Here is a 144,179-nt window from a genome sequence, read left to right on the forward strand (position 1 = left end):
TGTCAATTTTTTAGGTTTGCAAGGGATTCTGGGTAACAGATCTTGGTGGGAGGCACTCAAGTCACCCCATCCTGGATTCCCCTGGGTGTCTAGTTTTAAAAAATATATAGGTTTGCTAGGTTTCCCTAGGTGCCGGCAGGGCTAGGGTTAAAAAACTACAGATAGTCACTTTGCCAAAAAAGGGTCATTTTTCACTGCAAAATTGAGGTGTGACCATGTTGCGTTTCGCGCCGTTTCCTGTCACGGGCACTAGGCTGACCCGCACAAGTGAGGTACCATTTTTCTCGTAGGACTTTGGGGAACGCGGGGTTGGTGGAAATTTGTGGATCCACGCAGATTCCAGAACTTTCCATCACAGAAATGTGGGGAAAATGTGTTTTTTTTGTCCATTTTTTACGTTTGCAAATGATTCTGGGTAACAGACCCTGGTGGGAGGCACTCAAGTCACCCCATCCTGGATTCCCCTGGGTGTCTAGTTTAGAAAAATATATACAGGTTTGCTAGGTTTCCCTAGGTGCCGGCAGAGCTAGGGTTCAAAAACTACAGCTAGTCACTTTGCCAAAAAAGGGTCATTTTTCACTGAAAAATTGAGGTGTGAAAACGTTGCGTTTTGCAACGTTTCCTGTCACGGGCACTAGGCTGCCCCGCACAAGTGAGATACCATTTTTCTCGTAGGACTTTGGGGAACGCGGGGTGGGTGGAAATTTGTGCATCCACACAGATTCCAGAACTTTCCACCACAGAAATGTCGGGAAAATGTGTTTTTTTTGTCAAATTTTTAGGTTTGCAAGGGATTCTGGGTAATAGATCATGGTGGGAGGCAGTCAAGTCACCCCATCCTGGATTCCCCTGGGTGTCTAGTTTTCAAAAATATATAGGTTTGCTAGGTCTCCCTAGGTGCCGGCTGAGCTAGGGTTCAAAAACTACAGATAGGCACTTCGCCAGAAAAGTGACATTTTTCACTGCAAAATTGAGGTGTGACCATGTTGCGTTTTGTGCCGTTTCCTGTCGCGGGCACAAGGCAACCCACACAAGTGAGGTACCATTTTTCTCGTAGGACTTTGGGGAACGCGGGGTGGGTGGAAATTTGTGCATCCATGAAGATTCCAGAACTTTCCACCACAGAAATGTGGGGAAAATGTGTTTTTTTTGTCATTTGTTTAGGTTTGCAAGGGATTCTGGGTAACAGACCCTGGTGGGAGGCACTCAAGTCACCCCATCCTGGATTCCCCTGGGTGTATAGTTTTCAAAAATGTATAGGTTTGCTAGGTTTCACAAGGTGCCGGCAGAGCTAGGGTTCAAAAGCTACAGCTAGGCGCTTTGCCAAAAAAGGGTCATTTTTCACTACGAAATTGAAGTGTGACCACATTGTATTTTGTGCAATTTCCTATTGCGGGCAGTAGGCCAAACTGCACAAGTGAGGTACCATTTTTCTCGTAAAACTTTGGGGAACACGGGGTGGGAGGAAATGTGTGGATCCACGCAGATTCCAGAACTTTCCACCACAGAAATGTCGGAAAAATGTGTTTTTTTGTCAATTTTTTAGGTTTGCAAGGGATTCTGGGTAACAGATCTTGGTGAGAGGCACTCAAGTCACCCCATCCTGGATTCCCCTGGGTGTCTAGTTTTAAAAAATATATAGGTTTGCTAGGTTTCCCTAGGTGCCGGCAGGGCTAGGGTTAAAAAACTACAGATAGTCACTTTGCCAAAAAAGGGTCATTTTTCACTGCAAAATTGAGGTGTGACCATGTTGCGTTTCGCGCCGTTTCCTGTCACGGGCACTAGGCTGACCCGCACAAGTGAGGTACCATTTTTCTCGTAGGACTTTGGGGAACGCGGGGTTGGTGGAAATTTGTGGATCCACGCAGATTCCAGAACTTTCCATCACAGAAATGTGGGGAAAATGTGTTTTTTTTGTCCATTTTTTACGTTTGCAAATGATTCTGGGTAACAGACCCTGGTGGGAGGCACTCAAGTCACCCCATCCTGGATTCCCCTGGGTGTCTAGTTTAGAAAAATATATACAGGTTTGCTAGGTTTCCCTAGGTGCCGGCAGAGCTAGGGTTCAAAAACTACAGCTAGTCACTTTGCCAAAAAAGGGTCATTTTTCACTGAAAAATTGAGGTGTGAAAACGTTGCGTTTTGCAACGTTTCCTGTCACGGGCACTAGGCTGCCCCGCACAAGTGAGATACCATTTTTCTCGTAGGACTTTGGGGAACGCGGGGTGGGTGGAAATTTGTGCATCCACACAGATTCCAGAACTTTCCACCACAGAAATGTCGGGAAAATGTGTTTTTTTTGTCAAATTTTTAGGTTTGCAAGGGATTCTGGGTAATAGATCATGGTGGGAGGCAGTCAAGTCACCCCATCCTGGATTCCCCTGGGTGTCTAGTTTTCAAAAATATATAGGTTTGCTAGGTCTCCCTAGGTGCCGGCTGAGCTAGGGTTCAAAAACTACAGATAGGCACTTCGCCAGAAAAGTGACATTTTTCACTGCAAAATTGAGGTGTGACCATGTTGCGTTTCCTGCCGTTTCCTGTCGCGGGCACTAGGCAACCCACACAAGTGAGGTACCATTTTTCTCGTAGGACTTTGGGGAACGCGGGGTGGGTGGAAATTTGTGCATCCATGAAGATTCCAGAACTTTCCACCACAGAAATGTGGGGAAAATGTGTTTTTTTTGTCATTTGTTTAGGTTTGCAAGGGATTCTGGGTAACAGACCCTGGTGGGAGGCACTCAAGTCAACCCATCCTGGATTCCCCTGGGTGTCTAGTTTTCAAAAATATATAGGTTTGCTAGGTTTCACAAGGTGCCGGCAGAGCTAGGGTTCAAAAGCTACAGCTAGGCGCTTTGCCAAAAAAGGGTCATTTTTCACTACGAAATTGAAGTGTGACCACATTGTATTTTGTGCAATTTCCTATTGCGGGCAGTAGGCCAAACTGCACAAGTGAGGTACCATTTTTCTCGTAAAACTTTGGGGAACACGGGGTGGGAGGAAATGTGTGGATCCACGCAGATTCCAGAACTTTCCACCACAGAAATGTCGGAAAAATGTGTTTTTTTGTCAATTTTTTAGGTTTGCAAGGGATTCTGGGTAACAGATCTTGGTGGGAGGCACTCAAGTCACCCCATCCTGGATTCCCCTGGGTGTCTAGTTTTAAAAAATATATAGGTTTGCTAGGTTTCCCTAGGTGCCGGCAGGGCTAGGGTTAAAAAACTACAGATAGTCACTTTGCCAAAAAAGGGTCATTTTTCACTGCAAAATTGAGGTGTGACCATGTTGCGTTTCGCGCCGTTTCCTGTCACGGGCACTAGGCTGACCCGCACAAGTGAGGTACCATTTTTCTCGTAGGACTTTGGGGAACGCGGGGTTGGTGGAAATTTGTGGATCCACGCAGATTCCAGAACTTTCCATCACAGAAATGTGGGGAAAATGTGTTTTTTTTGTCAATTTTTTACGTTTGCAAATGATTCTGGGTAACAGACCCTGGTGGGAGGCACTCAAGTCACCCCATCCTGGATTCCCCTGGGTGTCTAGTTTAGAAAAATATATACAGGTTTGCTAGGTTTCCCTAGGTGCCGGCAGAGCTAGGGTTCAAAAACTACAGCTAGTCACTTTGCCAAAAAAGGGTCATTTTTCACTGAAAAATTGAGGTGTGAAAACGTTGCGTTTTGCAACGTTTCCTGTCACGGGCACTAGGCTGCCCCGCACAAGTGAGATACCATTTTTCTCGTAGGACTTTGGGGAACGCGGGGTGGGTGGAAATTTGTGCATCCACACAGATTCCAGAACTTTCCACCACAGAAATGTCGGGAAAATGTGTTTTTTTTGTCAAATTTTTAGGTTTGCAAGGGATTCTGGGTAATAGATCATGGTGGGAGGCAGTCAAGTCACCCCATCCTGGATTCCCCTGGGTGTCTAGTTTTCAAAAATATATAGGTTTGCTAGGTCTCCCTAGGTGCCGGCTGAGCTAGGGTTCAAAAACTACAGATAGGCACTTCGCCAGAAAAGTGACATTTTTCACTGCAAAATTGAGGTGTGACCATGTTGCGTTTCCTGCCGTTTCCTGTCGCGGGCACTAGGCAACCCACACAAGTGAGGTACCATTTTTCTCGTAGGACTTTGGGGAACGCGGGGTGGGTGGAAATTTGTGCATCCATGAAGATTCCAGAACTTTCCACCACAGAAATGTGGGGAAAATGTGTTTTTTTTGTCATTTGTTTAGGTTTGCAAGGGATTCTGGGTAACAGACCCTGGTGGGAGGCACTCAAGTCAACCCATCCTGGATTCCCCTGGGTGTCTAGTTTTCAAAAATATATAGGTTTGCTAGGTTTCACAAGGTGCCGGCAGAGCTAGGGTTCAAAAGCTACAGCTAGGCGCTTTGCCAAAAAAGGGTCATTTTTCACTACGAAATTGAAGTGTGACCACATTGTATTTTGTGCAATTTCCTATTGCGGGCAGTAGGCCAAACTGCACAAGTGAGGTACCATTTTTCTCGTAAAACTTTGGGGAACACGGGGTGGGAGGAAATGTGTGGATCCACGCAGATTCCAGAACTTTCCACCACAGAAATGTCGGAAAAATGTGTTTTTTTGTCAATTTTTTAGGTTTGCAAGGGATTCTGGGTAACAGATCTTGGTGGGAGGCACTCAAGTCACCCCATCCTGGATTCCCCTGGGTGTCTAGTTTTAAAAAATATATAGGTTTGCTAGGTTTCCCTAGGTGCCGGCAGGGCTAGGGTTAAAAAACTACAGATAGTCACTTTGCCAAAAAAGGGTCATTTTTCACTGCAAAATTGAGGTGTGACCATGTTGCGTTTCGCGCCGTTTCCTGTCACGGGCACTAGGCTGACCCGCACAAGTGAGGTACCATTTTTCTCGTAGGACTTTGGGGAACGCGGGGTTGGTGGAAATTTGTGGATCCACGCAGATTCCAGAACTTTCCATCACAGAAATGTGGGGAAAATGTGTTTTTTTTGTCAATTTTTTACGTTTGCAAATGATTCTGGGTAACAGACCCTGGTGGGAGGCACTCAAGTCACCCCATCCTGGATTCCCCTGGGTGTCTAGTTTAGAAAAATATATACAGGTTTGCTAGGTTTCCCTAGGTGCCGGCAGAGCTAGGGTTCAAAAACTACAGCTAGTCACTTTGCCAAAAAAGGGTCATTTTTCACTGAAAAATTGAGGTGTGAAAACGTTGCGTTTTGCAACGTTTCCTGTCACGGGCACTAGGCTGCCCCGCACAAGTGAGATACCATTTTTCTCGTAGGACTTTGGGGAACGCGGGGTGGGTGGAAATTTGTGCATCCACACAGATTCCAGAACTTTCCACCACAGAAATGTCGGGAAAATGTGTTTTTTTTGTCAAATTTTTAGGTTTGCAAGGGATTCTGGGTAATAGATCATGGTGGGAGGCAGTCAAGTCACCCCATCCTGGATTCCCCTGGGTGTCTAGTTTTCAAAAATATATAGGTTTGCTAGGTCTCCCTAGGTGCCGGCTGAGCTAGGGTTCAAAAACTACAGATAGGCACTTCGCCAGAAAAGTGACATTTTTCACTGCAAAATTGAGGTGTGACCATGTTGCGTTTCGTGCCGTTTCCTGTCGCGGGCACTAGGCAACCCACACAAGTGAGGTACCATTTTTCTCGTAGGACTTTGGGGAACGCGGGGTGGGTGGAAATTTGTGCATCCATGAAGATTCCAGAACTTTCCACCACAGAAATGTGGGGAAAATGTGTTTTTTTTGTCATTTGTTTAGGTTTGCAAGGGATTCTGGGTAACAGACCCTGGTGGGAGGCACTCAAGTCAACCCATCCTGGATTCCCCTGGGTGTCTAGTTTTCAAAAATATATAGGTTTGCTAGGTCTCCCTAGGTGCCGGCAGAGTTGGGTTCAAAAACTACAGCTAGGCACTTTGCCAAAAAAGGGTAATTTTTCACTGCAAAATTGAGGTGTGACCACATTGCGTTTTGCGCCGTTTCTTGTCGCGGGCACTAGGCCAACCCGCACAAGTGAGGTACCATTTTTCTCGTAGGACTTTGGGGAATGCGGGGTGGGTGGAAATTTGTGGATCCACGCAGATTCCAGAACTTTCCACCACAGAAATATGGGGAAAATGTGTTTTTTTTGTCAATTTTTTAGGTTTGCAAGGGATTCTGGGTAACAGATCATGGTGGGAGGCAGTCAAGTCACCCCATCCTGGAATCCCCCTGGGTGTCTAGTTTTCCAAAATGTATAGGTTTGCTAGGTTTCACAAGGTTCCGGCAGAGCTAGGGTTCAAAAGCTACAGCTAGGCACTTTGCAAAAAAGGGTCATTTTTCACTACGAAATTGAGGTGTGACCAAATTGTATTTTGTGCAATTTCCTATCGCGGGCACTAGGCCAACCTGCACAAGTGAAGTACCATTTTTCTCGTAAGACTTTGGGGAACACGGGATGGGAGGAAATGTGTGGATCCACGCAGATTCCAGAACTTTCCACCACAGAAATGTCGGGAAAATGTGTTTTTTTTGTCAATTTTTTAGGTTTGCAAGGGATTCTGGATAACAGATCATGGTGGGAGGCAGTCAAGTCACCCCATCCTGGATTCCCCTGGGTGTCTAGTTTTCAAAAATATATAGGTTTGCTAGGTCTCCCTAGGTGCCGGCAGAGCTAGGGTTAAAAAACTACAGCTAGGCACTTTGCCAAAAAAGGGTCATTTTTCACTACGAAATTGAGGTGTGACCAAATTGTATTTTGTGTAATTTCCTATCATGGGCACTAGGCCAACCTGCACAAGTGAGGTACCATTTTTCTCGTAAGACTTTGGGGAACACGGGGTGGGAGGAAATGTATGGATCCACGCAGATTCCAGAACTTTCCACCACAGAAATGTCGGAAAAATGTGTTTTTTTGTCAATTTTTTAGGTTTGCAAGGGATTCTGGGTAACAGATCTTGGTGGGAGGCACTCAAGTCACCCCATCCTGGATTCCCCTGGGTGTCTAGTTTTAAAAAATATATAGGTTTGCTAGGTTTCCCTAGGTGCCGGCAGGGCTAGGGTTAAAAAACTACAGATAGTCACTTTGCCAAAAAAGGGTCATTTTTCACTGCAAAATTGAGGTGTGACCATGTTGCGTTTCGCGCCGTTTCCTGTCACGGGCACTAGGCTGACCCGCACAAGTGAGGTACCATTTTTCTCGTAGGACTTTGGGGAACGCGGGGTTGGTGGAAATTTGTGGATCCACGCAGATTCCAGAACTTTCCATCACAGAAATGTGGGGAAAATGTGTTTTTTTTGTCCATTTTTTACGTTTGCAAATGATTCTGGGTAACAGACCCTGGTGGGAGGCACTCAAGTCACCCCATCCTGGATTCCCCTGGGTGTCTAGTTTAGAAAAATATATACAGGTTTGCTAGGTTTCCCTAGGTGCCGGCAGAGCTAGGGTTCAAAAACTACAGCTAGTCACTTTGCCAAAAAAGGGTCATTTTTCACTGAAAAATTGAGGTGTGAAAACGTTGCGTTTTGCAACGTTTCCTGTCACGGGCACTAGGCTGCCCCGCACAAGTGAGATACCATTTTTCTCGTAGGACTTTGGGGAACGCGGGGTGGGTGGAAATTTGTGCATCCACACAGATTCCAGAACTTTCCACCACAGAAATGTCGGGAAAATGTGTTTTTTTTGTCAAATTTTTAGGTTTGCAAGGGATTCTGGGTAATAGATCATGGTGGGAGGCAGTCAAGTCACCCCATCCTGGATTCCCCTGGGTGTCTAGTTTTCAAAAATATATAGGTTTGCTAGGTCTCCCTAGGTGCCGGCTGAGCTAGGGTTCAAAAACTACAGATAGGCACTTCGCCAGAAAAGTGACATTTTTCACTGCAAAATTGAGGTGTGACCATGTTGCGTTTCGTGCCGTTTCCTGTCGCGGGCACTAGGCAACCCACACAAGTGAGGTACCATTTTTCTCGTAGGACTTTGGGGAACGCGGGGTGGGTGGAAATTTGTGCATCCATGAAGATTCCAGAACTTTCCACCACAGAAATGTGGGGAAAATGTGTTTTTTTTGTCATTTGTTTAGGTTTGCAAGGGATTCTGGGTAACAGACCCTGGTGGGAGGCACTCAAGTCACCCCATCCTGGATTCCCCTGGGTGTATAGTTTTCAAAAATATATAGGTTTGCTAGGTCTCCCTAGGTGCCGGCAGAGCTAGGGTTAAAACTACAGCTAGGCACTTTGCCAAAAAAGGGTAATTTTTCACTGCAAAATTGAGGTGTGACCACATTGCGTTTTGCGCCGTTTCCTGTGACGGGCACTAGGCCGACCCGCACAAGTGAGGTACCATTTTTCTCGTAGGACTTTGGGGAGCGCGGGGTGGGTGGAAATGTGTGGATCCACGCATATTCCAGATTTTCCCATCACAGAAATGTGGGGAAAATATGTTTTTTTTGTCCTTTGTTTAGGTTTGCAAGGGATTCTGGGTAACAGACCCTGGTGGGAGGCACTCAAGTCAACCCATCCTGGATTCCCCTGGGTGTCTAGTTTTCAAAAATATATAGGTTTGCTAGGTCTCCCTAGGTGCCGGCAGAGTTGGGTTCAAAAACTACAGCTAGGCACTTTGCCAAAAAAGGGTAATTTTTCACTGCAAAATTGAGGTGTGACCACATTGCGTTTTGCGCCGTTTCTTGTCGCGGGCACTAGGCCAACCCGCACAAGTGAGGTACCATTTTTCTCGTAGGACTTTGGGGAATGCGGGGTGGGTGGAAATTTGTGGATCCACGCAGATTCCAGAACTTTCCACCACAGAAATATGGGGAAAATGTATTTTTTTTGTCAATTTTTTAGGTTTGCAAGGGATTCTGGGTAACAGATCATGGTGGGAGGCAGTCAAGTCACCCCATCCTGGAATCCCCCTGGGTGTCTAGTTTTCCAAAATGTATAGGTTTGCTAGGTTTCACAAGGTTCCGGCAGAGCTAGGGTTCAAAAGCTACAGCTAGGCACTTTGCAAAAAAGGGTCATTTTTCACTACGAAATTGAGGTGTGACCAAATTGTATTTTGTGCAATTTCCTATCGCGGGCACTAGCCCAACCTGCACAAGTGAAGTACCATTTTTCTCGTAAGACTTTGGGGAACACGGGATGGGAGGAAATGTGTGGATCCACGCAGATTCCAGAACTTTCCACCACAGAAATGTCGGGAAAATGTGTTTTTTTTGTCAATTTTTTAGGTTTGCAAGGGATTCTGGATAACAGATCATGGTGGGAGGCAGTCAAGTCACCCCATCCTGGATTCCCCTGGGTGTCTAGTTTTCAAAAATATATAGGTTTGCTAGGTCTCCCTAGGTGCCGGCAGAGCTAGGGTCAAAAAACTACAGCTAGGCACTTTGCCAAAAAAGGGTCATTTTTCACTACGAAATTGAGGTGTGACCAAATTGTATTTTGTGTAATTTCCTATCATGGGCACTAGGCCAACCTGCACAAGTGAGGTACCATTTTTCTCGTAAGACTTTGGGGAACACGGGGTGGGTGGAAATGTATGGATCCACGCAGATTCCAGAATTTTCCATCACAGGAATTTGGGAAAAATGTGTTTTTTTGTCAATTTTTTAGGTTTGCAAGGGATTTTGGGTAACAGACCCTGGTGGGAGGCACTCAAGTCACCCCATCCTGGATTCCCCTGGGTGTCTAGTTTTCAAAAATATATAGGTTTGCTAGGTTTCCCTAGGTGCCGGCAGGGCTAGGGTTAAAAAACTACAGCTAGTCACTTTGCCAAAAAAGGGTAATTTTTCACTGCAAAATTGAGGTGTGAATACGTTGCGTTTTGCGCCGTTTTCTGTCAAGGGCACTAGGCCGACCCGCACAAGCAAGGTACCATATTTCTCGTAGGACTTTGGGGAACGCGGGGTGGGTGGAAATTTGTTGATCCATGCAGATTCCAGAACTCTCCATCACAGAAATGTGGGCAAAATGTATTTTTTTTGTCAATTTGTTAGGTTTGCAAGGGATTCTGGGTAACAGATCATGGTGGGAGGCAGTCAAGTCACCCCCTCCTGGATTCCCCTGGGTGTCTAGTTTTCAAAAATGTATAGGTTTGCTAGGTTTCACAAGGTGCCGGCAGAGCTAGGGTTCAAAAGCTACAGCTAGGCGCTTTGCCAAAAAAGGGTCATTTTTCACTACGAAATTGAAGTGTGACCACATTGTATTTTGTGCAATTTACTATTGCGGGCAGTAGGCCAACCTGCACAAATGAGGTACCATTTTTCTCGTAAGACTTTGGGGAACACGGGGTGGGAGGAAATGTGTGGATCCACGCAGATTCCAGAACTTTCCACCACAGAAATGTCGGGAAAATGTGTTTTTTTTGTCAATGTTTTAGGTTTGCAAGGGATTCTGGGTAACAGATCATGGTGGGAGGCACTCAAGTCACCCCATCCGGGATTCCCCTGGGTGTCTAGTTTTCAAAAATATATAGGTTTGCTAGGTCTCCCTAGGTGCCGGCAGAGCTAGGGTTCAAAAACTACAGCTAGGCACTTTGCCAAAAAAGGGTAATTTTTCACTGCAAAATTGAGGTGTGACCACATTGCGTTTTGCGCCGTTTCCTGTCGGGGGCACTTGGCCGACCCGCACAAGTGAGGTACCATTTTTCTCGTAGGACTTTGTGGAACGCGGGGTGGGTGGAAATGTGTGGATCCACGCATATTCCAGATTTTCCCATCACAGAAATGTGGAGAAAATATGTTTTTTTTGTCATTTGTTTAGGTTTGCAAGGGATTCTGGGTAACAGACCCTGGTGGGAGGCACTCAAGTCACCCCATCCTGGATTCCCCTGGGTGTCTAGTTTTCAAAAATATATAGGTTTGCTAGGTCTCCCTAGGTGCCGGCAGAGCTAGGGTTCAAAAACTACAGCTAGGCACTTTGCCAAAAAAGGGTAATTTTTCACTGCAAAATTGAGGTGTGACCACATTGCGTTTTGCGCCGTTTCCTGTTGCGGGCACTAGGCCGACCCGCACAAGTGAGGTACCATTTTTCTCGTAGGACTTTGGGGAACGCGGGGTGGGTGGAAATGTGTGGATCCACGCATATTCCAGATTTTCCCATCACAGAAATGTGGGGAAAATATATTTTTTTTGTCATTTGTTTAGGTTTGCAAGGGATTCTGGGTAACAGACCCTGGTGGGAGGCACTCAAGTCAACCCATCCTGGATTCCCCTGGGTGTCTAGTTTTCAAAAATATATAGGTTTGCTAGGTCTCCCTAGGTGCCGGCAGAGCTAGGGTTCAAAAACTACAGCTAGGCACTTTGCCAAAAAAGGGTTATTTTTCACTACAAAATTGAGGTGTGACCACATTGCGTTTTGCGCCGTTTCCTGTCGCAGGCACTAGGCCAACCCACACAAGTGAGGTACCATTTTTCTCGTAGGACTTTGGGGAATGCGGGGTGGGTGGAAATTTGTGGATCCACGCAGATTCCAGAACTTTCCACCACAGAAATGTGGGGTCAATGTATTTTTTTTGTCAATTTTTTAGGTTTGCAAGGGATTCTGGGTAACAGATCATGGTGGGAGGCAGTCAAGTCACCCCCTCCTGGATTCCCCTGGGTGTCTAGTTTTCAAAAATATATAGGTTTGCTAGGTTTCACAAGGTGCCGGCAGAGCTAGGGTTCAAAAGCTACAGCTAGGCGCTTTGCCAAAAAAGGGTCATTTTTCACTACGAAATTGAAGTGTGACCACATTGTATTTTGTGCAATTTCCTATTGCGGGCAGTAGGCCAACCTGCACAAGTGAGGTACCATTTTTCTCGTAAGACTTTGGGGAACACGGGGTGGGAGGAAATGTGTGGATCCACGCAGATTCCAGAACTTTCCACCACAGAAATGTCGGGAAAATGTGTTTTTTTGTCAATGTTTTAGGTTTGCAAGGGATTCTGGGTAACAGATCATGGTGGGAGGCACTCAAGTCACCCCATCCGGGATTCCCCTGGGTGTCTAGTTTTCAAAAATATATAGGTTTGCTAGGTCTCCCTAGGTGCCGGCAGAGCTAGGGTTCAAAAACTACAGCTAGGCACTTTGCCAAAAAAGGGTAATTTTTCACTGCAAAATTGAGGTGTGACCACATTGCGTTTTGCGCCGTTTCCTGTCGGGGGCACTAGGCCGACCCACACAAGTGAGGTACCATTTTTCTCGTAGGACTTTGGGGAACGCGGGGTGGGTGGAAATGTGTGGATCCACGCATATTCCAGATTTTCCCATCACAGAAATGTGGAGAAAATATGTTTTTTTTGTCATTTGTTTAGGTTTGCAAGGGATTCTGGGTAACAGACCCTGGTGGGAGGCACTCAAGTCACCCCATCCTGGATTCCCCTGGGTGTCTAGTTTTCAAAAATATATAGGTTTGCTAGGTCTCCCTAGGTGCCGGCAGAGCTAGGGTTCAAAAACTACAGCTAGGCACTTTGCCAAAAAAGGGTTATTTTTCACTACAAAATTGAGGTGTGACCACATTGCGTTTTGCGCCGTTTCCTGTCGCGGGCACTAGGCCAACCCACACAAGTGAGGTACCATTTTTCTCGTAGGACTTTGGGGAATGCGGGGTGGGTGGAAATTTGTGGATCCACGCAGATTCCAGAACTTTCCACCACAGAAATGTGGGGTCAATGTGTTTTTTTTGTCAATTTTTTAGGTTTGCAAGGGATTCTGGGTAACAGATCATGGTGGGAGGCAGTCAAGTCACCCCATCCTGGAATCCCCCTGGGTGTCTAGTTTTCCAAAATGTATAGGTTTGCTAGGTTTCACAAGGTTCCGGCAGAGCTAGGGTTCAAAAGCTACAGCTAGGCACTTTGCAAAAAAGGGTCATTTTTCACTACGAAATTGAGGTGTGACCAAATTGTATTTTGTGCAATTTCCTATCGCGGGCACTAGGCCAACCTGCACAAGTGAGGTACCATTTTTCTCGTAAGACTTTGGGGAACACGGGGTGGGAGGAAATGTGTGGATCCACGCAGATTCCAGAACTTTCCACCACAGAAATGTCGGGAAAATGTGTTTTTTTTTGTCAATTTTTTAGGTTTGCAAGGGATTTTGGGTAACAGACCCTGGTGGGAGGCACTCAAGTCACCCCATCCTGGATTCCCCTGGGTGTCTAGTTTTCAAAAATATATAGGTTTGCTAGGTTTCCCTAGGTGCCGGCAGGGCTAGGGTTAAAAAACTACAGCTAGTCACTTTGCCAAAAAAGGGTAATTTTTCACTGCAAAATTGAGGTGTGAATACGTTGCGTTTTGCGCCGTTTTCTGTCAAGGGCACTAGGCCGACCCGCACAAGCAAGGTACCATATTTCTCGTAGGACTTTGGGGAACGCGGGGTGGGTGGAAATTTGTTGATCCATGCAGATTCCAGAACTCTCCATCACAGAAATGTGGGCAAAATGTATTTTTTTTGTCAATTGTTTAGGTGTGCAAGGGATTCTGGGTAACAGATCATGGTGGGAGGCAGTCAAGTCACCCCCTCCTGGATTCCCCTGGGTGTCTAGTTTTCAAAAATGTATAGGTTTGCTAGGTTTCACAAGGTGCCGGCAGAGCTAGGGTTCAAAAGCTACAGCTAGGCGCTTTGCCAAAAAAGGGTCATTTTTCACTACGAAATTGAAGTGTGACCACATTGTATTTTGTGCAATTTCCTATTGCGGGCAGTAGGCCAACCTGCACAAGTGAGGTACCATTTTTCTCGTAAGACTTTGGGGAACACGGGGTGGGAGGAAATGTGTGGATCCACGCAGATTCCAGAACTTTCCACCACAGAAATGTCGGGAAAATGTGTTTTTTTTGTCAATGTTTTAGGTTTGCAAGGGATTCTGGGTAACAGATCATGGTGGGAGGCACTCAAGTCACCCCATCCTGGATTCCCCTGGGTGTCTAGTTTTCAAAAATATATAGGTTTGCTAGGTCTCCCTAGGTGCTGGCAGAGCTAGGGTTCAAAAACTACAGCTAGGCACTTTGCCAAAAAAGGGTAATTTTTCACTGCAAAATTGAGGTGTGACCACATTGCGTTTTGCGCCGTTTCCTGTCGGGGGCACTAGGCCGACCCGCACAAGTGAGGTACCATTTTTCTCGTAGGACTTTGGGGAACGCGGGGTGGGTGGAAATGTGTGGATCCACGCATATTCCAGATTTTCCCATCACAGAAATGTGGAGAAAATGTTTTTTTTGTCATTTGTTTAGGTTTGCAAGGGATTCTGGGTAACAGACCCTGGTGGGAGGCACTCAAGTCACCCCATCCTGGATTCCCCTGGGTGTCTAGTTTTCAAAAATATATAGGTTTGCTAGGTCTCCCTAGGTGCCGGCAGAGCTAGGGTTCAAAAACTACAGCTAGGCACTTTGCCAAAAAAGGGTAATTTTTCACTGCAAAATTGAGGTGTGACCACATTGCGTTTTGCGCCGTTTCCTGTCGCGGGCACTAGGCCGACCCGCACAAGTGAGGTACCATTTTTCTCGTAGGACTTTGGGGAACGCGGGGTGGGTGGAAATGTGTGGATCAACGCATATTCCAGATTTTCCCATCACAGAAATGTGGGGAAAATATATTTTTTTTGTCATTTGTTTAGGTTTGCAAGGGATTCTGGGTAACAGACCCTGGTGGGAGGCACTCAAGTCAACCCATCCTGGATTCCCCTGGGTGTCTAGTTTTCAAAAATATATAGGTTTGCTAGGTCTCCCTAGGTGCCGGCAGAGCTAGGGTTCAAAAACTACAGCTAGGCACTTTGCCAAAAAAAGGTTATTTTTCACTACAAAATTGAGGTGTGACCACATTGCTTTTTGCGCCGTTTCCTGTCGCGGGCACTAGGCCAACCCACACAAGTGAGGTACCATTTTTCTCGTAGGACTTTGGGGAATGCGGGGTGGGTGGAAATTTGTGGATCCATGCAGATTCCAGAACTCTCCATCACAGAAATGTGGGCAAAATGTATTTTTTTTGTCAATTTTTTAGGTTTGCAAGGGATTCTGGGTAACAGATCATGGTGGGAGGCAGTCAAGTCACCCCATCCTGGAATCCCCCTGGGTGTCTAGTTTTCCAAAATGTATAGGTTTGCTAGGTTTCACAAGGTTCCGGCAGAGCTAGGGTTCAAAAGCTACAGCTAGGCACTTTGCAAAAAAGGGTCATTTTTCACTACGAAATTGAGGTGTGACCAAATTGTATTTTGTGCAATTTCCTATCGCGGGCACTAGGCCAACCTGCACAAGTGAGGTACCATTTTTCTCGTAAGACTTTGGGGAACACGGGGTGGGAGGAAATGTGTGGATCCACGCAGATTCCAGAACTTTCCACCACAGAAATATCAGGAAAATGTGTTTTTTTTGTCAATTTTTTAGGTTTGCAAGGGATTCTGGGTAACAGATCATGGTGGGAGGCAGTCAAGTCACCCCATCCTTGATTCCCCTGGGTGTCTAGTTTTCAAAAATATATAGGTTTGCTAGGTCTCCCTAGGTGCCGGCAGAGCTAGGGTTAAAAAACTACAGCTAGGCACTTTGCCAAAAAAGGGTCATTTTTCACTACGAAATTGAGGTGTGACCAAATTGTATTTTGTGCAATTTCCTATCATGGGCACTAGGCCAACCTGCACAAGTGAGGTACCATTTTTCTCGTAAGACTTTGGGGAACACGGGGTGGGTGGAAATGTATGGATCCACGCAGATTCCAGAATTTTCCATCACAGGAATGTGGGAAAAATGTGTTTTTTTGTCAATTTTTTAGGTTTGCAAGGGATTTTGGGTAACAGACCCTGGTGGGAGGCACTCAAGTCACCCCATCCTGGATTCCCCTGGGTGTCTAGTTTTCAAAAATATATAGGTTTGCTAGGTTTCCCTAGGTGCCGGCAGGGCTAGGGTTAAAAAACTACAGCCAGTCACTTTGCCAAAAAAGGGTAATTTTTCACTGCAAAATTGAGGTGTGAACACGTTGCGTTTTGCGCCGTTTTCTGTCACGGGCACTAGGCCGACCCGCACAAGCAAGGTACCATATTTCTCGTAGGACTTTGGGGAACGCGGGGTGGGTGGAAATTTGTGGATCCATGCAGATTCCAGAACTCTCCATCACAGAAATGTGGGCAAAATGTATTTTTTTTGTCAATTTTTTAGGTTTGCAAGGGATTCTGGGTAACAGATCATGGTGGGAGGCAGTCAAGTCACCCCATCCTGGATTCCCCTGGGTGTCTAGTTTTCAAAAATGTATAGGTTTGCTAGGTTTCACAAGGTGCCGGCAGAGCTAGGGTTCAAAAGCTACAGCTAGGCGCTTTGCCAAAAAAGGGTCATTTTTCACTACGAAATTGAAGTGTGACCACATTGTATTTTGTGCAATTTCCTATTGCGGGCAGTAGGCCAACCTGCACAAGTGAGGTACCATTTTTCTCGTAAGACTTTGGGGAACACGGGGTGGGAGGAAATGTGTGGATCCACGCAGATTCCAGAACTTTCCACCACAGAAATGTCGGGAAAATGTGTTTTTTTTGTCAATTTTTTAGGTTTGCAAGGGATTCTGGGTAACAGATCATGGTGGGAGGCACTCAAGTCACCCCATCCGGGATTCCCCTGGGTGTCTAGTTTTCAAAAATATATAGGTTTGCTAGGTCTCCCTAGGTGCCGGCAGAGCTAGGGTTCAAAAACTACAGCTAGGCACTTTGCCAAAAAAGGGTAATTTTTCACTGCAAAATTGAGGTGTGACCACATTGCGTTTTGCGCCGTTTCCTGTCGGGGGCACTAGGCCGACCCGCACAAGTGAGGTACCATTTTTCTCGTAGCCCTTTGGGGAACGCGGGGTGGGTGGAAATGTGTGGATCCACGCATATTCCAGATTTTCCCATCACAGAAATGTGGGGAAAATATGTTTTTTTGTCATTTGTTTAGGTTTGCAAGGGATTCTGGGTAACAGACCCTGGTGGGAGGCACTCAAGTCAACCCATCCTGGATTCCCCTGGGTGTCTAGTTTTCAAAAATATATAGGTTTGCTAGGTCTCCCTAGGTGCCGGCAGAGCTAGGGTTAAAAAACTACAGCTAGGCACTTTGCCAAAAAAGGGTTATTTTTCACTACCAAATTGAGGTGTGACCACATTGCGTTTTGCGCCGTTTCCTGTCGCGGGCACTAGGCCAACCCACACAAGTGAGGTACCATTTTTCTCGTAGGACTTTGGGGAATGCGGGGTGGGTGGAAATTTGTGGATCCACGCAGATTCCAGAACTTTCCACCACAGAAATGTGGGGAAAATGTGTTTTTTTTGTCAATTTTTTAGGTTTGCAAGGGATTCTGGGTAACAGATCATGGTGGGAGGCAGTCAAGTCACCCCATCCTGGAATCCCCCTGGGTGTCTAGTTTTCCAAAATGTATAGGTTTGCTAGGTTTTACAAGGTTCCGGCAGAGCTAGGGTTCAAAAGCTACAGCTAGGCACTTTGCAAAAAAGGGTCATTTTTCACTATGAAATTGAGGTGTGACCAAATTGTATTTTGTGCAATTTCCTATCGCGGGCACTAGGCCAACCTGCACAAGTGAGGTACCATTTTTCTCGTAAGACTTTGGGAAACACGGGGTGGGAGGAAATGTGTGGATCCACGCAGATTCCAGAACTTTCCACCACAGAAATGTCGGGAAAATGTGTTTTTTTTGTCAATTTTTTAGGTTTGCAAGGGATTCTGGGTAACAGATCATGGTGGGAGGTAGTCAAGTCACCCCATCCTGGATTCCCCTGGGTGTCTAGTTTTCAAAAATATATAGGTTTGCTAGGTCTCCCTAGGTGCCGGCAGAGCTAGGGTTAAAAAACTACAGCTAGGCACTTTGCCAAAAAAGGGTCATTTTTCACTACGAAATTGAGGTGTGACCAAATTGTATTTTGTGCAATTTCCTATCATGGGCACTAGGCCAACCTGCACAAGTGAGGTACCATTTTTCTCGTAAGACTTTTGGGAACACGGGGTGGGTGGAAATGTATGGATCCACGCAGATTCCAGAACTTTCCATCACAGGAATGTGGGAAAAATGTGTTTTTTTGTCAATTTTTTAGGTTTGCAAGGGATTTTGGGTAACAGACCCTGGTGGGAGGCACTCAAGTCACCCCATCCTAGATTCGTCTGGGTGTCTAGTTTTCAAAAATATATAGGTTTGCTAGGTTTCCCTAGGTGCCGGCAGGGCTGGGGTTAAAAAACTACAGCTAGTCACTTTGCCAAAAAAGGGTAATTTTTCACTGCAAAATTGAGGTGTGAACACGTTGCGTTTTGCGCCGTTTTCTGTCACGGTCACTAGGCCGACCCGCACAAGCCAGGTACCATATTTCTCGTAGGACTTTGGGGAATGCGGGGTGGGTGGAAATTTGTGGATCCATGCAGATTCCAGAACTCTCCATCAAAGACATTTGGGCAAAATGTTTTTTTTTTGTCAATTTTTTAGGTCACCCCATCCTGGATTCCCCTGGGTGTCTAGTTTTCAAAAATGTATAGGTTTGCTAGGTTTCACAAGGTGCCGGCAGAGCTAGGGTTCAAAAGCTACAGCTAGGCGCTTTGACAAAAAAGGGTCATTTTTCACTACGAAATTGAATTGTGACCACATTGTATTTTGTGCAATTTCCTATTGCGGGCAGTAGGCCAACCTGCACAAGTGAGGTACCATTTTTCTCGTAAGACTTTGGGGAACACGGGGTGGGAGGAAATGTGTGGATCCACGCAGATTCCAGAACTTTCCACCACAGAAATGTCGGGAAAATGTGTTTTTTTTGTCAATTGTTTAGGTTTGCAAGGGATTCTGGGTAACAGACCCTGGTGGGAGGCACTCAAGTCAACTCATCCTGGATTCCCCTGGGTGTCTAGTTTTCAAAAATATATAGGTTTGCTAGGTCTCCCTAGGTGCCGGCAGAGTTAGGGTTCAAAAACTACAGCTAGGCACTTTGCCAAAAAAGGGTTATTTTTCACTACAAAATTGAGGTGTGACCACATTGCGTTTTGCGCCGTTTCCTGTCGCGGGCACTAGGCCAACCCACACAAGTGAGGTACCATTTTTCTCGTAGGACTTTGGGGAATGCGGGGTGGGTGGAAATTTGTGGATCCACGCAGATTCCAGAACTTTCCACCACAGAAATGTGGGGTCAATGTGTTTTTTTTGTCAATTTTTTAGGTTTGCAAGGGATTCTGGGTAACAGATCATGGTGGGAGGCAGTCAAGTCACCCCATCCTTGATTCCCCTGGGTGTCTAGTTTTCAAAAATATATAGGTTTGCTAGGTCTCCCTAGGTGCCGGCAGAGCTAGGGTTAAAAAACTACAGCTAGGCACTTTGCCAAAAAAGGGTCATTTTTCACTACGAAATTGAGGTGTGACCAAATTGTATTTTGTGCAATTTCCTATCATGGGCACTAGGCCAACCTGCACAAGTGAGGTACCATTTTTCTCGTAAGACTTTGGGGAACACGGGGTGCGTGGAAATGTATGGATCCACGCAGATTCCAGAATTTTCCATCACAGGAATGTGGGAAAAATGTGTTTTTTTGTCAATTTTTTATGTTTGCAATGGATTTTGGGTAACAGACCCTGGTGGGAGGCACTCAAGTCACCCCATCCTGGATTCCCCTGGGTGTCTAGTTTTCAAAAATATATAGGTTTGCTAGGTTTCCCTAGGTGCCGGCAGGGCTAGGGTTAAAAAACTACAGCCAGTCACTTTGCCAAAAAAGGGTCATTTTTTACTACGAAATTGAGGTGTGACCAAATTATATTTTTTGCAATTTCCTATCGCGGGCACTAGGCCAACCTGCACAAGTGAGGTACCATTTTTCTCGTAAGACTTTGGGGAACACGGGGTGGGTGGAAATGTATGGATCCACGCAGATTCCAGAACTTTCCATCACAGGAATGTTGGGAAAATGTGTTTTATTGTCAATTTTTTAGGTTTGCAAGGGATTTTGGGTAACAGACCCTGGTGGGAGGCACTCAAGTCACCCCATCCTGGAATCCCCTGGGTGTCTAGTTTTCAAAAATATATAGGTTTGCTAGGTTTCCCTAGGTGCCGGCAGGGCTAGGGTTAAAAAACTACAGCTAGTCACTTTGCCAAAAAAAGGTAATTTTTCACTGCAAAATTGAGGTGTGAACACGTTGCGTTTTGCGCCGTTTTCTGTCACGGGCACTAGGCCGACCCGCACAAGCAAGGTACCATATTTCTCGTAGGACTTGGGGAACGCGGGATGGGTGGAAATTTGTGGATCCATGCAGATTCCAGAACTCTCCATCACAGAAATGTGGGCAAAATGAATTTGTTTTGTCAATTTTTTAGGTTTGCAAGGGATACTGGGTAACAGATCATGGTGGGAGGCAGTCAAGTCACCCCATCCTGGATTCCCCTGGGTGTCTAGTTTTCAAAAATGTATAGGTTTGCTAGGTTTCACAAGGTGCCGGCAGAGCTAGGGTTCAAAAGCTACAGCTAGGCGCTTTGCCAAAAAAGGGTCATTTTTCACTACGAAATTGAAGTGTGACCACATTGTATTTTGTGCAATTTCCTATTGCGGGCAGTAGGCCAACCTGCACAAGTGAGGTACCATTTTTCTCGTAAGACTTTGGGGAACACGGGGTGGGAGGAAATGTGTGGATCCACGCAGATTCCAGAACTTTCCACCACAGAAATGTCGGGAAAATGTGTTTTTTTTGTCAATTGTTTAGGTTTGCAAGGGATTCTGGGTAACAGATCATGGTGGGAGGCACTCAAGTCACCCCATCCGGGATTCCCCTGGGTGTCTAGTTTTCAAAAATATATAGGTTTGCTAGGTCTCCCTAGGTGCCGGCAGAGCTAGGGTTCAAAAACTACAGCTAGGCACTTTGCCAAAAAAGGGTAATTTTTCACTGCAAAATTGAGGTGTGACCACATTGCGTTTTGCGCCGTTTCCTGTCGGGGGCACTAGGCCGACCCGCACAAGTGAGGTACCATTTTTCTCGTAGCACTTTGGGGAACGCGGGGTGGGTGGAAATGTGTGGATCCACGCATATTCCAGATTTTCCCATCACAGAAATGTGGGGAAAATATGTTTTTTTGTCATTTGTTTAGGTTTGCAAGGGATTCTGGGTAACAGACCCTGGTGGGAGGCACTCAAGTCACCCCATCCTGGATTCCCCTGGGTGTCTAGTTTTCAAAAATATATAGGTTTGCTAGGTCTCCCTAGGTGCCGGCAGAGCTAGGGTTAAAAAACTACAGCTAGGCACTTTGCCAAAAAAGGGTCATTTTTCACTACGAAATTGAGGTGTGACCAAATTGTATTTTGTGCAATTTCCTATCATGGGCACTAGGCCAACCTGCACAAGTGAGGTACCATTTTTCTCGTAAGACTTTTGGGAACACGGGGTGGGTGGAAATGTATGGATCCACGCAGATTCCAGAACTTTCCATCACAGGAATGTGGGAAAAATGTGTTTTTTTGTCAATTTTTTAGGTTTGCAAGGGATTTTGGGTAACAGACCCTGGTGGGAGGCACTCAAGTCACCCCATCCTAGATTCCTCTGGGTGTCTAGTTTTCAAAAATATATAGGTTTGCTAGGTTTCCCTAGGTGCCGGCAGGGCTAGGGTTAAAAAACTACAGCTAGTCACTTTGCCAAAAAAGGGTAATTTTTCACTGCAAAATTGAGGTGTGAACACGTTGCGTTTTGCGCCGTTTTCTGTCACGGTCACTAGGCCGACCCGCACAAGCCAGGTACCATATTTCTCGTAGGACTTTGGGGAATGCGGGGTGGGTGGAAATTTGTGGATCCATGCAGATTCCAGAACTCTCCATCACAGACATTTGGGCAAAATGTTTTTTTTTGTCAATTTTTTAGGTCACCCCATCCTGGATTCCCCTGGGTGTCTAGTTTTCAAAAATGTATAGGTTTGCTAGGTTTCACAAGGTGCCGGCAGAGCTAGGGTTCAAAAGCTACAGCTAGGCGCTTTGACAAAAAAGGGTCATTTTTCACTATGAAATTGAAGTGTGACCACATTGTATTTTGTGCAATTTCCTATTGCGGGCAGTAGGCCAACCTGCACAAGTGAGGTACCATTTTTCTCGTAAGTTTTTGGGGAACACGGGGTGGGAGGAAATGTGTGGATCCACGCAGATTCCAGAACTTTCCACCACAGAAATGTCGGGAAAATGTGTTTTTTTTGTCAATTGTTTAGGTTTGCAAGGGATTCTGGGTAACAGATCATGGTGGGAGGCACTCAAGTCACCCCATCCTGGATTCCCCTGGGTGTCTAGTTTTCAAAAATATATAGGTTTGCTAGGTTTCCCTAGGTGCCGGCAGGGCTAGGGTTAAAAAACTACAGCTAGTCACTTTGCCAAAAAAGGGTCATTTTTCACTGAAAAATTGAGGTGTGAACACGTTGCGTTTTGCACCGTTTCCTGTCACGGGCACTAGGCTGCCCTGCACAAGTGAGGTACCATTTTTCTCGTAGGACTTTGGGGAACGCGGGGTTGGTGGAAATTTGTGGATCCACGCAGATTCCAGAACTTTCCATCACAGAAATGTGGGGAAAATTTGTTTTTTTTGTCCATTTTTTACGTTTGCAAGTGATTCTGGGTAACAGACCCTGGTGGGAGGCACTCAAGTCACCCCATCCTGGATTCCCCTGGGTGTCTAGTTTGTAAAAATATATAGGTTTGCTAGGTTTCCCTAGGTGCCGGCAGAGCTAGGGTTCAAAAACTACAGCTAGTCACTTTGCCAAAAAAGGGTCATTTTTCACTGAAAAATTGAGGTGTGACAACGTTGCGTTTTGCGATGTTTCCTGTCACGGGCACTAGGCTGCCCCGCACAAGTGAGGTACCATTTTTCTCGTAGGACTTTGGGGAACGCGGGGTGGGTGGAAATGTGTGGATCCACGCATATTCCAGATTTTCCCATCACAGAAATGTGGGGAAAATATGTTTTTTTTGTCATTTGTTTAGGTTTGCAAGGGATTCTGGGTAACAGACCATGGTGGGAGGCACTCAAGTCACCCCATCCTGGATTCCCCTGGGTGTCTAGTTTTCAAAAATATATAGGTTTGCTAGGTCTCCCTAGGTGCCGGCAGAGCTAGGGTTCAAAAACTACAGCTAGGCACTTTGCCAAAAAAGGGTAATTTTTCACTGCAAAATTGAGGTGTGACCACATTGCGTTTTGCGCCGTTTCCTGTCGCGGGCACTAGGCCGACCCGCACAAGTGAGGTACCATTTTTCTCGTAGGACTTTGGGGAACGCGGGGTGGGTGGAAATGTGTGGATCCACGCATATTCCAGATTTTCCCATCACAGAAATAAGGGGAAAATATGTTTTTTTTGTCATTTGTTTAGGTTTGCAAGGGATTCTGGGTAACAGACCCTGGTGGGAGGCACTCAAGTCACCCCATCCTGGATTCCCCTGGGTGTCTAGTTTTCAAAAATATATAGGATTGCTAAGTCTCCCTAGGTGCCGGCAGAGCTAGGGTTCAAAAACTACAGCTAGGCACTTTGCCAAAAAAGGGTAATTTTTCACTGCAAAATTGAGGTGTGACCACATTGCGTTTTGCGCCGTTTCCTGTCGCGGGCACTAGGCCGACCCGCACAAGTGAGGTACCATTTTTCTCGTAGGACTTTGGGGAACGCGGGGTGGGTGGAAATGTGTGGATCCACGCATATTACAGATTTTCCCATCACAGAAATGTGAGGAAAATATGTTTTTTTTGTCATTTGTTTAGGTTTGCAAGGGATTCTGGGTAACAGAACCTGGTGGGAGGCACTCAAGTCACCCCATCCTGGATTCCCCTGGGTGTCTAGTTTTCAAAAATATATAGGTTTGCTAGGTCTCTCTAGGTGCCGGCAGAGCTAGGGTTCAAAAACTACAGCTAGGCACTTTGCCAAAAAAGGGTAATTTTTCACTGCAAAATTGAGGTGTTACCACATTGCGTTTTGCGCCGTTTCCTGTCGCGTGCACTAGGCCAACCCGCACAAGTGAGGTACCATTTTTCTCGTAGGACTTTGGGGAATGCGGAGTGGGTGGAAATTTGTGGATCCACGCAGATTCCAGAACTTTCCACCACAGAAATGTGGGGAAAATGTTTTTTTTGTCAATTTTTTAGGTTTGCAAGGGATTCTGGGTAACAGATCATGGTGGGAGGCAGTCAAGTCACCCTATCCTGGAATCCCCCTGGGTGTCTAGTTTTCCAAAATGTATAGGTTTGCTAGGTTTCACAAGGTTCCGGCAGAGCTAGGGTTCAAAAGCTACAGCTAGGCACTTTGCAAAAAAGGGTCATTTTTCACTACGAAATTGAGGTGTGACCAAATTGTATTTTGTGCAATTTCCTATAGCGGGCACTAGGCCAACCTGCACAAGTGAGGTGCCATTTTTCTCGTAAGACTTTGGGGAACACGGGGTGGGAGGAAATGTAAGGATCCACGCAGATTCCAGAACTTTCCACTTCAGAAATATCGGGAAAATGTGTTTTTTTGTCAATTATTTAGGTTTGCAAGGGATTCTGGGTAACAGATCATGGTGGGAGGCAGTCAAGTCACCCCATCCTGGATTCCCCTGGGTGTCTAGTTTTCAAAAATATATAGGTTTGCTAGGTCTCCCTAGGTGCCGGCAGAGCTAGGGTTAAAAAACTACAGCTAGGCACTTTGCCAAAAAAGTGAAATTTTTCACTGCAAAATTGAGGTGTGACCATGTTGCGTTTCGTGCCGTTTCCTGACGCGGGCACTAGGCGACCCACACAAGTGAAGTACCATTTTTCTCGTAGGACTTTGGGGAACGCGGGGTAGGTGGAAATTTGTGGATCCACGCAGATTCCAGAACTTTCCATCACAGAAATGTGGGGAAAATGTGTTTTTTTGTCAATTTTTTAGGTTTGCAAGGGATTCTGGGTAACAGATCATGGTGGGAGGCAGTCAAGTCACCCCATCCTGGAATCCCCCTGGGTGTCTAGTTTTCCAAAATGTATAGGTTTGCTAGGTTTCACAAGGTTCCGGCAGAGCTAGGGTTCAAAAGCTACAGCTAGGCACTTTGCCAAAAAAGGGTCATTTTTCACTACGAAATTGAGGTGTGACCAAATTGTATTTTGTGCAATTTCCTATCATGGGCGCTAGGCCAACCTGCACAAGTGAGGTACCATTTTTTTTGTAAGACTTTGGGGAACACGGGGTGGGTGGAAATGTATGGATCCACGCAGATTCCAGAACTTTCCATCACAGAAATGTGGGGAAAATGTGTTTTTTTTGTCAATGATTTAGGTTTGCAAGGGATTCTGGGTAACAGATCATGGTGGGAGGCAGTCAAGTCACCCCATCCTGGATTCCCCTGGGTGTCTAGTTTTCAAAAATATATAGGTTTGCTAGGTCTCCCTAGGTGCCGGCAGAGCTAGGGTTAAAAAACTACAGCTAGTCACTTTGCCAAAAAAGGGTAATTTTTCACTGCAAAATTGAGGTGTGAACATGTTGCGTTTTGCGCCGTTTTCTGTCACGGGCACTAGGCCGAACCGCACAAGCAAGGTACCATATTTCTCGTACGACTTTGGGGAACGCGGAGTGGGTGGAAATTTGTGGATCCATGCAGATTCCAGAACTCTCCATCACAGAAATGTGGGCAAAATGTATTTTTTTTGTCAATTTTTTAGGTTTGCAAGGGATTCTGGGTAACAGATCATGGTGGGAGGCAGTCAAGTCACCCCATCCTGGATTCCCCTGGGTGTCTAGTTTTCAAAAATGTATATGTTTGCTAGGTTTCACAAGGTGCCGGCAGAGCTAGGGTTCAAAAGCTACAGCTAGGCGCTTTGCCAAAAAAGGGTCATTTTTCACTACGAAATTGAAGTGTGACCACATTGTATTTTGTGCAATTTCCTATTGCGGGCAGTAGGCCAACCTGCACAAGTGAGGTACCATTTTTCTCGTAAGACTTTGGGGAACACGGGGTGGGAGGAAATGTGTGGATCCACGCAGATTCCAGAACTTTCCACCACAGAAATGTCGGGAAAATGTGTTTTTTTTGTCAATTATTTAGGTTTGCAAGGGATTCTGGGTAACAGATCATGGTGGGAGGCAGTCAAGTCACACCATCCTGGATTCCCCTGGGTGTCTAGTTTTCATAAATATATAGGTTTGCTAGGTCTCCCTAGGTGCCGGCAAAGCTAGGGTTAAAAAACTACAGCTAGTCACTTTGCCAAAAAAGGGTCATTTTTCACTGCAAAATTGAGGTGTGACCAGGTTGCGTTTTGCGCCGTTTCCTGTCGCGGGCACTATGCCGACCCGCACAAGTGAGGTACCATTTTTCTCGTAGGACTTTGGGGAACGCGGGGTGGGTGGAAATTTGTAGATCCACACAGATTCCAGAACTTTCCATCACAGAAATGTGGGGAAAATGTGTTTTTTTGTCAATTTTTTAGGTTTGCAAGGGATTTTGGGTAACAGACCCTGGTGGGAGGCACTCAAGTCACCCCATCCTGGATTCCCCTGGGTGTCTAGTTTTCAAAAATATATAGGTTTGCTAGGTTTCCCTAGGTGCCGGCAGGGCTAGGGTTAAAAAACTACAGCTAGTCACTTTGCCAAAAAAGGGTAATTTTTCACTGCAAAATTGAGGTGTGAACACGTTGCGTTTTGCGCCGTTTTCTGTCACGGGCATTAGGCCGACCCGCACAAGCAAGGTACCATATTTCTCGTAGGACTTTGGGGAACGCGGGGTGGGTGGAAATTTGTGGATCCATGCAGATTCCAGAACTCTCCATCACAGAAATGTGGGCAAAATGTATTTTCTTTGTCAATTTTTTAGGTTTGCAAGGGATTCTGGGTAACAGATCATGGTGGGAGGCAGTCAAGTCACCCCATCCTGGATTCCCCTGGGTGTCTAGTTTTCAAAAATGTATATGTTTGCTAGGTTTCACAAGGTGCCGGCAGAGCTAGGGTTCAAAAGCTACAGCTAGGCGCTTTGCCAAAAAAGGGTCATTTTTCACTACGAAATTGAAGTGTGACCACATTGTATTTTGTGCAATTTCCTATTGCGGGCAGTAGGCCAACCTGCACAAGTGAGGTACCATTTTTCTCGTAAGACTTTGGGGAACACGTGGTGGGAGGAAATGTGTGGATCCACGCAGATTCCAGAACTTTCCATCACAGAAATATCCGGAAAATTTGGTTTTTTTGTCAAATTTTTAGGTTTGCAAGGGATTCTGGGTAACAGATCATGGTGGGAGGCAGTCAAGTCACCCCATCCTGGATTCCCCTTTGTGTCTAGTTTTCAAAAATATATAGGTTTTCTAGGTCTCCCTAGGTGCCGGCAGAGCTAGGGTTCAAAAACTACAGCTAGGCAATTTGCCAAAAAAGTGCCATTTTTCACTGCAAAATTGAAGTGTGACCATGTTGCGTTTCGTGCCGTTTCCTGTCGCGGGCACTAGGCGACCCGCACAAGTGAGGTACCATTTTCCTCGTAGGACTTTGGGGAACGCGGGGTGGGTGGAAATTTGTGCATCCACGCAGATTCCAGAACTTTCCACCACAGAAATGTGGGGAAAATGTGTTTTTTTTGTCATTTGTTTAGGTTTGCAAGGGATTCTGGGTAACAGACCCTGGTGGGAGGCACTCAAGTCACCCCATCCTGGATTTCCCTGGGTGTCTAGTTTCCAAAAATATATAGGTTTGCTAGGTCTCCCTAGGTGCCGGCAGAGCTAGGGTTCAAAAACTACAGCTAGGCACTTTGCCAAAAAAGGGTAATTTTTCACTGCAAAATTGAGGTGTCACCACATTGCGTTTTGCGCCGTTTCCTGTCGCGGGCACTAGGCCAACCCGCACAAGTGAGGTACCATTTTTCTCGTAGGACTTTGGGGAACGCGTGGTCGGTGGAAATATGTGGATCCACGCAGATTCCAGAACTTTCCACCACAGAAATGTGGGGAAAATGTGTTTTTTTTGTCAATTTTTTAGGTTTGCAAGGGATTCTGGGTAACAGATCATGGTGGGAGGCAGTCAAGTCACCCCATCCTGCAATCCCCTGGGTGTCTAGTTTTAAAAAATGTATAGGTTTGCTAGGTTTCACAAGGTGCCGGCAGAGCTAGGGTTCAAAAGCTACAGCTAGGCACTTTGCCAAAAAAGGGTCATTTTTCACTACGAAATTGAGGTGTGACCAAATTGTATTTTGTGCAATTTCCTATCGCGGGCACTAGGCCAACCTGCACAAGTGAGGTACCATTTTTCTCGTAAGACTTTGGGGAACACGGGGTGGGTGGAAATGTATGGATCCACGCAGATTCCAGAACTTTCCATCACAGGAATCTGGGGAAAATGTGTTTTTATGTCAATTTTTTAGGTTTGCAAGGGATTTTGGGTAACAGACCCTGGTGGGAGGAACTCAAGTCACCCCATCCTGGATTCCCCTGGGTGTCTAGTTTTCAAAAATATATAGGTTTGCTAGGTTTCCCTAGGTGCCGGCAGGGCTAGGGTTAAAAAACTACAGCTAGTCACTTTGCCAAAAAAGGGTAATTTTTCACTGCAAAATTGAGGTGTGAACACGTTGCGTTTAGCGCCGTTTTCTGTCACGGGCACTAGGCCGACCCGCACAAGCAAGGTACCATATTTCTCGTAGGACTTTTGGGAACGCGGGGTGGGTGGAAATTTGTGGATCCATGCAGATTCCAGAACTCTCCATCACAGAAATGTGGGCAAAATGTATGTTTTTTTGTCAATTTTTTAGGTTTGCAAGGGATTCTGGGTAACAGATCATGGTGGGAGGCAGTCAAGTCACCCCATCCTGGATTCCCCTGGGTGTCTAGTTTTCAAAAATGAATAGGTTTGCTAGGTGTCACAAGGTGCCGGCAGAGCTAGGGTTCAAAAGCTACAGCTAGGCACTTTGCCAAAAAAGGGTCATTTTTCATTACGAAATTGAGGTGTGACCACATTGTATTTTGTGCAATTTCTTATTGCGGGCAGTAGGCCAACCTGCACAAGTGAGGTACCATTTTTCTCGTAAGACTTTGGGGAACACGGGGTGGGATGAAATGTGTTTATCCACGCAGATTCCAGAACTTTCCACCACAGAAATGTCGGGAAAATGTGTTTTTTTTGTCAATTTTTTAGGTTTGCAAGGGATTCTGGGTAACAGATCATGGTGGGAGGCAGTCAAGTCACCCCATCCTGGATTCCCCTGGGTGTCTAGTTTTTAAAAATATATAGGTTTGCTAGGTCTCCTGTAGGAAGGTGGATATCTGACTATGGTTACCCCAAAATTTTTGCCTAGTGTCTAGCTGGTTTTTCGACTTAGTTGGCCTGAGATCCTGCTATTCAGGATCTCAGCCTGGCTGTTCTCTCTTTAAAATGGACTCCATGTACCCTAGGTACATACCCAATTGGTTGGATCACCCTGTCAGCCCCTGTACCAGTGTACACTAGGTACCCAGGGCATTGGTGTACCCAAGGCCTGCCAGGGGCTGAAGCATGTATTATGCCACCCCAGGCTTGGCCTAACAATCTGACACAACTGGCTGATCACTCAGCTGGGGTAAGTTGGTGTAATCACCTCTTACTTAGGTGTAGTATACCTATACCTAACCTTAAATGGGACACCTGGTAACCTATAAGTCACTCCTACGGCAGGCCTTAACAATCCTGAAGGCAGAGTGCGTGGTTCCATGTGAGATGGTGCTCTGGCATGAGCTGAGCCTGTCTGCAGTGGTCGGAACAACTTCCTTCTACTGTTTCCAGATATCGTCATACCATATACTCTTAAGTGCATTATGAACCTCGCGGTTAAATGCTATCTTTGGTTTGGCTTTATCAAAACATGTCGAGTAAGGTGTCATACGAATTGGAATACTAACCCCTCGCCAATTCTGGCAACGGGGTTAGCATTCCACCCTTCTAGAGGGACACGACATGTACAGTGCCTGAAACCCGGGTAAAATCAGACATAGCCTCAGCTCCACAAAATGGATGCTGCCACCACAGACACAAGTCTGCCCTCCTGCTGCTGGGAGTCCTTCCAGCTTGGGAGGTGTGGACAAAGGGTTTCCTGCCAGGGGAGGTGCGTGCACCACCCCAGACAGGATTTTGTGTATTGGTCAGGTAGGGCTTGAAAGAAACCAGACATGCCTGTGGCTCACAAGGAGCCTCGGTGCATATGCCAGTTCAAACCGGTCCTGGGGCACACCAGTCCCGGGCCTGGGGCGAGCTGGACAAAGGATTGGGGGTGTAACCACCCCCCTTCCTGGTCCCACCCATAGGGAGGGACCTAGCAGGTAGTCCGGCCCCTAGAATCCGCTTAAAGGTAGGAGCTGTGTCCTAAGACTTCAGACATCCTGGAATCAACTTAACACTAAGAAGAAGACGGGAACTTCGACGCTCTGCCGCACAGAGGACTGAAGCCAATCTCCCCTGTGGTCAGGGAGTGACCACCTTGCTAACGCAAGCACCATCCAGCGAATCAACGTCTGCTTTGCCGCCGCCTCCCGCCGGAGCCCGAGCCCAGAGACTGACAAGACCTGGACCTCCAGACCTCTCACCGCCCGATCCACAGTCCCTGAAAAGAGGAGACCCGTGGAGGCACCGAGACACGTGGAGCCAGCCATCTTGGAACGACTACGACAAGCTGACAAGTGCAACAACCGAGGCTCCCTCCAAGTTGTGCTTTGGGATCTGAGAAGCCCAACACCCGAGCAGCATCTGCACCAAAGGTGAGCCCCCCAGCATCTCCACAATCTGCGTGGGGCCCTTCTGCATTTTGCCACTCGACGCGCCTAACCGGTTGCTGGCCCGCTGGCTAGTGGCCATCTTGGCGACGAACTCTACGAAAAACACCGCTGGTCTGGTTGCTCCAGACTGGCCCTTGCTCCTCTCCAAAGGAGCAATCCCTCTGACCTTGCTGGTCAGAACCAACAGCTGATTTCCAAATCCTCCTGCAATTGCTTTTGCCAAGGCTTGTTTGCTTCGACCAAGTCGCCGACACCGCCGACAGCAAGAGCCTGCGTGGGACAGCTCGTGAGCCGACTCCTGGACGTCGTCGACCTTCAGGGACTACGTGGCTGCGGAGACAAGCTACCCCTCATCACCTGTTTGCACCCGACATCGCCTGGTACCTACCTGGTGCCACGCCGGTCACTGGCTAGTGACTGTGAACACTGTCCCCTCTGCTTTCAGGTCTTCTGCAACTCCGATCCACCCTTGGATCCACCGCATCTCTCCCGGACCGACCGCCTGCAGTATCTTTGTCCCAGGCTCAACGGAACAGATAGGAGAAACCCGACGCACTTTGAGGCCTATGCACCCGCTTCCTGTGGGTGAGGTAAAGCTGGTACTCCAGTGCCCATGTGTAGTAATACATCTCTAGTGCCTGTGTTCCAAATCTTAAGTTCCTAGTCAACCCGGAAGATCTCCTTTGCAGTAACTTTGTACTTTTTACGCACCCATTGAAACCTATGGGAGCACGCGTGTGACTATTTGCTCTGCACACGCCACCCGTGGACCTCCTGGTCACTAACTGACGTTAGCTCCTTGTAGGCCCAGCGATTCTAGAGGCCCTAGGCCTTTTCCCTTTTCTGTTCGTGGTACTTATACCACTATTTTAGTATATGGTTTGAGTGGCCACCAGGGCCTATCCATATAACGTGCAACTTCTGTGTATTCTGTGATAATCTTGTTTGACGATTTGTGCTCCTGTGCTCATAAAGAGACTAGGGGTTACTTTGAGAAATAAATACATATATATTTTGAATATATATCTGTGTGGTGTCCTTTCATTGGTATAAAAGGGGGTTACATTTGGTAAAACAGCTGGCTTAACACGCATCACGAGTTTAGCCTCAAAGACTGCTTAGCCTACGCTACCACTAGGGCAGCTAGTTGTCAAGAATTCCTGTCATACAAGGGAAACACGCCCTTATGTAAACAGGAGAGCTGTTACATAACTCAAGGGAAACACGCCCTTATGTAAACAGGAGAGCTGTTACATAACTCAAGGGAAACACGCCCTTATGTAAACAGGAGAGCTGTTACATAACTCAAGGGAAACACGCCCTTATGTAAACAGGAGAGCTGTTACATAACTCAAGGAAAACACGCCCTATAAAGGGAGGAACCGGGAGGTACAAGGCTGTCGGATATTGTGTTTACACCGACGTACCTGCTTCGTGAAGAGCAGTGTTCCGGAGTGGTGCTCCAGTAAGGCAAGAACGGAGGAAGGTCGAGTCGTTACTCCCTGGGCCGTGTCTTGCCCCATCGTCACCTGTGAAGGACCCGGAAGCTCTACCGGTCAACCATTGAGCTTCGCTTTTTGACTCGGCTGAGTCCAAGCGCAGTGGCGCTTTTGCTGGTTGGAGTCGTAACTCCCAGCCCGACCAGAGACACAGGGACTGCCAGCTGTAACGCACACCAGGAGGTGTTTGCCGCGTTACAGACTCGGAAGTCCACAGGATCGATCGAGCGGCTGCTCTCGGTTCAGTCTTCTTGCTTGTGATTGGGGTATCGGTGACGCATCACCAGGAGGTGACTCCGCGTCCCGGTGCAGTCTGAGGAAGAGGTTGAGCGGCTGCTCCCTTCAGGTAGAGACCCCGGCTGGGTGTTTCCCTGACTCCTCGATTCTCCCCAACACTCTTCGTGCCCCTCACAGCCTACCGATTGGCATTGTCGGCCATTTCATTTCTGCCCTCTGTTGGCATACGCCGGGATCGGCGTATATGCAGAGGACGGTTAGGACCATCCGTGCTGTGGGCTGGTAACGTACTTAGCCTGGAGGATTCCAGTGACTATAACCTTTGTTTGTTCTTTGTATTTTATTTGCCTTCATTAAAAGAACTAACCCTTCACAAGTGGTTGCGTCCTCATTGTCGTGTCTGTTAAACGATCCTGAGACGTTCAGGGCGTTACACTAGTCCGAAAAGGTTGACTTACAACCACACCATAAGGGTTGCTTGGCATGGTACAAGGTGATCACTTTAACTAGTGAGCATCATATACCAGGCCAACTTCTCACATCTCCCTAGGTGCCGGCAGAGCTAGGGTTAAAAAATTACAGCTAGTCACTTTGCCAAAAAAGGGTCATTTTTCACTGCAAAATTGAGGTGTGACCACGTTGCGTTTTGCGCCGTTTCCTGTCGCGGGCACTAGGCCGACCCGCACAAGTGAGGTACCATTTTTCTCATAGGACTTTGGGGAACGCGGGGTGGGTGGAAATTTGTAGATCCACACAGATTCCAGAACTTTCCATCACAGAAATGTGGGGAAAATGTGTTTTTTTGTCAAATTTTTAGGTTTGCAAGGGATTTTGGGTAACAGACCCTGGTGGGAGGCACTCAACTCACCCCATCCTGGATTCCCCTGGGTGTCTAGTTTTCAAAAATATATAGTTTTGCTAGGTTTCCCTAGGTGCCGGCAGGGCTAGGGTTAAAAAACTACAGCTAGTCACTTTGCCAAAAAAGGGTAATTTTTCACTGCAAAATTGAGGTATGAACACGTTGCGTTTTGCGCCGTTTTCTGTCACGGGCACTAGGCCGACCCGCACAAGCAAGGTACCATATTTCTTGTAGGACTTTGGGGAACGCGGGGTGGGTGGAAATTTGTGGATCCATGCAGATTCCAGAACTCTCCATCACAGAAATGTGGGCAAAATGTATTCTTTTTATCAGTTCTTTAGGTTTGCAAGGGATTCTGGGTAACAGATCATGGTGGGAGGCAGTCAAGTCACCCCATCCTGGATTCCCCTGGGTGTCTAGTTTTCAAAAATGTATAGGTTTGCTAGGTTTCACAAGGTGCCGGCAGAGCTAGGGTTCAAAAGCTACAGCTAGGCACTTTGCCAAAAAAGGGTCATTTTTCACTACGAAATTGAGGTGTGACCACATTGTATTTTGTGCAATTTCCTATTGCGGGCAGTAGGCCAACCTGCACAAGTGAGGTACCATTTTTCTCGTAAGACTTTGGGGAACACGGGGTGGGAGGAAATGTGTGGATCCACGCAGATTCCAGAACTTTCCACCACAGAAATGTCGGGAAAATGTGTTTTTTTTGTCAATTTTTTAGGTTTGCAAGGGATTCTGGGTAACAGATCATGGTTTGAGGCAGTCAAGTCACCCCATCCTGGATTTCCCTGGGTGTCTAGTTTTCAAAAATATATAGGTTTTCTAGGTCTCCCTAGGTGCCGGCAGAGCTAGGGTTCAAAAACTACAGCTAGGCACTTTGCCAAAAAAGTGACATTTTTCACTGCAAAATTGAGGTGTGACCATGTTGCGTTTCGTGCCGTTTCCTGTCGCGGGCACTAGGCGACCCGCACAAGTGAGGTACCATTTTTCTCGTAGGACTTTGGGGAACGCGGGGTGGGTGGAAATTTGTGGATCCACACAGATTCCAGTACTTTCCATCATAGAAATGTGGGAAAATGTGTTTTTTTGTCCATTTTTTACGTTTGCAAGTGATTCTGGGTAACAGACCCTGGTGGGAGGCACTCAAGTCACCCCATCCTGAATTCCCCTGGGTGTCTAGTTTAGAAAAATATATAGGTTTGCTAGGTTTCCCTAGGTGCTGGCAGAGCTAGGGTTCAAAAACTACAGCTAGTCACTTTGCCAAAAAAGGGTAATTTTTCACTGAAAAATTGAGGTGTGACAACGTTGCGTTTTGCGCCGTTTCCTGTCACGGGCACTAGGCTGCCCCGCACAAGAGAGGTACCATTTTTCTCGTAGGACTTTGGGGAACGCGGGGTGGGTGGAAATTTGTGCATCCACGCAGATTCAAGAACTTTCCATCACAGAAATGTGGGGAAAATGTGTTTTTTTTGTCAATTTTTTAGGATTGCAAGGGATTCTGGGTAACAGACCCTGGTGGAAGGCACTCAAGTCACCACATCCAGGATTCCCCTGGGTGTCTAGTTTTCAAAAATATATATAGGTTTGCTAGGTTTCCCTAGGTGCCGGCAGAGCTAGGGTTCAAAAGCTACAGCTAGGCACTTTGCCAAAAAAGTGTCATTTTTCACAGCAAAATTGAGGTGTGACCATGTTGCGTTTCGCGCCGTTTCCTGTCGCGGGCACTAGGCGACCCGCACAAGTGAGGTACCATTTTTCTCGTAGGACTTTGGGGAACACGGGGTGGGTGGAAATCTGTGGATCCACGCAGATTCCAGAAATTTCCATCACAGAAATGTGGGGAAAGTGTGTTTTTTTTGTCCATTTTTCACGTTTGCAAGGGATTCTGGGTAACAGACCCTGGTGGGAGGCACTCAACTCACCCCATCCTGAATTCCCCTGGGTGTCTAGTTTTCAAAAATATATAGGTTTGCTAGGTTTCCCTAGGTGCCGGCAGGGCTAGGGTTAAAAAACTACAGCTAGTCACTTTGCCAAAAAAGGGTAATTTTTCACTGCAAAATTGAGGTATGAACACGTTGCGTTTTGCGCCGGTTTCTGTCACGGGCACTAGGCCGACCCGCACAAGCAAGGTACCATATTTCTCGTAGGACTTTGGGGAACGCGGGGTGGGTGGAAATTTGTGGATCCATGCAGATTCCAGAACTCTCCATCACAGAAATGTGGGCAAAATGTATTTTTTTTGTCAGTTCTTTAGGTTTGCAAGGGATTCTGGGTAACAGATCATGGTGGGAGGCAGTCAAGTCACCCCATCCTGGATTTCCCTGGGTGTCTAGTTTTCAAAAATATATAGGTTTTCTAGGTCTCCCTAGGTGCCGGCAGAGCTAGGGTTCAAAAACTACAGCTAGGCACTTTGCCAAAAAAGTGACATTTTTCACTGAAAAATTGAGGTGTGACCATGTTGCGTTTCGTGCCGTTTCCTGTCGCGGGCACTAGGCGACCCGCACAAGTGAGGTACCATTTTTCTCGTAGGACTTTGGGGAACGCGGGGTGGGTGGAAATTTGTGGATCCACACAGATTCCAGTACTTTCCATCATAGAAATGTGGGAAAATGTGTTTTTTTTGTCCATTTTTTACGTTTGCAAGTGATTCTGGGTAACAGACCCTGGTGGGAGGCACTCAAGTCACCCCATCCTGAATTCCCCTGGGTGTCTAGTTTAGAAAAATATATAGGTTTGCTAGGTTTCCCTAGGTGCTGGCAGAGCTAGGGTTAAAAAACTTCAGCTAGTCACTTTGCCAAAAAAGGGTAATTTTTCACTGAAAAATTGAGGTGTGACAACGTTGCGTTTTGCGCCGTTTCCTGTCACGGGCACTAGGCTGCCCCGCACAAGAGAGGTACCATTTTTCTCGTAGGACTTTGGGGAACGCGGGGTGGGTGGAAATTTGTGCATCCACGCAGATTCAAGAACTTTCCATCACAGAAATGTCGGGAAAATGTGTTTTTTTTGTCAATTTTTTAGGATTGCAAGGGATTCTGGGTAACAGACCCTGGTGGAAGGCACTCAAGTCACCACATCCAGGATTCCCCTGGGTGTCTAGTTTTCAAAAATATATATAGGTTTGCTAGGTTTCCCTAGGTGCCGGCAGAGCTAGGGTTCAAAAGCTACAGCTAGGCACTTTGCCAAAAAAGTGTCATTTTTCACAGCAAAATTGAGGTGTGACCATTTTGCGTTTCGCGCCGTTTCCTGTCGCGGGCACTAGGCGACCCGCACAAGTGAGGTACCATTTTTCTCGTAGGACTTTGGGGAACACGGGGTGGGTGGAAATCTGTGGATACACGCAGATTCCAGAAATTTCCATCACAGAAATGTGGGGAAAGTGTGTTTTTTTTGTCCATTTTTCACGTTTGCAAGGGATTCTGGGTAACAGACCCTGGTGGGAGGCACTCAAGTCACCCCATCCTGGATTCCCCTGGGTGTCTAGTTTTTAAAAATATATAAGTTTGCTAGGTTTCCCTAGGTGCCGGCAGGGCTAGGGTTCAAAAACTACAGCTAGTCACTTTGCCAAAAAAGGGTAATTTTTCACTGCAAAATTGAGGTGTGAACACGTTGCGTTTTGCGCCGTTTTCTGTCACGGGCACTTGCCAACCCGCACAAGCGAGGTACCATATTTCTCGTAGGACTTTGGGGAACGCGGGGTGGGTGGAAAATTGTGGATCCATGCAGATTCCAGAACTCTCCATCACAGAAATGTGGGCAAAATGTATTTTTTTTGTCAATTTTTTAGGTTTGCAAGGGATTCTGGGTAACAGACCCTGGTGGGAGGCACTCAAGTCAACCCTTCCTGGATTCCCCTGGGTGTCTAGTTTTCAAAAATATATAGGTTTGCTAGGTTTCCCTAGGAGCCGGCAGAGCTAGGGTTAAAGAACTACAGCTAGTCACTTTGCCAAAAAAGGGTAATTTTTCATTGCAAAATTGAGGTATGAACACGTTGCGTTTTGCGCCGTTTTCTGTCACGGGCACTAGGCCGACCCGCACAAGCAAGGTACCATATTTCTCGTAGGACTTTGGGGAACGCGGGGTGGGTGGAAATTTGTGGATCCATGCAGATTCCAGAACTCTCCATCACAGAAATGTGGGCAAAATGTATTTTTTTTGTCAGTTCTTTAGGTTTGCAAGGGATTCTAGGTAACAGATCATGGTGGGAGGCAGTCAAGTCACCCCATCCTGGATTTCCCTGGGTGTCTAGTTTTCAAAAATATATAGGTTTTCTAGGTCTCCCTAGGTGCCGGCAGAGCTAGGGTTCAAAAACTACAGCTAGGCACTTTGCCAAAAAAGTGACATTTTTCACTGAAAAATTGAGGTGTGACCATGTTGCGTTTCGTGCCGTTTCCTGTCGCGGGCACTAGGCGACCCGCACAAGTGAGGTACCATTTTTCTCGTAGGACTTTGGGGAACGCGGGGTGGGTGGAAATTTGTGGATCCACACAGATTCCAGTACTTTCCATCATAGAAATGTGGGAAAATGTGTTTTTTTTGTCCATTTTTTACGTTTGCAAGTGATTCTGGGTAACAGACCCTGGTGGTAGGCACTCAAGTCACCTCATCCTGAATTCCCCTGGGTGTCTAGTTTAGAAAAATATATAGGTTTGCTAGGTTTCCCTAGGTGCTGGCAGAGCTAGGGTTCAAAAACTACAGCTAGTCACTTTGCCAAAAAAGGGTAATTTTTCACTGAAAAATTGAGGTGTGACAACGTTGCGTTTTGCGCCGTTTCCTGTCACGGGCACTAGGCTGCCCCGCACAAGAGAGGTACCATTTTTCTCGTAGGACTTTGGGGAACGCGGGGTGGGTGGAAATTTGTGCATCCACGCAGATTCAAGAACTTTCCATCACAGAAATGTGGGGAAAATGTGTTTGTTTTGTCAATTTTTTAGGATTGCAAGGGATTCTGGGTAACAGACCCTGGTGGAAGGCACTCAAGTCACCACATCCAGGATTCCCCTGGGTGTCTAGTTTTCAAAAATATATAGGTTTGCTAGGTTTCCCTAGGTGCCGGCAGAGCTAGGGTTCAAAAGCTACAGCTAGGCACTTTTCACTGCAAAATTGAGGTGTGACCACGTTGCGTTTTGCGCCGTTTCCTGTCGCGGGCACTAGGCCGACCCGCACAAGTGAGGTACCATTTTTCTCATAGGACTTTGGGGAACGCGGGGTGGGTGGAAATTTGTAGATCCACACAGATTCCAGAACTTTCCATCACCGAAATGTGGGGAAAATGTGTTTTTTTGTCAATGTTTTAGGTTTGCAAGGGATTCTGGGTAACAGACCCTGGTGGGAGGCACTCAAGTCACCCCATCCTAGATTCCCCTGGGTGTCTAGTTTTTAAAAATATATAGGTTTTCTAGGTTTCCCTAGGTCCCGGCAGAGCTAGGGTTAAAAAACTACAGCTAGGCACTTTGCCAAAAAAGTGTCATTTTTCACAGCAAAATTGAGGTGTGACCATGTTGCGTTTCGCGCCGTTTCCTGTCGCGGGCACTAGGCGACCCGCACAAGTGAGGTACCATTTTTCTCGTAGGACTTTGGGGAACACGGGGTGGGTGGAAATCTGTGGATACACGCAGATTCCAGAAATTTCCATCACAGAAATGTGGGGAAAGTGTGTTTTTTTTGTCCATTTTTCACGTTTGCAAGGGATTCTGGGTAACAGACCCTGGTGGGAGGCACTCAAGTCACCCCATCCTGGATTCCCCTGGGTGTCTAGTTTTTAAAAATATAGGTTTCCCTAGGTGCCGGCAGGGCTAGGGTTCAAAAACTACAGCTAGTCACTTTGCCAAAAAAGGGTAATTTTTCACTGCAAAATTGAGGTGTGAACACGTTGCGTTTTGCGCCGTTTTCTGTCACGGGCACTAGGCCGACCCGCACAAGCGAGGTACCATATTTCTCGTAGGACTTTGGGGAACGCGGGGTGGGTGGAAAATTGTGGATCCATGCAGATTCCAGAACTCTCCATCACAGAAATGTGGGCAAAATGTATTTTTTTTGTCAATTTTGTAGGTTTGCAAGGGATTCTGGGTAACAGACCCTGGTGGGAGGCACTCAAGTCAACCCATCCTGGATTCCCCTGGGTGTCTAGTTTTCAAAAATATATAGGTTTGCTAGGTTTCCCTAGGAGCCGGCAGAGCTAGGGTTAAAGAACTACAGCTAGTCACTTTGCCAAAAAAGGGTAATTTTTCACTGCAAAATTGAGGTGTGAACACGTTGCGTTTTGCGCCGTTTCCTGTCGTGGGCACTAGCCCTACCCGCACAAGTGAGGTACCATTTTTCTCGAAGGACTTTGGGGAACGCGGGGTGGGTGGAAATGTGTGGATCCACGCATATTCCAGATTTTTCCATCACAGAAATGTGGGGAAAATATGTTTTTTTTGTCATTTGTTTAGGTTTGCAAGGGATTCTGGGTAACAGACCCTGGTGGGAGGCACTCAACTCACCCCATCCTGGATTCCCCTGGGTGTCTAGTTTTCAAAAATATATAGGTTTGCATGGGCTCCTGTAGGAGAGTAGGGTCTGCTATCCTATGGTCACCCCAAATTTTTGATTTTTGCTTCACTGGTTTTTGACATATTGAGGCTGTGGGCCTGCTAATCAGACCCCCAGCCTGCTGTTCTCTCTACTAAATTAAAACTATGCACCCTAGGTGCATAACCAATTGGAAGTGGATCACCCTGTCAGCCCCTGTACCAGTGTACACTAGGTACCCAGGGCATTGGTGTATCTATGCCTGCCAGGGGCTGAAGCATGTATTATGCCACCCCAGGCTTGGCCTAACAAATTTGACACAACTGGCTGATCACTCAGCTGGGGTAAGTTGGTGTAACCACCTCTTACTTAGGTGTAGTATACCTATACCTAACCTTAAATGGGACACATGTTAACCTATAAGTCACTCCTATGGCAGGCCTTAACAATCCTGGAGGCAGAGTGCTTGGTTCCATGTGAGATGGTGCTCTGGCATGAGCTGAGCCTGTCTGCAGTAATCGGAAAAAACTTCCTTCTACTGTTTCCAGATATCGTCATACCATATACTCTTAAGTGCATTATGAACCTCGCGGTTAAATGCTATCTTTGGTTTGGCTTTATCAAAACATGTCGAGTAAGATGTCATACGAATTGGAATACTAACCCCTCGCCAATTCTGGCGACGGGGTTAGCATTCCACCCTTCTGGAGGGACACGACATGTACAGTACCTGAAACCTGGGTAAAATCAGACATAGCCTCAGCTCCACAAAATGGATGCTGCCACCACAGACACAAGTCTGCCCTCCTGCTGCTGGGAGTCCTTCCAGCTTGGGAGGTGTGGACAAAGGGTTTCCTGCCAGGGGAGGTGCGTGCACCACCCCAGACAGGATTTTGTGTATTGGTCAGGTAGGGCTTGAAAGAAACCAGACATGCCTGTGGCTCACAAGGAGCCTCGGTGCATATGCCAGTTCAAACGGGTCCTGGGGCACACCAGCCCTGGACCTGGGGCGAGCTGGACAAAGGATTGGGGGTGTAACCACCCCCCTTCCTGGTCCCACCCTTAGGGAGGGACCTAGCAGGTAGTCCGGCCCCTAGAATCCGCTTAAAGGTAGGAGCTGTGTCCTAAGACTTCAGACATCCTGGAATCAACTTGAAACTAAGAAGAAGACGGGAACTTCGACATTCTGCTGCACAGAAGACTGAAGGAAATCTCCCCTGTGGTCAGGGAGTGACCCCCTTGCTAACGCAAGCACCATCCAGCGAATCAACGTCTGCTTTGCCGCCGCCTCCCGCCGGAGCCCGAGCCCAAAGACTGACAAGACCTGGACCTCCAGACCTCTCACCGCCCGATCCACAGTCCCTGAAAAGAGGAGACCCGTGGAGGCAACGAGACACGTGGAGCCAGCCATCTTGAAACGACCACGACAAGCTGCAAGTGCAACAACCGAGGCTCCCTCCAAGTTGTGCTTTAGGATCTGAGAAGCACAACCCTCGAGCAGCATCTGCACCAAAGGTGAGCCCTCCAGCATCTCCACGATCTGCGTGGGGCCCTTCTGCATTTTGCCACTCAACGCGCCTAACCGGTTGCTGGCCTGCTGGCTAGTGGCCATCTTGGCGACGTTCAAGAACTACACCGCTGGTCTGGTTGCTCCAGACTGGCCCTTGCTCCCCTCCAAAGGAGCAATCCCTCTGACCTTGCTGGTCAGAACCATCAGCTTATCTTGTTCTCCACAACAATTGCTTTTGCCAAGGCTTGTTTGCTTCGATCAAGTCACCGACACTGCCGACAGCGAGAGCCTGCGTGGGACAGCTCGTGAACCAACTCCTGGACGTCGTCGACCTCCAGGGACCACGTGGCTGCAGAGACAAGCTACACCTTTCTTCCTGTTTGCACCCAACATCGCCTGGTACCCACCTGGCGCCACGCTGGTCATGGGCTAGTGACTGTGAACACTGTCCCCTCTGCTTACAGGTCTTCTACAACTCCGATCCACTCTTGGATCCACCGCATCCCTTCCGGACCGACCGCGTGCAGCATCTTTGTCCACAGGCTCCATTGACCCGATAGAAGAAACCCGACGCACTTCGACACCTATGCACCCGCTTCCTGTGGGTGAGGTAAAGCTGGCACTCCGGTGCCCAAGTGTAGAGTAACATCTCTAGTGTCTGTGTTTCCAATCTTAAGGTCATAGTCCATCCGGAAGATCCTTTTTGCAGTAACTTTGTACTTTTTACGCACCCTTTGAAAACCTATGGGAGCACGCGTGTGAATATTTGCTCTGCACACGCACCCCGTGGACCTCCTGGTCACTAACTAAAGTTAGCTCCTTGTAGGCCCAGCGATTCTAGAGGCCCTAGGCCTTTTCCCTTTTCTGTTCGTGGTACTTATACCACTATTTTAGTATATGGTTCGAGCGGCCACCAGGGCCTATCCATATAAAGTGCAACTTCTGTGTATTCTACTGTAATCTTGTTTGACGATTTGTGCTCCTGTGCTCATAAAGAGACTAGGGGTTACTTTGAGAAATAAATACATATATATTTTGAATATATATCTGTGTGGTGTCCTTTCATTGGTATAAAAGGGGGTTGCATTTGGTAAAACAGCTGGCTTAACACGCTTCACGAGTTTAGCCTCAAAGACTGCTTAGCCTACGCTACCACTAGGGCAGCTAGTCCGAAAAGGTTGACTTACAACCACACCATAAGGGTTGCTTGGCATGGTACAAGGTGATCACTTTAACTAGTGAGCATCATATACCAGGCCAACTTCTCACATTGGTGAGCAGCGGTTGGATTTGAGCTTGCTGTGTTTTACCATTGTAAACTCTTGGTTACCAATTGAAAGATCACATAGGTACCTGTAGGTACATATAAAACAAGATTAGATATACTTAAGTTCTACTGAACTTAGTTGTGGTAGAGCAAAGGGAGTAGCACACCCTGACTACAACTACTAGATAGGTTTAGTAGGTAAACCCAAGTGTAGGTAGATTGCAACACATCCACCCACACTTAAGAGCAATGGCTGGGGCAGAGGGGTCCACTGTACCCATCTCGGTTGAGAGTGACCCCCAGAGGGCACCATCCATCTTTGCTACCCTTAATCAAAATGAGCTCAGGCAGTTGGCAAATATCAGGGGCCTTAAACAGCCCAAGAATCCTACTTCTGCTGAACTCAGAGAGCTTTTACAGGCTGATGAAGATCAGAAAGCTCTCAGGAAAGCCTCCCAGTTAGGCCCCTTAGGGACAGGAACAGGAGGCCCCCCTTCTGAAGATGCTACTGAAGTACCCCTTTCCAATAGCCATCCCTTATATGAGAATCATACTACAGAGGAGGAAAGTGGTGGGGATACAGAAAGTAGTGAGGATGAAGGGAGAACTAGCCCAGTGCCAAGTGTTATACTTGGCCCAGCTAAACTAAGGCTATTGGGGACTGACAATGGGATCATCCCATTGGATCTCCCCAGTGGACTTAGCCAGGGGTCTGGGAGGCAAAGGAATCACTCAGGTGGATCTAATGCTTCTCATACCTCTAGAGGCTCTCAAGGTCACTCCAGGAGAAGGATGACCACCCCTCAGAGGAGGGAGCATGAGGCCAGAATGCAGGAAGCCCAGCTGAGGATCATGAAGCAGGAGCTAGAGGTAGCCCTGATGGAAGAGAAACTGAACAAGGCTAGGCAACCTAGAGAGAGTGGGTCTATACCCACTGGTGGCAGCATTGTCCCTAAGGACAAAGATAGGGTCTTTGATAATAGGAACCTGTCTAAGGTTGTGCCCCCCTACAAAAGTGGGGATGACATCCACAAATGGATGACTGCTCTTGAGAGAGCCTGCAAAGTGCAGCAGGTTCCTGAAGACCAGTGGGCAGCAATCCTCTGGCTCTCCTTTGAAGGAAGAGGCAGAGACATACTCCTCACTGTTAGGGAGGAGGATGTCAGAAATTACAGAGCCCTGAAGAGTGTCCTAGTTGATGGGTTAGGCTTAACCACTGAACAGTACAGGTTAATGTTCAGAGACACCCAGAAGACACAGACTCAGGACTGGCCTGAATACATTGAATGTGCCACTAAGGCTTTGGAGGGTTGGTTGCTGGGAAGTAAGGTATCTGATTATACAGGATTGTACAACTTGATGATGAGAGAACAGATTTTAAATAACTGTCAAAACCAGCAACTGCATCAACACTTGGTTGACTCTGATCTGACCTCTCCCCAAGAATTGGGAAAGAAGGCAGACAAATGGGTCAGAACCAGGGTTAAGCAAAAGAACCAGAACCAGGGCCAAGGGGGTGATCAGAAGAAAACAGACCAAAAGGGTGGAGATCAGAAATCTAAAGACCAGAAGTCTTCAACAGGGCCCCAAACTACTGCTAAAGAGGGTGGGTCCCAGCCTAAAGGGAAGAAGAAAGAAGGTCAAAAGAAACCCTGGTGCAATCATTGCAAGAATACAACTCACTGGACTAGTGATTGTAAAAAGGGTGGAGCCCCCAACACTGTTGCCCCTAAGGCACCTGCTCCCAGTACTACTGTTAGCAGTGTTGGTCCCCAGACAAAGGGTGTAGTGGGAATCACTATGGGAACTGAAGGAGATTCTGACTTAGACAGAACCCTGACACAGGCAGTCTTGATCTGTGATGGGGACATTGATTTGTCCCTGACTGTGAGCCCCAGTAACCTGGGCAAGTACAGACAGACTCCTTTAATTAATGAAAAAGTGGCTCAAGCCTACAGGGACACATGTGCCAGTGTCACTATGGTGACACCAGGCTTTGTGGACCCTGGACAGTACATACCAGGTGAGAATTACCTGGTGACCAATGCCAGCAATGCCACTACTTCACATAGTGTGGCAGTTGTTAACTTCTCATGGGGAGGGGTAACTGGCCTCAAAAGGGTTGTGGTTAGTGCAGACCTCCCAGTAGAATGTTTGTTGGGCAATGACCTAGAGAGTTCTCTATGGTCTGAAGTGGAGTACAGGACACATGCAGAGATGTTAGGTATATCACCACATGTCCTTGCTGTGACCAGGTCACAGGCCAAAAAGTGCCTTACTGAACCACAGGTCTTGGATCCTGGAACAATGGACCAAGCACCTACCAAGAAGAAGAACAGGAGGGTCAAGGCTGTGCCTTCCCCCCTGCCTCAGAGTGATGATCAACCTTCCCAGGAAGCTGATCTAGAGAACCCTGAAGGAACTGTCACTGAAGAGCTTGAACCTGATCAGGTTGAGTTTCCGGGGACAGGGGGACCTTCAAGGGCTGACTTGAGGCAGGCTCAGTTATCCTGTCCCTCTCTTGAACCCCTCAGACAGCTGGCTGCTGCTGAGGCTGCTGGGAATGCTCAAGGTACCCATAAAGTGTATTGGGATGAAGGGCTCCTTTATTCAGAGGCTAGAGACCCCAAGCCTGGTGCTACCAGGAGGTTGGTTATACCTCTGCAATTTAGGGGCTTCCTTCTTACCTTGGCCCATGATATTCCTTTAGCAGGACACTTAGGCCAGAACAAGACTTGGGACAGGCTTGTCCCTCACTTTCACTGGCCTCACATGAATGAAGATACAAAGGAGTTTTGTCGCTCCTGTGTGAACTGCCAAGCCAGTGGCAAATCAGGTGGCACAACAAAGGCCCCCCTAATACCACTACCTGTGGTGGGGGTCCCCTTTGAAAGAGTGGGAATAGACATAGTGGGTCCCATGGATCCTCCCACTGCATCTGGGCACAGATTTATACTGGTGGTAGTGGATCATGCCACCAGGTATCCAGAGGCAATTCCCCTTAGGACCACTACAGCACCTGTTGTGGCCAGGGCCCTGCTGGGAGTATTCTCCAGAGTGGGGTTTCCTGAGGAGGTAGTTTCTGACAGAGGTACCAACTTCATGTCAGGATACTTGACAGCTATGTGGAAGGAATGTGGTGTCAACTACAAGTTCACCACCCCTTATCACCCACAATGCAATGGGCTTGTTGAGAGATTCAACAAGACCCTAAAGGGTATGATCAAAGGATTACCTGAAAAGCTTAGGCGAAGATGGGACATCCTTCTACCCTGCCTTCTGTTTGCTTACAGAGAGGTCCCACAAAAGGGGGTTGGCTACAGCCCCTTTGAATTGTTGTTTGGGCACCCTGTAAGAGGCCCACTGTGTTTAGTGAAGGAAGGATGGGAGTTACCTCTCAAAAAGCCTAAACAAGACATAGTGGACTATGTACTTGGTCTCCGCTCCAGGATGGCTGAGTATATGGAGAAGGCATCCAAAAACCTTGAGGCAAGCCAGGCCTTACAGAAAGCTTGGCATGACCAAAAGGCTGTCTTGGTTGAGTTTCAGCCAGGACAGAAGGTATGGGTGTTGGAGCCAGTGGCCCCAGCAGCACTCCAAGACAAATGGTCTGGACCCCATACAATCCTGAAAAAGAAGGGAGAGGTCACCTACTTGGTGGACCTAGGAGCTCCCAGGAGTCCCCACAGGGTACTCCATGTTAACAGGTTAAAAGCATATGTTGTCAGGGCAGACATGGGCTTGCTCATGGCTACAGATGAGGGACAGGAGGAAGAGAGTGACCCTCTCCCAGACCTGTTGTCTCAGAACCCTGAAGATGGCTCAGTTGAAGGAGTGACCCTTGGAGGCAACCTCACTGCCCATCAGCAGACTGAATGTAGACAAGTTCTACAATCATTTCAACATCTGTTTTCCTTAATACCTAGCCAAACTGACTGGTGTACCCATGTGGTGGACACTGGTGACAGTCTGCCTGTAAAGAACAAGCTCTACAGACAACCTGACCACGTCAGGGACTGTATAAAGGCTGAGGTACATAAAATGCTGGAATTAGGTGTCATTGAACCCTCAGAGAGCCCCTGGGCTAGCCCAGTGGTTCTGGTCCCCAAACCTCACACCAAAGATGGCAAGAGAGAGATGAGGTTCTGTGTGGACTACAGGAGTCTCAATGCTGTCACCAGGACAGATGCACACTGTGAGAAGTTGGCCTGGTATATGATGCTCACTAGTTAAAGTGATCACCTTGTACCATGCCAAGCAACCCTTATGGTGTGGTTGCAAGTCAACCTTTTCGGACTAGCTGCCCTAGTGGTAGCGTAGGCTAAGCAGTCTTTGAGGCTAAACTCGTGAAGCGTGTTAAGCCAGCTGTTTTACCAAATGCAACCCCCTTTTATACCAATGAAAGGACACCACACAGATATATATTCAAAATATATATGTATTTATTTCTCAAAGTAACCCCTAGTCTCTTTATGAGCACAGGAGCACAAATCGTCAAACAAGATTACAGTAGAATACACAGAAGTTGCACTTTATATGGATAGGCCCTGGTGGCCGCTCGAACCACATACTAAAATAGTGGTATAAGTACCACGAACAGAAAAGGGAAAAGGCCTAGGGCCTCTAGAATCGCTGGGCCTACAAGGAGCTAACTTCAGTTAGTGACCAGGAGGTCCACGGGTGGCGTGTGCAGAGCAAATAGTCACACGCGTGCTCCCATAGGTTTCAATGGGTGCGTAAAAAGTACAAAGTTACTGCAAAGAGGATCTTCCGGATGGACTAGGAACTCAAGATTTGGAACACAGGCACTAGAGATTTAATACTACACTTGGGCACAGGAGTGCCAGCTTTACCTCACCCACAGGAAGCGGGTGCATAGGCCTCGAAGTGCGTCGGGTTTCTTCTATCTGTTCCGTGGAGCCTGAAGACAAAGATGCTGCAGGCGGTCGGTCCGGGAGAGATGCGGTGGATCCAAGAGTGGATCGGAGATGTTGAAGACCTGTAAGCAGAGGGGACAGTGTTCACAGTCACTAGCCAGTGACCAGCGTGGCACCAGGTGGGTACCAGGCAATGTCGGGTGCAAACAGGAAGAAAGGTGTAGCTTGTCTCTGCAGCCACGTGGTCCCTGGAGGTCGATGATGTCCAGGAGTCGGTTCACGAGCTGTCCCACGCAGGCTCTCGCTTTCGGCGGTGTCGGCGACTTGATCTAAGCAAACAAGCCTTGGCAAAAGCAATTGTTGTAGGAGATGAAATAAGCTGATGGTTCTGACCAGCAAGGTCAGAGGGACTGCTCCTTTGGAGGGGAGCAAGGGCCAGTCTGGAGCAACCAGACCAGTGGTGTATTTCATAAAGTTTGTCACCAAGATGGCTACTAGCCAGCGGGCCAGCAACCGGTTAGGCGCGTTGAGTGGCAAAATGCAGAAGGGCCCCACGCAGATCGTGGAGATGCTGGAGGGCTCACCTTTAGTGCAGATGCTGCTCGAGGGTTGGGCTTCTCAGATCCCAAAGCACAACTTGGAGGGAGCCTCGGTTGTTGCACTTGTCAGCTTGTCGTGGTCGTTTCAAGATGGCTGGCTCCACATGTCTCGGTGCCTCCACGGGTCTCCTCTTTTCAGGGACTGTGGATCGGGCGGTGAGAGGTCTGGAGGTCCAGGTCTTGTCAGTCTCTGGGCTCGGGCTCCGGTGGGAGGCAGCGGCAAAGCAGACGTTGATTCGCTGGATGGTGCTTGTGTTAGCAAGGTGGTCACTCCCTGACCACAGGGGAGATTTCCTTCAGTCTTCTGTGCAGCAGAATGTCGAAGTTCCCGTCTTCTTCTTAGTTTCAAGTTGATTCCAGGATGTCTGAAGTCTTAGGACACAGCTCCTACCTTTAAGCGGATTCTAGGGGCCGGACTACCTGCTAGGTCCCTCCCTATGGGTGGGACCAGGAAGGGGGGTGGGTACACCCCCAATCCTTTGTCCAGCTCGCCCCAGGCCCGGGACTGGTGTGCCCCAGGACCGGTTTGAACTGGCATATGCACCGAGGCTCCTTGTGAGCCACAGGCATGTCTGGTTTCTTTCAAGCCCTACCTGACCAATACACAAAATCCTGTCTGGGGTGGTGCATGCACCTCCCCTGGCAGGAAACCCTTTGTCCACACCTCCCAAGCTGGAAGGACTCCCAGCATCAGGAGGGCAGACTTGTGTCTGTGGTGGCAGCATCCATTTTGTGGAGCTGAGGCTATGTCTGATTTTACCCGGGTTTCAGGTACTGTACATGTCGTGTCCCTCTAGAAGGGTGGAATGCTAACCCCGTCGCCAGAATAGGCGAGGGGTTAGTATTCCAATTCGTATGACACCTTACTCGACATTTTTTGATAAAGCCAAACCAAAGATAGCATTTAACCGCGAGGTTCATAATGCACTTAAGAGTATATGGTATGACGATATCTGGAAACAGTAGAAGGAAGTTGTTCCGACCATTGCAGAAAGGCTCAGCTCATGCCAGAGCACCATCTCACATGGAACCAAGCACTCTGCCTTCAGGATTGTTAAGGCCTGCCATAGGAGTAACTTATAGGTTACCAGGTGTCCCATTTAAGGTTAGGTATAGGTATACTACACCTAAGTAAGAGGTGATTACACCAACTTACCCCAGCTGAGTGATCAGCCAGTTGTGTCAGATTGTTAGGCCAAGCCTGTGGTGGCATAATACATGCTTCAGCCCCTGGCAGGCCTTGGGTACACCAATGCCCTGGGTACCTAGTGTACACTGGTACAGGGGCTGACAGGGTGATCCACTTCCAATTGGTTATGCACCTAGGGTGCATAGTGTTAATTTAGTAGAGAGAACAGCAGGCTGGGGGTCTGATTGGCAGGCCCACAGCCTCAATATGTCAAAAACCAGTGAAGCAAAAAGCAAAAATTTGGGGTGACCATAGGATAGCAGACCCTACTCTCCTACACAACCCCCCCAAACGCTGGGACATTAAACTAGCCTTGACCAGTCTCGTCTTCATGTCCTAAGTGGAAGTACCTGGAGAGACCATCTGCATTCCCATGGTCAGTACCTGGCCGGTGCTCCACTGTAAAGTCCATCCCCTGTAGGGAAATGGACCACCTAAGCAGTTTGGGGTTTTCACCCTTCATCTGATTTAGCCATAAGAGGGGCTTATGGTCGGTCTGAATCTTGAAGTGAGTGCCAAACAAGTATGGCCTCAGCTTCTTCAGGGCCCACACCACAGCAAAGGCCTCCCTCTCAATAGCTGACCAATTCTTCTCTCTGGGGGTCAACCTTCTGCTAATAAAAGCAATGGGTTGGTCTTGACCATCTACATTAAGTTGTGACAGCACAGCTCCCACACCCAACTCAGAAGCATCTGTTTGGACAATAAACTCTTTGGAGTAGTCAGGACTTTTCAGGATAGGTGCAGAGCACATGGCCTCCTTCAGGTCATCAAATGCCTTTTGACAGCTTACTGTCCACTGAACCTTTTTGGGCATCTTCTTGGATGTCAGATCATTAAGTGGAGTCACAATGGACCCATAGTTCTTAACAAACTTCCTGTAGTACCCAGTCAAGCCCAAGAAAGCTCGAACTTGAGTCTGGGTGGTTGGAGGGGACCAGTCCTTGATGGATTGTATCTTACTCTCCAGTGGTTGAACTTGGCCTCCACCTACAAGGTGGCCCAAATATACAACCATACTCTGCCCTATCTGGCACTTAGTAGCCTTGATAATGAGGCCTGCCCTTTGCAGAGCCTCAAGAGCCTTCTTCAGGTGGATCAGGTGATCCTCCCAGGTGGAGCTAAAGACAGCAATGTCATCAAGATATGCTGCGCAAAAGTCATCCAACCCAGTAAGGACTTGGTTCACCAGCCTTTGGAAGGTGGCAGGTGCATTCTTCAGACCAAAGGGCATCACCACAAACTGGTAGTGCCCACCTGGGGTTGAGAATGCTGTTTTGGCCTTAGACTCCTCAGCTAATCTGATTTGCCAATAGCCAGCTGTTAAGTCAAATGTGCTCAAAAACTTAGCAGAAGCTAGTTTGTCTATGAGCTCATCTGCCCTTGGAATAGGGTGTGCATCTGTCCTGGTGACAGCATTGAGTCCTCTGTAATCCACACAGAACCTCATCTCTCTCTTGCCATCTTTGGTGTGAGGTTTGGGGACCAGAACCACTGGGCTAGCCCAGGGGCTCTCTGAGGGTTCAATGACACCTAATTCCAGCATTTTATGTACCTCAGCCTTTATACAGTCCCTGACGTGGTCAGGTTATCTGTAAAGCTTGTTCTTTACAGGCAGACTGTCACCAGTGTCCACCACATATGTCCAAACATATGTGAAAATGATTGTAGAACCGGTCTACATTCAGTCTGCTGATGGGCAGTGAGGTTGCCTCCAAGGGTCACTCCTTCAACTGAGCCATCTTCAGGGTTCTGAGACAACAGGTCTGGGAGAGGGTCACTCTCTTCCTCCTGTCCCTCATCTGTAGCCATGAGCAAGCCCATGTCTGCCCTGTCAACATATGCTTTAAGCCCGTTAACATGGAGTACCCTGTGGGGACTCCTGGGAGTTCCTAGGTCTACCAAGTAGGTGACCTCTCCCTTCTTTTCCAGGATTGTATGGGGTCCAGACCATTTGTCTTGGAGTGCTGCTGGGGCCACTGGCTCCAACACCCATACCTTCTGTCCTGGCTGAAACTCAACCAAGACAGCCTTTTGGTCATGCCAAGCTTTCTGTAAGGCCTGCCTTGCCTCAAGGTTTTTGGATGCCTTCTCCATATACTCAGCCATCCTGGAGCGGAGACCAAGTACATAGTCCACTATGTCTTGCTTAGGCTTTTTGAGAGGTAACTCCCATCCTTCCTTCACCAAACACAGTGGGCCTCTTACAGGGTGCCCAAACAACAATTCAAAGGGGCTGTAGCCAACTCCTTTTTGTGGGACCTCTCTGTAAGCAAACAGAAGGCAGGGTAGAAGGATGTCCCATCTTCGCCTGAGCTTTTCAGGTAATCCTTTGATCATACCCTTTAGGGTCTTGTTGAATCTCTCAACAAGCCCATTGCATTGTGGGTGATAAGGGGTGGTGAACTTGTAGTTGACACCACATTCCTTCCACATAGCTGTCAAGTATCCTGACATGAAGTTGGTACCTCTGTCAGAAACTACCTCCTTAGGAAACCCCACTCTGGAGAATACTCCCAGCAGGGCCCTGGCCACAACAGGAGCTGTAGTGGTCCTAAGGGGAATTGCCTCTGGATACCTGGTGGCATGATCCACTACCACCAGTATAAATCTGTGCCCAGATGCAGTGGGAGGATCCATGGGACCCACTATATCTATTCCCACTCTTTCAAAGGGGACCCCCACCACAGGTAGTGGTATTAGGGGGGCCTTTGTTGTGCCACCTGATTTGCCACTGGCTTGGCAGGTCACACATGAGCGACAAAACTCCTTTGTATCTTCATTCATGTGAGGCCAGTGAAAGTGAGGGACAAGCCTGTCCCAAGTCTTGTTCTGGCCTAAGTGTCCTGCTAAAGGAATATCATGGGCCAAGGTAAGAAGGAAGCCCCTAAATTGCAGAGGTATAACCAACCTCCTGGTAGCACCAGGCTTGGGGTCTCTAGCCTCTGAATAAAGGAGCCCTTCATCCCAATACACTTTATGAGTACCTTGAGCATTCCCAGCAGCCTCAGCAGCAGCCAGCTGTCTGAGGGGTTCAAGAGAGGGACAGGATAACTGAGCCTGCCTCAAGTCAGCCCTTGAAGGTCCCCCTGTCCCCAGAAACTCAACCTGATCAGGTTCAAGCTCTTCAGGGACAGTTCCTTCAGGGTCCTCTAGATCAGCTTCCTGGGAAGGCTGATCATCACTCTGAGGCAGGGGGGAAGGCACAGCCTTGACCCTCCTGTTCTTCTTCTTGGTAGGTGCTTGGTCCATTGTTCCAGGATCCAAGACCTGAGATTCAGTGAGGCACTTTTTGGCCTGTGACCTGGTCACAGCAAGGACATGTGATGATATACCTAACATCTCTGCATGAGTCCTGTACTCCACTTCTGACCATAGAGAACTCTCTAGGTCATTGCCCAACAAACATTCTACTGGGAGGTCTGCACTAACCACAACCCTTTTGAGGCCAGTTACCCCTCCCCATGAGAAGTTAACAACTGCCACACTATGTGAAGTAGTGGCATTGCTGGCATTGGTCACCAGGTAATTCTCACCTGGTATGTACTGTCCAGGGTCCACAAAGTCTGGTGTCACCATAGTGACACTGGCACATGTGTCCCTGTAGGCTTGAGCCACTTTTTCGTTAATTAAAGGAGTCTGTCTGTACTTGCCCAGGTTACTGGGGCTCACAGTCAGGGACAAATCAATGTCCCCATCACAGATCAAGACTGCCTGTGTCAGGGTTCTGTCTAAGTCAGAATCTCCTTCAGTTCCCATAGTGATTCCCACTACACCCTTTGTCTGGGGACCAACACTGCTAACAGTAGTACTGGGAGCAGGTGCCTTAGGGGCAACAGTGTTGGGGACTCCACCCTTCTTACAATCACTAGTCCAGTGAGTTGTATTCTTGCAATGATTGCACCAGGGTTTCTTTTGACCTTCTTTCTTCTTTCCCTTGGATTGTTGTTGGGACCCACCCTCCTTAGCAGTAGTTTGGGGCCCTGTTGAAGACTTCTGGTCTTTAGATTTCTGATCTCCACCCTTTTGGTCTGTTTTCTTCTCATCACCCCCTTGGCCCTGGTTCTGGTTCTTTTGCTTAACCCTGGTTCTGACCCATTTGTCTGCCTTCTTTTCCAATTCTTGGGGAGAGGTTAGATCAGAGTCAACCAAGTGTTGATGCAGTTGCTGGTTTTGACAGTTATTTAAAATCTGTTCTCTCATCATCATATTATACAATCCTGTAAAATCAGATACCTTACTTCCCAGCAACCAACCCTCCAAAGCCTTAGTGGCACATTCAATGTATTCAGACCAGTCCTGAGTCTGTGTCTTTTGGGTGTCTCTGAACAATAACCTGTACTGTTCAGTGGTTAAGCCTAACCCATCAACTAGGACACTCTTCAGGACTCTGTAATTTCTGACATCCTCTTCTCTAACAGTGAGGAGTCTGTCTCTGCCTCTTCCTTCAAAGGAGAGTGTAGGAGAGTAGGGTCTGCTATCCTATGGTCACCCCAAATTTTTGCTTTTTGCTTTACTGGTTTTTGACATATTGAGGCTGTGGGCCTGCCAATCAGACCCCCAGCCTGCTGTTCTCTCTACTAAATTTACACTATGCACCCTTGGTGCATAACCAATTGAAAGTGGATCACCCTGTCAGCCCCTGTACCAGTGTACACTAGGTACCCAGGGCATTGGTGTACCCAAGGCCTGCCAGGGGCTGAAGCATGTATTATGCCACCCCAGGCTTGGCCTAACAATCTGACACAACTGGCTGATCACTCAGCTGGGGTAAGTTGGTGTAATCACCTCTTACTTAGGTGTAGTATACCTATACCTAACCTTAAATGGGACACCTGGTAACCTATAAGTCACTCCTATGGCAGGCCTTAACAATCCTGAAGGCAGAGTGCTTGGTTCCATGTGAGATGGTGCTCTGGTATGAGCTGAGCCTGTCTGCAGTGGTCGGAACAACTTCCTTCTACTGTTTCCAGATATCATCATACCATATACTCTTAAGTGCATTATGAACCTCGCGGTTAAATGCTATCTTTGGTTTGGCTTTATCAAAACATGTCGAGTAAGGTGTCATACGAATTGGAATACTAACCCCTCGCCAATTCTGGCGACGGGGTTAGCATTCCACCCTTCTAGAGGGACACGACATGTACAGTACCTGAAACCCAGTAAAATCAGACATAGCCTCAGCTCCACAAAATGGATGCTGCCACCACAGACACAAGTCTGCCCTCCTGCTGGTGGGAGTCCTTCCAGCTTGGGAGGTGTGGACAAAGGGTTTCCTGCCAGGGGAGGTGCATGCACCACCCCAGACAGGATTTTGTGCATTGGTCAGGTAGGGCTTGAAAGAAACCAGACATGCCTGTGGCTCACAAGGAGCCTCGGTGCATATGCCAGTTAAAACCGGTCCTGGGGCACACCAGTCCCGGGCCTGGGGCGAGCTGGACAAAGGATTGGGGGTGTAACCACCCCCCTTCCTGGTCCCACCCATAGGGAGGGACCTAGCAGGTAGTCCGGCCCCTAGAATCCGCTTTAAGGTAGGAGCTGTGTCCTAAGACTTCAGACATCCTGGAATCAACTTGAAACTAAGAAGAAGACGGGAACTTCGACATTCTGCTGCACAGAAGACTGAAGGAAATTTCCCCTGTGGTCAGGGAGTGACCACCTTGCTAACGCAAGCACCATCCAGCGAATCAACGTCTGCTTTGCCGCCGCCTCCCACCGGAGCCCGAGCCCAGAGACTGACAAGACCTGGACCTCCAGACCTCTCACCGCCCGATCCACAGTCCCTGAAAAGAGGAGACCCGTGGAGGCACCGAGACACGTGGAGCCAGCCATCTTGAAACGACCACGACAAGCTGACAAGTGCAACAACCGAGGCTCCCTCCAAGTTGTGCTTTAAGGTCTGAGAAGCCCAACCCTCGAGCAGCATCTGCACCAAAGGTGAGCCCTCCAGCATCTCCACAATCTGCGTGGGGCCCTTCTGCATTTTGCCACTCGATGCGCCTAACCGGTTGCTGGCCCACTGACTAGTAGCCATCTTGGCGACGAACTTTACAAAATACACTGCTGGTCTGGTTGCTCCAGACTGGCCCTTGCTCCCCTCCAAAGGTGCAGTCCTTCTGACCTTGCTGGTCAGAACCATCAGCTTATTTCATCTCCTACAACAATTGCTTTTGCCAAGGCTTGTTTGCTTCGATCAAGTCGCCGACACCGCCGACAGCGAGAGCCTGCATGGGACAGCTCGTGAACCGACTCCTGGACGTCATCAACCTCCAGGGACTACGTGGCTGCAGAGACAAGCTACACATTTCTTCCTGTTTGCACCCGACATTGCCTGGTACCCACCTGGTGCCACGCTGGTCACTGGCTAGTGACTGTGAACACTGTCCCCTCTGCTTGCAGGTCTTCAACATCTCCGATCCACTCTTGGATCCACCGCATCTCTCCCGGACCGACCGCCTGCAGCATCTTTGTCTTCAGGCTCCACGGAACAGATAGAAGAAACCCGACGCACTTCGAGGCCTATGCACCCGCTTCCTGTGGGTGAGGTAAAGCTGGCACTCCTGTGCCCAAGTGTAGTATTACATCTCTAGTGCCTGTGTTCCAAATCTTGAGTTCCTAGTCCATCCGGAAGATCCTCTTTGCAGTAACTTTGTACTTTTTACGCACCCATTGAAACCTATGGGAGCATGCGTGTGACTATTTGCTCTGCACACGCCACCCGTGGACCTCCTGGTCACTAACTGAAGTTAGCTCCTTGTAGGCCCAGCGATTCTAGAGGCCCTAGGCCTTTTCCCTTTTCTGTTCGTGGTACTTATACCACTATTTTAGTATATGGTTCGAGCGGCCACCAGGGCCTATCCATATAAAGTGCAACTTCTGTGTATTCTACTGTAATCTTGTTTGACGATTTGTGCTCCTGTGCTCATAAAGAGACTAGGGGTTACTTTGAGAAATAAATACATATATATTTTGAATATATATCTGTGTGGTGTCCTTTCATTGGTATAAAAGGGGGTTGCATTTGGTAAAACAGCTGGCTTAACACGCTTCACGAGTTTAGCCTCAAAGACTGCTTAGCCTACGCTACCAATAGGGCAGCTAGTCCGAAAAGGTTGACTTACAACCACACCATAAGGGTTGCTTGGCATGGTACAAGGTGATCACTTTAACTAGTGAGCATCATATACCAGGCCAACTTCTCACATTGGTGAGCAGCGGTTGGATTTGAGCTTGCTGTGTTTTACCATTGTAATCTCTTGGTTACCAATTGAAAGATCACATAGGTACCTGTAGGTACATATAAAACAAGATTAGATATACATAAGTTCTACTGAACTTAGTTGTTGTAGAGCAAAGGGAGTAGCACACCCTGACTACAACTACTAGATAGGTTTAGTAGGTAAACCCAAGTGTAGGTAGATTGCAACACATCCACCCACACTTAAGAGCAATGGCTGGGGCAGAGGGGTCCACTGTACCCATCTCTGTTGAGAGTGACCCCCAGAGGGCACCATCCATCTTTGCTACAATTAATCAGAATGAGCTCAGGCATTTGGCAACTCTTAGAGGCCTTAAACAGCCCAAGAGCCCTACCTCTGCTGAGCTCAGAGAACTCTTGCAAAATGATGAAAATCAGAGAGAGCTCAAGAAAGCTTCCCAGTTAGCCCCCTTAGGGTCAGGAACAGGAGGCCCCCCTTCTGAAGATGCTACAGAAGTACCCCTTTCCAATAGCCATCCCTTAGATGAGAACCATACTACAGAGGAGGAAAGTGGAGAAGATACAGAGAGTAGTGATGATGAAGGGAGAACTAGCCCAGTGCCAAGTGTTATACTTGGCCCAGCTAAACTAAGGCTATTGGGGACTGACAATGGGATCATCCCATTGGATCTCCCCAGTGGACTTAACCAGGGGCTTGGGAGGCAAAGGAATCACTCAGGTGACTCCAATGCTTCTCATGCCTCTAGAGGCTCTCAAGGTCACTCCAGGAAAAGGATGACCACCCCTCAGTGGAGGGAACATGAGGCCAGAATGCAGGAAGCCCAGCTGAGGATCAGGAAGCAGGAGCTAGAAGTAGCCCTGATGGAAGAAAAACTGAACAAGGCTAGGCAACCTAGAGAGAGTGGGTCTATACCCACTGGTGGCAGCATTGTCCCTAAGGACAAAGATAGGGTCTTTGATAATAGGAACCTGTCTAAGGTTGTGCCCCCCTACAAAAGTGGGGATGACATCCACAAATGGATAACTGCTCTTGAGAGAGCCTGCAAGGTACAGCAGGTTCCTGAAGACCAGTGGGCAGCAATCCTCTGGCTCTCCTTTGAAGGAAGAGGCAGAGACAGACTCCTCACTGTTAGAGAAGAGGATGTCAGAAATTACAGAGTCCTGAAGAGTGTTCTAGTTGATGGGTTAGGCTTAACCACTGAACAGTACAGGTTAATGTTCAGAGACACCCAAAAGACACAGACTCAGGACTGGTCTGAATATGTTGAATGTGCCACTAAGGCTTTGGAGGGTTGGTTGCTGGGAAGTAAGGTATCTGATTTTACAGGATTGTATAATTTGATGATGAGAGAACAGATTTTAAATAACTGTCAAAACCAGCAACTGCATCAACACTTGGTTGACTCTGATCTGACCTCTCCCCAAGAAATGGGAAAGAAGGCAGACAAATGGGTCAGAACCAGGGTTAAGCAAAAGAACCAGAACCAGGGCCAAGGGGGTGATCAGAAGAAAACAGACCAAAAGGGTGGAGATCAGAAATCTAAAGACCAGAAGTCTTCAACAGGGCCCCAAACTACTGCTAAGGAGGGTGGGTCCCAACAACAATCCAAGGGAAAGAAGAAAGAAGGTCAAAAGAAACCCTGGTGCAATCATTGCAAGAATACAACTCACTGGACTAGTGATTGTAAGAAGGGTGGAGCCCCCAACACTGTTGCCCCTAAGGCACCTGCTCCCAGTACTACTGTTAGCAGTGTTGGTCCCCAGACAAAGGGTGTAGTGGGAATCACTATGGGAACTGAAGGAGATTCTGACTTAGACAGAACCCTGACCCAGGCAGTCTTGATCTGTGATGGGGACATTGATTTGTCCCTGACTGTGAGCCCCAGTAACCTGGGCAAGTACAGACAGACTCCTTTAATAAATGAAAAAGTGGCTCAAGCCTACAGGGACACATGTGCCAGTGTCACTATGGTGACACCAGGCTTTGTGGACCCTGGACAGTACATACCAGGTGAGAATTACCTGGTGACCAATGCCAGCAATGCCACTACTTCACATAGTGTGGCAGTTGTTAACTTCTCATGGGGAGGGGTAACTGGCCTCAAAAGGGTTGTGGTTAGTGCAGACCTCCCAGTAGAATGTTTGTTGGGCAATGACCTAGAGAGTTCTCTATGGTCAGAAGTGGAGTACAGGACTCATGCAGAGATGTTAGGTATATCATCACATGTCCTTGCTGTGACCAGGTCGCAGGCCAAAAAGTGCCTCACTGAACCTCAGGTCTTGGATCCTGGAACAATGGACCAAGCACCTACCAAGAAGAAGAACAGGAGGGTCAAGGCTGTGCCTTCCCCCCTGCCTCAGAGTGATGATCAGCCTTCCCAGGAAGCTGATCTAGAGGACCCTGAAGGAACTGTCCCTGAAGAGCTTGAACCTGATCAGGTTGAGTTTCTGGGGACAGGGGGACCTTCAAGGGCTGACTTGAGGCAGGCTCAGTTATCCTGTCCCTCTCTTGAACCCCTCAGACAGCTGGCTGCTGCTGAGGCTGCAGGGAATGCTCAAGGTACCCATAAAGTTTATTGGGATGAAGGGCTCCTTTATTTAGAGGCTAGAGACCCCAAGCCTGGTGCTACCAGGAGGTTGGTTACACCTCTGCAATTTAGGGGCTTCCTTCTTACCTTGGCCCATGATATTCCTTTAGCAGGACACTTAGGCCAGAATAAGACTTGGGACAGGCTTGTCCCTCACTTTCACTGGCCTCATATGAATGAAGATACAAAGGAGTTTTGTCGCTCCTTTGTGACCTGCCAAGCCAGTGGCAAATCAGGTGGCACAACAAAGGCCCCCCTAATACCATGTGGTGGGGGTCCCCTTTGAAAGAGTGGGAATAGACATAGTGGGTCCCATGGATCCTCCCACTGCATCTGGGCACAGATTTATACTGGTGGTAGTGGATCATGCCACCAGGTATCCAGAGGCAATACCCCTTAGGACCACTACCGCACCTGTTGTGGCCAGGGCCCTGCTGGGAGTATTCTCCAGAGTGGGGTTTCCTAAGGAGGTAGTATCTGACAGAGGTAGCAACTTTATGTCAGGATACTTGACAGCTATGTGGAAGGAATGTGGTGTCAACTACAAGTTCACCACCCCCTATCACCCACAATGCAATGGGCTTGTTGAGAGATTCAACAAGACCCTAAAGGGTATGATCAAAGGATTACCTGAAAAGCTCAGGCGAAGATGGGACATCCTTCTACCCTGCCTTCTGTTTGCTTACAGAGAGGTCCCACAAAAAGGAGTTGGCTACAGCCCCTTTGAATTGTTGTTTGGGCACCCTGTAAGAGGCCCACTGTGTTTAGTGAAGGAAGGATGGGAGTTACCTCTCAAAAAGCCTAAGCAAGACATAGTGGACTATGTACTTGGTCTCCGCTCCAGGATGGCTGAGTATATGGAGAAGGCATCCAAAAACCTTGAGGCAAGCCAGGCCTTACAGAAAGCTTGGCATGACCAAAAGGCTGTCTTGGTTGAGTTTCAGCCAGGACAGAAGATATGGGTGTTGGAGCCAGTGGCCCCAGCAGCACTCCAAGACAAATGGTCTGGACCCCATACAATCCTGGAAAAGAAGGGAGAGGTCACCTACTTGGTAGACCTAGGAACTCCCAGGAGTCCCCACAGGATACTCCATGTTAACAGGCTTAAAGCATATGTTGACAGGGCAGACATGGGCTTGCTCATGGCTACAGATGAGGGACAGGAGGAAGAGAGTGACCCTCTCCCAGACCTGTTGTCTCAGAACCCTGAAGATGGCTCAGTTGAAGGAGTGACCCTTGGAGGCAACCTCACTGCCCATCAGCAGACTGAATGTAGACCGGTTCTACAATCATTTTCACATATGTTTTCCTTGATACCTAGTCAAACTGACTGGTGTACCCATGTGGTGGACACTGGTGACAGTCTGCCTGTAAAGAACAAGCTTTACAGACAACCTGACCACGTCAGGGACTGTATAAAGGCTGAGGTACATAAAATGCTGGAATTAGGTGTCATTGAACCCTCAGAGAGCCCCTGGGCTAGCCCAGTGGTTCTGGTCCCCAAACCTCACACCAAAGATGGCAAGAGAGAGATGAGGTTCTGTGTGGATTACAGAGGACTCAATGCTGTCACCAGGACAGATGCACACCCTATTCCAAGGGCAGATGAGCTCATAGACAAACTAGCTTCTGCTAAGTTTTTGAGCACATTTGACTTAACAGCTGGCTATTGGCAAATCAGATTAGCTGAGGAGTCTAAGGCCAAAACAGCATTCTCAACCCCAGGTGGGCACTACCAGTTTGTGGTGATGCCCTTTGGTCTGAAGAATGCACCTGCCACCTTCCAAAGGCTGGTGAACCAAGTCCTTACTGGGTTGGATGACTTTTGCGCAGCATATCTTGATGACATTGCTGTCTTTAGCTCCACCTGGGAGGATCACCTGATCCACCTGAAGAAGGCTCTTGAGGCTCTGCAAAGGGCAGGCCTCACTATCAAGGCTACTAAGTGCCAGATAGGGCAGAGTAAGGTTGTATATTTGGGCCACCTTGTAGGTGGAGGCCAAGTTCAACCACTGGAGTGTAAGATACAATCCATCAAGGACTGGTCTCCTCCAACCACCCAGACTCAAGTTCGAGCTTTCTTGGGCTTGACTGGGTACTACAGGAAGTTTGTTAAGAACTATGGGTCCATTGTGACTCCTCTTAATGATCTAACATCCAAGAAGATGCCCAAAAAGGTTCAGTGGACAGTAAGCTGTCAAAAGGCATTTGATGACCTGAAGGAGGCCATGTGCTCTGCACCTATCCTGAAAAGTCCTGACTACTCCAAAGAGTTTATTGTCCAAACAGATGCTTCTGAGTTGGGTGTGGGAGCTGTGCTGTCACAACTTAATGTAGATGGTCAAGACCAACCCATTGCTTTTATTAGCAGAAGGTTGACCCCCAGAGAGAAGAATTGGTCAGCTATTGAGAGGGAGGCCTTTGCTGTGGTGTGGGCCCTGAAGAAGCTGAGGCCATACTTGTTTGGCACTCACTTCAAGATTCAGACCGACCATAAGCCCCTCTTGTGGCTAAATCAGATGAAGGGTGAAAACCCCAAACTGCTTAGGTGGTCCATTTCCCTACAGGGGATGGACTTTACAGTGGAGCACCGGCCAGGTACTGACCATGGGAATGCAGATGGTCTCTCCAGGTACTTCCACTTAGGACATGAAGACGAGACTGGTCAAGGCTAGTTTAATGTCCCAGCGTTTGGGGGGGGGGGGGTTGTGTAGGAGAGTAGGGTCTGCTATCCTATGGTCACCCCAAATTTTTGCTTTTTGCTTCACTGGTTTTTGATATATTGAGGCTGTGGGCCTGCCAATCAGACCCCCAGCCTGCTGTTCTCTCTACTAAATTTACACTATGCACCCTAGGTGCATAACCAATTGGAAGTGGATCACCCTGTCAGCCCCTGTACCAGTGTACACTAGGTACCCAGGGCATTGGTGTACCCAAGGCCTGCCAGGGGCTGAAGCATGTATTATGCCACCCCAGGCTTGGCCTAACAATCTGACACAACTGGCTGATCACTCAGCTGGGGTAAGTTGGTGTAATCACCTCTTACTTAGGTGTAGTATACCTATACCTAACCTTAAATGGGACACCTGGTAACCTATAAGTCACTCCTATGGCAGGCCTTAACAATCCTGAAGGCAGAGTGCTTGGTTCCATGTGAGATGGTGCTCTGGCATGAGCTGAGCCTGTCTGCAGTGGTCGGAACAACTTCCTTCTACTGTTTCCAGATATCGTCATACCATATACTCTTAAGTGCATTATGAACATCGCGGTTAAATGCTATCTTTGGTTTGGCTTTATCAAAACATGTCGAGTAAGGTGTCATACGAATTGGAATACTAACCCCTCGCCAATTCTGGCGACGGGGTTAGCATTGCACCCTTCTAGAGGGACACGACATGTACAGTACCTGAAACCCGGGTAAAATCAGACATAGCCTCAGCTCCACAAAATGGATGCTGCCACCACAGACACAAGTCTGCCCTCCTGCTGCTGGGAGTCCTTCCAGCTTGGGAGGTGTGGACAAAGGGTTTCCTGCCAGGGGAGGTGCATGCACCACCCCAGACAGGATTTTGTGTATTGGTCAGGTAGGGCTTGAATAGAAACCAGACATGACTGTGGCTCACAAGGAGCCTCGGTGCATATGCCAGTTCAAACCGGTCCTGGGGCACACCAGTCCCGGGCCTGGGGCGAGCTTGACAAAGGATTGGGGGTGTAACTACCCCCCTTCCTGGTCCCACCCATAGGGAGGGACCTAGCAGGTAGTCCGGCCCCTAGAATCCGCTTAAAGGTAGGAGCTGTGTCCTAAGACTTCAGACATCCTGGAATCAACTAGAAACTAAGAAGAAGACGGGAACTTCGACATTCTGCTGCACAGAAGACTGAAGGAAATCTCCCCTGTGGTCAGGGAGTGACCACCTTGCTAACGCAAGCACCATCCAGTGAATCAACGTCTGCTTTGCTGCCGCCTCCCGCCGGAGCCCGAGCCCAGAGACTGACAAGACCTGGACCTCCAGACCTCTCACCGCCCGATCCACAGTCCCTGAAAAGAGGAGACCCGTGGAGGCACCGAGACACGTGGAGCCAGCCATCTTGAAACGACCACGACAAGCTGACAAGTGCAACAACCGAGTCTCCCTCCAAGTTGTGCTTTGGGATCTGAGAAGCCCAACCCTCGAGCAGCATCTGCACCAAAGGTGAGCCCTCCAGCATCTCCACGATCTGCGTGGGGCCCTTCTGCATTTTGCCACTCGACGCGCCTAACCGGTTGCTGGCTTGCTGGCTAGTAGCCATCTTGGCGACGAACTTCATGAAATACACTGCTGGTCTGGTTGCTCCGGACTGGCCCTTGCTCCCCTCCAAAGGAGCAGTTCTTCTGACCTTGCTGGTCAGAACCATCAGCTTATTTCATCTCCTACAACAATTGCTTTTGCCAAGGCTTGTTTGCTTTGATCAAGTCGCCGACACCGCCAACAGCGAGAACCTGCGTGGGACAGTTTGTGAACCGACTCCTAGACGTCGTCGACCTCCAGGGACCACGTGGCTGCAGAGACAAGCTACACCTTTCTTCCTGTTTGCACCCGACATTGCCTGGTACCCACCTGGTGCCACGCTGGTCACTGGCTAGTGACTGTGAACACTGTCCCCTCTGCTTACAGGTCTTCAACATCTCCGATCCACTCTTGGATCCACTGCATCTCTCCCGGACCGACCGCCTGCAGCATCTTTGTCTTCAAGCTCCACGGAACAGATAGAAGAAACCCGACGCACTTCGAGGCCTATGCACCCGCTTCCTGTGGGTGAGGTAAAGCTGGCACACCTGTGCCCAAGTGTAGTATTACATCTCTAGTGCCTGTGTTCCAAATCTTGAGTTCCTAGTCCATCCGGAAGATCCTCTTTGCAGTAACTTTGTACTTTTTACGCACCCATTGAAACCTATGGGAGCACGCGTGTGACTATTTGCTCTGCACACGCCACCCGTGGACCTCCTGGTCACTAACTGAAGTTAGCTCCTTGTAGGTAAGCCTGGGCGTTGAACTACGCTCCGTTCGCGGAGCTTGCGAAGTTTTGGTAACTTCGCGCTTCGCGTAGAGCGCGAAGTTGCAGATTGCTACGCAATCTAGCGCGTAGCGTAGTAAATTTGCTTCCTCGCGCGCTCAATATTCATTCTCGCGCGCGCGGTAACGTCTTACCTTGATTCTGCGATCGCCAACTTGCTTTTCTGTCTGTTTGCGAGCGCCACGAGATTTGTACTATGGCTGCCCAAGCCCGCGAGAGTGTGCGACCCCGAACACGTCATTGGTGCGCACGAGCTGACTTCCGGCGGCTGTTTTGGTAAGATCGCGATCCCGAACATGGAAAAACTGCAATCTGGCAAAGAATATCTCGCGAGCTTCATAAAACCTTCTCTAAAATGATCATTTTGCTCAGAAAACTCCTCAGATTGTGATCTTGCTGTAGTCTTTGTGTAAGAAAGAGTCCTTTAATTTTTTTAACACTTTTTTTTCAAGAGGAAGGAAGTGCCCCTGACACTACAACTTCCTGTTCCTGTCCAGCAGGCTCCTCCCACGTGCTTTGTGCATGTGTTGTTCACTTTCATTTGGATTTGGAGCTGGAAGGATCACTTTTTGTGTCTGTCTGCTGCATCATACCATTTTTTTGGATTTATTTGAGGAATTTTTGATTTGAGATTTAATTTACGACAAGTAAGTTGGAGAATTGGTTTGTTTGTTTCATTGGGGCTTGTTTGTACCTACATTTTTCTGGGATTTTTATTGTTTTTAAAAATTATTGTTGTGGTGGGTGGCCTGTACTACTTTCAATATGGGCCTAGTTGTTTTTCTCTGCAATTTCAGCCAGTAGGGTACCCATGGGTCCATGTTTTGTGGTGTCTGTAGAATTTCTACATCATGTAGGGCATGGATGGCATAGGATTGAAATGCTAAACGTGGCTGTGGTGTATTTCACTGTTGGTATGTGTGTGTGATTTACCTTTGTTGGATGTGTGTGCTTGTGGCCTAGTAGTCTTCCACTAGGCCCAGAGGTAGTCAGCCTCCAAGCTGTCGTGCATGATTTTAAATGTACAGTTGGTGTTGTCTGGTGATTTTCCTTTACTCCATGGATGGCTTTGGATTTTATTGCAAAAGGTGTGTTTGGGGTGCAATAGCATTTTTTGGGTGTGTTCTAAACAAATTGGGCTATTTTGGCCTGCATGTAAGGCAAGGGATTCAGCTCGCGAACTTTCGGTAACTCTGCACAGCGCGACAACGCGGACTTACAGTTTTCGTCATTTTTGCGCTCGCAATATGCGTGTTCGCGCACGCGAGAAAGCCTTTTTGTACAGTTCGCGATCCCGAACACGCAGCTTTTGCAATCTGTCAAACAATATCTCGCGAGCAACATAGACCCTTCTCGAAAACGCTTTTTTGTGCATTTCTGCACAAAAAACTCCTCAGGCTGTCATTGAGCTGTAGGTTTGGAGCAGGGAGAAGCTGTTATTTGTCTGGAAAACATTTTTATGAGAGGGATTAAGTTCCACAGACACTACAACTTCCTCTTCCTGTCCTTTCCAATCACTTTTTGTGTGTTATTGTGGTGGGGGGGCTGAGCATGTGTGTGGCGGCCATTTTAGGAAGGCATGCATTGTGCCTTTGCCATAGGCGTCCATTGACTGTCTCCCATTTCTTGTGGTTGTTGTGGGTGTGTGGCGGCCATTTTGTGAAGCCATCCAAGCAGTGTGCTTGCTTTTGCCATCCGGTTCCAAGCTTGTGGCCTAGTAGTCTTCCACTAGGCCCAGAGGTAGTCAGCCTCCAAGCTGTGGTGCGTGATTTAAATGTACAGTGGTGTTGTCTGGTGATTTTCCTTTACTCCATGGATGGCTTTGGATTTTGTTGCAAAAGGTGTGTTTGGGGTGCAATAGCATTTTTTGGGTGTGTGCTAAACAAATTGGGCTATTTTGGCCTGCATGTAAGGCAAGGGATTCAGCTCGCGAACGGCCATTTTAGGAAGGCATGCATTGTGCCTTTGCCATATGCGTCCATTGACTGTCTCCCATTTCTTGTGGTTGTTGTGGGTGTGTGGCGGCCATTTTGTGAAGCCATCCAAGCAGTGTGCTTGCTTTTGCCATCCGGTTCCAAGCTTGTGGCCTAGTAGTCTTCCACTAGGCCCAGAGGTAGTCAGCCTCCAAGCTGTGGTGCGTGATTTTACATGTACAGTTGGTGTTGTCTGGTGATTTTCCTTTACTCTATGGATGGCTTTGGATTTTATTGCAAAAGGTGTGTTTGGGGTGCAATAGCATTTTTTGGGTATGTGCTAAACAAATTGGGCTATTTTGGCCTGCATGTAAGGCAAGGGATTCAGCTCGCGAACTTTCAGTAACTCTGCACAGCGCGACAACGCGGACTTACAGTTTTCGTCATTTTTGCGCTCGCAATATGCGTGTTCGCGCACGCGAGAAAGCCTTTTTGTACAGTTCGCGATCCCGAACACGCAGCTTTTGCAATCTGGCAAACAATATCTCGCGAGCAACATAGACCCTTCTCGAAAACACTTTTTTGTGCATTTCTGCACAAAAAACTCCTCAGGCTGTCATTGAGCTGTAGGTTTGGAGCAGGGAGAAGCTGTTATTTGTCTGGAAAACATTTTTATGAGAGGGATTAAGTTCCACAGACACTACAACTTCCTCTTCCTGTCCTTTCCAATCACTTTTTGTGTGTTATTGTGGTGGGTGGGCTGAGCATGTGTGTGGCGGCCATTTTAGGAAGGCATGCATTGTGCCTTTGCCATAGGCGTCCATTGACTGTCTCCCATTTCTTGTGGTTGTTGTGGGTGTGTGGCGGCCATTTTGTGAAGCCATCCAAGCAGTGTGCTTGCTTTTGCCATCCGGTTCCAAGCTTGTGGCCTAGTAGTCTTCCACTAGGCCCAGAGGTAGTCAGCCTCCAAGCTGTGGTGCGTGATTTTACATGTACAGTTGGTGTTGTCTGGTGATTTTCCTTTACTCCATGGATGGCTTTGGATTTTGTTGCAAAAGGTGTGTTTGGGGTGCAATAGCATTTTTTGGGTGTGTGCTAAACAAATTGGGCTATTTTGGCCTGCATGTAAGGCAAGGGATTCAGCTCGCGAACGGCCATTTTAGGAAGGCATGCATTGTGCCTTTGCCATAGGCGTCCATTGACTGTCTCCCATTTCTTGTGGTTGTTGTGGGTGTGTGGCGGCCATTTTGTGAAGCCATCCAAGCAGTGTGCTTGCTTTTGCCATCCGGTTCCAAGCTTGTGGCCTAGTAGTCTTCCACTAGGCCCAGAGGTAGTCAGCCTCCAAGCTGTGGTGCGTGATTTTACATGTACAGTTGGTGTTGTCTGGTGATTTTCCTTTACTCCATGGATGGCTTTGGATTTTATTGCAAAAGGTGTGTTTGGGGTGCAATAGCATTTTTTGGGTATATGCTAAACAAATTGGGCTATTTTGGCCTGCATGTAAGGCAAGGGATTCAGCTCGCGAACTTTCAGTAACTCTGCACAGCGCGACAACGCGGACTTACAGTTTTCGTCATTTTTGCGCTCGCAATATGCGTGTTCGCGCACGCGAGAAAGCCTTTTTGTACAGTTCGCGATCCCGAACACGCAGCTTTTGCAATCTGGCAAACAATATCTCGCGAGCAACATAGACCCTTCTCGAAAACGCTTTTTTGTGCATTTCTGCACAAAAAACTCCTCAGGCTGTCATTGAGCTGTAGGTTTGGAGCAGGGAGAAGCTGTTATTTGTCTGGAAAACATTTTTATGAGAGGGATTAAGTTCCACAGACACTACAACTTCCTCTTCCTGTCCTTTCCAATCACTTTTTGTGTGTTATTGTGGTGGGGGGGCTGAGCATGTGTGTGGCGGCCATTTTAGGAAGGCATGCATTGTGCCTTTGCCATAGGCGTCCATTGACTGTCTCCCATTTCTTGTGGTTGTTGTGGGTGTGTGGCGGCCATTTTGTGAAGCCATCCAAGCAGTGTGCTTGCTTTTGCCATCCGGTTCCAAGCTTGTGGCCTAGTAGTCTTCCACTAGGCCCAGAGGTAGTCAGCCTCCAAGCTGTGGTGCGTGATTTTACATGTACAGTTGGTGTTGTCTGGTGATTTTCCTTTACTCCATGGATGGCTTTGGATTTTATTGCAAAAGGTGTGTTTGGGGTGCAATAGCATTTTTTGGGTGTGTGCTAAACAAATTGGGCTATTTTGGCCTGCATGTAAGGCAAGGGATTCAGCTCGCGAACTTTCGGTAACTCTGCACAGCGCGACAACGCGGACTTACAGTTTTCGTCATTTTTGCGCTCGCAATATGCGTGTTCGCGCACGCGAGAAAGCCTTTTTGTACAGTTCGCGATCCCGAACACGCAGCTTTTGCAATCTGGCAAACAATATCTCGCGAGCAACATAGACCCTTCTCGAAAACGCTTTTTTGTGCATTTCTGCACAAAAAACTCCTCAGGCTGTCATTGAGCTGTAGGTTTGGAGCTGGGAGAAGCTGTTATTTGTCTGGAAAACATTTTTATGAGAGGGATTAAGTTCCACAGACACTACAACTTCCTCTTCCTGTCCTTTCCAATCACTTTTTGTGTGTTATTGTGGTGGGTGGGCTGAGCATGTGTGTGGCGGCCATTTTAGGAAGGCATGCATTGTGCCTTTGCCATAGGCGTCCATTGACTGTCTCCCATTTCTTGTGGTTGTTGTGGGTGTATGGCGGCCATTTTGTGAAGCCATCCAAGCAGTGTGCTTGCTTTTGCCATCCGGTTCCAAGCTTGTGGCCTAGTAGTCTTCCACTAGGCCCAGAGGTAGTCAGCCTCCAACCTGTGGTGCGTGATTTAAATGTACAGTGGTGTTGTCTGGTGATTTTCCTTTACTCCATGGATGGCTTTGGATTTTGTTGCAAAAGGTGTGTTTGGGGTGCAATAGCATTTTTTGGGTGTGTGCTAAACAAATTGGGCTATTTTGGCCTGCATGTAAGGCAAGGGATTCAGCTCGCGAACGGCCATTTTAGGAAGGCATGCATTGTGCCTTTTCCATAGGCGTCCATTGACTGTCTCCCATTTCTTGTGGTTGTTGTGGGTGTGTGGCGGCCATTTTGTGAAGCCATCCAAGCAGTGTGCTTGCTTTTGCCATCCGGTTCCAAGCTTGTGGCCTAGTAGTCTTCCACTAGGCCCAGAGGTAGTCAGCCTCCAAGCTGTGGTGCGTGATATTACATGTACAGTTGGTGTTGTCTGGTGATTTTCCTTTACTCCATGGATGGCTTTGGATTTTATTGCAAAAGGTGTGTTTGGGGTGCAATAGCATTTTTTGGGTATGTGCTAAACAAATTGGGCTATTTTGGCCTGCATGTAAGGCAAGGGATTCAGCTCGCGAACTTTCAGTAACTCTGCACAGCGCGACAACGCGGACTTACAGTTTTCGTCATTTTTGCGCTCGCAATATGCGTGTTCGCGCACGCGAGAAAGCCTTTTTGAACAGGTCGCGATCCCGAACACGCAGCTTTTGCAATCTGGCAAACAATATCTCGCGAGCAACATAGACCCTTCTCGAAAACGCTTTTTTGTGCATTTCTGCACAAAAAACTCCTCAGGCTGTCATTGAGCTGTAGGTGTGGAGCAGGGAGAAGCTGTTATTTGTCTGGAAAACATTTTTATGAGAGGGATTAAGTTCCACAGACACTACAACTTCCTCTTCCTGTCCTTTGCAATCACTTTTTTTGTGTTATTGTGGTGGGTGGGCTGGGCATGTGTGTGGCGGCCATTTTAGGAAGGCATGCATTGGGCCTTTGCCATAGGCGTCCAAACTTGTGGCCTAGTCGTACAGTAGGCCCAGGGGTACAACTCAGCAATCATCACGGCGGGTTTTTTTTCCTTGCTATTCTTCTTCCTAAGTGTACACTACACAGTACAAATACAACAGGATCCCTGGCCTTGTCAGTCTCTTAATGGCTGGCTATACTGTTGATGTTGTTCACTGACTTCATGAAATTTAATAATTGTGATGACCACCCACGAGACACTAATAAGTTATATATTATATTATGGATCTTTTGACTGATGTTCTTCTGGCTTTTTTGCTTTTAGGTGCACAAAAGACAGAGGTGTGTCATCATCATCCACTGTTGTGGTGCCAGACCGACGTCCTGCTGCTGTAGTGTACACAACGTGACGTGTCAGTGACCTGACCAGGCATCTCTGCAACTTGTGCAACTGAGTGCTGTTTTGACATCTGTTGAAGATGCCCCCAAAGAAAGCAGGTAGCAGGTCCTCCGGTACCAAGAAAGTTGCCATGGAGAAGAAGGAACAGAAGAAGAAGGAAGTGTCACTTAAGTCTGGTGTGCCTCCCAAAACCTTTTTTGGTTCACCAAAAATGAGGCCTGCAGCAGCGGTGTCGGGGGGGCAAGCTGGGGGCAGCACCTCCACATCAGTGGGCCCAACCCACCAACCCATGCCCAAGCAGATGAGTGTGGAAGAGGTAGCCAGCCTTATGGTAGAAAGCAGTGATGCTGAGCCTGAACTAAACTTATCGCTATCTCAAAGTAGTACACAATCAACGCAGGAGGGAACATCATCAACACAGCAGATAAGTGGTCAACAGCCGCAGCTACCGCCCGCAATAGTAGCTGTTCCTCCTGAAGTAGGGGCAGTTCAGGAAATTGAGCCTCATGCAGAGGAAGAAGAGGAAGCCACTCCTTTAGAAGTTGCATTGGCTTTTAAATCCCCAGCAAGGAAAAGGAGGGTTAGTACATCAAGTTCTTCACCAAGCCCCCCTTCTGATGATCTAGATGTCACTTGGAAGCCACAAACTGAGTCTGAGAGGGAAACACATCACAAGAGCAGGCATGGCAAAAGGAAGGTTCCAGAAAGCCTTACACTTATGGATGTTGATGTAGAAGAGCAGGTTGATGATGATGATGATGATGAGCCAGTCATCACAAACATCACTCCCGGGCCTGAGGAGATGGAGAGCAACATTTTTACATTATCCAAAATGGATGCGAGGGATGTAGCACGCATACCTCCAACACAGGTAACACCAACACGACTTCCAGCTTCCATATTTACATTAGCAAAGGGCCGGCAGCGTCCTACATCCAGCACAACAAGCACCACCTCAGCAGAAGTAGGTAGTGGTCCTGCACAGAGTCAAATTCAACACACACCCTCCAGTTCATCCGGCATTGGAAGTGGGAGTGGCACCTCCAGCAGGAGACAAAAGTTAAGCTCCCCAGTGTGGGACTACTTTACGGTTAGCCCAAAGGAGGAGAACATTGCTGTATGCTCCGTTTGTCATTCCTCTGTTAGCCGTGGAAAGCTTGGTACAAACTATGGTACCGGAGGCCAAATGACCCATCTGAAAAAACACCACGCAATCCAGTGGGAGGAGCACCTTAGGCTCATCAAAACTGGAACCATTGCTGTTGGGCATAAACGAGTAGAAAGTCCGCTCACGGTGGAACAGGAAGAAGAGGGAGACATTCTCTGTGCTAGTGGTACACAAAGTAGCCCTGTCCCCAGCACTGCAGTGGTAACGCCCACATCCTCAGCCACATCTCATTGGCACAAGAGTAAGAGCCAGCCTGAGACACCAAGGAGTACTGCTGGGCCAAAAAGTGCGACGTCGACCACAGGAAGGAATACCATGCAGCCTACCATTCTTAGCATGTTTAGTAGGCCGGAGGGGCAGTACGAACGCAATCACCCAATAGCACGTTTGTACAATGCTAAGCTGGCAAAAATGTTAGCACTGGACCTTCTCCCTTTTTCTTTTGTTGAAGGGGTGGGTTTTCTTGAGTTTGTGACCACCATCTGCCCAAAATGGAAAGTTCCCAGCCGCTACTATTTTGCAAGAGTTGCTGTTCCAGCACTACATCACGTCGTGCTGGAATTGCTTGGAAAAGCCTTAAAAAAGAGTGCTGTTCAGAGTATACACCTGACAACAGACATGTGGACCAGTTGCCAAGCCACTGATTACATGTGCATCACTGCACACTGGGTCTCTTTTTCGGGTGTTAAAGATAAGATATCTGACGGCGTTGTTGACACCGCTGAGATTTTTAAAGACACTCGCAAACATGCAACTGTAGCCATGTTTGCAATGGAGAAATCTCATACTGCTGCTAACATTTTGGATGAGTTTAACAGCAAGGTGTTTGAGTGGCTGCGACCAAGAGGTCTTACCATTGGTTTTGTTGCCACGGACAATGGCAGTAATGTAGTTCGGGCCATGAAAGACGGTGGGTATTTCAGGGTGCCATGTTTGGCACACTGCATTAACATTGTTGTGCAAGACTTTCTGAAAAATGAAAGCAAAGTCAGCAGCTTACTGACCACCTGCAGAAGAATATGCACACATTTCAACCATTCTTTTAAAGCCCGGAAGGAGCTGAGGGTGATTCAACATGAGCATAAAATGCCAGTCAAAGCACTCATCCAAGAGGTGCCAACACGTTGGAACTCAACGTATTACATGCTTGAGCGTCTGTTTGAGCAGTACATACCACTTAATGCTTATGTCATGAAAAGGTCAGGGGATCCTACAGTGAAAGGCATGAGAGTTGAGATGGCCCAATGGGACCTTGTCAAAAGCCTGACAGAGATGCTACTTCCTTTTGAGGTCTTCACCCGTGAAGTGAGCCGGGAGGACTGTACTATGGGCCAAGCTATCCCATTGTTGTACATGCTAGAGCAACAGCTGAAGGAGGTGGCAGAAATGTACGCAGATGTGGATGACAAAGTAGACGCACATTCTTTGGCAGACACCTTATCCGCTCGCTTATCTCACAATACAAGGATTCAAAATAACATTCTGTCAGATCCACATTACATTACTGCCTCAATTTTGGATCCACGTTACAAATTATTGCTGCGCAGTAATGAAGTCATTCCTTTTTCAGAAGTGAATGTTGCCCAGTACAAAACTTTGATAGCTGAGGAAGCCACTGAGTTTGAAAACGAAAGGATCTTCATTAAAGGCCCGCCCCTCCAGGGCAGAAAAAGTACTGCAGGGCACCCAGAACGAAGTTCTACTTCAGAAGCCAAGAGCAGTGCGTTTGCCTCCCAGCAGTCAACACTGCCAGCAGCAATAACATCAACAGCACCAACAGGATCATCAGGCACATTTACAAAAACGGCAGGTGATTGGTTTCTACGGAAAGGGTATTGCACATCAATGACTGATGCAAAGGCAAAAGAGGCCCAGGAAATCGGAGCACCCCTGAACATTGAGCGGATGGTTCAGGCCTATCTAGATGACACAACAGAGGTCTACATGGAGCAAAGCCCATTGGTGTATTGGTATGGGAAAAGAAGCCAAAGGCCAGTGCTCAGCAGGCTGGCGATAAAGTATGTGGCTTGCCCTGTTGCAAGTGTCTTTTCAGAGCGTGTTTTCAGTGCTGCTGGTGCCATTGTTACTGTCAAAAGGACCAGTCTCTCGCCCAAAAGTGTTGAGAGGTTAACCATGATCAAAATGAATCAACACTTTATACCACCGGAGTACAAAATACGTGAATCACAGGAGGAAGAGGAGAGTGACTTTGATGACATAAGTAGTGGATTGTTAGACGTACTGCTGTCCGAACCACCAGAGTTTGAGGACGAGCTCCTCTTCCCTGACAACTAGGCTTTCAAATTGTTCTCCCTTCCTTTATTTGTGTGTGACTGTGTGTATCTGTTTTTCTGGTTCAAAATCTACATTCACAACAAAGCCATCAACAGTCTCCTTTTTTTATTTCCCTATTGGAGTTGCACGCCTGTGCATAACTGTCCACTCCACTCCTCAGGGTCCTGCTCCATGTTCCTTACTCTCCCTAAGTACATTTCAAGCAAGTCAGACATTGGATGGAGATGGAGAATAGTACAATACATGTTGCCTCTAACAGTCCCTCCATAAGAAGTGAAACGTGACTCCACCTATATTCCATTTTGTTTCCAATCCGAAAGAAACTCATCACTGACTGGCAGAAGGCTAGGCAGGCATCAGATCAGACAGCCAAAGAGAACACCAAGACAGGTAATGAGTGATTATTGTGAATGATGGTGGCATGCATTGCATTGGATGCTGGCTGACTACGAAGAATTGTGCATGCCATGAAGTAGAACTATACTAGTTTATCGACAAAGTACAAGTGACTCAGGTGTGGTGACAGTTAATGTTTCCTTGTTGTTTAATAATGACCACATTGTACTCCTACCACTGCAGGTGCCGGCCAATATCCGTTGCAATTTGGTAATATGGAATATATTATAAACTTAATCAGTCACTACAGACTGAGTTGGTGTTGGAGAATACGTACCACACGGTCACCATCATTGAGGATGCTGAGCATACTATCTTTGCACACAGTCAGTTGGATTGGAGAAAATTTATGGAATAACGGCGTTTCATGGGCTGACATAAAAGGTAAAAAGTTTGAACAAGAACCACAGCAGACCTAGGCTAGATGTCCGTGTAGTGGTGTGGACTGGAGTAGAGTGTAGTGGTATGACGGACAGTGGCGCATTGATTTAGTCACTTCATTGGGAAAATTCTAGGTTGCTGCAGTGCATTTGACATTTCTCTGGCTCGGTCAAAATGTAAGTAAGGGGTAGGGTGCCTGGCCTGTGCCGCGGTTCTCCTGTTCTGTGGCTGTGCTGGCTCCTGAATCCTGTCCTGTTGTTGTTGTACCTTAATGCTTGCTGTAGAGTAGACACACTATGTAGCCTATCCAAGCTGCCTCAGTCTGAAAGTGTTCTCTCCAGAGTGTTGTCTTGCACTCCACTGTAATTGAGTTTATTGTTGTAAAGGCTGTAATTTTTCAATACCCCGTTTGTTTTTCCATCTACACTTACAGGCCGGCCTTTACCCTGTGCTACAGTGGGAGAAACGACTCACACGTACCTTACCAATACGCATCAGGCGTTTCATGGGCTGACATAAAAGGTAAAAAGTTTGAACAAGAACCACAGCAGACCTAGGCTAGATGTCCGTGTAGTGGTGTGGACTGGAGTAGAGTGTAGTGGTATGACGGACAGTGGCGCATTGATTTAGTCACTTCATTGGGAAAATTCTAGGTTGCTGCAGTGCATTTGACATTTCTCTGGCTCGGTCAAAATGTAAGTAAGGGGTAGGGTGCCTGGCCTGTGCCGCGGTTCTCCTGTTCTGTGGCTGTGCTGGCTCCTGAATCCTGTCCTGTTGTTGTTGTACCTTAATGCTTGCTGTAGAGTAGACACACTATGTAGCCTATCCAAGCTGCCTCAGTCTGAAAGTGTTCTCTCCAGAGTGTTGTCTTGCACTCCACTGTAATTGAGTTTATTGTTGTAAAGGCTGTAATTTTTCAATACCCCGTTTGTTTTTCCATCTACACTTACAGGCCGGCCGGCCCTTTACCCTGTGCTACAGTGGGAGAAACGACTCACACGTACCTTACCAATACGCATCAGGCAGGCAGTGATACCCAAGATTGATGTGCGGAGTGTCCATGGAAGGGAGGACCAAGAAGAATGACGAGAATGATGCAACTCCTCATTTGGACCAGGATAATACAGTAACTTTAGTATCATCATTCGTCTTTACATTTATTTGCTTGCTTTTTTCTCTTTAATCATTACGACTGTGTGTTGTGGTTTGTTTGTTAATTGATCCAACTTTTTTTTAGATTCCTTAGCTAGCTTGAAAAATGAAAGTAAGCCCGGTAGAGCATGTAATTGGGTTCGGTCTGAGCTCTGAGGGCGTCAGACAGGCAAGGCAAATTTCAATTTCGTCCCTGACTGTACTGTCTCATTGGGTCATAGTAGTTATAGTACAACTCATTATCTCATTAACCATCAAGTTATCCTCCTCAGCATGCATGCATTTGCTTTCTCTCACTTCATACTTTGATTTCTTTGATAATGGATCATGGTCGTCTTACAAGATTGTGTTTTACTTTTGTTGTGTCCATGCATATTGTCTGTTTTTCTTTCTCAAACCTTTCCCAAAACCCCACTTCCCATCCAATCATCAATCCCTAACCCTCTTCCCCCGGGCTGTGTGATTTATATTGAGGTGTGATGTGATGACTATGTACACCAATTGATCACACGCTTGCTGGGGCAGATGTGGTGAAAGCAACACTAATTGAATTTCAACTAAGGCAGGGCAAGGATCTTCTTCTGCTTGACCATCCATGCTGTAGTTTACTTTGTGTTCTGTTCCACTCCTCCTCCCTGAGTCTCAGTCAAGTGACTTTCTCTTTCTTTTTTTTAAACGCTATTGCCAGTGTCTACTACTACCACCACTATAATGGCATCTACTCCGTCAATTTGGGAAACCAACCATGCAGCCATCAGTATGCCGAACTTCATCATCAATCACAGGTAAGATAAGTTTGGTGGGAGGTATGGACTAGGAGGAGAGACTGACAGTACTATGACAATTAAAAATAACTCAGTGAGGGGTACTGCATCTATCGGTTTGTGTGTTACAAAATCGGCAGATCTTTTAAATCAAACACTGGCTGTGGGCATGCAGCAGCACGGAAACAAAGTAAACAACCATGTAACTTACATTGAATTCGGAAAACTGTAACCCACCACAAAAAACATTAACATCATATAAATAAATAGTAAGTATATTTTTAATATCCCCTAACAAAAATAAACTATCCCGCTCTGACCTAACCCACCCCCCTCCCTAACCCCAACGAAACGAAAGTCCAAAGTCCCAATGTCCGTTGAAATCCCCAACGCCCACAAACCCACCCACCAACAAAAGGAATTAAAAAAGGGGCAAACGACGAGGTCCTCTATTGTCGGCGGGCCTTAAGGTGTTTGTCCACCAGGATCTTGACCCGCTCCTCCATGTTCTCCTCCCAGCGGGCCATCCGGCGGAGCAGCTGGCGGCGAAATGCCCTAAAGTTTCTTCCAGGGTGGGGGGCAGCAGTGCTGGAAATCGAGGCGCGGCGGCGGGCGAATGCCGGACCACGGCGCCGTGAAAGTGGAGGCCGGGCCTGACTGGGGCCCGGGGCATTGGAGGAGGCTGCAGCTTCAGCCGCCTCCTCCTCCTCCTCCTCCTCCTCCTGAGCCACCAGCCGGCGATAATGCTCACAGATGGCCTCCAGTTTCCGGCGCCGGGCCCTAGCGGCCAACTCCTTCCTTGATGGTTTATTGGAAGGAGTATCATCTATATCAAAAAAGAAAAAGAACATGTTGGAGCCAATACTCTTAGCAAAACAGGAACACTAAAATCATTCAACACATAGTGTCACAGTATCACTAGCAAGCACAGTTCATAACATTTGGGATTTGGTGCTGGGGTAAGTATCTCTAATCCTACTTCCTTGGACTCTAACATTTGTGACCGTTTCAGACATTATTTATAAATATAATCGTACTATGTATGTACTGCGGTACACCAGTTGTGCTGTTCTTATCTGTAGTTTAGCCCAATTACATAACCTTGTTGTAGGCGGCATGCCAGGTCCATCAGCTAAGCTTGCACCCAAGAGAAACAGATATGAGCCACATGATGATGCAGACTCACGTTACTTTTATTTACTACTACTGTCTGCAGGTGGGGAAGCTCATCTTTTTGTCTGACGCCTTACGGCCGTTGGCACTGGTCATACTCTGTTACATGAGGGCAAATGGCATGCACAAATTCACTTACACCCTGCCATGGGTACTACAAAAAGGCTGATTATTTATTTATCGGATCCAACGATCATTGCTTATATTCATATTATAGATGCTGCTAGTGCTAATACGATATACGACATCAGGTCGGTAGCGGTCGGTGGTGGGAGTGCTGCCGGTCGGTGACGTGGGAAGGTGCAGGGTGGGGATAGTAAACGATGGATTAAGGACATTCACAGGTAATTAAAGAATACATTAAAAAAAAAACATTGCTGCACACAGTAGCACACACTGCATCGCATTCGGCGGTGCAGTGCGCACCCTGAAAATAGTTTTATTTATTTTTATGTTGATTACCTGTATTTGGCTGTAACAGTAATACACAGTTTACTCGCCAGTGCCACCCACCCGTCCCCTCCCCATGTCGCCGCCCGCCAACAATCCCACCACCAACCGCTACTGCAGAGGGTACTTTGCTTTCATTGCTTGTGTAACCAATATACATAAACATTAAACAACAGATAGGCCACCCTTTGCAGGCTGGCTGCCCCAATCGAAAATACATTAATAATAATAGGTAGGGAGTGGTCCCCAGAGTGGGAGGAAGGGGTTTCCGCTTGATAATATATGACGTGCTTGCAAACTACTGCAAGTGTACTGTATGCTCATAATACTACCTTGATTCCTCTAGGCTTTGCTACTGTCGCGCAGTTTCTGTTACATTTTCTTCAAAGTAAGAATCTCCAGTGACACTTTCCACCTATACTGTCTCTTGGTGATAGTACATCCAGGCATACATCCATTAAAGTGAACGTCTATCCTTTTGTATATATCTCTTAACAAACCTTAGTTGGTTTCACCAACAAACACCCATGCTTCTGCTCCTTCCTTCCTTGCCTTGGCTTTGAGTTTGAACCAAAAACACCGCTGATTCTTGCTATCTAGTACTATCCACCCATACTGTCGCCCACCCAGGCAGGCATTCTTTCACCTTCCACCCATCCTTCAACAACCCATGCATCTGATCTTATTACTATCAGACTCCTATACCTGCTTCCAACAACATATCCTTCTCTGCCGGTCAGTCATATTGTTTATCTCGCCCGTCCTTCCACCCTTAGTGCTTTCCCTCTATGTTCAACACATCCATGAAGGTCATCTGATCTGAGTTTGTCTTCTCCATAAAACATTCACAGCTGATTTTGGAGTCAAATAGAAGAGGCCATTGGTTACTCTACTCACGCTGGTAATGCTACGTAAAGGGTGTCTTCTTCAACCGTTGTATAATGTCGCACAGTACAGTGAAATAGTGAACACAGTTCCATCTAGCTGTAATGTCAAGAAGTAATGATTATAACTTACCGCCGCCGGCCACTGCTGCTGGATCCCCCCTGGGCCCTGTGTCTCCTGCAGGTGCCGCCAGTTCGCCTGCCCCCTCCGGAATGGCCGCATCGCTGGCCCCGACGGCACTGGTGGATGGTAGTGTGCCTAGAAAAAAGCATCAAAAAATTTTTAGATGCCTGTAAACCTCCCCCTATTTTAAGTGTTCACTTGGAACATTGAACAAAAAGTTAATGCGATGCAACATACATCAGCACTAGACAGTAAGTACAGTCAGTAGACAGACACTAGTAGGATATGGTTCCACTTCCTAGGGTCATCTAGTCCTACTCTACTCTTTTGAAAGTTAGCCTGAGCCATGAGTAACCCTTTTAGATTCATCATGTCGACTACTACTCTTTTGGTGCATATTATACCTGCCAGCGTATTGACATGTGCAGTAGATGCCTTTTAAGGCCGCTTGACTGTTGCGTACAAGTGAAGAGGTTGAAAAAAAAACAACATATTGACTTTGTTTAGTTTATATTGCTTAGCCATCACACATACATGTTACACTTTGTGGCATGACTGCAAAATGCTAGCATCATTCACCAGTATACTATCTAACGGCTAACTCGCAGCGTTTTTCTCATATATCATAGGCGGAAGATTCCCTTCTACAAACCAGAGATTTACAGAGCATAGTGGATGCAAGATGATGTAACCAGTATTTCTACGTTCTACGGTGAGGGATCTTCCAGAATTATAAAGATCTTGGCTCTTGTTCTTGTTGTCAATCATGCACTTGTAAATGTTTACTGTTTTAATGTTAGGCTTTTTGCTGGCTTATTGACTATGGCTGTCGTAAATTAAATTTCATATTAACGATGTACAGAGTTTGATACTTGTTTCAAATAAACCTTTTGAACTTACACATAGACTCTGTGGTATTTGGTGTGGTGGAGTGGACTTACACAAGTGTGTGAGCAAAATGGTGTTTGTTATTATGTTCTGGATTGTCTCTGTCTCCGTCATCATCAACATTGTGTATCGTCTTCGTGGGGGGGTCGGGAGTGGGACCCTAATGTGAGACACTATAGCTAGTCTGTTAGGGGATCCTGGGTTCTTCGGACTGAGGTGTGATCAGTAAGATCCAACCTCCCATCAGCACCATCCTATTTTGTTGTGCATAGTTCTGTATGTGGCTCTGCAGAATCCTAGACAATAGTAGTATCATGTACTATCCGATCAAAAATACTAGTCAAATATCTGGTTGGGCATTTTGTTTGTGGTAATTGTCAAAGCCTCAACATTGAGAAGACTTGAAGAGGACAACCCAAAGGACAGGACCCAGTGGCTAGAGCTATTGGTCAATCAGTTTTATTGTTGCAAAGAAAACCTTCTATTAAAGAGTGGGCAACTGTGCAAGCTTCGCTACACACAGAGTAATAATAGTAATAGTAGTAGTAGTATTAGTAGCACAGAGAGTCATAGCAGAGGGAGTTAGAAGCAACTTCGAGGCAGGGATAAACAGAATTAGTAAACAGATAGTCAAGGTCAAAGAAGTAAGCTTTTGTAAAAAAGAGATTCAGAAAGTGGAACCATAATTTAGAGTTTGGGAAAAAAAAGATGCAGTAACATAACATTTAGGGAAATATAAATGTCAATCTAACCAATGGAGGACTTACTGGGGCCAGCTGCAGGAGCCTCAGTAGAGGAGAGGTCCTGGGGTTCCCCCGCCGACTCCGACCCCGTCTTCTTGCCCCTGGGTGGTGCTGATGATCATGTAAAATATAATAAAGAAAGAGACCAACATTAAGGAGTGCTGTGAGAAAAATAATAAATCATTTGGAAAAACAATAAGTCAAAGAACATTTTAGGAAACAACAAGTGCAATAAAATTGACCTATCTAATCAGATGGATCGACTACTGGCTGCTTCCTAGTGCATTTACGGATCGTCTACTTATTTATGAACACTCCAGTGTTCCTTGATCATTCTGATTCCAAATACTAACAAAGCCTAGTAAGTACCACCTGACCTACACCACCTATTCCAGACGGGCCAATTGTTCACTAAGTCTGCACTTCAATTTTTTTCAGCCATCAAATGCATAGATGATGAGATGGAGGACACATGCATAGTTGCATACATTAGTGCATACATACAACAAATTGTGGGTTGGTTGCATAATGCTGATCTAGTTCTGCTACTGACTGACCATGCTAAGCCTACCACTCACTAAACAAAGTACAAAAGGTTCGACGGAGGACTGGGGTAAGCAGCACTCGGTGACAGAGGATGCGTCACGCAGACCGCATAAAACAATTAGTAACTACTACTAACAAACTAAACCTAGTATCCAATATCCATCCACCACTATTTCACAGTAGGACAATGGAAGGACTAGAGTCTCTCTAGCAAATCGCATTACCTAACTTCAGTTCTGTAAAGTAAACTCTTACATAATCAGCATCAGCACAAGCTAGCGCAAACTACGTTGCAAACAAGTAAGAGTACCACCGTGCACCTGGGTCCTTAAATCAAAGAACATTTTGCTTTTTGGAACGTAATACCAGCAACGCTTGGCACGCAGCAGTAATCTTGTTGTTCATCTAATTTAATATACACAATCAGTTACTCACCAAGCCCGATGACCTCGACACCTAGCAGGTCCAACAGGTCCTGCTCCCGGTCCAGGATGTCGGACCACCGGTGAGCTAGCTGGTTGTGGGTGCGCCGGATCCCAGTGCACCGGAACACGGCCCGGCGCACCTTCGCCCACCGACGGTGCCGCTCCGGGGTAGCGTACCCGGAGCCGGGCCTGCCGCCTGCTGCCAAGGTCAAGGGGAGGAGGCGCTGGATGAAAAAAACAAGAGCCGCCACCTCCTCCTCCCCAAACAGTTGCCGGGCCTGCACCCCTGCAGGACGCATTCTGCCGCAAGGCAGGCGGCGCTTCTCTGCGCCTGCAGGTCCCTTGCCCTTGGGACTTGGTGTGCCCTTGGCCATGGTTCTGGGGTGGGTGGGAGGCGGAAAAGAAAAGTCCGAAGGGGAAAAAAAGTTAGGGGGAAGAAGATAGAAAGAACTTTATAAAAGTAACAAAAACACAGTAAAAGTAGAAATAAAATGCAAAATATAAACTGAGGCAAACAGAGAGATAGATAATAACTAAAAAAAGTCAGGAAAAAGGCTTTAAAGACAAAGGATTGCTGTGATAAAGGGAGGATACAAAAGTAGGCCCAGAAACATGGCATAGAGTGAAAAACAAGATGGCCGCGCCCATTCGCGACCGCGTGGGTAAGTTCGCGCGATATTTCTCGCGAACATGTACAATTTATCGCGAACAAGTAAAATGCGCTCCCGAACACGTCAATGCACATCGCGAACACGCTATCCGCGACCCGGAACAGTAAATAAGGCATCGCGAGCGGGCGGGACTATAGAAAAACAAGATGGCCGCGCCCATTGGCGACCGCATGGGTAAGATCGCGAGATATATCCCCCGAGCATGCAAACAGTTCCCCGAACATGCTTACCGCGCTCGCGAACAAGAAAAAGCCATCGCGAACAGGTTGCCACAAGCAACTACGCAAGCTCGCGAAGCTTCGCGAAGGTCGCGTAGTGCAATGACATCTTCGCGAAGCTTCGCGAAGCGCGACTACGTGAACTACGCCCAGGGTTACTTGTAGGCCCAGCGATTCTAGAGGCCCTAGGCCTTTTCCCTTTTCTGTTCGTGGTACTTATACCACTATTTTAGTATATGGTTCGAGCGGCCACCAGGGCCTATCCATATAAAGTGCAACTTCTGTGTATTGTACTGTAATCTTGTTTGACGATTTGTGCTCCTGTGCTCATAAAGAGACTAGGGGTTACTTTGAGAAATAAATACATATATATTTTGAATATATATCTGTGTGGTGTCCTTTCATTGGTATAAAAGGGGTTTGCATTTGGTAAAACAGCTGGCTTAACACGCTTCATGAGTTTAGCCTCAAAGACTGCTTAGCCTACGCTACCACTAGGGCAGCTAGTCCGAAAAGGTTGACTTACAACCACACCATAAGGGTTGCTTGGCATGGTACAAGGTGATCACTTTAACTAGTGAGCATCATATACCAGGCCAACTTCTCACAACGCGCCTAACCGGTTGCTGGCCCGCTGGCTAGTGGCCATCTTGGCGACGAACTTCAAGAACTACACCACTGGTCTGGTTGCTCCAGACTTGCCCTTGCTCCCCTCCAAAGGAGCAATCCCTCTGACCTTGCTGGTCAGAACCATCAGCTTATCTTGTTCTCCGCAACAATTGCTTTTGCCAAGGCTTGTTTGCTTCGATCAAGTCGCCAATACCGCCGACAGCGAGAGCCTGCGTGGGACAGCTCGTGAACCGACTCCTGGACGTCGTCGACCTCCAGGGACCACGTGGCTGCAGAGACAAGCTACACCTTTCTTCCTGTTTGCACCCGACATCGCCTGGTACCCACCTGGTGCCACGCTGGTCACGGGCTAGTGACTGTGAACACTGTCCCCTCTGCTTACAGGTCTTCTACAACTCCGATCCACTCTTGGATCCACTGCATCCCTTCCGGACCGACCGCCTGCAGCATCTTTGTCCACAGGCTCCATCGAACAGATAGAAGAAACCCGACGCACTTCGACACCTATGCACCCGCTTCCTGTGGGTGAGGTAAAGCTGGCACTCCGGTGCCCAAGTGTAGAGTAACATCTCTAGTGTCTGTGTTTCCAATCTTAAGGTCATAGTCCATCCGGAAGATCCTTTTTGCAGTAACTTTGTACTTTTTACGCACCCATTGAAAACCTATGGGAGCACGCGTGTGACTATTTGCTCTGCACACGCACCCCGTGGACCTCCTGGTCACTAACTAAAGTTAGCTCCTTGTAGGCCCAGCAATTCTAGAGGCCCTAGGCCTTTTCCCTTTTCTGTTCGTGGTACTTATACCACTATTTTAGTATATGGTTTGAGCGGCCACCAGGGCCTATCCATATAAAGTGCAACTTCTGTGTATTCTACTGTAATCTTGTTTGACGATTTGTGCTCCTGTGCTCATAAAGAGACTAGGGGTTACTTTGAGAAATAAATACATATATATTTTGAATATATATCTGTGTGGTGTCCTTTCATTGGTATAAAAGGGGGTTGCATTTGGTAAAACAGCTGGCTTAACACGCATCCTGAGTTTAGCCTCAAAGACTGCTTCGCCTACGCTACCACTAGGGCAGCTAGTCCGAAAAGGTTGACTTACAACCACACCATAAGGGTTGCTTGGCATGGTACAAGGTGATCACTTTAACTAGTGAGCATCATATACCAGGCCAACTTCTCACATTGGTGAGCAGCGGTTGGATTTGAGCTTGCTGTGTTTTACCTCTGTAATCTCTTTGTTACCAATTGAAAGATCATACAGGTACCTTTAGGTACATATAAAACAAGAATAGATATACTTAAGTTCTACTGAACTTAGTTGTTGTAGAGCAAAGGGAGTAGCACACCCTGACTACAACTACTAGATAGGTTTAGTAGGAAAACCCAAGTGTAGGTAGATTGCAACACATCCACCCACACTTAAGAGCAAAGGCGGAGGCAGAGGGGTCCAATGTACCCATCTTTGTTGAGAGTGACCCCCAGAGGGCACCATCCATCTTTGCTACCCTAAATCAAAATGAGCTCAGGCAGTTGGCAAATATCAGGGGCCTTAAACAGCCCAAGAATCCTACTTCTGCTGAACTCAGAGAGCTTTTACAGGCTGATGAAGATCAGAAAGCTCTCAGGAAAGCCTCCCAGTTAGGCCCCTTAGGGACTGGAACAGGTACCCCTTTCCAATAGCCATACCTTAGATGAGAATCATACTACAGAGGATGCAAGTGTGAAGGGTACTGATACAGAAGGTAGTGAGGATGAAGGGAGAACTAGCCCAGTGCCAAGTGTTATACGTGGCCCAGCTAACTTAAGGCTACTGGGGACTGACAATGGGATCACCCCATTGGATCTCCCTAGTGGACTTAACCAGGGGCTTGGGAGGCAAAGGAATAACTCAGGTGAATCTAATGCTTCTCATGCCTCTAGAGGCTCTCAAGGTCACTCCAGGAGAAGGATGACCACCCCTCAGAGGAGGGAACATGAGGCCAGAATGCAGGAAGCTCAGCTGATATTCAGGAAACAGGAGCTAGAAGTAGCTCTGATGGAAGAGAAACTGAGTAAGGCTAGGCGACCTAAAGAGAGTGGGTCTATACCCACTGGTGGCAGCATTGTCCCTAAGGACAAAGATAGGGTCTTTGATAATAGGAACCTGTCTAAGGTTGTGCCCCCCTACAAAAGTGGGGATGACATCCACAAATGGATGACTGCTCTTGAGAGAGCCTGCAAAGTGCAGCAGGTTCCTGAAGACCAGTGGGCAGCAATCCTCTGGCTCTCCTTTGAAGGAAGAGGCAGAGACAGACTCCTCACTGTTAGGGAGGAGGATGTCAGAAACTACATAGTCCTGAAGAGTGTCCTAGTTGATGGGTTAGGCTTAACCACTGAACAGTACAGGTTAATGTTCAGAGACACCCAGAAGACACAGACTCAGGACTGGTCTGAATACATTGAATGTGCCACTAAGGCTTTGGAGGGTTGGTTGCTGGGAAGTAAGGTATCTGATTATACAGGATTGTACAATTTGATGATGAGAGAACAGATTTTAAATAACTGTCAAAACCAGCAACTGCATCAACACTTGGTTGACTCTGATCTGACCTCTCCCCAAGAATTGGGAAAGAAGGCAGACAAATGGGTCATAACCAGGGTTAAGCAAAAGAACCAGAACCAGGGCCAAGGGGGTGATCAGAAGAAAACAGACCAAAAGGGTGGAGATCAGAAATCTAAAGACCAGAAGTCTTCAACAGGGCCCCACACTAGTACTAAAGAGGGTGGGTCCCAGCCTAAAGGGAAGAAGAAAGAAGGTCAAAAGAAACCCTGGTGCAATTCTTGCAAGAATACAACTCACTGGACTAGTGATTGTAAAAAGGGTGGAGCCCCCAACACTGTTGCCCCTAAGGCACCTGCTCCCAGTACTACTGTTAGCAGTGTTGGTCCCCAGACAAAGGGTGTAGTGGGAATCACTATGGGAACTGAAGGATATTCTGACTTAGACAGAACCCTGACCCAGGCAGTCCTGATCTGTGATGGGGACATAGATTTGTCCCTGACTGTGAGCCCCAGTAACCTGGTCAAGTACAGACAGACTCCTTTAATTAATGAAAAAGTGGCTCAAGCCTACAGGGACACATGTGCCAGTGTCACTATGGTGACACCAGGCTTTGTGGACCCTGGACAGTACATACCAGGTGAGAATTACCTGGTGACCAATGCCAGCAATGCCACTACTTCACATAGTGTGGCAGTTGTTAACTTCTCATGGGGAGGGGTAACTGGCCTCAAAAGGGTTGTGGTTAGTGCAGACCTCCCAGTAGAATGTTTGTTGGGCAATGACCTAGAGAGTTCTCTATGGTCTGAAGTGGAGTACAGGACACATGCAGAGATGTTAGGTATATCACCACATGTCCTTGCTGTGACCAGGTCACAGGCCAAAAGGTGCCTTACTGAACCTCAGGTCTTGGATCCTGGAACAATGGACCAAGCTCCTACCAAGAAGAAGAACAGGAGGGTCAAGGCTGTGCCTTCCCCCCTGCCTCAGAGTGATGATCAACCTTCCCAGGAAGCTGATCTAGAGAACCCTGAAGGAACTGTCCCTGAAGAGCTTGAACTTGATCAGGTTGAGTTTCAGGGGACAGTGGGACCTTCAAGGGCTGACTTGAGGCAGGCTCAGTTATCCTGTCCCTCTCTTGAACCCCTCAGACAGCTGGCTGCTGCTGAGGCTGCTGGGAATGCTCAAGGTACCCATAAAGTGTATTGGGATGAAGGGCTCCTTTATTCAGAGGCTAGAGACCCCAAGCCTGGTGCAACCAGGAGGTTGGTTATACCTCTGCAATTTAGGGGCTTCCTTCTTACCTTGGCCCATGATATTCCTTTAGCAGGACACTTAGGCCAGAACAAGACTTGGGACAGGCTTGTCCCTCACTTTCACTGGCCTCACATGAATGAAGATACCAAGGAGTTTTGTCGCTCCTGTGTGACCTGCCAAGCCAGTGGCAAATCAGGTGGCACAACAAAGGCCCCCCTAATACCACTACCTGTGGTGGGGGTCCCCTTTGAAAGAGTGGGAATAGATATAGTGGGTCCCATGGATCCTCCCACTGCATCTGGGCACAGATTTATACTGGTGGTAGTGGATCATGCCACCAGGTATCCAGAGGCAATTCCCCTTAGGACCACTACAGCACCTGTTGTGGCCAGGGCCCTGCTAGGAGTATTCTCCAGAGTGGGGTTTCCTAAGGAGGTGGTTTCTGACAGAGGTACCAACTTCATGTCAGGATACTTGACAGCTATGTGGAAGGAATGTGGTATCAACTACAAGTTCACCACCCCTTATCACCCACAATGCAATGGGCTTGTTGAGAGATTCAACAAGACCCTAAAGGGTATGATCAAAGGATTACCTGAAAAGCTCAGGCGAAGATGGGACATCCTTCTACCCTGCCTTCTGTTTGCTTACAGAGAGGTCCCACAAAAGGGGGTTGGCTACAGCCCCTTTGAATTGTTGTTTGGGCACCCTGTAAGAGGCCCACTGTGTTTGGTGAAGGAAAGATGGGAGTTACCTCTCAAAAAGCCTAAGCAAGACATAGTGGACTATGTACTTGGTCTCCGCTCCAGGATGGCTGAGTATATGGAGAAGGCATCCAAAAACCTTGAGGCAAGCCAGGCCTTACAGAAAGCTTGGCATGAACAAAAGGCTGTCTTGGTTGAGTTTCAGCCAGGACAGAAGGTATGGGTGTTGGAGCCAGTGGCCCCAGCAGCACTCCAAGACAAATGGTCTGGACCCCATACAATCCTGGAAAAGAAGGGAGAGGTTACCTACTTGGTGGACCTAGGAACTCCCAGGAGTGCCCACAGGGCACTCCATGTTAACAGGTTAAAAGCATATGTTGACAGGGCAGACATGGGCTTGCTCATGGCTACAGATGAGGGACAGGAGGCAGAGAGTGACCCTCTCCCAGACCTGTTGTCTCAGAACCCTGAGGATGGTTCAGTTGAAGGCAACCTCACTGATCATCAGCAGACTGAATGTAGACAAGTTCTACAATCATTTCAACACATGTTTTCCTTGATACCTAGCCAAACTGACTGTTGTACCCATGTGGTGGACACTGGTGAAAGTCTGCCTGTAAAGAACAAGCTTTACAGACAACCTGACCACGTCAGGGACCGTATAAAGGCTGAGGTACACAAAATGCTGGAATTGGGTGTCATTGAACCCTCAGAGAGCCCCTGGGCTAGCCCAGTGGTTCTGGTCCCCAAACCTCACACCAAAGATGGCAAGAGAGAGATGAGGTTCTGTGTGGATTACAGAGGACTCAATGCTGTCACTAGGACAGATGCACATCCTATTCCAAGGGCAGATGAGCTCATAGATAAACTGGCTTCTGCTAAGTTTTTGAGCACATTTGACTTGACAGCTGGCTATTGGCAAATCGGATTAGCTGAGGAGTCTAAGGCCAAAACAGCATTCTCAACCCCAGGTGGGCACTACCAATTTGTGGTGATGCCCTTTGGTCTGAAGAATGCACCTGCCACCTTCCAAAGGTTGGTGAATCAAGTCCTTACTGGGTTGGATGACTTTTGTGCAGCATATCTTGATGACATTGCTGTCTTTAGCTCCACCTGGGAGGATCACCTGATCCACCTGAAGAAGGCTCTTGAGGCTCTGCAAAGGGCAGGCCTCACTATCAAGGCCACTAAGTGCCAGATAGGGCAGAGTAAGGTTGTGTATTTGGGCCACCTTGTAGGTGGAGGCCAAGTTCAACCACTGGAGAGTAAGATACAATCCATCAAGGACTGGTCTCCTCCAACCACCCAGACTCAAGTTCGAGCTTTCTTGGGCTTGACTGGGTACTACAGGAAGTTTGTTAAGAACTATGGGTCCATTGTGACTCCTCTTAATGATCTGACATCCAAGAAGATGCCCAAAAAGGTTCAGTGGACAGTAAGCTGTCAAAAGGCATTTGATGACCTGAAGGAGGCCATGTGCTCTGCACCTATCCTGAAAAGTCCTGACTACTCCAAAGAGTTTATTGTCCAAACAGATGCTTCTGAGTTGGGTGTGGGAGCTGTGCTGTCACAACTTAATGTAGATGGTCAAGACCAACCCATTGCTTTTATTAGCAGAAGGTTGAACCCCAGAGAGAAGAATTGGTCAGCTATTGAGAGGGAGGCCTTTGCTGTGGTGTGGGCCCTGAAGAAGCTGAGGCCATACTTGTTTGGCACTCACTTCAAGATTCAGACCGACCATAAGCCCCTCTTGTGGCTAAATCAGATGAAGGGTGAAAACCCCAAACTGCTTAGGTGGTCCATTTCCCTACAGGGGATGGACTTTACAGTGGAGCACCGGCCAGGTACTGACCATGGGAATGCAGATGGTCTCTCCAGGTACTTCCACTTAGGACATGAAGACGAGACTGGTCAAGGCTAGTTTAATGTCCCTGCGTTTGGGGGGGGGGGGGGGGTTGTGTAGGAGAGTAGGGTCTGCTATCCTATGGTGTGAGAAGTTGGCCTGGTATATGATGCTCACTAGTTAAAGTGATCACCCTGTACCATGCCAAGCAACCCTTATGGTGTGGTTGTAAGTCAACCTTTTCGGACTAGCTGCCCTAGTGGTAGCGTAGGCTAAGCAGTCTTTGAGGCTAAACTCGTGAAGCGTGTTAAGCCAGCTGTTTTACCAAATGTAACCCCCTTTTATACCAATGAAAGGACACCACACAGATATATATTCAAAATATATATGTATTTATTTCTCAAAGTAACCCCTAGTCTCTTTATGAGCACAGGAGCACAAATCGTCAAACAAGATTACAGTAGAATACACAGAAGTTGCACTTTATATGGATAGGCCCTGGGGGCCACTCAAACCATATACTAAAATAGTGGTATAAGTACCACGAACAGAAAAGGGAAAAGGCCTAGGGCCTCTAGAATCGCTGGGCCTACAAGGAGCTAACGTCAGTTAGTGACCAGGAGGTCCACGGGTGGCGTGTACAGAGGAAATAGTCACACGCGTGCTCCCATAGGTTTCAATGGGTGCGTAAAAAGTACAAAGTTACTGCAAAGAGGATCTTCCGGATGGACTAGGAACTCAAGATTTGGAACACAGGCACTAGAGATGTAATACTACACTTGGGCACAGGTGTGCCAGCTTTACCTCACCCACAGGAAGCGGGTGCATAGGCCTCGAAGTGCGTCGGGTTTCTTCTATCTGTTCCGTGGAGCCTGAAGACAAAGATGCTGCAGGCGGTCGGTCCGGGAGAGATGCAGTGGATCCAAGAGTGGATCGGAGATGTTGAAGACCTGTAAGCAGAGGGGACAGTGTTCACAGTCACTAGCCAGTGACCGGCGTGGCACCAGGTGGGTACCAGGCAATGTCGGGTGCAAACAGGAAGAAAGGTGTAGCTTGTCTCTGCAGCCACACGGTCCCTGGAGGTCGACGACATCCAGGAGTCGGTTCACGAGCTGTACCACGCAGGCTCTCGCTGTTGGCGGTGTCGGCGACTTGATCGAAGCAAACAAGCCTTGGCAAAAGCAATTGTTGTAGGAGATGAAATAAGCTGATGGTTATGACCAGCAAGGTCAGAAGGACTGCTCCTTTGGAGGGGAGCAAGGGCCAGTCTGGAGCAACCAGACCAGTGGTGTATTTCTTGAAGTTCGTCGCCAAGATGGCTACTAGCCAGCGGGCCAGCAACCGGTTAGGCGCGTCGAGTGGCAAAATGCAGAAGGGCCCCACGCAGATCGTGGAGATGCTGGAGGGCTCACCTTTGGTGCAGATGCTGCTCGGGTGTTGGGCTTCTCAGATCCCAAAGCACAACTTGGAGGAAGCCTCGGTTGTTGCACTTGTCAGCTTGTCGTAGTCGTTCCAAGATGGCCGGCTCCACGTGTCTCGGTGCCTCCACGGGTCTCCTCTTTTCAGGGACTGTGGATCGGGCGGTGAGAGGTCTGGAGGTCCAGGTCTTGTCAGTCTCTGGGCTCAGGCTCCGGCGGGAGGCGGCGGCAAAGCAGACGTTGATTCGCTGGATGGTGCTTGCGTTAGCAAGGTGGTCACTGCCTGACCACAGGGTAGATTGGCTTCAGTCCTCTGTGCAGCAGAGCGTCGAAGTTCCCGTCTTCTTCTTAGTGTTAAGTTGATTCCAGGATGTCTGAAGTCTTAGGACACAGCTCCTACCTTTAAGCGGATTCTAGGGGCCGGACTACCTGCTAGGTCCCTCCCTATGGGTGGGACCAGGAAGGGGGGTGGTTACACCCCCAATCCTTTGTCCAGCTCGCCCCAGGCCCGGGACTGGTGTGCCCCAGGACCGGTTTGAACTGGCATATGCACCGAGGCTCCTTGTGAGCCACAGGCATGTCTGGTTTCTTTCAAGCCCTACCTGACCAATACACAAAATCCTGTCTGGGGTGGTGCACGCACCTCCCCTGGCAGGAAACCCTTTGTCCACACCTCCCAAGCTGGAAGGACTCCCAGCAGCAGGAGGGCAGACTTGTGTCTGTGGTGGCAGCATCCATTTTGTGGAGCTGAGGCTATGTCTGATTTTACCCGGGTTTCAGGTACTGTACATGTCGTGTCCCTCTAGAAGGGTGGAATGCTAACCCCGTCGCCAGAATTGGCGAGGGGTTAGTATTCCAATTTGTATGACACCTTACTCGACATGTTTTGATAAAGCCAAACCAAAGATAGCATTTAACCGCGAGGTTCATAATGCACTTAAGAGTATATGGTATGACGATATCTGGAAACAGTAGAAGGAAGTTGTTCCGACCACTGCAGACAGGCTCAGCTCATGCCAGAGCACCATCTCACATGGAACCACGCACTCTGCCTTCAGGATTGTTAAGGCCTGCCATAGGAGTGACTTATAGGTTACCAGGTGTCCCATTTAAGGTTAGGTATAGGTATACTACACCTAAGTAAGAGGTGATTACACCAACTTACCCCAGCTGAGTGATCAGCCAGTTGTGTCAAATTGTTAGGCCAAGCCTGGGGTGGCATAATACATGCTTCAGCCCCTGGCAGGCCTTGGGTACACCAATGCCCTGGGTACCTAGTGTACACTGGTACAGGGGCTGACAGGGTGACCCACTTCCAATTGGTTTTGCACCTAGGGTGCATAGTTTTAATTTAGTAGAGAGAACAGCAGGCTGGGGGTCTGATTGGCAGGCCCACAGCCTCAATATGTCAAAAACCAGTGAAGCAAAAAGCAAAAATTCGGGGTGACCATAGGATAGCAGACCCTACTCTCCTACATATGGTCACCCCAAATTTTTGCTTTTTGCTTCACTGGTTTTTGACATATTGAGGCTGTGGGCCTGCCAATCAGACCCCCAGCCTGCTGTTCTCTCTACTAAATTTACACTATGCACCCTAGGTGCACAACCAATTGGAAGTGGATCACCCTGTGAGCCCCTGTACCAGTGTACACTAGGTACCCAGGGCATTGGTGTATCTAAGGCCTACCAGGGGCTGAAGCATGTATTGTGCCACCCCTGGCCTGGCCTAACAAATTTGACACAACTGGCTGATCACTCAGCTGGGGTAAGTTGGTGTAACCACCTCTTACTTAGGTGTAGTATACCTATACCTAACCTTAAATGGGACACATGTTAACCTATAAGTCACTCCTATGGCAGGCCTTAACAATCCTGAAGGCAGAGTGCTTGGTTCCATGTGAGATGGTGCTCTAGCATGAGCTGAGCCTGTCTGCAGTGGTCGGAACCACTTCCTTCTACTGTTTCCAGATATCGTCATACCATATACTCTTAAGTGCATTATGAACCTCGCGGTTAAATGCTATCTTTGGTTTGGCTTTATCAAAACATGTCGAGTAAGGTGTCATACGAATTGGAATACTAACCCCTCACCAAATTTTGGCAACAGGGTTAGCATTCCACCCTTCTAGGGGGACACGACATGTACAGTACCTGAAACCCGGGTAAAATCAGACATAGCCTCAGCTCCACAAAATGGATGCTGCCATCACAGACACAAGTCTGCCCTCCTGCTGCTGGGAGTCCTTCCAGCTTGGGAGGTGTGGACAAAGGGTTTCCTGCCAGGGGAGGTGCGTGCACCACCCCAGACAGGATTTTGTGTATTGGTCAGGTAGGGCTTGAAAGAAACCAGACATGCCCGAGGCTCACAAGGAGCCTCGGTGCATATGCCAGTTCAAACCGGTCCTGGGGCACACCAGCCCTGGACCTGGGGTGAGCTGGACAAAGGATTGGGGGTGTAACCACCCCCCTTCCTGGTCCCACCCTTAGGGAGGGACCTAGCAGGTAGTCCGGCCCCTAGAATCCGAATAAAGTTAGGAGCTGTGTCCTAAGACTTTAGACATCCTGGAATCAACTTAACTACAAGAAGAAGATGGGAACTTCGACGCTCTGCCGCACAGAGGACTGAAGCCAATCTCCCCTGTGGTCAGGGAGTGACCACCTTGCTAACGCAAGCACCATCCAGCGAATCAACGTCTGCTTTGCCGCCGCCTCCCGCCAGAGCCCGAGCCCAGAGACTGACAAGACCTGGACCTCCAGACCTCTCACCGCCCGATCCACAGTCCCTGAAAAGAAGGAACCCGTGGAGGCACCGAGACACGTGGAGCCAGCCATCTTGAAAAGACCACGACAAGCTGCAAGCGCGACAACCGAGGCTCCCTCCAAGTTGTGCTTTGGGTCCTGAGAAGCCCAACACCCGAGCAGCATCTGCACCAAAGGTGAGCCCTCCAGCATCTCCACGATCTGCGTGGGGCCCCTCTGCATTTTGCCATTCGATGCGCCTAACCGGTTGCTGGCCCGTTGGCTAGTGGCCATCTTGGCGACGAACTTCAAGAACTACACCACTGGTCTGGTTGCTCCAGACTGGCCCTTGCTCCCTCCAAAGGAGCAGTCCCTCTGACCTTGCTGGTCAGAACCATCAGCTTATTTCATTCTCCACAACAATTGCTTTTGCCAAGGCTTGTGTGCTTCGACCAAGTCGCCGACACCGCCGACAGCGAGAGCCCGCGTGGGACAGCTCGTGAACCGACTCCTGGACGTCGTCGACCTTCAGGGACCACGTGGCTGCAGAGACAAGCTGCACCTTTCCTCCTGTTTGCACCCGACATCGCCTGGTACCCACCTGGTGCCACGCTGGTCACAGGCTAGTGACTGTGAACACTGTCCCCTCTGCATACAGGTCTTCTACAACTCCGATCCACCCTTGGATCCACCGCATCCCTTCCGGACCGACCGCCTGCAGCATCTTTTTCTTCAGGCTCCATTGAACATATAGAAGAAACCCGACGCACTTCGAGACCTATGCACCCGCTTCCTGTGGGTGAGGTAAAGCTGGCACTCCGGTGCCCAAGTGTAGAGTATCATCTCTAGTGTCTGTGTTTCCAATCTTGAGTTCATAGTCCATCCGGAAGATCCTTTTTGCAGTAACTTTGTAACTTTTACGCACCCATTGAAAACCTATAGGAGCCCGCGTGTGACTATTTGCTCTGCACACGCAACCCGTGGACCTCCTGGTCACTAACTAAAGTTAGCTCCTTGTAGGCCCAGCGATTCTAGAGGCCCTAGGCCTTTTTCCTTTCCTGTTCGTGGTACTTATACCACTATTTTAGTATATGGTTTGAGTGGCCACCAGGGCCCATCCATATAAAGTGCAACTTCTGTATATTATAACGTTGTCTTGTTTAACGATTTGTGCTCCTGTGCTCATAAAGAGTCTAGGGGATACTTTGAGAAATAAATACATATATATTTTCAATATATATCTGTGTGGTGTCCTTTCATTGGTATAAAGGGGGGTTACATTTGGTAAAACAGCCTGCTTAACACGCTTTGACGAGTTTAGCCTCAAAGACTGCTTAGCCTACGCTACCACTAGGGCAGCTAGTCCGAAAAGGTTGACTTACAACCACACCATAAGGGTTGCTTGGCATGGTACAAGGTGGTCACTTTAACTAGTGAACATCATATACAAGGCCAACTTCTCACAGCTCCCTAGGTGCCGGCAGGGCTAGGGTTCCAAAACTACAGCTAGTCACTTTGCCAAAAAAGGGTAATTTTTCACTGCAAAATTGAGGTGTGAACACGTTGCGTTTTGCGCCGTTTTCTGTCACGGGCACTAGGCCGATCTGCACAAGTGAGGTACCATTTTTCTCGTAAGACTTTGGGGAACACGGGGTGGGTGGAAATGTATGGATCCACGCAGATTCCAGAACTTTCCACAACAGAAATGTCGGGAAAATGTGTTTTTTTTGTCATTTTTTTAGGTTTGCAAGTGATTCTGGGTAACAGACCCTGGTGGGAGGCACTCAAGTCACCTCATCCTGGATTCCCCTGGGTGTCTAGTTTTCAAAAATTTATAGGTTTGCTAGGTTTCCCTAGGTGCCGGCAGAGCTAGGGTTCAAAAACTACAGCTAGGCACTTTGCCAAAAAAGTGTCATTTTTCACTGCAAAATTGAGATGTGACCATGTTGAGTTTCACGCCGTTTCCTGTCGCGGGCACTAGGCGACCCGCACAAGTGAGGTACCATTTTTCTCGTAGGGCTTTGGGGAACGCGGGGTGGGTGGAAATTTGTGGATCCACGCAGATTCCAGAACTTTCCATCACAGAAATGTGGGGAAAATGTTTTTTTTTTATCCATTTTTTACGTTTGCAAGGGATTCTGGGTAACAGACCCTGGTGGGAGGCACTCAAGTGACCCCATCATGCATTCCCCTGGGTGTCTAGTTTTCAAAAATATATAGGTTTGCTAGGTTTCCCTAGGTGCCGGCAGGGCTAGGGTTCAAAAACTACAGCTAGTCACTTTGCCAAAAAAGGGTAATTTTTCACTGCAAAATTGAGGTGTGAACACGTTGCGTTTTGCGCCATTTTCTGTCACGAGCACTAGGCCGACCCGCACAAGTGAGGTACCATTTTTCTCGTAGGACTTTGGGGAACGCGGTGTGGGTGGAAATTTGTGGATCCACGCATATTCCAGAACTTTCCATCACAGAAATGTGGGGAAAAGGTGTTTTTTTGTCATTTTTTTAGGTTTGCAAGTGATTCTGGGTAACAGACCCTGGTGGGAGGCACTCAAGTCACCTCATCCTGGATTCCCCTGGGTGTCTAGTTTTCAAAAATATAGAGGTTTGCTAGGTTTCCCGAGGTGCCGGCAGAGCTAGGGTTAAAAAACTACAGCTAGTCACTTTGCCAAAAAAGGGTAATTTTTCACTGCAAAATTGAGGTGTGACCACGTTGCGTTTTGCGCCGTTTCCTGTCGCGGGCACTAGGCCAACCCGCACAAGTGAGGTACCATTTTTCTCATAGGACTTTGGGGAACGTGGGGTGGGTGAAAATTTGTGGATCCACGCAGATTCCAGAACCTTCCATCACAGGAATGTGGGGAAAATGTGTTTTTTTGGCAAATTTTTAGGTGTGCAAGGGTTTCTGGGTAACAGACCCTGGTGGAAGGCACTCAAGTCACCCCATCCTGGATTTCCCGGGGTGTCTAGTTTTCAAAAATATATAGGTTTGCTAGGTTTCCCTAGGTGCCGGCAGAGCTAGGGTTCAAAAACTACAGCTAGTCGCTTTGCCAAAAAAGGGTTATTTTTCACTGCAAAATTGAGGTGTGACCACGTAGCGTTTTGCGCTGTTTTCTGTCACGGGCACTAGGCCGACCCGCACAAGTGAGGTACCATTTTTCTTGTAGGACTTTGGGGAACGCGGTGTGGGTGGAAATTTGTGCATCCACGCAGATTCCAGAACTTTCCATCACAGAAATGTGGGGAAAATGTGTTTTTTTTGGGCAATTTTTTAGGTTTGCAAGGGATTCTGGGTAACAGACCCTGGTGGGAGGCACTCAAGTCACCTCATCCTGGATTCCCCTGGGTGTCTAGTTTTCAAAAATATATAGGTTTGCTAGGTTTCCCTAGGTGCCGGTAGAGCTAGGGTTCAAAAACTTCAGCTAGGCACTTTGCCAAAAAAGGGTAATTTTTCACTGCAAAATTGAGGTGTGACCACATTGCATTTTGCGGCGTTTCCTTTCGCGGGCACTAGGCCGACCTGCACACCTGCACAAGTGAGGTACCAGTTTTCTCGTAGAACTTTGGGGCACGTGGGGTGGGTGGAAATTTGTGGATCCTCGCAGATTCCAGAACTTTCCATCACAGAAATGTGGGGAAAATGTGTTTTTTTTGTCAATTTTTTAGGTTTGCAAGGGATTCTGGGTAACAGACCCTGGTGAGAGGCACTCAACTCACCACATCCTGGATTCCCCTGGGTGTCTAGTTTTCAAAAATATATAGGTTTGTTAGGTTTCCCTAGGTGCCGGCAGAGCTAGGGTTCAAAAACTACAGCTAGGCACTTTGCCAAAAAAGGGTCATTTTTCACTGCAAAATTGAGGTGTGACCACGTTGCGTTTTGCGCCGTTTCCTGTCGCGGACACTAGGCCGCCCCGCACAAGTGAGGTACCATTTTTCTCGCAGGACTTTGTGGAACGCAGGGTGGGTCTAAATTTGGGCATCCACGCAGATTCCAGAACTTTCCATCACAGAAATGTGGGGAAAATGTGTTTTTTTTTGTCAATTTTTTAGGTTTGCAAGGATTTCTGGGTAACAGACCCTGGTGGGAGGCACTCAAGTCACCCCATCCTGGATTCCCCTGGCAGTCTAGTTTTCAAACATATATAGGTTTGCAAGGTTTCCCTAGGTGCCGGCAGTGCTAGGGTTCAAAAACTACAGCTAGTCACTTTGCAAAAAAAGGGTCATTTTTCACTGAAAAATTGAGGTGTGACAACGTTGCGTTTTGCGCCGTTTCCTGTCACGGGCACTAGGGTGCCCCGCACAAGTGAGGTACCATTTTTCTCGTAGGACTTTGGGGAACGCGGGGTGGGTGGAAATTTGTGGATCCACGCAGATTCCAGAACTTTCCATCACAGAAATGTGGGGCAAATGTGTTTTTTTTGTCCATTTTTTACGTTTGCAAGGGATTCTGGATAACAGACCCTGGTGGGAGGCACTCAAGTCACCCCATCCTGGATTCCCCTGGTTGTCTAGTTTACAAAAATATATAGGTTTGCTAGGTTTCCTGTAGGAGAGTAGGGTCTGCTATCCTATGGTCACCCCAAATTGTTGCTTTTTGCTTCACTGGTTTTTGACATATTGAGGCTGTGGGCCTGCCAATCAGACCCCCAGCCTGCTGTTCTCTCTACTAAATTTACACTATGCACCCTAGGTGCATAACCAATTGGAAGTGGATCACCCTGTGAGCCCCTGTACCAGTGTACACTAGGTACCCAGGGCATTGGTGTATCAAAGGCCTGCCAAGGGCTGAAGCATGTATTATGCCACCCCAGGCTTGGCCTAACAAATTTGACACAACTGGCTGATCACTCAGCTGGGGTAAGTTGGTGTAACCACCTCTTACTTAGGTGTAGTATACCTATACCTAACCTTAAATGGGACACATGTTAACCTACAAGTCACTCCTATGGCAGGCCTTAACAATCCTGAAGGCAGAGTGCTTGGTCCCATGTGAGATGGTGCTCTGGCATGAGCTGAGCCTGTCTGCAGTGGTCGGAACAACTTCCTTCTACTGTTTCCAGGTATCGTCATACCATATACTCTTAAGTGCATTATGAACCTCGCGGTTAAATGCTATCTTTGGTTTGGCTTTATCAAAACATGTCGAGTAAGGTGTCATACGAATTGGAATACTAACCCCTCGCCAATTCTGGCGACGGGGTTAGCATTCCACCCTTCTAGAGGGACACGACATGTACCGTACCTGAAACCCGGGTAAAATCAGACATAGCCTCAGCTCCACAAAATGGATGCTGCCACCACAGACACAAGTCTGCCCTCCTGCTGCTGGGAGTCCTTCCAGCTTGGGAGGTGTGGACAAAGGGTTTCCTGCCAGGGGAGGTGCATGCATCACCCCAGACAGGATTTTGTGTATTGGTCAGGTAGGGCTTGAAAGAAACCAGACATGCCTGTGGCTCACAAGGAGCCTCGGTGCATATGCCAGTTCAATCCGGTCCTGGGGCACACCAGTCCCGGGCCTGGGGCGAGCTGGACAAAGGGTTGGGGGTGTAACCACACCCCTTCCTGGTCCCACCCTTAGGGAGGGACCTAGCAGGTAGTCCGGCCCCTAGAATCCGCTTAAAGGTAGGAGCTGTGTCCTAAGACTTCAGACATCCTGGAATCAACTTGAAACTAAGAAGAAGACGGGAACTTCGACATTCTGCTGCACAGAAGACTGAAGGAAATCTCCCCTGTGGTCAGGGAGTGACCACCTTGCTAACGCAAGCACCATCCAGCGAATCAACGTCTGCTTTGCTGCCGCCTCCCGCCGGAGCCCGCGCCCAGAGACTGACAAGACCTGGATCTCCAGACCTCTCACCGCCCGATCCACAGTCCCTGAAAAGAGAGACCCGTGGAGGCAACGAGACACGTGGAGCCAGCCATCTTGAAACGACCACGACAAGCTGCAAGTGCAACAACCGAGAATCCCTCCAAGTTGTGCTTTGGGATCTGAGAAGCCCAACCCTCGAGCAGCATCTGCACCAAAGGTGAGCCCTCCAGCATCTCCACGATCTGCGTGGGGCCCTTCTGCATTTTGCCACTCGACGCGCTTAACCGGTTGCTGGCCCGCTGGCTAGTGGCCATCTTGGCGACGAACTTCAAGAAATACACCACTGGTCTGGTTGCACCAGACTGGCCCTTGCTCCCCTCCAAAGGAGCAGTCCCTCTGACCTTGCTGGTCAGAACCATCAGCTTATTTAGTTTTCCACAACAATTGCTTTTGCCAAGGCTTGTTTGCTTCGATCAAGTCGCCGACAGCGCCGTCGGCGAGAGCCTGCGTGGGACAGCTTGTGAACCGACTCCTGGACGTCGTCAACCTTCAGGGACCACGTGGCTGCAGAGACAAGCTACACCTTTCTTCCTGTTTGCACCCGACATCGCCTGATACCCACCTGGTGCCACGCTGGTCACTGGCTAGTGACTTTGAACACTGTCCCCTCTGCTTACAGGTCTTCTACAACTCCGATCCACTCTTGGATCCACCGCATCCCTTCCGGACCGACAGCCTGCAGCATCTTTGTCCACAGGCTCCATTGAACAGATAGAAGAAACCCGTTGCACGTCGAGGCCTATGCACCCGCTTCCTGTGGGTGAGGTAAAGCTGGCACTCCGGTGCCCAAGTGTAGAGTATCATCTCTAGTGTCTGTGTTTCCAATCTTGAGTTCATAGTCCACCCGGAAGATCCTCTTTGCAGTAACTTTGTAACTTTTACGCACCCATTGAAAACCTATGGGAGCACGCGTGTGACTATTTGCTCTGCACACGCAACCCGTGGACCTCCTGGTCACTAACTGAAGTTAGCTCCTTGTAGGCCCAGCGATTCTAGAGGCCCTAGTTCTTTTCCCTTTTCTGTTCGTGGTACTTATACCACTATTTTAGTATATGGTTTGAGCGGCCACCAGGGCCTATCCATATAAAATGCAACTTCTGTGTATTCTACTGTAATCTTGTTAGACGATTTGTGCTCCTGTGCTCATAAAGAGACTAGGGGTTACTTTGAGAAATAAATACATATATATTTTGAATATATATCTGTGTGGTGTCCTTTCATTGGTATAAAAGGGGGTTGCATTTGGTAAAACAGCTTGCTTAACACGTTTCACGAGTTTAGCCTCAAAGACTGCTTAGCCTACGCTACCACTAGGGCAGCTGGTCCGAAAAGGTTGACTTACAACCACACCATAAGGGTTGCTTGGCATGGTACAAGGTGGTCACTTTAACTAGTGAACATCATATACCAGGCCAACTTCTCACATTTCCCTAGGTGCCGGCAGAGCTAGGGTTCAAAAACTACAGCTAGTCACTTTGCCAAAAAAGGGTCATTTTTCACTGAAAAATTGAGGTGTGACAACGTTGTGTTTTGCGCCGTTTCCTGTCACGGGAACTAGGCTGCCCCGCACAAGTGAGGTACCATTTTTCTCGTAGGACTTTGGGGAACGTGGGGTGGGTGGAAATTTGTGGATCCACGCAGATTCCAGAACTTTCTATCACAGAAATGTGGGGAAAATGTGTTTTTTTTATCCATTTTTTAGGTTTGCAAGGGATTCTGGGTAACAGACCCTGGTGGGAGGCACTCAAGTCACCCCATCCTGGATTCCCCTGGGTGTCTAGTTTTCAAAAATATATAGGTTTGCTAGGTTTCCCTAGGTGCCGGCAGAGCTAGGGTTAAAAAACTACAGCTAGGCACTTTGCCAAAAAAGTGTCATTTATCACTGCAAAATTGAGGTGTGACCATGTTGCGTTTCACGCCGTTTCCTGTCGCGGGCACTTGGCGACCCGCACAAGTGATGTACCATTTTTCTCGTAGGGCTTTGGGGAACGCGGGGTGGGTGGAAATTTTTTGATCCACGCAGATTCCAGAACTTTCCATCACAGAAATGTGGGGAAAATGTGTTTTTTTTATCCATTTTTTACGTTTGCAAGGGATTCTGGGGAACAGACCCTGGTGGGAGGCACTCACGTGACCCCATCATGGATTTCCCTGGGTGTCTAGTTTTCAAAAATATATAGGTTTGCTAGGTTTCCCTAGGTGCTGGCAGGGCTAGGGTTCCAAAACTACAGCTAGTCACTTTGCCAAAAAAGGGTAATTTTTCACTGCAAAATTGAGGTGTGAACACTTTGCGTTTTGTGCCGTTTTCTGTCACGGGCACTAGGCCGACCCGCACAAGTGAGGTACCATTTTTCTCGGAGGACTTTGGGGAACGTGGTGTGGGTGGAAATTTGTGGATCCACGCATATTCCAGAACTTTCCATCACAGAAATGTGGTGAATATGTGTTTTTTTTGTCATTTTTTTAGGTTTGCAAGTGATTCTGGGTAACAGACCCTGGTGGGAGGCACTCAAGTCACCACATCCTGGATTCCCCTGGGTGTCTAGTTTTCAAAAATGTATAGGTTTGCTAGGTTTCCCTAGGTGCCGGCAGAGCTAGGGTTCAAAAACTACAGCTAGGCACTTTGCCAAAAAAGTGTCATTTATCACTGCAAAATTGAGGTGTGACCATGTTGAGTTTCACGCCGTTTCCTGTCGCGGGCACTAGGCGACCCGCACAAGTGAGGTACCATTTTTCTCGTAGGGCTTTGGGGAACGCGGGGTGGGTGGAAATTTGTGGATCCACGCAGATTCCAGAACTTTCCATCACAGAAATGTGGGGAAAATGTGTTTTTTTTATCCATTTTTTACGTTTGCAAGGGATTCTGGGTAACAGACCCTGGTGGGAGGCACTCAAGTGACCCAATCATGGATTCCCCTGGGTGTCTAGTTTTCAAAAATATATAGGTTTGCTAGGTTTCCCTAGGAGCCGGCAGGGCTAGGGTTCAAAAACTACAGCTAGTCACTTTGCCAAAAAAGGGTAATTTTTCACTGCAAAATTGAGGTGTGAACACGATGCGTTTTGCGCCGTTTTCTGTCACGAGCACTAGGCTGACCCGCACAAGTGTGGTACCATTTTTCTCGTAGGACTTTGGGGAACGCGGTGTGGGTGGAAATTTGTAGATCCACGCAGATTCCAGAACTTTCCATCACAGAAATGTGGGGAAAGTATGTTTTTTTTGTCCATTTTTTATGTTTGCAAGGGATTCTGGGTAACAGACCCTGGTGGGAGGCACTCAAGTCACCCCATCCTGGATTCCCCTGGGTGTCTAGTTTTCAAAAATATAGAGGTTTGCTAGGTTTCCCGAGGTGCCGGCAGAGCTAGGGTTAAAAAACTACAGCTAGTCACTTTGCCAAAAAAGGGTAATTTTTCACTGCAAAATTGAGGTGTGACCACGTTGCGTTTTGCGCCGTTTCCTGTCGCGGGCACTAGGCCAACCCGCACAAGTGAGGTAGCATTTTTCTCATAGGACTTTGGGGAACGCGGGGTGGGTGGAAATTTGTGGATCCACGCAGATTCCAGAACTTTCCATCACAGGAATGTGGGGAAAATGTGTTTTTTTGTCAAATTTTTAGGTGTGCAAGGGTTTCTGGGTAACAGACCCTGGTGGAAGGCACTCAAGTCACCCCATCCTGGATTCCCCTGGGTGTCTACTTTACAAAAATATAGAGGTTTGCTAGGTTTCCTGAGGTGCCGGCAGAGCTAGGGTTAAAAAACTACAGCTAGTCACTTTGCCAAAAAAGTGTAATTTTTCACTGCAAAATTGAGGTGTGACCACCTTGCATTTTGCGCCGTTTCCTGTCGCGGGCACTAGGCCAACCCGCACAAGTGAGGTACCATTTTTCTCATAGGACTTTGGGGAACGTGGGGTGGGTGGAAATTTGTGGATCCACGCAGATTCCAGAACTTTCCATCACAGGAATGTGGGGAAAATGTGTTTTTTTGTCAAATTTTTAGGTGTGCAAGGGTTTCTGGGTAACAGACCCTGGTGGAAGGCACTCAAGTCACCCCATCCTGGATTTCCCGGGGTGTCTAGTTTTCAAAAATAGATAGGTTTGCTAGGTTTCCCTAGGTGCCGGCAGAGCTAGGGTTCAAAAACTACAGCTAGTCGCTTTGCTAAAAAAGGGTTATTTTTCACTGCAAAATTGAGGTGTGACCACGTAGCGTTTTGCGCTGTTTCCTGTCGCGGGCACTAGGCTGACCCGCACAAGTGAGGTTTCATTTTTCTCATAGGACTTTGGGGAACGCGGGGTGGGTGGAAATGTGTGCATCCACGCAGATTCCAGAACTTTCCATCACAGAAATGTGGGGAAAATGTGTTTTTTTTGGCAATTTTTTAGGTTTGCAAGGGATTCTGGGTAACAGACCCTGGTGGGAGGCACTCAAGTCACCTCATCCTGGATTCCCCTGGGTGTCTAGTTTTCAAAAATATATAGGTTTGCTAGGTTTCCCTAGGTGCCGGCAGAGCTAGGGTTCAAAAACTTCAGCTAGGCACTTTGCCAAAAAAGGGTAATTTTTCACTGCAAAATTGAGGTGTGACCACATTGCATTTTGCGGCGTTTCCTGTCGCGGGCACTAGGCCGACCTGCACAAGTGAGGTACCAGTTTTCTCGTAGAACTTTGGGGCACGTGGGGTGGGTGGAAATTTGTGGATCCTCGCAGATTCCAGAACTTTCCATCACAGAAATGTGGGGAAAATATGTTTTTTTTGTCAATTTTTTAGGTTTGCAAGGGATTCTGGGTAACAGACCCTGGTGAGAGGCACTCAACTCACCACATCCTGGATTCCCCTGGGTGTCTAGTTTTCAAAAATATATAGGTTTGCTAGGTTTCCCTAGGTGCCGGCAGAGCTAGGGTTCAAAAACTACAGCTAGGCACTTTGCCAAAAAAGGGTCATTTTTCACTGCAAAATTGAGGTTTGACCACGTTGCGTTTTGCGCCGTTTCCTGTCGCGGACACTAGGCCGCCCCGCACAAGTGAGGTACCATTTTTCTTGCAGGACTTTGTGGAACGCAGGGTGGGTCTAAATTTGTGCATCCACGCAGATTCCAGAACTTACCATCACAGAAATGTGGGGAAAATGTGGTTTTTTTTGTCATTTTTTTAGGTTTGCAAGTGATTCTGGGTAACAGACCCTGGTGGGAGGCACTCAAGTCACCCCATCCTGGATTCCCCTGGGTGTCTAGTTTTCAAACATATATAGGTTTGCTAGGTTTCCCTAGGTGCCGGCAGAGCTAGGGTTCAAAAACTACAGCTAGTCACTTTGCAAAAAAAGGGTCATTTTTCACTGAAAAATTGAGGTGTGACAACGTTGCGTTTTGCACCGTTTCCTGTCACGGGCACTAGGTTGCCCCGCACAAGTGAGGTACCATTTTTCTCGTAGGACTTTGGGGAACGCGGGGTGGGTGGAAATTTGTGGATCCACGCAGATTCCAGAACTTTCCATCACAGAAATGTGGGGCAAATGTGTTTTTTTTGTCCATTTTTTATGTTTGCAAGGGATTCTGGGTAACAGACCCTGGTGGGAGGCACTCAAGTCACCCCATCCTGGATTCCCCTGGTTGTCTAGTTTACAAAAATATATAGGTTTGCTAGGTTTCCTGTAGGAGAGTAGGGTCTGCTATCCTATGGTCACCCCAAATTTTTGCTTTTTGCTTCACTGGTTTTTGACATATTGAGGCTGTGGGCCTGCCAATCAGACCCCCAGCCTGCTGTTCTCTCTACTAAATTTACACTATGCACCCTAGGTGCATAACCAATTGGAAGTGGATCACCCTGTGAGCCCCTGTACCAGTGTACACTAGGTACCCAGGGCATTGGTGTATCTAAGGCCTGCCAAGGGCTGAAGCATGTATTATGCCACCCCAGGCTTGGCCTAACAAATTTGACACAACTGGCTGATCACTCAGCTGGGGTAAGTTGGTGTAACCACCTCTTACTTAGGTGTAGTATACCTATACCTAACCTTAAATGGGACACATGTTAACCTATAAGTCACTCCTATGGCAGGCCTTAACAATCCTGAAGGCAGAGTGCTTGGTCCCATGTGAGATGGTGCTCTGGCATGAGCTGAGCCTGTCTGCAGTGGTCGGAACAACTTCCTTCTACTGTTTCCAGGTATCGTCATACCATATACTCTTAAGTGCATTATGAACCTCGCGGTTAAATGCTATCTTTGGTTTGGCTTTATCAAAACATGTCGAGTAAGGTGTCATACGAATTGGAATACTAACCCCTCGCCAATTCTGGTGACGGGGTTAGCATTCCACCCTTCTAGAGGGACACGACATGTACAGTACCTGAAACCCGGGTAAAATCAGACATAGCCTCAGCTCCACAAAATGGATGCTGCCACCACAGACACAAGTCTGCCCTCCTGCTGCTGGGAGTCCTTCCAGCTTGGGAGGTGTGGACAAAGGGTTTCCTGCCAGGGGAGGTGCGTGCATCACCCCAGACAGGATTTTGTGTATTGGTCAGGTAGGGCTTGAAAGAAACCAGACATGCCTGTGGCTCACAAGGAGCCTCGGTGCATATGCCAGTTCAATCCGGTCCTGGGGCACACCAGTCCCGGGCCTGGGGCGAGCTGGACAAAGGATTGGGGGTGTAACCACCCCCCTTCCTGGTCCCACCCTTAGGGAGGGACCTAGCAGGTAGTCCGGCCCCTAGACTCCGCTTAAAGGTAGGAGCTGTGTCCTAAGACTTCAGACATCCTGGAATCAACTTGAAACTAAGAAGAAGACGGGAACTTCGACATTCTGCTGCACAGAAGACTGAAGGAAATCTCCCCTGTGGTCAGGGAGTGACCACCTTGCTAACGCAAGCACCATCCAGCGAATCAACGTCTGCTTTGCCGCCGTCTCCCGCCGGAGCCCGAGCCCAGAGACTGACAAGACCTGGACCTCCAGACCTCTCACCGCCCGATCCACAGTCCCTGAAAAGAGAGACCTGTGGAGGCAACGAGACACGTGGAGCCAGCCATCTTGAAACGACCACGACAAGCTGCAAGTGCAACAACCGAGGATCCCTCCAAGTTGTGCTTTGGGATCTGAGAAGCCCAACCCTCGAGCAGGATCTGCACCAAAGGTGAGCCCTCCAGCATCTCCACGATCTGCGTGGGGCCCTTCTGCATATTGCCACTCGACGCGCCTAACCGGTTGCTGGCCCGCTGGCTAGTGGCCATCTTGGCAACGAACTTCAAGAAATACACCACTGGTCTGGTTGCACCAGACTGGCCCTTGCTCCCCTCCAAAGGAGCAGTCCCTCTGACCTTGCTGGTCAGAACCATCAGCTTATTTAGTTTTCCACAACAATTGCGTTTGCCAAGGCTTGTTTGCTTCGATCAAGTCACCGACAGCGCCGACAGCGAGAGCCTGCGTGGGACAGCTCGTGAACCAACTCCTGGACATCGTCGACCTTCAGGGACCACGCGGCTGCAGAGACAAGCTACACCTTTCTTCCTGTTTGCACCCGACATCGCCTGATACCCACCTGGTGCCACGCTGGTCACTGGCTAGTGACTGTGAACACTGTCCCCTCTGCTTACAGGTCTTTTACAACTCCGATCCACTCTTGGATCCACCGCATCCCTTCCGGACCGACAGCCTGCAGCATCTTTGTCCACAGGCTCCATTGAACAGATAGAAGAAACCCGACGCACTTCGAGGCCTATGCACCCGCTTCCTGTGGGTGAGGTAAAGCTGGCACTCCGGTGCCCAAGTGTAGAGTATCATCTCTAGTGTCTGTGTTTCCAATCTTGAGTTCATAGTCCACCCGGAAGATCCTCTTTGCAGTAACTTTGTAACTTTTACGCACCCATTGAAAACCTATGGGAGCACGCGTGTGACTATTTGCTCTGCACACGCAACCCGTGGACCTCCTGGTCACTAACTGAAGTTAGCTCCTTGTAGGCCCAGCGATTCTAGAGGCCCTAGGCCTTTTCCCTTTTCTGTTCGTGGTACTGATACCACTATTTTAGTATATGGTTTGAGCGGCCACCAGGGCCTATCCATATAAAGTGCAACTTCTGTGTATCCTACTGTAATCTTGTTTGACGATTTGTGCTCCTGTGCTCATAAAGAGACTAGGGGTTACTTTGAGAAATAAATACATATATATTTTGAATATATATCTGTGTGGTGTCCTTTCATTGGTATAAAAGGGGGTTGCATTTGGTAAAACAGCTTGCTTAACACGTTTCACGAGTTTAGCCTCAAAGACTGCTTAGCCTACGCTACCACTAGGGCAGCTGGTCCGAAAAGGTTGACTTACAACCACACCATAAGGGTTGCTTGGCATGGTACAAGGTGGTCACTTTAACTAGTGAACATCATATACCAGGCCAACTTCTCCCATTTCCCTAGGTGCCGGCAGAGCTAGGGTTCAAAAACTACAGCTAGTCACTTTGCCAAAAAAGGGTCATTTTTCACTGAAAAATTGAGGTGTGACAACGTTGTGTTTTGCGCCGTTTCCTGTCACGGGAACTAGGCTGCCCCGCACAAGTGGGGTACCATTTTTCTCGTAGGACTTTGGGGAACGTGGGGTGGGCGGAAATTTGTGGATCCACGCAGATTCCACAACTTTCTATCACAGAAATGTGGGGAAAATGTGTTTTTTTATCCATTTTTTACGTTTGCAAGGGATTCTGGGTAACAGACCCTGGTGGGAGGCACTCAAGTCACCCCATCCTGGATTCCCCTGGGTGTCTAGTTTTCAAAAATATATAGGTTTGCTAGGTTTCCCTAGGTGCCGGCAGAGCTAGGGTTAAAAAACTACAGCTAGGCACTTTGCCAAAAAAGTGTCATTTATCACTGCAAAATTGAGGTGTGACCATGTTGCGTTTCACGCCGTTTCCTGTCGCGGGCACTTGGCGACCCGCACAAGTGATGTACCATTTTTCTCGTAGGGCTTTGGGGAACGCGGGGTGGGTGGAAATTTTTGGATCCACGCAGATTCCAGAACTTTCCATCACAGAAATGTGGGGAAAATGTGTTTTTTTTATCCATTTTTTACGTTTGCAAGGGATTCTGGGGAACAGACCCTGGTGGGAGGCACTCAAGTGACCCCATCATGGATTTCCCTGGGTGTCTAGTTTTCAAAAATATATAGGTTTGCTAGGTTTCCCTAGGTGCTGGCAGGGCTAGGGTTCCAAAACTACAGCTAGTCACTTTGCCAAAAAAGGGTAATTTTTCACTGCAAAATTGAGTTGTGAACACGTTGCGTTTTGTGCCGTTTTCTGTCACGGGCACTAGGCCGACCCACACAAGTGAGGTACCATTTTTCTTGTAGGACTTTGGGGAACGCGGTGTGGGTGGAAATTTGTGGATCCACGCATATTCCAGAACTTTCCATCACAGAAATGTGGTGAATATGTGGTTTTTTTGTCATTTTTTTAGGTTTGCAAGTGATTCTGGGTAACAGACCCTGGTGGGAGGCACTCAAGTCACCTCATTCTGGATTTCCCTGGGTGTCTAGTTTTCAAAAATATATAGGTTTGCTAGGTTTCCCTAGGTGCCGGCAGAGCTAGGGTTCAAAAACTACAGCTAGGCACTTTGCCAAAAAAGTGTCATTTATCACTGCAAAATTGAGGTGTGACCATGTTGCGTTTCACGCCGTTTCCTGTCGCGGGCACTAGGCGACCCGCACAAGTGAGGTACCATTTTTCTCGTAGGGCTTTGGGGAACACGGGGTGGGTGGAAATTTGTGGATCCACGCAGATTCCAGAACTTTCCATCACAGAAATGTGGGGAAAATGTGTTTTTTTATCCATTTTTTACGTTTGCAAGGGATTCTGGGTAACAGACCCTGGTGAGAGGCACTCAAGTGACCCCATCATGGATTCCCCTGGGTATCTAGATTTCAAAAATATATAGGTTTGCTAGGTTTCCCTAGGTGCCGGCAGGGCTAGGGTTCAAAAACTACAGCTAGTCACTTTGCCAAAAAAGTGTCATTTTTCACTGCAAAATTGAGGTGTGAACACGTTGCGTTTTGCGCCGTTTTCTGTCACGAGCATTAGGCCGACCCGCACAAGTGAGGTACCATTTTTCTCGTAGGACTTTGGGGAACGCGGTGTGGGTGGAAATTTGTGGATCCACGCATATTCCAGAACTTTCCATCACAGAAATGTGGGGAAAATGTGTTTTTTTTGTCATTTTTTTAGGTTTGCAAGTGATTCTGGGTAACAGACCCTGGTGGGAGGCACTCAAGTCACCACATCCTGGATTCCCCTGGGTGTCTAGTTTTCAAAAATATATAGGTTTGCTAGGTTTCCTTAGGTGCCGGCAGAGCTAGGGTTCAAAAACTACAGCTAGGCACTTTGCCAAAAAAGGGTAATTTTTCACTGCAAAATTGAGGTGTGACCACATTGCGTTTTACGGCGTTTCCTGTCGCGGGCACTAGGCCGACCCGCTCAAGTGAGGTACCAGTTTTCTCGTAGAACTTTGGGGAACGCGGGGTGGGTGGAAATTTGTGGATCCACGCAGATTCCAGAACTTTCCATCACAGAAATGTGGGGAAAATATGTTTTTTTTGTCCATTTTTTATGTTTGCAAGGGATTCTGGGTAACAGACCCTGGTGGGAGGCACTCAAGTCACCCCATCCTGGATTCCCCTGGGTGTCTAATTTACAAAAATATAGAGGTTTGCTAGGTTTCTCGAGGTGCCGGCAGAGCTAGGGTTAAAAAACTACAGCTAGTCACTTTGCCAAAAAAGGGTAATTTTTCACTGCAAAATTGACATGTGACCACGTTGCGTTTTGCGCCGTTTCCTGTCGCGGGCACTAGGCCAACCCGCACAAGTGAGGTACCATTTTTCTCATAGGCCTTTGGGGAACGCGGGGTGGGTGGAAATTTGTGCATCCACGCAGATTCCAGAACTTTCCATCACAGGAATGTGGGGAAAATGTGTTTTTTTGTCAAATGTTTAGGTGTGCAAGGGATTCTGGGTAACAGACCCTGGTGGGAGGCACTCAAGTCACCCCATCCTGGATTTCCCTGTGTGTCTAGTTTTCAAAAATATATAGGTTTGCTAGGTTTCCCTAGGTGCCGGCAGAGCTAGGGTTCAAAAACTACAGCTAGTCACTTTGCCAAAAAAGGGTAATTTTTCACTGCAAAATTGAGGTGTGAACACGTTGCGTTTTGCGCCGTTTTCTGTCACGAGCACTAGGCCGACCCACACAAGTGAGGTACCATTTTTCTCGTAGGACTTTGGGGAACGCGGTGTGGGTGGAAATTTGTGGATCCACGCATATTCCAGAACGTTCCATCACAGAAATGTGGGGAAAATGTGTTTTTTTTGTCATTTTTTAGGTTTGCAAGTTATTCTGGGTAACAGACCCTGGTGGGAGGCACTCAAGTCACCACATCCTGGATTCCCCTGGGTGTCTAGTTTTCAAAAATATATAGGTTTGCTAGGTTTCCTTAGGTGCCGGCAGAGCTAGGGTTCAAAAACTACAGCTAGGCACTTTGCCAAAAAAGGGTAATTTTTCACTGCAAAATTGAGGTGTGACCACATTGCGTTTTACGGCGTTTCCTGTCGCGGGCACTAGGCCGACCCGCACAAGTGAGGTACCAGTTTTCTCGTAGAACTTTGGGGAACGCGGGGTGGGTGGAAATTTGTGGATCCACGCAGATTCCAGAACTTTCCATCACAGAAATGTGGGGAAAATATGTTTTTTTTGTCCATTTTTTATGTTTGCAAGGGATTCTGGGTAACAGACCCTGGTGGGAGGCACTCAAGTCACCCCATCCTGGATTCCCCTGGGTGTCTAATTTACAAAAATATAGAGGTTTGCTAGGTTTCTCGAGGTGCCGGCAGAGCTAGGGTTAAAAAACTACAGCTAGTCACTTTGCCAAAAAAGGGTAATTTTTCACTGCAAAATTGACATGTGACCACGTTGCGTTTTGCGCCGTTTCCTGTCGCGGGCACTAGGCCAACCCGCACAAGTGAGGTACCATTTTTCTCATAGGCCTTTGGGGAACGCGGGGTGGGTGGAAATTTGTGCATCCACGCAGATTCCAGAACTTTCCATCACAGGAATGTGGGGAAAATGTGTTTTTTTGTCAAATGTTTAGGTGTGCAAGGGATTCTGGGTAACAGACCCTGGTGGGAGGCACTCAAGTCACCCCATCCTGGATTTCCCTGTGTGTCTAGTTTTCAAAAATATATAGGTTTGCTAGGTTTCCCTAGGTGCCGGCAGAGCTAGGGTTCAAAAACTACAGCTAGTCACTTTGCCAAAAAAGGGTAATTTTTCACTGCAAAATTGAGGTGTGAACACGTTGCGTTTTGCGCCGTTTTCTGTCACGAGCACTAGGCCGACCCACACAAGTGAGGTACCATTTTTCTCGTAGGACTTTGGGGAACGCGGTGTGAGTGGAAATTTGTGGATCCACGCATATTCCAGAACGTTCCATCACAGAAATGTGGGGAAAATGTGTTTTTTTTGTCATTTTTTAGGTTTGCAAGTGATTCTGGGTAACAGACCCTGGTGGGAGGCACTCAAGTCACCACATCCTGGATTCCCCTGGGTGTCTAGTTTTCAAAAATATATAGGTTTGCTAGGTTTCCTTAGGTGCCGGCAGAGCTAGGGTTCAAAAACTACAGCTAGGCACTTTGCCAAAAAAGGGTAATTTTTCACTGCAAAATTGAGGTGTGACCACATTGCGTTTTGCGGCGTTTCCTGTCGCGGGCACTAGGCCGACCCGCACAAGTGAGGTACCAGTTTTCTCGTAGAACTTTGGGGAACGCGGGGTGGGTGGAAATTTGTGGATCCACGCAGATTCCAGAACTTTCCATCACAGAAATGTGGGGAAAATATGTTTTTTTTGTCCATTTTTTATGTTTGCAAGGGATTCTGGGTAACAGACCCTGGTGGGAGGCACTCAAGTCACCCCATCCTGGATTCCCCTGGTTGTCTAATTTACAAAAATATAGAGGTTTGCTAGGTTTCCCGAGGTGCCGGCAGAGCTAGGGTTAAAAAACTACAGCTAGTCACTTTGCCAAAAAAGGGTAATTTTTCACTGCAAAATTGACGTGTGACCACGTTGCGTTTTGCGCCGTTTCCTGTCGCGGGCACTAGGCCAACCCGCACAAGTGAGGTACCATTTTTCTCATAGGACTTTGGGGAACGCGGGGTGGGTGGAAATTTGTGGATCCACGCAGATTCCAGAACTTTCCATCACAGGAATGTGGGGAAAATGTGTTTTTTTGTCAAATTTTTAGGTGTGCAAGGGATTCTGGGTAACAGACCCTGGTGGGAGGCACTCAAGTCACCCCATCCTGGATTTCCCTGGGTGTCTAGTTTTCAAAAATATATAGGTTTGCTAGGTTTCCCTAGGTGCCGGCAGAGCTAGGGTTCAAAAACTACAGCTAGGCACTTTGCCAAAAAAGTGTCATTTTTCACTGCAAAATTGAAGTGTGACCATGTTGCGTTTCGCGCCGTTTCCTGTCGCCTGCACTAGGCGACCCGCACAAGTGAGGTACCATTTTTCTCATAGGACTTTGGGGAACGCGGGGTGGGTGGAAATTTGTGGATCCACGCAGATTCCAGAACTTTCCATCACAGAAATGTGGGGAAAATATGTTTTTTTTGTCCATTTTTTATGTTTGCAAGGGATTCTGGGTAACAGACCCTGGTGGGAGGCACTCAAGTCACCCCATCCTGGATTCCCCTGGGTATCTAGTTTTCAAAAATATAGAGGTTTGCTAGGTTTCCCTAGGTGCCGGCAGAGCTAGGGTTAAAAAACTACAGCTAGTCGCTTTGCCAAAAAAGGGTTATTTTTCACTGCAAAATTGAGGTGTGACCACGTAGCGTTTTGTGCTGTTTCCTGTCGCGGGCACTAGGCCGACCCGCACAAGTGAGTTTTCATTTTTCTCATACGACTTTGGGGAACGCGGGGTGGGTGGAAATTTGTGGATCCACGCAGATTCCAGAACTTTCCATCACAGGAATGTGGGGAAAATGTGTTTTTTTGTCAATTTTTTAGGTTTGCAAGGGATTCTGGGTAACAGACCCTGGTGGGAGGCACTCAAGTCACCCCATCCTGGATTCCCCTGGGTGTCTAGTTTTCAAAAATATATAGGTTTGCTAGGTTTCCCTAGGTGCCGGTAGAGCTAGGGTTCAAAAACTACAGCTAGGCATTTTGCCAAAAAAGGGTCATTTTTCACTGCAAAATTGAGGTGTGACCACGTTGCGTTTTGCGCCGTTTTCTGTCACGAGCACTAGGCCGACCCACACAAGTGAGGTACCATTTTTCTCGCAGGACTTTGGGGAACGCGGGGTGGGTGGAAATTTGTGCATCCACGCAGATTCCAGAACTTTCCATCACAGGAATGTGGGGAAAATGTGTTTTTTTGTCAAATTTTTAGGTGTGCAAGGGATTCTGGGTAACAGACCCTGGTGGGAGGCACTCAAGTCACCCCATCCTGGATTTCCCTGTGTGTCTAGTTTTCAAAAATATATAGGTTTGCTAGGTTTCCCTAGGTGCCGGCAGAGCTAGGGTTCAAAAACTACAGCTAGTCACTTTGCCAAAAAAGGGTAATTTTTCACTGCAAAATTGAGGTGTGAACACGTTGCGTTTTGCGCCGTTTTCTGTCACGAGCACTAGGCCGACCCACACAAGTGAGGTACCATTTTTCTCGTAGGACTTTGGGGAACGTGGTGTGGGTGGAAATTTGTGGATCCACGCATATTCCAGAACGTTCCATCACAGAAATGTGGGGAAAATGTGTTTTTTTTGTCATTTATTTAGGTTTGCAAGTGATTCTGGGTAACAGACCCTGGTGGGAGGCACTCAAGTCACCACATCCTGGATTCCCCTGGGTGTCTAGTTTTCAAAAATATATAGGTTTGCTAGGTTTCCTTAGGTGCCGGCAGAGCTAGGGTTCAAAAACTACAGCTAGGCACTTTGCCAAAAAAGGGTAATTTTTCACTGCAAAATTGAGGTGTGACCACATTGCGTTTTGCGGCGTTTCCTGTCGCGGGCACTAGGCCGACCCGCACAAGTGAGGTTCCAGTTTTCTCGTAGAACTTTGGGGAACGCGGGGTGGGTGGAAATTTGTGGATCCACGCAGATTCCAGAACTTTCCATCACAGAAATGTGGGGAAAATATGTTTTTTTTGTCCATTTTTTATGTTTGCAAGGGATTCTGGGTAACAGACCCTGGTGGGAGGCACTCAAGTCACCCCATCCTGGATTCCCCTGGGTGTCTAATTTACAAAAATATAGAGGTTTGCTAGGTTTCCCGAGGTGCCGGCAGAGCTAGGGTTAAAAAACTACAGCTAGTCACTTTGCCAAAAAAGGGTAATTTTTCACTGCAAAATTGACGTGTGACCACGTTGCGTTTTGCGCCGTTTCCTGTCGCGGGCACTAGGCCAACCCGCACAAGTGAGGTACCATTTTTCTCATAGGACTTTGGGGAACGCGGGGTGGGTGGAAATTTGTGGATCCACGCAGATTCCAGAACTTTCCATCACAGGAATGTGGGGAAAATGTGTTTTTTTGTCAAATTGTTAGGTGTGCAAGGGATTCTGGGTAACAGACCCTGGTGGGAGGCACTCAAGTCACCCCATCCTGGATTTCCCTGGGTGTCTAGTTTTCAAAAATATATAGGTTTGCTAGGTTTCCCTAGGTGCCGGCAGAGCTAGGGTTCAAAAACTACAGCTAGGCACTTTGCCAAAAAAGTGTCATTTTTCACTGCAAAATTGAAGTGTGACCATGTTGCGTTTCGCGCCGTTTCCTGTCGCGGGCACTAGGCGACCCGCACAAATGAGGTACCATTTTTCTCATAGGACTTTGGGGAACGCGGGGTGGGTGGAAATTTGTGGATCCACGCAGATTCCAGAACTTTCCATCACAGAAATGTGGGGAAAATATGTTTTTTTTGTCCATTTTTTATGTTTGCAAGGGATTCTGGGTAACAGACCCTGGTGGGAGGCACTCAAGTCACCCCATCCTGGATTCCCCTGGGTATCTAGTTTTCAAAAATATAGAGGTTTGCTAGGTTTCCCTAGGTGCCGGCAGAGCTAGGGTTAAAAAACTACAGCTAGTCGCTTTGCCAAAAAAGGGTTATTTTTCACTGCAAAATTGAGGTGTGACCACGTAGCGTTTTGCGCTGTTTCCTGTCGCGGGCACTAGGCCGACCCGCACAAGTGAGTTTTCATTTTTCTCATACGACTTTGGGGAACGCGGGGTGGGTGGAAATTTGTGGATCCACGCAGATTCCAGAACTTTCCATCACAGGAATGTGGGGAAAATGTGTTTTTTGTCAATTTTTTAGGTTTGCAAGGGATTCTGGGTAACAGACCCTGGTGGGAGGCACTCAAGTCACCCCATCCTGGATTCCCCTGGGTGTCTAGTTTTCAAAAATATATAGGTTTGCTAGGTTTCCCTAGGTGCCGGCAGAGCTAGGGTTCAAAAACTACAGCTAGGCATTTTGCCAAAAAAGGGTCATTTTTCACTGCAAAATTGAGGTGTGACCACGTTGCGTTTTGCGCCGTTTCCTGTCGCGGACACTAGGCCGCCCCGCACAAGTGAGGTACCATTTTTCTCGCAGGACTTTGTGGAACGCAGGGTTGGTGGAAATTTGTGCATCTACGCAGATTCCAGAACTTTCCATCACAGAAATGTGGGGAAAATGTGTTTTTTTTTGTCAATTTTTTAGGTTTGCAAGGAATTCTGGGTAACAGACCCTGGTGGGAGGCACTCAAGTCACCCTATCCTGGATTCCCCTGGGTGTCTAGTTTTCAAACATATATAGGTTTGCTAGGTTTCCCTAGGTGCCGGCAGAGCTAGGGTTAAAAAACTAAAGCTAGTCACTTTGCCAAAAAAGGGTCATTTTTCACTGAAAAATTGAGGTGTGACAACGTTGCGTTTTGCGCCGTTTCCTGTCACGGACACTAGGGTGCCCCGCACAAGTGAGGTACCATTTTTCTTGTAGGACTTTGGGGAACACGGGGTGGGTGGAAATTTGTGCATCCACGCAGATTCCAGAACTTTCCATCACAGAAATGTGGGGAAAATATGTTTTTTTTGTCCATTTTTTACGTTTGCAAGGGATTCTGGGTAACAGACCCTGGTGGGAGGCACTCAAGTCACCCCATCCTGGATTCCTCTGGGTGTCTACTTTACAAAAATATATAGGTTTGCTAGGTTTCCTGTAGGAGAGTAGGGTCTGCTATCCTATGGTCACCCCAAATTTTTGCTTTTTGCTTCACTGGTTTTTGACATATTGAGGCTGTGGGCCTGCCAATCAGACCCCCAGCCTGCTGTTCTCTCTACTAAATTAAAACTATGCACCCTAGGTGCATAACCAATTGGAAGTGGATCACCCTGTCAGCCCCTGTACCAGTGTACACTAGGTACCCAGGGCATTGGTGTACCCAAGGCCTGCCAAGGGCTGCAGCATGTATTATGCCACCCCAGGCTTGGCCTAACAATCTGACACAACTGGCTGATCACTCAGCTGGGGTAAGTTGGTGTAATCACCTCTTACTTAGGTGTAGTATACCTATACCTAACCTTAAATGGGACACCTGGAAACCTATAAGTCACTCCTATGGCAGGCCTTAACAATCCTGAAGGCAGAGTGCTTGGTTCCATGTGAGATGGTGCTCTGGCATGAGCTGAGCCTGTCTGCAGTGGTCGGAACAACTTCCTTCTACTGTTTCCAGATATCGTCATACCATATACTCTTAAGTGCATTATGAACCTCGCGGTTAAATGCTATCTTTGGTTTGGCTTTATCAAAACATGTCGAGTAAGGTGTCATACGAATTGGAATACTAACCCCTCGCCAATTCTGGCGACGGGGTTAGCATTCCACCCTTCTAGAGGGACACGACATGTACAGTACCTGAAACCCGGGTAAAATCAGACATAGCCTCAGCTCCACAAAATGGATGCTGCCACCACAGACACAAGTCTGCCCTCCTGCTGCTGGGAGTCCTTCCAGCTTGGGAGGTGTGGACAAAGGGTTTCCTGCCAGGGGAGGTGCGTGCACCACCCCAGACAGGATTTTGTGTATTGGTCAGGTAGGGCTTGAAAGAAACCAGACATGCCTGTGGCTCACAAGGAGCCTCGGTGCATATGCCAGTTCAAACCGGTCCTGGGGCACACCAGTCCCGGGCCTGGGGCGAGCTGGACAAAGGATTGGGGGTGTAACCACCCCCCTTCCTGGTCCCACCCTTAGGGAGGGACCTAGCAGGTAGTCCGGCCCCTAGAATCCGCTTAAAGGTAGGAGCTGTGTCCTAAGACTTCAGACATCCTGGAATCAACTTGAAACTAAGAAGAAGACGGGAACTTCGACATTCTGCTGCACAGAAGACTGAAGAAAATCTCCCCTGTGGTCAGGGAGTGACCACCTTGCTAACGCAAGCACCATCCAGCGAATCACCGTCTGCTTTGCTGCCGCCTCCCGCCGGAGCCCGAGCCCAGAGACTGACAAGACCTGGACCTCCAGACCTCTCACCGCCCGATCCACAGTCCCTGAGAAGAAGAGACCCGTGGAGGCACCGAGACACGTGGAGCCAGCCATCTTGGAACGACTACGACAAGCTGACAAGTGCAACAACCGAGGCTCCCTCCAAGTTGTGCTTTGGGTCCTGAGAAGCCCAACCCTCGAGCAGCATCTGCACCAAAGGTGAGCCCTCCAGCATCTCCACGATCTGCGTGGGGCCCTTCTGCATTTTGCCACTCGACGCGCCTAACCGGTTGCTGGCCCGCTGGCTAGTGGCCATCTTGGCGACGAAATCTATGACAAACACCGCTGGTCTGGTTGCTCCAGACTGGCCCTTGCTCCCCTCCAAAGGAGCAATCCCTCTGACCTTGCTGGTTAGAACCAACAGCTGATTTCCGAATCCTCCTTCAATTGCTTTTGCCAAGGCTTGTTTGCTTCGATCAAGTCGCCGACACCGCCGACAGCGAGAACCTGCGTGGGACAGCTCGTGAGCCGACTCCTGGATGTCGTCGACCTTCAGGGACCACGTGGCTGCGGAGACAAGCTACCCCTCATCACCTGTTTGCACCCGACATCGCCTGGTACCCACCTGGTGCCACGCTGGTCACTGGCTAGTGACTGTGAACACTGTCCCCTCTGCTTACAGGTCTTCAACATCTCCGATCCACTCTTGGATCCACTGCATCTCTCCCGGACCGACCGCCTGCAGCATCTTTGTCTTCAAGCTCCACGGAACAGATAGAAGCAACCCGACGCACTTCGAGGCCTATGCACCCGCTTCCTGTGGGTGAGGTAAAGCTGGCACACCTGTGCCCAAGTGTAGTATTACATCTCTAGTGCCTGTGTTCCAAATCTTGAGTTCCTAGTCCATCCGGAGGATCCTCTTTGCAGTAACTTTGTACTTTTTACGCACCCATTGAAACCTATGGGAGCACGCGTGTGACTATTTGCTCTGCACACGCCACCCGTGGACCTCCTGGTCACTAACTGACGTTAGCTCCTTGTAGGCCCAGCGATTCTAGAGGCCCTAGGCCTTTTCCCTTTTCTGTTCGTGGTACTTATACCACTATTTTAGTATATGGTTTGAGTGGCCACCAGGGCCTATCCATATAACGTGCAACTTCTGTGTATTCTGTGATAATCTTGTTTGACGATTTGTGCTCCTGTGCTCATAAAGAGACTAGGGGTTACTTTGAGAAATAAATACATATATATTTTGAATATATATCTGTGTGGTGTCCTTTCATTGGTATAAAAGGGGGTTACATTTGGTAAAACAGCTGGCTTAACACGCTTCACGAGTTTAGCCTCAAAGACTGCTTAGCCTACGCTACCACTAGGGCAGCTAGTCCGAAAAGGTTGACTTACAACCACACCATAAGGGTTGCTTGGCATGGTACAAGGTGATCACTTTAACTAGTGAGCATCATATACCAGGCCAACTTCTCACATTGGTGGCAGCGGTGGGATTTGAGCTTGCTGTGTTTTACCATTGTCATCTCTTGGTTTCCAATTGAAAGATCACATAGGTACCTGTAGGTACATATAAAACAAGATTAGATATACATAAGTTCTACTGAACTTAGTTGTTGTAGAGCAAAGGGAGTAGCACACCCTGACTACAACTACTAGATAGGTTTAGTAGGTAAACACAAGTGTAGGTAGATTGCAACACATCCACCCACACTTAAGAGCAATGGCCGGGGCAGAGGGGTCCACTGTACCCATCTCTGTTGAGAGTGACCCCCAGAGGGCACCATCCAGCTTTGCTACCCTTAATCAGAATGAGCTCAGGCATTTGGCAACTCTTAGAGGCCTTAAACAGCCCAAGAACCCAAACTCTGCTGAGCTCAGAGAGCTCTTACAGAATGATGAGAATCAGAGAGCACTCAAGAAAGCTTCCCAGTTAGCCCCCTTAGGGTCAGGAACAGGAGGCCCCCCTTCTGAAGATACTACAGAGGTACCCAGTTCCAATAGCCATCCCTTAGATGAGAACCATACTACAGGGGAGGAAAGTGGTGAGGATACAGAAAGTAGTGATGATGAAGGGAGAACTAGCCCAGTGCCAAGTATTATACTTGGCCCAGCTAAACTAAGGCTGTTGGGGACTGACAATGGGTTCACCCCATTGGATCTCCCCAGTGGACTTAACACAGGGCTTGGGAGGCAAAGGAATCACTCAGGTGACTCCAATGCTTCTCATGGCTCTAGAGGCTCTCAAGGTCACTCCAGGAAAAGGATGACCACCCCTCAGAGGAGGGAACATGAGGCCAGAATGCAGGAAGCCCAGCTGAGGATCAGGAAGCAGGAGCTAGAAGTAGCCCTGATGGAAGAAAAACTGAACAAGGCTAGGCAACCTAGAGAGAGTGGGTCTATACCCACTGGTGGCAGCATTGTCCCTAAGGACAAAGACAGGGTCTTTGACAATAGGAACCTGTCTAAGGTTGTGCCCCCCTACAAAAGTGGGGATGACATCCACAAATGGATAACTGCTCTTGAGAGAGCCTGCAAAGTACAGCAGGTTCCTGAAGACCAGTGGGCAGCAATCCTCTGGCTCTCCTTTGAAGGAAGAGGCAGAGACAGACTCCTCACTGTTAGAGAAGAGGATGTCAGAAACTACAGAGTCCTGAAGAGTGTTCTGGTAGATGGGTTAGGCTTAACCACTGAACAGTACAGGTTAATGTTCAGAGACACCCAAAAGACACAGACTCAGGACTGGTCTGAATATGTTGAATGTGCCACTAAGGCTTTGGAGGGTTGGTTGCTGGGAAGTAAGGTATCTGATTTTACAGGATTGTATAATTTGATGATGAGAGAACAGATTTTAAATAACTGTCAAAACCAGCAACTGCATCAACACTTGGTTGACTCTGATCTGACCTCTCCCCAAGAATTGGGAAAGAAGGCAGACAAATGGGTCAGAACCAGGGTTAAGCAAAAGAACCAGAACCAGGGCCAAGGGGGTGATCAGAAGAAAACAGACCAAAAGGGTGGAGATCAGAAACCTAAAGACCAGAAGTCTTCAACAGGGCCCCAAACTACTGCTAAGGAGGGTGGGTCCCAACAGTCCAAGAAGAAGAAAGAAGGTCAGAAGAAACCCTGGTGCAATCATTGTAAAAATACAACTCACTGGACTAGTGATTGCAAAAAGGGTGGAGCCCCCAACACTGTTGCCCCTAAGGCACCTGCTCCCAGTACTACTGTTAGCAGTGTTGGTCCCCAGACAAAGGGTGTAGTGGGAATCACTATGGGAACTGAAGGAGATTCTGACTTAGACAGAACCCTTACACAGGCAGTCTTGATCTGTGATGGGGACATTGATTTGTCCCTGACTGTGAGCCCCAGTAACCTGGGCAAGTACAGACAGACTCCTTTAATTAATGACAAAGTGGCTCAAGCCTACAGGGACACATGTGCCAGTGTCACTATGGTGACACCAGGCTTTGTGGACCCTGGACAGTACATACCAGGTGAGAACTACCTGGTGACCAATGCCAGCAATGCCACTACTTCACATAGTGTGGCAGTTGTTAACTTCTCATGGGGAGGGGTAACTGGCCTCAAAAGGGTTGTGGTTAGTGCAGACCTCCCAGTAGAATGTTTGTTGGGCAATGACCTAGAGAGTTCTCTATGGTCAGAAGTGGAGTACAGGACTCATGCAGAGATGTTAGGTATATCATCACATGTCCTTGCTGTGACCAGGTCACAGGCCAAAAAGTGCCTCACTGAACCTCAGGTCTTGGATCCTGGAACAATGGACCAAGCACCTACCAAGAAGAAGAACAGGAGGGTCAAGGCTGTGCCTTCCCCCCTGCCTCAGAGTGATGATCAGCCTTCCCAGGAAGCTGATCTAGAGGACCCTGAAGGAACTGTCCCTGAAGAGCTTGAACCTGATCAGGTTGAGTTTCTGGGGACAGGGGGACCTTCAAGGGCTGACTTGAGGCAGGCTCAGTTATCCTGTCCCTCTCTTGAACCCCTCAGACAGCTGGCTGCTGCTGAGGCTGCTGGGAATGCTCAAGGTACCCATAAAGTGTATTGGGATGAAGGGCTCCTTTATTCAGAGGCTAGAGACCCCAAGCCTGGTGCAACCAGGAGGTTGGTCATACCTCTGCAATTTAGGGGCTTCCTTCTTACCTTGGCCCATGACATTCCTTTAGCAGGACACTTAGGCCAGAACAAGACCTGGGACAGGCTTGTCCCTCACTTTCACTGGCCTCATATGAATGAAGATACAAAGGAGTTTTGTCGCTCCTGTGTCACCTGCCAAGCCAGTGGCAAATCAGGTGGCACAACAAAGGCCCCCCTAATACCACTACCTGTGGTGGGGGTCCCCTTTGAAAGAGTGGGAATAGACATAGTGGGTCCCATGGATCCTCCCACTGCATCTGGGCACAGATTTATACTGGTGGTAGTGGATCATGCCACCAGGTATCCAGAGGCAATTCCCCTTAGGACCACTACAGCACCTGTTGTGGCCAGGGCCCTGCTGGGAGTATTCTCCAGAGTGGGGTTTCCTAAGGAGGTAGTATCTGACAGAGGTACCAACTTTATGTCAGGATACTTGACAGCTATGTGGAAGGAATGTGGTGTCAACTACAAGTTCACCACCCCTTATCACCCACAATGCAATGGGCTTGTTGAGAGATTCAACAAGACCCTAAAGGGTATGATCAAAGGATTACCTGAAAAGCTCAGGCGAAGATGGGACATCCTTCTACCCTGCCTTCTGTTTGCTTACAGAGAGGTCCCACAAAAAGGAGTTGGCTACAGCCCCTTTGAATTGTTGTTTGGGCACCCTGTGAGAGGCCCACTGTGTTTGGTGAAGGAAGGATGGGAGTTACCTCTCAAAAAGCCTAAGCTAGACATAGTGGACTATGTACTTGGTCTCCGCTCCAGGATGGCTGAGTATATGGAGAAGGCATCCAAAAACCTTGAGGCAAGCCAGGCCTTACAGAAAGCTTGGCATGACCAAAAGGCTGTCTTGGTTGAGTTTCAGCCAGGACAGAAGGTATGGGTGTTGGAGCCAGTGGCCCCAGCAGCACTCCAAGACAAATGGTCTGGACCCCATACAATCCTGGAAAAGAAGGGAGAGGTCACCTACTTGGTGGACCTAGGAACTCCCAGGAGTCCCCACAGGGTACTCCATGTTAACAGGCTTAAAGCATATGTTGACAGGGCAGACATGGGCTTGCTCATGGCTACAGATGAGGGACAGGAGGAAGAGAGTGACCCTCTCCCAGACCTGTTGTCTCAGAACCCTGAAGATGGCTCAGTTGAAGGAGTGACCCTTGGAGGCAACCTCACTGCCCATCAGCAGACTGAATGTAGACAGGTTCTACAATCATTTTCACATATGTTTTCCTTGATACCTAGTCAAACTGACTGGTGTACCCATGTTGTGGACACTGGTGACAGTCTGCCTGTAAAGAACAAGCTTTACAGACAACCTGACCACGTCAGGGACTGTATAAAGGCTGAGGTACATAAAATGCTGGAATTAGGTGTCATTGAACCCTCAGAGAGCCCCTGGGCTAGCCCAGTGGTTCTGGTCCCCAAACCTCACACCAAAGATGGCAAGAGAGAGATGAGGTTCTGTGTGGATTACAGAGGACTCAATGCTGTCACCAGGACAGATGCACACCCTATTCCAAGGGCAGATGAGCTCATAGACAAACTAGCTTCTGCAAAGTTTTTGAGCACATTTGACTTGACAGCTGGCTATTGGCAAATCAGATTAGCTGAGGAGTCTAAGGCCAAAACAGCATTCTCAACCCCAGGTGGGCATTATCAGTTTGTGGTGATGCCCTTTGGTCTGAAGAATGCACCTGCCACCTTCCAAAGGCTGGTGAACCAAGTCCTTACTGGGTTGGATGACTTTTGCGCAGCATATCTTGATGACATTGCTGTCTTTAGTTCCACCTGGGAGGATCACCTGATCCACCTGAAGAAGGCTCTTGAGGCTCTGCAAAGGGCAGGCCTCACTATCAAGGCTACTAAGTGCCAGATAGGGCAGAGTAAGGTTGTATATTTGGGCCACCTTGTAGGTGGAGGCCAAGTTCAACCACTGGAGAGTAAGATACAATCCATCCAGGACTGGTCCCCTCCCACCACCCAGACTCAAGTTCGAGCTTTCTTGGGCTTGACTGGGTACTACAGGAAGTTTGTTAAGAACTATGGGTCCATTGTGACTCCTCTTAATGATCTGACATCCAAGAAGATGCCCAAAAAGGTTCAGTGGACAGTAAGCTGTCAAAAGGCATTTGATGACCTGAAGAAGGCCATGTGCTCTGCACCTATCCTGAAAAGTCCTGACTACTCCAAAGAGTTTATTGTCCAAACAGATGCTTCTGAGTTGGGTGTGGGAGCTGTGCTGTCACAACTTAATGTAGATGGTCAAGACCAACCCATTGCTTTTATTAGCAGAAGGTTGACCCCCAGAGAGAAGAATTGGTCAGCTATTGAGAGGGAGGCCTTTGCTGTGGTGTGGGCCCTGAAGAAGCTGAGGCCATACTTGTTTGGCACTCACTTCAAGATTCAGACCGACCATAAGCCCCTCTTGTGGCTAAATCAGATGAAGGGTGAAAACCCCAAACTGCTTAGGTGGTCCATTTCCCTACAGGGGATGGACTTTACAGTGGAGCACCGGCCAGGTACTGACCATGGGAATGCAGATGGTCTCTCCAGGTACTTCCACTTAGGACATGAAGACGAGACTGGTCAAGGCTAGTTTAATGTCCCAGCGTTTGTGGGGGGGGGGTTGTGTAGGAGAGTAGGGTCTGCTATCCTATGGTCACCCCAAATTTTTGCTTTTTGCTTCACTGGTTTTTGACATATTGAGGCTGTGGGCCTGCCAATCAGACCCCCAGCCTGCTGTTCTCTCTACTAAATTAAAACTATGCACCCTAGGTGCATAACCAATTGGAAGTGGATCACCCTGTCAGCCCCTGTACCAGTGTACACTAGGTACCCAGGGCATTGGTGTACCCAAGGCCTGCCAGGGGCTGAAGCATGTATTATGCCACCCCAGGCTTGGCCTAACAATTTGACACAACTGGCTGATCACTCAGCTGGGGTAAGTTGGTGTAATCACCTCTTACTTAGGTGTAGTATACCTATACCTAACCTTAAATGGGACACCTGGTAACCTATAAGTCACTCCTATGGCAGGCCTTAACAATCCTGAAGGCAGAGTGCTTGGTTCCATGTGAGATGGTGCTCTGGCATGAGCTGAGCCTGTCTGCAGTGGTCGGAACAACTTCCTTCTACTGTTTCCAGATATCGTCATACCATATACTCTTAAGTGCATTATGAACCTCGCGGTTAAATGCTATCTTTGGTTTGGCTTTATCAAAACATGTCGAGTAAGGTGTCATACGAATTGGAATACTAACCCCTCGCCAATTCTGGCGACGGGGTTAGCATTCCACCCTTCTAGAGGGACACGACATGTACAGTACCTGAAACCCGGGTAAAATCAGACATAGCCTCAGCTCCACAAAATGGATGCTGCCACCACAGACACAAGTCTGCCCTCCTGCTGCTGGGAGTCCTTCCAGCTTAGGAGGTGTGGACAAAGGGTTTCCTGCCAGGGGAGGTGCATGCACCACCCCAGACAGGATTTTGTTTATTGGTCAGGTAGGGCTTGAAAGAAACCAGACATGCCTGTGGCTCACAAGGAGCCTCGGTGCATATGCCAGTTCAAACCGGTCCTGGGGCACACCAGTCCCGGGCCTGGGGCGAGCTGGACAAAGGATTGGGGGTGTAACCACCCCCCTTCCTGGTCCCACCCATAGGGAGGGACCTAGCAGGTAGTCCGGCCCCTAGAATCCGCTTAAAGGTAGGAGCTGTGTCCTAAGACTTCAGACATCCTGGAATCAACTTGAAACTAAGAAGAAGACGGGAACTTCGACATTCTGCTGCACAGAAGACTGAAGAAAATCTCCCCTGTGGTCAGGGAGTGACCACCTTGCTAACGCAAGCACCATCCAGCGAATCACCGTCTGCTTTGCCGCCGCCTCCCGCCGGAGCCCGAGCCCAGAGACTGACAAGACCTGGACCTCCAGACCTCTCACCGCCCGATCCACAGTCCCTGAAAAGAGGAGACCCGTGGAGGCACCGAGACACGTGGAGCCAGCCATCTTGGAACGACTACGACAAGCTGACAAGTGCAACAACCGAGGCTCCCTCCAAGTTGTGCTTTGGGTCCTAAGAAGCCCAACCCTCGAGCAGCATCTGCACCAAAGGTGAGCCCTCCAGCATCTCCACGATCTGTGTGGGGCCCTTCTGCATTTTGCCACTCGACGCGCCTAACCGGTTGCTGGCCCGCTGGCTAGTGGCCATCTTGGCGACGAAATCTACGACAAACACCGCTGGTCTGGTTGCTCTAGACTGGCCCTTGCTCCCCTCCAAAGGAGCAATCCCTCTGACCTTGCTGGTCAGAACCAACAGCTGAATTCCGAATCCTCCTACAATTGCTTTTGCCAAGGCTTGTTTGCTTCGATCAAGTCGCCGACACCGCCGTCAGCGAGAGCCTGCGTGGGACAGCTCGTGAGCCGACTCCTGGACGTCGTCGACCTTCAGGGACCACATGGCTGCGGAGACAAGCTACCCCTCATCACCTGTTTGCACCCGACATCGCCTGGTACCCACCTGGTGCCACGCTGGTCACTGGCTAGTGACTGTGAACACTGTCCCCTCTGCTTACAGGTCTTCAACATCTCCGATCCACTCTTGGATCCACTGCATCTCTCCCGGACCGACCGCCTGCAGCATCTTTGCCTTCAAGCTCCACGGAACAGATAGAAGAAACCCGACGCACTTTGAGGCCTATGCACCCGCTTCCTGTGGGTGAGGTAAAGCTGGTACTCCGGTGCCCATGTGTAATAATACATCTCCAGTGCCTGTGTTCCAAATCTTAAGTTCCTAGTCAACCCGGAAGATCTCCTTTGCAGTAACTTTGTACTTTTTACGCACCCATTGAAACCTATGGGAGCACGCGTGTGACTATTTGCTCTGCACACGCCACCCGTGGACCTCCTGGTCACTAACTGACGTTAGCTCCTTGTAGGCCCAGCGATTCTAGAGGCCCTAGGCCTTTTCCCTTTTCTGTTCGTGGTACTTATACCACTATTTTAGTATATGGTTTGAGTGGCCACCAGGGCCTATCCATATAACGTGCAACTTCTGTGTATTCTGTGATAATCTTGTTTGACGATTTGTGCTCCTGTGCTCATAAAGAGACTAGGGGTTACTTTGAGAAATAAATACACATATATTTTGACTATATATCTGTGTGGTGTCCTTTCATTGGTATAAAAGGGGGTTACATTTGGTAAAACAGCTGGCTTAACACGCATCACGAGTTTAGCCTCAAAGACTGCTTAGCCTACGCTACCACTAGGGCAGCTAGTCCGAAAAGGTTGACTTACAACCACACCATAAGGGTTGCTTGGCATGGTACAAGGTGATCACTTTAACTAGTGAGCATCATATACCAGGCCAACTTCTCACATTGGTGAGCAGCGGTTGGATTTGAGCTTGCTGTGTTTTACCATTGTAATCTCTTGGTTACCAATTGAAAGATCACATAGGTACCTGTAGGTACATATAAAACAAGATTAGATATACTTAAGTTCTACTGAACTTAGTTGTTGTAGAGCAAAGGGAGTAGCACACCCTGACAACAACTACTAGATAGGTTTAGTAGGTAAACCCAAGTGTAGGTCGATTGCAACACATCCACCCACACTTAAGAGCAATGGCTGGGGCAGAGGGGTCCACTGTACCCATCTCTGTTGAGAGTGACCCCCCGAGGGCACCATCCATCTTTGCTACCCTTAATCAGAATGAGCTCAGGCAGTTGGCAACTCTTAGAGGCCTTAAACAGCCCAAGAACCCTACCTCTGCTGTGCTCAGAGCACTCTTGCAAGATGATGAGAATCAAAGAGAGCTCAAGAGAGCTTCCCAGTTAGCCCCCTTAGGGACAGGAACAGGAGGCCCCCCTTCTGAAGATGCCACTGAGGTACCCCTTTCCAATAGCCATCCCTTAGATGAAAACCATACTACAGAGGAGGAAAGTGAGGGGGATACAGACAGTGGTGAGGATGAAGGGAGAACTAGCCCAGTGCCAAGTGTTATACTTGGCCCAGCTAAACCAAGGCTATTGGGGACTGACAGTGGGTTCACCCCACTGGATCTCCCCAGTGGACTTAACACAGGGCTTGGAAGGCAAAGGAATCGCTCAGGTGACTCCAATGCTTCCCATGGCTCTAGAGGCTCTCAAGGTCACTCCAGGAGAAGGATGACCACCCCTCAGAGGAGGGAACATGAGGCCAAGATGCAAGAAGCCCAGCTGAGGATCAGGAAGCAGGAGCTAGAAGTAGCCCTGATGGAAGAGAAACTGAGCAAGGCTAGACAGCATAAAGAGAGTGGGTCTATACCCACTGGTGGCAGCATTGTCCCTAAGGACAAAGATAGGGTTTTCGATAATAGAAACCTGTCTAAGGTTGTGCCCCCCTACAAAAGTGGGGATGACATCCACAAGTGGATAACTGCTCTTGAGAGAGCCTGCAAAGTACAGCAGGTTCCTGAAGACCAGTGGGCAGCAATCCTCTGGCTCTCCTTTGAGGGAAGAGGCAGAGACAGACTCCTCACTGTTAGAGAAGAGGATGTCAGAAACTACAGAGTCCTGAAGAGTGTTCTAGTTGATGGGTTAGGCTTAACCACTGAGCAGTACAGGTTAATGTTCAGAGACACCCAAAAGACACAGACTCAGGACTGGTCTGAATACATTGAATGTGCCACTAAGGCTTTGGAGGGTTGGTTGCTGGGAAGTAAGGTATCTGATTTTACAGGATTGTATAATTTGATGATGAGAGAACAGATTTTAAATAACTGTCAAAACCAGCAACTGCATCAACACCTGGTTGACTCTGATCTGACCTCTCCCCAAGAATTGGGAAAGAAGGCAGACAAATGGGTCAGAACCAGGGTTAAGCAAAAGAACCAGAACCAGGGCCAAGGGGGTGATCAGAAGAAAACAGACCAAAAGGGTGGAGATCAGAAACCTAAAGACCAGAAGTCTTCAACAGGGCCCCAAACTACTGCTAAGGAGGGTGGGTCCCAACAGTCCAAGAAGAAGAAAGAAGGTCAGAAGAAACCCTGGTGCAATCATTGTAAAAATACAACTCACTGGACTAGTGATTGCAAAAAGGGTGGAGCCCCCAACACTGTTGCCCCTAAGGCACCTGCTCCCAGTACTACTGTTAGCAGTGTTGGTCCCCAGACAAAGGGTGTAGTGGGAATCACTATGGGAACTGAAGGAGATTCTGACTTAGACAGAACCCTTACACAGGCAGTCTTGATCTGTGATGGGGACATTGATTTGTCCCTGACTGTGAGCCCCAGTAACCTGGGCAAGTACAGACAGACTCCTTTAATTAATGACAAAGTGGCTCAAGCCTACAGGGACACATGTGCCAGTGTCACTATGGTGACACCAGGCTTTGTGGACCCTGGACAGTACATACCAGGTGAGAACTACCTGGTGACCAATGCCAGCAATGCCACTACTTCACATAGTGTGGCAGTTGTTAACTTCTCATGGGGAGGGGTAACTGGCCTCAAAAGGGTTGTGGTTAGTGCAGACCTCCCAGTAGAATGTTTGTTGGGCAATGACCTAGAGAGTTCTCTATGGTCAGAAGTGGAGTACAGGACTCATGCAGAGATGTTAGGTATATCATCACATGTCCTTGCTGTGACCAGGTCACAGGCCAAAAAGTGCCTCACTGAACCTCAGGTCTTGGATCCTGGAACAATGGACCAAGCACCTACCAAGAAGAAGAACAGGAGGGTCAAGGCTGTGCCTTCCCCCCTGCCTCAGAGTGATGATCAGCCTTCCCAGGAAGCTGATCTAGAGGACCCTGAAGGAACTGTCCCTGAAGAGCTTGAACCTGATCAGGTTGAGTTTCTGGGGACAGGGGGACCTTCAAGGGCTGACTTGAGGCAGGCTCAGTTATCCTGTCCCTCTCTTGAACCCCTCAGACAGCTGGCTGCTGCTGAGGCTGCTGGGAATGCTCAAGGTACCCATAAAGTGTATTGGGATGAAGGGCTCCTTTATTCAGAGGCTAGAGACCCCAAGCCTGGTGCAACCAGGAGGTTGGTCATACCTCTGCAATTTAGGGGCTTCCTTCTTACCTTGGCCCATGACATTCCTTTAGCAGGACACTTAGGCCAGAACAAGACCTGGGACAGGCTTGTCCCTCACTTTCACTGGCCTCATATGAATGAAGATACAAAGGAGTTTTGTCGCTCCTGTGTCACCTGCCAAGCCAGTGGCAAATCAGGTGGCACAACAAAGGCCCCCCTAATACCACTACCTGTGGTGGGGGTCCCCTTTGAAAGAGTGGGAATAGACATAGTGGGTCCCATGGATCCTCCCACTGCATCTGGGCACAGATTTATACTGGTGGTAGTGGATCATGCCACCAGGTATCCAGAGGCAATTCCCCTTAGGACCACTACAGCACCTGTTGTGGCCAGGGCCCTGCTGGGAGTATTCTCCAGAGTGGGGTTTCCTAAGGAGGTAGTATCTGACAGAGGTACCAACTTTATGTCAGGATACTTGACAGCTATGTGGAAGGAATGTGGTGTCAACTACAAGTTCACCACCCCTTATCACCCACAATGCAATGGGCTTGTTGAGAGATTCAACAAGACCCTAAAGGGTATGATCAAAGGATTACCTGAAAAGCTCAGGCGAAGATGGGACATCCTTCTACCCTGCCTTCTGTTTGCTTACAGAGAGGTCCCACAAAAAGGAGTTGGCTACAGCCCCTTTGAATTGTTGTTTGGGCACCCTGTGAGAGGCCCACTGTGTTTGGTGAAGGAAGGATGGGAGTTACCTCTCAAAAAGCCTAAGCTAGACATAGTGGACTATGTACTTGGTCTCCGCTCCAGGATGGCTGAGTATATGGAGAAGGCATCCAAAAACCTTGAGGCAAGCCAGGCCTTACAGAAAGCTTGGCATGACCAAAAGGCTGTCTTGGTTGAGTTTCAGCCAGGACAGAAGGTATGGGTGTTGGAGCCAGTGGCCCCAGCAGCACTCCAAGACAAATGGTCTGGACCCCATACAATCCTGGAAAAGAAGGGAGAGGTCACCTACTTGGTGGACCTAGGAACTCCCAGGAGTCCCCACAGGGTACTCCATGTTAACAGGCTTAAAGCATATGTTGACAGGGCAGACATGGGCTTGCTCATGGCTACAGATGAGGGACAGGAGGCAGAGAGTGACCCTCTCCCAGACCTGTTGTCTCAGAACCCTGAGGATGGTTCAGTTGAAGGCAACCTCACTGATCATCAGCAGACTGAATGTAGACAAGTTCTACAATCATTTCAACACATGTTTTCCTTGATACCTAGCCAAACTGACTGTTGTACCCATGTGGTGGACACTGGTGAAAGTCTGCCTGTAAAGAACAAGCTTTACAGACAACCTGACCACGTCAGGGACTGTATAAAGGCTGAGGTACATACAATGCTGGAATTAGGTGTCATTGAACCCTCAGAGAGCCCCTGGGCTAGCCCAGTGGTTCTGGTCCCCAAACCTCACACCAAAGATGGCAAGAGAGAGATGAGGTTCTGTGTGGATTACAGAGGACTCAATGCTGTCACCAGGACAGATGCACACCCTATTCCAAGGGCAGATGAGCTCATAGACAAACTAGCTTCTGCAAAGTTTTTGAGCACATTTGACTTGACAGCTGGCTATTGGCAAATCAGATTAGCTGAGGAGTCTAAGGCCAAAACAGCATTCTCAACCCCAGGTGGGCATTATCAGTTTGTGGTGATGCCCTTTGGTCTGAAGAATGCACCTGCCACCTTCCAAAGGCTGGTGAACCAAGTCCTTACTGGGTTGGATGACTTTTGCGCAGCATATCTTGATGACATTGCTGTCTTTAGTTCCACCTGGGAGGATCACCTGATCCACCTGAAGAAGGCTCTTGAGGCTCTGCAAAGGGCAGGCCTCACTATCAAGGCTACTAAGTGCCAGATAGGGCAGAGTAAGGTTGTATATTTGGGCCACCTTGTAGGTGGAGGCCAAGTTCAACCACTGGAGAGTAAGATACAATCCATCCAGGACTGGTCCCCTCCCACCACCCAGACTCAAGTTCGAGCTTTCTTGGGCTTGACTGGGTACTACAGGAAGTTTGTTAAGAACTATGGGTCCATTGTGACTCCTCTTAATGATCTGACATCCAAGAAGATGCCCAAAAAGGTTCAGTGGACAGTAAGCTGTCAAAAGGCATTTGATGACCTGAAGAAGGCCATGTGCTCTGCACCTATCCTGAAAAGTCCTGACTACTCCAAAGAGTTTATTGTCCAAACAGATGCTTCTGAGTTGGGTGTGGGAGCTGTGCTGTCACAACTTAATGTAGATGGTCAAGACCAACCCATTGCTTTTATTAGCAGAAGGTTGACCCCCAGAGAGAAGAATTGGTCAGCTATTGAGAGGGAGGCCTTTGCTGTGGTGTGGGCCCTGAAGAAGCTGAGGCCATACTTGTTTGGCACTCACTTCAAGATTCAGACCGACCATAAGCCCCTCTTGTGGCTAAATCAGATGAAGGGTGAAAACCCCAAACTGCTTAGGTGGTCCATTTCCCTACAGGGGATGGACTTTACAGTGGAGCACCGGCCAGGTACTGACCATGGGAATGCAGATGGTCTCTCCAGGTACTTCCACTTAGGACATGAAGACGAGACTGGTCAAGGCTAGTTTAATGTCCCAGCGTTTGGGGGGGGGGTTGTGTAGGAGAGTAGGGTCTGCTATCCTATGGTCACCCCAAATTTTTGCTTTTTGCTTCACTGGTTTTTGACATATTGAGGCTGTGGGCCTGCCAATCAGACCCCCAGCCTGCTGTTCTCTCTACTAAATTAAAACTATGCACCCTAGGTGCATAACCAATTGGAAGTGGATCACCCTGTCAGCCCCTGTACCAGTGTACACTAGGTACCCAGGGCATTGGTGTACCCAAGGCCTGCCAAGGGCTGCAGCATGTATTATGCCACCCCAGGCTTGGCCTAACAATCTGACACAACTGGCTGATCACTCAGCTGGGGTAAGTTGGTGTAATCACCTCTTACTTAGGTGTAGTATACCTATACCTAACCTTAAATGGGACACCTGGAAACCTATAAGTCACTCCTATGGCAGGCCTTAACAATCCTGAAGGCAGAGTGCTTGGTTCCATGTGAGATGGTGCTCTGGCATGAGCTGAGCCTGTCTGCAGTGGTCGGAACAACTTCCTTCTACTGTTTCCAGATATCGTCATACCATATACTCTTAAGTGCATTATGAACATCGCGGTTAAATGCTATCTTTGGTTTGGCTTTATCAAAACATGTCGAGTAAGGTGTCATACGAATTGGAATACTAACCCCTCGCCAATTCTGGCGACGGGGTTAGCATTCCACCCTTCTAGAGGGACACGACATGTACAGTACCTGAAACCCGGGTAAAATCAGACATAGCCTCAGCTCCACAAAATGGATGCTGCCACCACAGACACAAGTCTGCCCTCCTGCTGCTGGGAGTCCTTCCAGCTTGGGAGGTGTGGACAAAGGGTTTCCTGCCAGGGGAGGTGCGTGCACCACCCCAGACAGGATTTTGTGTATTGGTCAGGTAGGGCTTGAAAGAAACCAGACATGCCTGTGGCTCACAAGGAGCCTTGGTGCATATGCCAGTTCAAACCGGTCCTGGGGCACACCAGTCCCGGGCCTGGGGCGAGCTGGACAAAGGATTGGGGGTGTAACCACCCCCCTTCCTGGTCCCACCCTTAGGGAGGGACCTAGCAGGTAGTCCGGCCCCTAGAATCCGCTTAAAGGTAGGAGCTGTGTCCTAAGACTTCAGACATCCTGGAATCAACTTGAAACTAAGAAGAAGACGGGAACTTCGACATTCTGCTGCACAGAAGACTGAAGAAAATCTCCCCTGTGGTCAGGGAGTGACCACCTTGCTAACGCAAGCACCATCCAGCGAATCACCATCTGCTTTGCCGCCGCCTCCCGCCGGAGCCCGAGCCCAGAGACTGACAAGACCTGGACCTCCAGACCTCTCACCGCCCGATCCACAGTCCCTGAAAAGAGGAGACCCCTGGAGGCACCGAGACACGTGGAGCCAGCCATCTTGGAACGACTACGACAAGCTGACAAGTGCAACAACCGAGGCTCCCTCCAAGTTGTGCTTTGGGTCCTGAGAAGCCCAACCCTCGAGCAGCATCTGCACCAAAGGTGAGCCCTCCAGCATCTCCACGATCTGCGTGGGGCCCTTCTGCATTTTGCCACTCGACGCGCCTAACCGGTTGCTGGCCCGCTGGCTAGTGGCCATCTTGGCAACGAAATCTACGACAAACACCACTGGTCTGGTTTCTCCAGACTGGCCCTTGCTCCCCTCCAAAGGAGCAATCCCTCTGACCTTGCTGGTCAGAACCAACAGCTGATTTCCGAATCCTTCTACAATTGCTTTTGCCAAGGCTTGTTTGCTTCGATCAAGTCGCCGATACCGCCGACAGCGAGAGCCTGCGTGGGACAGCTCGTGAGCCGACTCCTGGACGTCGTCGACCTTCAGGGACCACGTGGCTGCGGAGACAAGCTACCCCTCATCACCTGTTTGCACCCGACATCGCCTGGTACCCACCTGGTGCCACGCTGGTCACTGGCTAGTGACTGTGAACACTGTCCCCTCTGCTTACAGGTCTTCAACATCTCCGATCCACTCTTGGATCCACTGCATCTCTCCCGGACCGACCGCCTGCAGCATCTTTGTCTTCAAGCTCCACGGAACAGATAGAAGCAACCCGACGCACTTCGAGGCCTATGCACCCGCTTCCTGTGGGTGAGGTAAAGCTGGCACACCTGTGCCCAAGTGTAGTATTACATCTCTAGTGCCTGTGTTCCAAATCTTGAGTTCCTAGTCCATCCGGAAGATCCTCTTTGCAGTAACTTTGTACTTTTTACGCACCTATTGAAACCTATGGGAGCACGCGTGTGACTATTTGCTCTGCACACGCCACCCGTGGACCTCCTGGTCACTAACTGACGTTAGCTCCTTGTAGGCCCAGCGATTCTAGAGGCCCTAGGCCTTTTCCCTTTTCTGTTCGTGGTACTTATACCACTATTTTAGTATATGGTTTGAGTGGCCACCAGGGCCTATCCATATAACGTGCAACTTCTGTGTATTCTGTGATAATCTTGTTTGACGATTTGTGCTCCTGTGCTCATAAAGAGACTAGGGGTTACTTTGAGAAATAAATACATATATATTTTGAATATATATCTGTGTGGTGTCCTTTCATTGGTATAAAAGGGGGTTACATTTGGTAAAACAGCTGGCTTAACACGCTTCACGAGTTTAGCCTCAAAGACTGCTTAGCCTACGCTACCACTAGGGCAGCTAGTCCGAAAAGGTTGACTTACAACCACACCATAAGGGTTGCTTGGCATGGTACAAGGTGATCACTTTAACTAGTGAGCATCATATACCAGGCCAACTTCTCACATTTCCCAAGGTGCCGGCAGAGCTAGGGTTAAAAAACTACAGCTAGTCACTTTGCCAAAAAAGGGTAATTTTTCACTGCAAAATTGAGGTGTGACCATGTTGCGTTTTGCGCCGTTTCCTGTCGCGGGCACTAGGTCGACCCGCACAAGTGAGGTACCATTTTTCTCATAGGACATTGGGGAACGCGGGGTGGGTGGAAATTTGTGGATCCACGCAGATTCCAGAACTTTCCATCACAGGAATGTGGGGAAAATGTGTTTTTTTGTCAAATTTTTAGGTTTACAAGGGATTCTGGGTAACAGACCCTGGTGGGAGGCACTCAAGTCACCCCATCCTGGATTTCCCTGGGTGTCTAGGTTTCAAAAATATATAGGTTTGCTAGGTTTCCCTAGGTGCCGGCAGAGCTAGGGTTCAAAAACTACAGCTAGGCACTTTGCCAAAAAAGTGTCATTTTTCACTGCAAAATTGAGGTGTGACCATGTTGCGTTTCGCGCCGTTTTCTGTCGCGGGCACTAGGCGACCCGCACAAGTGAGGTACCATTTTTCTCGTAGGACTTTGGGGAACGCGTGGTGGGTGGAAATTTGTGGATCCACGCAGATTCCAGAACTTTCCATCACAGGAATGTGGGGAAAATGTGTTTTTTTGTAAATTTTTTAGGTTTGCAAGGAATTCTGGGTAACAGACCCTGGTGGGAGGCACTCAAGTCACCCCATCCTGGATTTCCCTGGGTTTCTAGTTTTCAAAAATATATAGGTTTGCTAAGTTTCCCTAGGTGCCGGCAGAGCTAGGGTTCAAAAACTACAGCTAGTCACTTTGCCAAAAAAGGGTAATTTTTCACTACAAAATTGAGGTGTGACCACGTTGCGTTTTGCGCCGTTTCCTGTCGCGGGCACTAGGCCGATCCGCACAAGTGAGGTGAAGTACTGGGTATTTTAAGCCCAGCGGTGCAGGGGAACACACCCTATGACTTCGGGGTTCTTCCTGTTTCAGACCTACAGAAACACAGAGTCTTCTGGGTGAAGTCAAAGATCAGTTTATTGGCTGCAGACCAATTACAGGCGTCCTAGAAGTACAACAGTGTGTATGTTCTCAGGAGATTGCTGAAAATCACAGAAACGGGCTTCTCCTTAAATACAGAATTTCCTGCCTCAGGCATACATTCTTAAGTTTATGGTATGGTCATTCGAAGTATACATTGCCAAACGAAAAGGCAGAGTCATGATGACCATCCCACATTCCAGTTAAACAAGCCCGTAATTATTTACCCAGCAAGGCTCAGATCCCACATCAGATATCGATAGGCCCCAATAAACATGAGCATCTCCTGTTTTGGGAAACAAGCAATAAAGCAGGAACAGTCAGGTGTGAAAGAGATTAGCTGGAGGCTTGTGTTGGATGAAAAGACTTTATGGTGTGTCAAGCCCTGATGCTAATCACAGGTGGCCAGAGGACGGGGAACTCGTGAGACCAGTTTGACCTGGGGCGGTGGAGCCAAGCTGCCCAGGTCACAGAAAAGTCAAAGGAAGCCACATGTGCTCTGAAAGGCCCGTTTTCGCTTCATACTATATAGCCTATGTGAGGGCAACCATAAGATGGCCACCGATACAAAATGGAACCCAAGCAGTGATGTAAAATAGCGTACACACAGTGCATTCATAGCTAAAACATTACAAAAAGCACTTGTACATACCGCATTAACCATTCGCGGTTCACTATTACCGAGACAGACAGGGGTAGGGCCCTGCCTCCTACGCGGTCCCAAATTCTAAAGTACGACAGACCCTCCTTTTGCCCTTACATAGGCAATAACTATACTCATTTCAATCCGAGTCTAGGTCAATATTCACGAAGTCATGGAGATGTTGCTGTAGCATCATCCTATTACTCAGCTCGTCCCTCGATACAGGTTTCCTTACACATACTGTAGCACAGAGGCCACATATCGCAGGAGCACACTGTATGCACAGACAGAACAGGAAAAGGATGGCTAAGATCATTCCAATGACCATCAGAACTTTCCAACCCCAGGCAGATATCAGTTCCCAGAACCACCCCACCAGTGACCAATCTCCTTTATCCACGTGTATGGACTCAGATATTTTATGCAGTTTGGAGATGGCTTGATAAACTGTTGGAGCGTTGTCTGGTATGAAAATGCAACAACTGGATTGGATAACCTTACATACCCCACCACGGTCTGCAAGTATGACGTCTAGAACCATGCGGTTCTGCAAAGTCATGAGGCGATCCGCTTGGAGCTCAGCTGTCAAATTACCAAGGGCACCAGCCGTAACATTAACCGTGGATTCAACCACACGAGTCAGTTGTCTCAGGTTCCTACTATTAACCATAGGTCCCCAAAACGGCAGGAAACCCAAAAAGAAATCTCCCGCTTCCTGACCGGCTGTATCCTCTTTACTAATCACGCCTCTCACAACTCTGGTCTTGTGATAGTCGGAGGCGGCAGTAAATGTTGGCGGTAGCAGATTTGCAATATAACATGTACCCGAGAAATCAGGGGGCAACCATGTATATGCTCGGTCATTGCAGATAAAATATGTACCCTTGGCAGCCAAAAACGCATGGGAAAACTGTGATGGGAAAGTGTACGTTTCAGTACAGTCACTTCTTCCCAATTGAGCTCTAGGATTCTGACCATTACCTTGCAAACAGAACCGACCTATGTGGGGTACGACCCAGATTGGGGTTGAGATTTTCCGCTGTCTTTCACCTAGACTAATACTATACCCCGTCACGTTCCACCCTACATAAGCTCTCAGCTCTTCTTTGGGAATGGATGAGTATGCATCAATATCTCTACTCATATCGGCAACTCCTTTCATTAAAGCTTTGTTATTGGTGCTAGGTCTGATGGAACGCGGTTGTCGCGGGGAGTACGCATCTAGTGCATAGAGAAACATGGTCTGGAATGCCCATGACGATCCATTGTAACTATACGGCAGCACCAGATAGGGAATACCCTTATTAATGGTATGTGGCATTAAACCACACACCCAACAATTTGTTGTATTCATGATTAGTTGGTGCTGGTGCAGGAGCTGAATAAACGAGTTGTTTACAAATTCTGATCGTCTGGCTTGTTCGTGTTCAGGCAGAGGGTGAAAAGAGTGTGAGGAGATAGTAGGAGGAGGTATAGGCTGTACAGTGGGGGCAATGGGCTCTTGAGAGAAGAAGAATACAAATCCTACAGTAAACATTATCATACTACATAATATAAACAGACATAAAAACACAAAACGTTTGCTTTTCATTATTTTACACATTCTTGCTTTAAAGTTCATTTCCTCAGTGGGTCTCTCCATCTTAAAAGACTCCATCCTCTAATCGTGCCGCTCGCGGCGGGTGAGTTTCTTCTGCTAAGGAGTACGCCTGTCAGTCCAGGGAACGCCCTAGACCAACCAGAACCGTCGACCTAACGTCTTCGGTCTGTACCCCAAAGTCTTGGCACCGCGACCCTGCGGCTGAACCCGGATGGTGGTTCGAAAAACTAAAATCAAGAAAGTCCTTCAGATGGGAGAGCTCTGGTTATCAAAAAATAAAAAGGTAAAAGAAAAAGAATATTTATTTGTCCATGGGCCTTGGTCTCAGATTGTAGTGGAGACGGCCAGGTACTGTTTGATCTTGAAACACAAGTTCAGGCTCTGTAGTGTCCAATCGAATTGACGGAGGCACAGCTTCTTGCAAAATATCGTCACTTTCCTGCGCTGAAGCTGTGCCTTTTATGCGTGCATCACTGAACGGCACAAAACGAGGTACAGTGTCTGTTTCAGAGTCTGCGATACCCTCCTGGACCCACTGGTCATACGGCAGAGGCAAAGGGATCCTTTTGATGTGGGCGCCGTGGATCCAGTTTTTCTTCCCCTTCACTCGAACAGCTGATCTTGTAGATAGGAGCACGAGGTGAGGGCCGATCCAACGAGGCTCATCATTGCTCTTGCTCTGAAAATTTTTCACCAAGACCCACGTGCCAGGGTCGATAGGGTGTCCTGGAGCCTCAGAGGCCTGGGGAAGAGTATTGTGCACCTGTTGGTGTAAAACACGCAGTTTAGCTGTCAATTCGTGCAAGTAATCAAACAGTACTGGATGCTCGATTTCACTGAATTTCGTCGGTCTTGGCACACCCCATACATTGGCCGGGCGGCCAAAAACAACCTCATAAGGACTAAGTCCCACTCATGAATGCACGGTCATTCTGGTGGACAGGAGTGCTAGAGGCAGAGCGTCAGGCCATTTAAGACCTGAGCTCGCTTGGATTTTGGCCAGTTTAAGTTTGAGAGCGCCGTTGTAGCGCTCTACTAATCCGGCTGATTGGGGGTGATTTGCAGCGTGGAACTTCTGCCTTATACCTAGTCCCTCACACACATTCTTCATCACTTTACCCACAAACTCACTCCCATTATCACTCCACACCATTCTTGGCATTCCAAACCTAGGGAAAAATTCCTTCACAAGGGCTTTGGCTGTGGACAGAGCAGTATTATCCTTTAGGGGATAGGCCTCAATCCATTTTGAAAAAGCGCAAACAACCACCAATACATATTTCAGGTTGTTGCAACTTTCCATGTGAATAAAATCTAGCTGCAAAACTTCAAATGGATATGATGGAGGCGCAAAATGACCAGCTGGAGTTGGGGTTCCCCTACCAGGGTTGTACTTCAAGTATACCATACAATTCTTGACCACATTCTCTGCACACTTAGGAATTCCAGCATTCTGCCATACTGGAGCTAACAACTTACAGATTCCTTTCGTACTGATGTGTGCCATTCCATGTGCCATAGTAACCACTGGAAGCACGTATGCATCAGGTAACAACCATCGCCTATGTTCTGACAAATCAATCCAACAACCATTCTCATCCAACTTACCCATACTTTCTCTCCACTTGCTTAACTCTTTCTCTGTGGCTTCAGCTTGAAGGGACTTTACACTCTCTATTGTGTTTTCACACAATCCAACATCACCAACCCATCTGGCAGGGCCTGCAACATACATTCGAGTCTTCACATCTTTTGCTGTTTCTGTCGCGACTTCATCAGCAAACGCATTACCACGACCAACATCATCAGTGATTTTCTTGTGCGCACTGCATTTCATAATCGCAACTCGCAACGGTAGGGTCAGTGACTCAAGGAGGTCATTCACCAACTTGCCATTCTGAATCTTAGCTCCATGCGAAGTCAGGAACCCACGTTCTTTCCACAATCGCCCAAAACTATGAGCCACGCCAAAGGCGTACTGGCTATCTGTGTATATATTCACTTTCATTCCTTCAGACAACACGCATGCTCTCGTAAGGGCAATCAATTCTGCTACTTGAGCCGAATTTTGTGGCACACGCGCAGTTTCCACAATCGTGTGCAAAGTCGTGATAGAATATGCAGCAGTCGTATCACCATTCGGAAGCTTGAAACACGAACCATCCACCCATAAAGTACCATCACACTCAGTCAGGGGAGTATCTTTGAGATCTACTCTCCCTTTCGTCTCTTCTTCTGTTCTGAACAGACAATCATGTTGCTCTATGTAGGAGAGTAGGGTCTGCTATCCTATGGTCACCCCAAATTTTTGCTTTTTGCTTCACTGGTTTTTGACATATTGAGGCTGTGGGCCTGCCAATCAGACCCCCAGCCTGCTGTTCTCTCTACTAAATTTACACTATGCACTCCAGGTGCATAACCAATTGGAAGTGGATCACCCTGTGAGCCCCTTTACCAGTGTACACTAGGTACCCAGGGCATTGGTGTATCTAAGGCCTACCAGGGGCTGAAGCATGTATTGTGCCACCCCTGGCCTGGCCTAACAAATTTGACACAACTGGCTGATCACTCAGCTGGGGTAAGTTGGTGTAACCACCTCTTACTTAGGTGTAGTATACCTATACCTAACCTTAAATGGGACACCTGGTAACCTATAAGTCACTCCTATGGCAGGCCTTAACAATCCTGAAGGCAGAGTGCTTGGTTCCATGTGAGATGGTGCTCTGGCATGAGATGAGCCTGTCTGCAGTGGTCGGAACAACTTCCTTCTACTGTTTCCAGATATCGTCATACCATATACTCTTAAGTGCATTATGAACCTCGCGGTTAAATGCTAACTTTGGTTCGGCTTTATCAAAACATGTCGAGTAAGGTGTCATACGAATTGGAATACTAACCCCTCGCCAATTCTGGCGACGGGGTTAGCATTCCACCCTTCTAGAGGGACACGACATGTACAGTACCTGAAACCCGGGTAAAATCAGACATAGCCTCAGCTCCACAAAATGGATGCTGCCACCACAGACACAAGTCTGCCCTCCTGCTGCTGGGAGTCCTTCCAGCTTGGGAGGTGTGGACAAAGGGTTTCCTGCCAGGGGAGGTGCGTGCACCATCCCAGACAGGATTTTGTGTATTGGTCAGGTAGGGCTTGAAAGAAACCAGACATGCCTGTGGCTCACAAGGAGCCTCGGTGCATATGACAGTTCAATCCGGTCCTGGGGCACACCAGTCCCGGGCCTGGGGTGAGCTGGACAAAGGATTGGGGGTGTAACCACCCCCCTTCCTGGTCCCACCCTTAGGGAGGGACCTAGCAGGTAGTCCGGCCCCTAGAATCCGCTTAAAGGTAGGAGCTGTGTCCTAAGACTTCAGACATCCTGGAATCAACTTGAAACTAAGAAGAAGACGGGAACTTCGACATTCTGCTGCACAGAAGACTGAAGGAAATCTCCCCTGTGGTCAGGGAGTGACCACCTTGCTAACGCAAGCACCATCCAGCGAATCAACATCTGCTTTGCCGCCGCCTCCCGCCGGAGCCCGAGCCCAGAGACTGACAAGACCTGGACCTCCATACCTCTCACCGCCCGATCCACAGTCCCTGAAAAGAGGAGACCCGTGGAGGCACCGAGACATGTGGAGCCAGCCATCTTGAAACGACCACGACAAGCTGCAAGTGCAACAACCGAGGATCCCTCCAAGTTGTGCTTTGGGATCTGAGAAGCCCAACCCTCGAGCAGCATCTGCACCAAAGGTGAGCCCTCCAGCATCTCCATGATCTGCGTGGGGCCCTTCTGTATTTTGCCACTTGATGCACCTAACCGGTTGCTGGCCCGCTAGCTAGTGGCCATCTCGGCGACGAACTTCAAGAAATACACCGCTGGTCTGGTTGCTCCAGACTGGCCCTTGCTCCCCTCCAAAGGAGCAATCCCTCTGACCTTGCTGGTCAGAACCATCAGCCTTTTTCGTTTTCCACAACAATTGCTTTTGCCAAGGCTTGTTTGCTTTGATCAAGTCGCCGACAGCGCCGACAGCGAGAGCCTGCATGGGACAGGTCGTGAACTGACTCCTGGATGTCGTTGACCTTCAGGGACCACGTGGCTGCAGAGACAAGCTACACCTTTCTTCCTGTTTGCACCCGACATCGCCTGGTACCCACCTGGTGCCACGGTGGTCACTGGCTAGTGACTGTGAACACTGTCCCCTCTGCTTACAGGTCTTCTATAACTCCAATCCACTCTTGGATCCACCGCATCCCTTCCGGACCGACCGCCTGCAGCATCTTTGTCCACAGGCTCCATTGAACAGATAGAAGAAACCCGACGCACTTCGAGGCCTATGCACCCGCTTCCTGTGGGTGAGGTAAAGCTGGCACTCCGGTGCCCAAGTGTAGAGTATCATCTCTAGTGTCTGTGTTTCCAATCTTGAGTTCACAGTCCACCCGGAAGATCCTCTTTGCAGTAACTTTGTAACTTTTACGCACCAATTGAAAACCTATGGGAGCACGCGTGTGACTATTTGCTCTGCACACGCAACCCGTGGACCTCCTGGTCACTAACTGAAGTTAGCTCCTTGTAGGCCCAGCGATTCTAGAGGCCCTAGGCCTTTTCCCTTTTCTGTTCGTGGTATTTATACCACTATTTTAGTATATGGTTTGAGCGGCCACCAGGGCCTATCCATATAAAGTGCAACTTCTGTGTATTCTACTGTAATCTTGTTTGACGATTTGTGCTCCTGTGCTCATAAAGAGACTAGGGGTTACTTTGAGAAATAAATACATATATATTTTGAATATATATCTGTGTGGTGTCCTTTCATTGGTATAAAAGGGGGTTACATTTGGTAAAACAGCTGGCTTAACACGCTTCACGAGTTTACCACACCATAAGGGTTGCTTGGCATGGTACAAGGTGGTCACTTTAACTAGTGAACATCATATACCAGGCCAACTTCTCACATTGGTGAGCAGCGGTTGGATTTGAGCTTGCTGTGTTTTACCATTGTAATCTCTTGGTTACCAATTGAAAGATCACATAGGTACCTGTAGGTACATATAAAACAAGATTAGATATACTTAAGTTCTACTGAACTTAGTGTTGTAGAGCAAAGGGAGTAGCACACCCTGACTACAACTACTAGATAGGTTTAGTAGGTAAACCCAAGTGTAGGTAGATTGCAACACATCCACCCACACTTAAGAGCAATGGCTGGGGCAGAGGGGTCCACTGTACCCATCTCTGTTGAGAGTGACCCCCAGAGGGCACCATCCATCTTTGCTACCCTTAATCAAAATGAGCTCAGGCAGTTGGCAAATATCAGGGGCCTTAAACAGCCCAAGAATCCTACTTCTGCTGAACTCAGGGAGCGTTTACAGGCTGATGAAGATCAGAAAGCTCTCAGGAAAGCCTCCCAGTTAGCCCCCTTAGGGACAGGAACAGGAG

Source organism: Triturus cristatus, unplaced genomic scaffold (assembly GCF_964204655.1).
Source record: "Triturus cristatus unplaced genomic scaffold, aTriCri1.1 SCAFFOLD_169, whole genome shotgun sequence".
In the NCBI taxonomy this organism is placed as follows: domain Eukaryota; kingdom Metazoa; phylum Chordata; class Amphibia; order Caudata; family Salamandridae; genus Triturus; species Triturus cristatus.